The sequence below is a fragment of the Cajanus cajan genome, chromosome 5, assembly GCF_000230855.2.
Source record: "Cajanus cajan strain Asha chromosome 5, NIPB_CcT2T_4, whole genome shotgun sequence".
NCBI lineage: Eukaryota > Viridiplantae > Streptophyta > Magnoliopsida > Fabales > Fabaceae > Cajanus > Cajanus cajan.
Genome location: NC_138521.1, coordinates 60,196,947 through 60,339,164, shown reverse-complemented (window position 1 = coordinate 60,339,164; position 142,218 = coordinate 60,196,947). Strand labels below are relative to the sequence as shown.

The window sequence follows — 142,218 nt, the reverse complement described above, 5'->3', positions numbered from 1 at the left end:
ATGCATTCAAATTGTCACTTCTTATTTGATAAAGAATGTTACTTATCATCTTTAAGATATCGAATGGAAGGAACTATTGCATGTGTCAATCAGAAACGACTTTTTTCTAAGACTTCACATGCTTCAAGAGATTTATTTATCCTTTCTCCGATGTAAATCATATCTATGTTCCTTTTTGTAGTGTGAGTACTAAAGAAGTTTTTTTTATTCTTTTCGATCTATTAAGAAATAACATAGACAAATATGATTAGTTATCAAACATCATAAATGATACATATTAAATGCTTTTGTCTTACATATAAAGTAATTCATTTGAAGGACTTAATGTCAAAATAACCAAACGTCTATCATACTTCATCTTATAGTATGATTTGAAAATTTGTTCTCTTTAAAAAACGTTTAAGTTTGTTATCATTTAAACTTATACCTTGAGAGATCCAAAATCTTCTTTTGATCTAACAATCTCTCCCTTTTTGATGGTGACAAACATGATTTTGAAAATAGAAAATTTTAAGTGCAACAAATCTAATCTATTTCATTTTTCAAACAAATGATCAATGTTCAATATGTTTCTTATTAGAGAATATATATATATATATATATATATATTTATTTAGATCAAAATTTATTGACATGTTTAGATAGGTTATAAAAACATGCATTTTATCATAGTATATCATGCACAAAACTCAGCATATTATGATCAAACTATATATCATAACACTTATGTTAAAGCATATATAAAGACTTTCAGAGAAAATATATACTTCTTTATAAATAAATCCCCTTGAAATGGAATCATAGAGTTTGTAGTTTTAAAACAAATTCAAAAATTATAATAACATTGTACTCTCCCTTTTGGCACCAACAAAAGTCGACACCAAGTCAAAAACTATACAAAATAACATTAGTCCAAAGATGATTCTTCAACAAAGTTAACTTCAACATGGAGTTTGGTAAGCAACTTTTAACATTTGCAATCAAAGCATCGTTATTGACGAATGAACTGTTAGAGAGTAGAGACTAAGGTGTTTACCATGGAATTCATTTTTATGACGATCAATAAAGCGATAGGGACCTCGATAGATGAAAATGGCAACACTTGTGCTTCTTGTTCAGGCAAAGGGGTAACAACGGTAGGAGCAGAGGCAATATATGTATATATTAAGAAAATATTTACAAGTAAATTTACAATAAAATGAAAACAAAATGGAGATGGATAAACAAAATGGCACCATAATTAGTAGAAAGCATTACAAGCAGATGGACGAGTGCTTGAAGTGATGGGAGATTGCAAAATTCCATGACCCAAAGTGATGATGGGGTAATCCTTATTAACACCGTAAGCTCCAAATTGATGAGCTTTGACATAGTGTAAATACCTCATGTCCTTGACATAGTCGATTGTGCGTTCTTTCTTTTATAGATTGAGCGTTGCATAGCCTTAAGTTGGGACTTAGCTTGGAAGAATTTGGTCCAAAGTTTGATCTGGCATGGTTGTCGTGGTGTGCCAATCAAAAATTGAAGATTGGAAGGTTGTGAGTAGTTCTTTTTAATCCCAATTCGACTCAGGTATGGCAAGCATCATCGAACTCATACACAATTGTATGACAAGCTCCATGGTAGAAAGCAATCATGCATTCAAATCCAGGGGCTTTACCTCAAGCACTTCTTTAATGTGAGGTTAAAAAGCAATCTTGCATTCTTTATGGTGTAGAGACATAGATACTCCTCCATATTCAATTAAGACAATCTTCGCGAAGTATCGCTTATAAGAACATAATTAGAGTCATCTTCCTCGTCTATGAGCTCTTCTATCAATTGCTCTAGATCCTCAAAAACAAAACTCAATGCTTCGATGGCTTCACTTAGCAAAATGATCCAAGCATAGTCCTCTAGTCATTTAGAGTTGGGCTCCACCATTGAGGTAGCCATATTCAAAGGGTCAACCTCAATTGCACTTGATTCAACATATGGTTGTGCAATATTATTGGTTGTTCCAGTAGAAGTTCCAACAGTTTCTTCAACAATCAACGAGACTTCGTTAGTTCCTACACATGGTTCCTCAAATGGAACCATAGGTTCAAAAATTGGTATAGGATATGTTGGTTGGACTTGTGGGAGTGTTGGATATATTTTAGTAGTCTTGTCTTCAACTATAGATGCTTTTGTTTGAGTTGGACACACTCTCTTCAACAACAGACCCTCTTGTATGTGTTGGACAAAGACTCTTCGAGAGTGGTGAAAGAGGATCTTTGGCAATAAAAGCTTATTTGGTGAGTCGATGTTGGGCATCCCTCATTATCCTAAGGTGGTTCATGTCGTACATCATCATGGAGAATCCCTTTAACAAGGGGACAATGTGGTATCCTTCTATTAGCATTTTCACATGCATCTGCTCCAGCTCCAACCCCAATTCACCAATTTTTCTCCTTAACAACTAGCTCAACTATTTTATTCTCATGCTTTTGTGCTTCTTGTTGAAAGAGATGTTTGGTGCACTTCAGACTTTGTGCCTCCTCAAGCTTCATCTTGGGCTCAGGTAGCCCATGTATAGGACGATTTTTTTTGGACTTCTTTTGTTAGGGTGCTTTAGATGTGGTTGCTGGTGGGTTTGATGGATTGGTTTGAGGGCAAGAGAGACAGAAGGAAATGGCTTTATCATCAAAGTGAGATGATGAGTCATGAATGGTGATTGATGGTGGTGTTTGGTGAAAGGGAGTGGTTTTTGTTTTCGGTAATGGAAAAGGTAGTGTTTAGACTGTTTGTGTTGGCTGTGAGTCATGTGAACGGTGGCAAGTAGTAGGTTTCTTGAGTGAAGGCTCAAGACCAGCTTCAATTTTACTTCACATGTGTTCTTTTTCAAGCCTAAAAGAAAGTGAACAATCCCTATTCGCTTAAGGGTGATGATGTTGATCTCTGTCACCCCTTGTCTTGCTCGTAATCGGTGGTGCTGGCGTCAACAACTTCATTCACTTTAGTGAAGAGCATTCCATGGGGAATGAGTGTCTTTTTACTATTTTCCTAGTCTCTCTAATTAAGAAAGGACTTCTAGTGGTTGAACACTAAATTGGATATGTTTAGTGTGACCCCTAAGCAAAAATGATAAATGCAAAATCTATCAATATCATAAACGTTATCCCAAGAGCCATTTGATTGTGTAGTTCGACTCATTTGATTCATGAATATGCTCAACATATAAATATATAATTTATATAATTTTAATTTAATTTTAGTTTATTAGAATTTGAAAGAGCCTTCAAAATCTAGTTACAAGTCAATGATGATAAAAGTAATAGACACCTTAAAGTTTCATGGTTATCAATTGAATTTTCTATTATTTAATACAAGATGAAATAGTTTTTATTTATGGGAACTTTGATTTTAATTATGTTTCTTTGGAGTAATACCTTGTAATGTTGCAAAACTAATAAAATAAATTATATTTATTCTTTTCAAAAAAATTAAACAATTATTTTATTTAAAATCTATTAATAAATTAAAATTTTAAAATATATAAGATTACAAACTAAATATAACTATTAAAAAAACTCAAACTAACTTAATTTTGAGGGAAAAAAATCATATTAAATTTGAGCGAAATTATGAATTAAATCAAATATTATACATTCCCATATTGATATATTTCACTATATATATCTTGTGCTGCTACATGATTTTTCATTTTTATTTTATTTCATCCGTAGCCGGTGGAGTCCAAACTACATTATCAGCATGCTGTCACCGTTGACCATTTAGCAGATAACTTTTTTACTAATTTTATCTAGCCCTTCCTTGTAGGGGTGGACAAAATGAACTGAACTGAACTGAACTTATAAAAACTATACTGAACTTAAAAATAGTTCTTATGAATTGAACTAAACTAAATATTAGTTCAGACTAACTGAACTGAACTATTTTTTTGTGTCATTGAACTGAACTGAACTATACTATAAAAACTTGAACTGAACTGCAGTTTAAGTTGCACTGAACTGTTATGATATTTTGAATTGAACAATTTTGACTCATTGATCTATCAAAATAAGACACATTTGCCAAAATTACTTTATTTTCCATTTTATTTAAATTTTTCAAAAAATATATATATATAATTAAGTCAAACAAACTCATTGAATTTTAAGCCTAAAAATAAGTAGTCCAACATAGCTCAATTGATCCGTTAGATTTGACAAAATTGATACAATTTTTTTTGGATCACTTTTTGTTTTTAAGTTTTGGTTATTAGACTATCGAGTTAATCCATTAAAACATAACATGTTAGACACATTTAATTTTTATCCTTTTATAAAAATAGTTCAATTTTTATAATTCAGTTCAGTTTTATAGTTCAATACAGTTAACTATCCAACAGTTCAGTTCAGTTCAGTTTTTTTTTTAAACAGTTCAGTTCAGTTTTTTTACAAACAGTTCAGTTTTTTATAGTACAGTACAGTTCAGTTCACCACCAGTTCAGTTCAGTTCAGTTTTTTTTGCCCACCCCTACTTCCTTGCTTACAATGTCGTTAGACGCTTGGTTTAATTAATGTATTTATTTATTTAGCATATGAAGATTCCTCAACTCCAACGGTAATAGTTAATTTCTTATAACTTTTAGCATTCTGATCATAGGCCGGTTCTGGGAAATATTAATGCGTTTTTATTTTTGTATTTTATTTTTAATTTATTTTAAAAAAAATTGGTCTTAGCTTTTGTATTTTTAAATTGAAAATTTTGGGCCTCAAGCTTAAAAAAAATCATGTGGACTTTCTTCCCCTTTAACTTACGAAGGATTGTGAAAAAAGTAACATTTTTTATTAAATAAGATAAAAGAGTTATTTTTACCTTTTATTTGAAATGTGTGAAAATTTGTTGAATATTTTTCAAATTATAAACTAAACACATACTTAGTGCATGTCTGTTTTATTTGATTCCTGGATTTTAAAATATGTTTAACAAAATTTCTCTCTCACAATATTTTGACGTTGAACGGAACCTGACAATAATACAAATATACCCTTAATTAGTAGAATTTGGATTCTCTCCGGCATCATGTACGTGGATATATCAAACTATTAGGAAAAGAAAAACACAAGTAAAATTCCAAAATTCATAAAGCTCAAAGTTAAATAAAATATTTCAACCATGAGGGTTTGTGGGTCTTCTCTTAAGCTTAGGCAAGCCTGTTGCTGCAATGTGTGATGCCTGAATCATTAGTCCACAACTTTCACCAGTGTCTTACACGTTCCATAAACTAAATTCCAGAATGCCTTACAGTGTATTTCGTTTATTGTTAAACCTTCCCAATATCCCTTGAATGCAAAAGTAACAATTGTTACTATTTCTTATTTCCATGTATTGGAAAAAGAGAATGTCCGATTGCATTGAATTTGTGAATGGTTGGTTTTTCAATAATTTGGATCCTCTCATTCAACATTCTCTCTCCAACCTCTTTCCTGCAACATTAATAATCATCAGATATATCTAATGACTCAAATTTAATCATTTAAAAAATTACATTAATAATAAAATTAAATTTGAGCCATTATATCTAGGGATGACAATGGGGCCCATGGGGGCGGGTAATAGTAAATCCACCCCCACCCCACTGGATGAAAATTGGCCCCATACCCACCCCATATCCGTGCGGGTATCTAAGCGGGTATCGATGAATTTCTTAAATATCCACAGATATCCATGGATATCCGTGGCCGTGGATATTTTATAAATTTTTTAAAAAATTAAAAAAATTATATTATAAATAATTTTAAGTTTATATTTAATGTCATTGAAATATTAAAAATAAAAATTTAGTGTTAATTTTGAACTCGTATTTAATGTTGATTTTGTTGAAATAATAATAAAAATGCAAGATAATCAATAACTTAAAATACATCAATCTCATAAATAAGTTAAAGTCTCATCACAAAGCTATAATAATTCAATCTCATAATTCCAAACAGGAGTAAATAACTTAAAATATATAAATCTTATTGGTCCAATCAAAGCTAGAAAATTAATCAAATTACATCCAACATAATTCTATAACATGCTTAACAAATGTTAATTTCATTAACCTCACTTTTGTAAGAAAATAAGATGAGAGAGTATAGTTTTAGGGTTATGTGATACAAAGATAATTAGGATATTTAAAAAATATTACTAAACGGGTACCCGCGGATATGGATATCATCATACCCGCCCCCACCCCGTTTATAAACGGGTAAAAAATTATCCGTCTCCATTATTCGCGGGTACCCAATTAGCTTATCCATTTATTATCCGTAGTGGATTTTACCCGCAGATACCCGCGAGTGCGGGTATTTTTGCCATCCCTTTATATCTAATGATTATTAATGTTGCTGAGAGAGGCTGGAGAGAGAATATTGCAGAGGAGGATCCAAATTCGTTTTTCAAACATGATGAAGCCCTCCAATGTCTTCATTATAACTTATAAGATATTTTTAATTAAATTATATTCTATAAAAAAATTTGATATAAAACATTAAATTTAATAATAATTTAAATTTTTAAAAAAATAACCTTTCTTTTTTATTTTGATTATTTTTCACTTAATTAATTAATATTTAAAAGATAATAATGTCAATCTAAATGAGAGATACTCTTCCCATTTTACAATAGTTCTAGTTTTAAATTTTTTACACATATATTAAATAGAATAATAAATATCTCATTTTTTTATACGATTTTACTAAAATAACCTACTCTCCTAATAAATGTATTACTCAAATTAAATTGTGGTAATTGAATAATTTAGAAAAAAAATAATTAATATTATATTAAAAAAATAAGAATATCATTCATTTTTAAATATCTTTTAAATGCTAAAACTTTAGTCATTGTAGGACGGTGAAAGTATTTATATCTATTTATTTATTCAACACTAATAAGAGAGAGAATTTTTATTCAATTAATTTCAAACATTTATTATCTTTTATCTAAAAAGAAATTGTTAATTAAATAAAAGTATTCTAAATATATATAATTAATACAACTAACAATTATTAAAAGAGAAAACTATAATAAAAGACAAGTAAAAAATATATTATATATATAAAAAATAGAGGTAGATAGTATACATTTAGCCATTATAACATGTGTTGTATGATTCGTCGTCATTTTTTTCTTGAATAGCCTGAATTATGAAATCAAATTTAGATACCTAGGTTGGGTGTGTTTGAGAAACGATTCACATCATGGCAAACAGGAATTTTTACTTCCAAGGCACAAAAGGAAGTGTACTATCCGTACCGTTAAGCCGAGCTCGAACTCGGCATCATAGCGCAAGACGATTTCGGACACGCGCTAGGAGATCTTGGCCAAGACGAGATTTGCTATCTAATTAGGTCATAATTGATCTCAGGCCCAAGGCCCAACAAAACCCTAATTCACACAAAGGTACGTGCATTACTTATACGAGACTGATACTCCCACAAACACTAATTTTAGCATCGGAGTCTCTTTTGTAGGTACCACCCCCATCTTGGAGCAACCAACGTACCAGCGAAGGGGGCTCACCGATCTTACCCAGCGGACCATCTCTACATCGGATCCTCGGTAAGAACACTTTCCATACATATTTTCTTAATTTTACATTATTTTACCATAAGATGGTTTATGAATCCGAGGTCGAATCCGAACCTTAGCATGATCTACTTCACTTTACGCCGACGTATCTCGCTCTTAGACAAGGTCGAGTTCGAACCTTAATACGTTTCGCTTAAAACCGAGGTCGAGTTCGAACCTTGGTACAATTTATTCTACTTTACGCTGAGGTCAAGTTCGAACCGTGGCACGACTTATTTCACTATAAAACCGAGGTCGAGTTCGAACCTTGGTACAATTTATTCTACTTTACGCCGAGGTCGAGTTCGAACCGTGGCACGACTTATTTCACTATAAAACCGAGGTCGAGTTCGAACCTTGGTACAATTTATTCTACTTTACGCCGAGGTCGAGTTCGAACCGTGGCACGACTTATTTCACTATAAAACCGAGGTCGAGTTCGAACCTTGGTACAATTTATTCTACTTTACGTCGAGGTCGAGTTCGAACCGTGGCACGACTTATTTCACTATAAAACCGAGGTCGAGTTTGAACCTTGGTACAATTTATTCTATTTTACGCCGAGGTCGAGTTCGAACCTTGGTACAATTTATTCTACTTTACACCGAGGTCGAGTTCGAACCGTGGCACGACTTATTTCACTATAAAACCGAGGTCGAGTTCGAACCTTGGTACAATTTATTTTACTTTACACCGAGGTCGAGTTCGAACCGTGGCACGACTTATTTCACTATAAAACCGAGGTCGAGTTCGAACCTTGGTACAATTTATTCTACTTTATGTTGAGGTCGAGTTTAAACCTTGGCACGACTTATTTCACTATAAAACCGAGGTCGAGTTCGAACCTTGGTACAATTTATTCTACTTTACGCCGAGGTCGAGTTCGAACCTTGGCGCGACTTATCTCACTACAAAGTTGAGGTCGAATTCGAACCTTGGCACGATCTATTTTACTCTAAAGCCAAGGTCGAGTTCGAACCTTGGTACAATTTATTCTGTTTTACGCCGAGGTCGAGTCCGAACCTTGGCACGATTTATTTCATTCTAAGCTAAAGGTCGAGTTTGATCCTCGGGACAAATTATTCACATCAGGCCAAGTTTGAGCCCCGGAAAAGCGCAAAACGCACAAGCGCAAAACACACAAGTTCAAAAATAGAATAACTATGGAAAGCTCAAAGAAAACAATATATACAAGACCAAGTTCGCAGGTTCAAAACATGAATCCAGACAAAAATAAACAAAACTATTACAAAGATGGCCTAGGTGGAGGCGTTGTCGCTCGAGCTATCTTGAAGGTCATCTTCTCTTACCAGCTTCCCGAAGCACACCTCTTTCTCCACATGCATTGCCGAGAAGTCGATCCCGGGAGCAAGCAACCTCGCCTAGCGAGCTGCCTTCAGAAATCCCCTCTTATGCTCAAACAGGACAGCTCGCTCAGTGTCAACGAGCTTCTTCTCCAACTCGGACCTCTCCACCGCCATCTTCGCAAGGTCCACCCTCAAGGCGGCAACCTCCTCTTCTTTCCCGCCAAGAAGCACCTCGTCACAAAGATGTTTCTCGGCCGTCGCCACCAAATTAGCCTTCAGAGACGTCACCTCATCTTCTAAGGAACGCACTCGACCTCGGGAAGAGGTGGCGAGCTCCTGCAGTTCACCCACTTGGGAAGCATAAGTCTCATTAGACCGCAAGGCGATCTCCAGGGACTTTTGAACCCTTGCGAGATCTCCCCTTGTAGCTTGAAGCTCAGCCTCATTCTGCCTTTTAGCCTCGCCAAGGGCAGCCCCCAGAGCCCTGTTCTCCTCCTCCAGCAGCTGGACTCGGCCCCTCATCTTATCAAGGTCCTTCTGCTGCTTGGCCCACTTGTGTTTCCAATGGTCCACAATGGCCATTGCCCTCTATAGAAAAACCTCAGCAGAATCAAGGTCTTCCACCGGCCCGACCGTCTCGATCATGGCTTGATCGGCCGAACTCAGCGACTCCTTGGAGAAGAACATCTCCGAGGTCACCCCCGCACTCCACAGAGAATCTATGTCCTCCGAAGCGCTGACATGATCCAGTCGCACCCGAGAACGATCCTTCTCGAAGCAATGGGCGAGGTACTGGCTTTTGGGACGCTCCTTTGACGAGCCTGATGGCGGCGCCGAGGTTGCGGGAGTAGATGTTGGGACCTCGGATCTCGGCCCTTTGCCACGAGCTTCAGCAGCAGCCGGCATCCCTTGCTTGGCAACGGGGACACCCACCCCGGGTACCTCCGAGCTCGGGGCCACCGGGACCTCGGCAGCGTCCCTAGCCTGCAAAAGACGTTCTTAAGTCAGAAAACCAAGAAGTGAAAATATAAAAGAAAAGCCACAAAGCATAGCACCAACGTCGGTGGCCTGGACGACCTGTTCGGCAGCCGGAGCAACCTCCTCGGTGGCCACTTGGGGAGCCCCCTCCGGCGGCGGACTCCCCGTGAGGTCGACCGCGTCAGCGTCAGCGGCCTTGGAAGTAACCTCCTCAGTCTCCCGAGGGGCAGAGGTCCCCCCGACCTCCTTCTCTCCCCTCTTTCTTTTCCTGTGCGTCTTCAGGGGGGCCACATCCTCCTCTTGAGGCTCTGGGACCTCAATCTCGGCGACGTTGTAGTGGTGCTTCAACTCACGCCACTTGTTCCTGCCCATTATGCCTGCGAACACAAGAAATCAAATACATCAGTAACAGAAACTCCTACAAACCCTAAAAAGAAAGACGAGATACTCACTCTCTAAGCCCCTCTCCTTGTACGCCGAGTTCGCAAGCGATAGGACGAGCTTGCAATCCAGCGGACGAGGGAGCGCTTCAAGGTTTGCAATGGCGGTGGCATCCAAGGCCAACAATTGCAACTCCCTCACTCCGTGAAACCTAGTCGGGACCGGCCACCAGTAGAAGGGGAACTTCGGCAACCCATCGAAATAGAATGCCCCATCCTCTAACAGGTTGACATCCACAAGCGCCACCCGGAAGAACTCTTGTTTGAAATTTTTATACGACTGGGAGTAAAGGGAAAAAAGACCCCCAGCCTTACTCCCATTCAGGGACATCAAGCCATAAGGAGGAACACCCATTTTTAACTGGTAAAAATGGAGAAAAACGGGCAGAGACACCCCTATCCCCAAGGCCGAACACAGGACTTGGAAAGCCCTCAAAAAACCCTAGCTATTGGGGTGCAATTGACAAGGAGCCGAGTTGATGAAATTCAAAAAGTCACACTCAAATTGAGTGAAAGGAAGACAGACACCTAAATCCCTAAAAAAACACTGGTATACATAAAAGAAAGGAGGGTCAGAAGGACCCCCCATATAGACACGCTCATCGGGCCGACAAGGCTCGAGCCGAATGAACTTGGAAACGGAAGATTCACAGATCCTATGCGATTTTCGAATCGCATTGATCTCCATGAACGACCTGAACACACTCTGGAACTCTCCCACGTCACTCCTGACCCAATCGTAGCTAGGAATGCCGGGGATGGGCTCTTTAGGCTGGTTCTCCGCCTTTTTCTTTTCGATGGTGACTGTCCCTGCAGCCCCCGCCTTGCCGCGCGCCTTACCCTTGCCCTTGGCAAGCGCAGAAGAAGCGGCACCGCTATTACCAGCCATCAAGAAATGGAAAATATTTTAGAAGAAGAAGAAGATAAGGAAATAGAAGTACCTAGTACTCCTTGGACAAAGAAAGAACAGAAAACAGAGAATGAAAACTCGGTTGCCGGAGAAGGCGACGGAGGAGAACGGAGACAGAGAAAGAGAGAACGGGAATGGCGGAAGCGACAGTGCAGAGAGCAGCGTGCACAAGAAGCCAGGAAGGAAAGGAAACGGAAAAGGGGAAAAGTGAGAAGGGGAAGAGGCGCGAGAGAGAGAAAAGGGCTCCCCGAAATTCAAACGGTCACGACACGTGTCGGAGAGAGAGAGATCACCTGACACATTTAATGAAGCCCATTATGGCGAGGCAAAACCATCATTACATAACCGTCACACGCCGCCTGCACGTCTTCAAGAACAAGGCAACGGTTGTGACACATGGCATCTTGACAAGTAAGCGTACGCGAAAAGTCACAGCCCCTCGACGAGCTCGGCCTTAACTCCTCGACCTACGGTCTTCAGAGCTCAGAGGGCTAGTGTAGAGCTCAGAGGGCTAGTGTATTATCCGTACCGCTAAGCCGAGCTTGAACTCGGCATCATAGCGCAGGACGACCTCGGACATGCGCTGGGAGACCTCGACCAAGACGAGGTCCGCTATCTAATTAGGTCATAACTGATCTCAGGCCCAAGGCCTAACAAAACCCTAATCCACACAAAGGTACGTGCATTACTTATACGATACTAATGCTCCCACAAACACTAACTTTAGCATGGAATCTCTTTTACAGATACCACCCCCATCTTGGAGCAACCAACGTACTAGCATAGGAGGCTCACCGATTTTACCCAGTAGACCATCTCTACATCGGATCCCCGGTAAGAACAGGAAGTAAAGATGTATAACTTTTGGTTGAATCAAATTTGGAAAGGATCTAATGTGAACATAAACATGTACATTGTTGCTTCTGTCAAGATCCAAACTACGTAAAATTTGATTGGTTCTTCAAACATGTGCAAGTGATATCCTTCTAGTTCCATCTTCCCTACCTTTGTTTGAGGTGCATATCCAATGAAAATTATAGATAGTTGGTTGATTCATAGTTTGTAATAAGTACAAAGATTAAAGTCTCAATCTGCCATCAAACAATTGTAATATTTTAACATTAATCCTAAAATATCTGAAAAGAAGAAAAAAAATCCGACAAGATGTGACTCTCATTTTCATTGGTTTTAAATTGTGTTTTACGTAAAGATAAAAGCTACCATCTTGAATTGCCTAGTCATTTAACAGTGGTCATTGCTTGACATCATCTGATATGTTTTGTAGATAAGTGATCAAGTACCTGTATCCTGTAATACCATTTTGTGCTTTATAATGTAGTTTCTAGTCGTTACTTCTATGATTAGCTATAAAAATAATGCAGTTTCCAGTTTCTACTTCTAATATATCATTTTTGTCATTTATTTAAAATCCAAAGAAATATTCATGTCATGATTCCTCTCTTCTGATTCACTCTATTCAACATTTCTTGAAATTATGTTGGTGGATAATTATCTATAAGTATATAATTTGGAGATATATTAGGTAATTATTGAACACATGGGTCTTAATAATTAATAAATTAAAAGTTAGTACATGTAAAAGGTTAGTAAATTAATTCTTAATGATAGCTTTAATATTTAATCATAACACTTATTATTTTGTTTTCCTAAAATTAAAAATACTTAAAAAGGAATTTAATTTATAGTTTTTACAATGAAACCCTGAACCAATCTTTTTCTAATTAAATTGAATAAATATTGCGCACTGTAAATATAATATTTGAACTTAGATTGGGTTTATTACTTACAAAAATTGTTACGCATGCCAAAAGATTACATTGGTAGAATGGAACATGTATGATCAGGTCTTGCAGTGTTCTCTTCATTTTGTTAATAAGTTGGTACATCATTTAGAAAAGAATCCATCTAATTGTGAGATTTCTTCCGTTATCGACACAGATTTTAGAGATTCCCATCAAGTCGTGCAGATCTACGATGATAAAAATCAAGATTTGTTTTCTTGACATAAATACATCCCTTCATAGTTCTTTTCTTTAGACTATGTAAAGGCTTTTAGGTTAATATGTATCATCATTTCGCTTAGAAAGACTCTTGATCACAACTGAAGATCGATTAAATGTACAATACAATCATTTTCAACGTTGAACATTTAAGCCTTTTAAAAATGAATTGCTCAACATTTTACGATACATGGAAACATGTGGTCATTCTTTTGGATTTGACCATTCTTTTCTTGTGTTGCAACAGAAATCATAAGACACTTAACAACGCAAAATCAATCAACCATAGTTATGTTTCATAGATCATATCCATTAATTAATCACTCCTCTCAGTTGAGTGATAATGACACAAACTCTGGTTTGTTTCTTATTTTCCATTCAATAAAATTTATTTATACTTTCAACATCTTTATTAAATAATAGATTTTGTTATTTTAGCCAGAAAAAGCAGATATGAGAACGTTTAAATCTATCGGTGCACACAAGAGTTTAACAAATTTGCATTCTTTAAAAGGGCTAGATTTTTTAATCAAATTTGCTTCTTTTCTAAACAAAATTTGAAGGAGTTCATTCAAATGTTGTCCACCTCACTTTAGTAATCAATTTATCTACAAAGAGAAATTTTATTGATCAAACAAAATGCAGGCGCTACGGACTTTCATTTTTCACTCACACCCTTTCAGAATATATATAATAAAACAAAAACAAAAAAAGGAAATTTAAGAGGAACAAAAAGCTGAAACTTTAGCCATCAAACCATTTTTACAGTTATCATAAAATTCACTCTTCCATTTCATCATCGTCAATTTCCTGAATCTTCATCTTCTTGACTGTTTGAGCTGCATCAGTTTTAGGTCCGTTAGGTATATGGATCAAGATATCTGACTTCTGCCCAGTTGTAGCATTAACAATCCCTCCATTATTTTCTACACGGTAGGCCAGCTCACTCCCTTTTGGTCCAGCATCTATGTAAACTGTTGAATTCTCATCAATCTCTTCCCTTATAAGCATTCTAGAAAGCTCTGTCACCACCTTCTTCTCAAGCCACCTCCTAATTGGTCTAGCACCATACACCTGCAAGTAACAAAAAGAAGAAAAGGAATTAAGAACCTCTAGCAACATTTTTTTTTTTAATCATATGCTAAGCAAATATGTCATAATGAACCTACCGGATCATAGCTCTCGCCAAGAATATAGTCTAGTGCTGCATCTGTCACTGCCAAAGCAATTCCTCTCTCAGCAAGACGACTAGCAACATCCTTCATCTGTAACCTTGCAACCTTCATCAATTGCTCGTGTGAAAGAGGGTCAAATACCACAATTTCATCAAGTCGATTCAACAACTCTGGCCTAAAATGTCTTCTCACCTGTTAAGGATATAAAATTATACTTTAGTATAAACAATAACAGCAAGTAACACATGAAAAATTTATAACAAAAATAGCCTCTTCAACACACCTCCTGCATTACACGATCCCGAGCAACTTGCATGGAACATTTTCCTGAAAGTCCGCTAAGGAGGTGCTCTGCTCCAAGGTTTGAGGTCATGATAATGACAGTGTTTCTAAAGTCCACAGTACGCCCTTGTCCATCAGTTAACCTTCCATCATCCAAAACTTGAAGAAGAGTATTAAACACAGATGTATGTGCCTTCTCCACTTCATCAAAAAGCACCACACTGTAAGGTCTTCGTCTTACAGCTTCAGTTAGTTGTCCACCTTCCTCATGTCCAACATACCTGAAAATTCAATGTAAGGAGTAAGATATAATACTTGCAGGAAAAATAAATAACAATCACGTGAAGTTCATCTCAACCCACTTACCCTGGTGGTGCACCGATCAATCTTGAAACTGAGTGCTGCTCCATGTACTCGGACATGTCAATCCTCACCAGTTGGTTTTCATCATCAAAGAGTTGCTCAGCAAGAGCCTTTGCCAGCTCAGTTTTGCCAACACCAGTTGGACCAAGAAATAAGAATGAACCAGTTGGTTGTTGAGGCCTACCTAGCCCAGCTCTCGATCTCAAAACAGCCTCAGCAACAGCATTAACAGCTTGGTCTTGCCCTACAACTCTGTTGTGCAATCTGTCACCAAGTCCAATCAACCTTTGTTTTTCATTTTGGCCAAGCCTCGTCACTGGTATACCAGTCCAGCGGCTCACAACCTCAGCTATTTGCTCAGGTCCAACAGTCTCGGTCAACATCAAGTTTTCATCAGTGTTCCCTTCAAGCTGTTGGATTGCAGTTTCCACCTCTTGAATTGCCCCATATCGCAGGTCTGCAGCTCTAGCCAAATCATATCGCCTCTCAGCCTCTTGCAAAGCAAAGAGAAGCTCTTCTCGTTTCTGCTTGAGCCTCCGAATCTCATCAACCCTCTCCTTCTCTTTTCGGTACTTCATCATCAAAGGTTGAAGTTTGTCTCTCAAGTCATCAAGTTCTTTCCGCACCTGCACATAATCAACAAAACTTAGAACCATCGCAATATTATCGACGGAAACAAATCCAATAAAAAAACCAAATCAATACATACTTCTACAAGACGGGCTTTGCTGGCTTTATCCTTCTCTTTCTCCAGAGCGTGAAGTTCCACTTCCAGCTGCATTCTCTTCCTCTCAAGATTATCAATTTCCTCAGGCTGGCTATCAAGCTGAACCCTCACATTCGCACAAGCCTCGTCCACTAAATCAATAGCCTTGTCAGGAAGATGACGCCCTGAACAAGAACACAGAACATAAGCACATGACGCAAACAAAACTACAAAACATCATTTTCCAGAACAAAAACAACTCAAAACATAAACACCAAAAGGGTACAGATTCCATACCGGTAATGTAGCGGCTAGAGAGTTGAGCTGCGATAACCAAAGCACGATCCTGAATTGTAACACCATGATGTCCCTCATATCTCTCTTTCAAGCCACGAAGAATACTAATGGTGTCACTCACACTAGGCTCCGCCACAAAAACCTGCTGAAACCTCCTCTCAAACGCAGCATCCTTCTCCACATACTTGCGATACTCCTCGAGCGTGGTGGCGCCAATGCACCTAAGCTGGCCACGAGCAAGCATAGGCTTGAAGAGATTCGCAGCATCCATGGACCCCTCCGTGCGACCAGCACCAAGAACCAAATGAATCTCATCAATGAACAAAATGACCTTCCCCTCAGCCTCCTCCACTTCCTTCAAAACCGCCTTCAACCGCTCCTCAAACTCACCCCTGTATTTCGCACCCGCCACCAACGCCCCCATGTCCAACGCAATGAGCCTCACGTCAGAAAGATTGCTGGGAACATCACCTCTTACTATCCTCTGCGCCAACCCTTCCACCACCGCGGTTTTTCCAACACCCGGTTCACCGATCAAAACGGGGTTATTCTTAGTCCTGCGTGACAAAATCCTCACCACCCTTCTTATCTCCTCGTCACGCCCAATAACGGGGTCAAGCTTCCCCGCTTGTTCAACAAGGTCACGCCCATAAGTCTTCAAAGCCTGAAAATTCGTGTCCCCGGAAGCGCTTTCGACCTTCCTCCCTTCCTTCCCGCGAAGCTTCTCCACCTCCGACTTCACCCTCGCCGCCGCCACGCCGGCCTCCTTCAGCAGCTCTCCGACTTGGGAGTCTTCGAGGATTCCGAGGATTAATTGATCGACGGCCAAGTGCGTGTCGCCGCGCGACTTCTGCGCCGCTTGTGCCCTTCTGATGGCCTTCACGAGGCTGGTGCTCGCGGGAATCTCGTCCGGCGGCGGCGACTGGCAGGGGAGCTTCTTCAGGGCTTGGCTCAGCACGCGCGCCACGGCGCGTGCGGAGTCCTCGCCGCCCGCGGCGGTTATCGCTTGGGAGAAAATGCCGTTGGAATCGGAGAGCAGCGCGTGGGCTAAGTGGAGAGGAGTGAACTGCGCGTGGCCCGAACTCATTGCGAGCTCGTGCGCCGCTGCGAGAGCCTCGTTTGATTTGTGTGTGAACTTGTCGGGATTCATTTCTAACCTACGCAACGATAATAATAATAATAATAACAGTGATAAGAATACGCAATACGAAACGGATTGTGGTAACGGTTGAAAAAGAGAAGGAAGGAAGAAAGGAAGAGTTTGACGTACCTTGAGATGTGAAAGACGAAGGGTTTGGTTTGGGAGAAATTGAGTTAGGATGGTTTGGTAATATATATATATATACAATTGCGAAGAGTTTGGTTTGGTAATGAGAACAATTTAGCGTGATGTTGTTGTGTGATAGTGAATTGAAGCGGTGAAGAAGAGGGAAAGGTGGAGTATTTGTTGAAGGAGAAGATGCGTCTAAATGGTTCTGGACGTTTCCTGGTGAACAGAGAGAAGAAACTCCTAGACTTCTCCATCTTTTTCTAGATTTTTCGCCTGTTTTTTTTTTTCACCCGATGTGGTTTTTCTATTTATAATCTCTCACCACCCATTTTCGTTATCCTTGTTGGCACTAGTTACCTAGGGGATGGGGATGTTCATTTTTGTTTTCCTTTAAATGTTGAAAATGTTTGGAAAAAAATGTTCGAAATTTGTGATGTGTAATTTTTATTTAGGAGTTTCATGTGTAATTAATATTTAGGAGTTTGGTAGAAAGGAAATAAATAATTGAGAAATAGAGGTGAGTGAATCAAAGAAAAGAGAAATAAGTGAATAAAAATAAAAATAAATTGAATAAAAATTTAATTATTTAGTGAAAGAGAAATTCTTATATATAAGAACAAAAAAAAGAGAGGAAAAGGAGTGAAGTCAATTATTTTTTTATTTTTTATCTTCTTATTTCCTATCAATTAAATCTCTTGATTTATTTCATCTCATCTAAACTAATTTATGTTAAAATTTTAAATTAATTTAAGTTTGGAAACATAGTTTTAATAATAAAAATTAAAAATTATATAGTGTAAAACATATTAGTCTTTAGTTATAAATAATATTTTATAATAATATTTGGATTTAAATATAATTTTATTCTTTCATATTTAAGATAAATTTAATTTTAATCTCTCAAATTTAAAATTAATTTTTTAATCATATAATTTTAAATTTTTTATTTTAATTTTTTTATTTTAATTTTATTAAAAAATTTATTAAATATTATTATATAAAATTTATTATTAATATATTTATTAGTGAAAACATCACATTAAATATTAAACTTAATATTATATGATTATTTCAATTTGAGAACTTTGTACTCTTAGGAGAATTATTTCAATTTGGCCTAAAAAATTAAAATAAAATTTTTGAAAAATATAAAAACTAAAAATAATAATTTTTAATTTAAAAAATAAAAAATAAAATCACCATAAATTTAAGACACTAAAAATGTCACAAAAATTCCAGCGTATTACTCATATAACATCTAAATATTATGTTCTATGATTAAAAAAAAATACAATATTTATATTTGAATATCTGCAGTCAGAAAGTGTTTTTTAAAGTAATAAATGCTATATCAGTGACATACTAACATTAATTAAAGTTAAATTTGAATATTTTTTATCTTTTGAATATTTATTATTTGAGAACTTCACAATATATATTTTTTTTTATCAGGAGAACTTCACACTTTAAAAGCATATTACATTTAATTAATACAAATTGTGCTTCTGGAATAATTCTTTTAAGACGTAAAAATTCTCGAAGCAGATTTTAATTGTTCTATATATATAAAAAAAAATAAAAAATAAAGCTTTTCATACAGAAATTAAATCCTTAATGACATGCTTAAAAAATTCGTTATCTATCGTTTGAGTTGGATTAATTTATTTTGAGGTTGATTTTATTCGTTTGTAATATTTGAGTTCAGGAATTTTTTTTAAAAATCAAGCTTTTTAAATTTGATAATTAATAAATATATAATTTATTTTTAGTTATAAATAAAATAATGTTATTAAAATAAAAATATTAAAAGATGAAAATAAAAAATAATAAGTTAATATTGTGAAAATAAATTACTGAAAGAATATTTCAAGATAGAACTGAAAATATTCAAACAAAAAAAGTATTAGAGTGGCTATTTAAAAATAAAAATTCAAAAATATAAATAATTGTGAAAGTTAAAAAAAAAAAATACTTGAACTATAAGTTTGACATATAGGCAAATGCTTGAGTGAAGAAGTGTGTGATAAGAATAAAAATGTGCTATAGTTACTTAAATTTTACTTTTTATGTTTTTATATTATATTAAAATTATTAGTATTGTTAAAAAATGTTAAGCTAAACTTAACTGTTATAACAAGTCACTCGAACTAAATTAAATTGGTAAATAGCTCATGCAAACTAAATTCTAAAAATTTGATCAGAATTATATTTTATACTAAATTGAACTACCTTTTACTTTGAATTAATTTTTTTTTAATTTGATACGAACAAAATTATTTTTCATAATAATTTAATTCTTTAAAATTGAACTTAAATTTTAATTTAATTCAATTTTTATAATAAAAATAGTTTTAAAAAATCAGTCTAGTTCAATTTAATTTTTTAATAATTTAGTTTAAAATAATTTTTAAATAGTTCTATTAAAAATTTATTTTAATTTAATGAACTTTTTTGAATTTGAATATGTATTTGTGTTAAATATTTTAAAGAAAAATACGTGATCTTAAAAATATCATTTTCTCTTTACATTAACTGAAAACAATAAAAAAAATAAAGTGATTTATAGACAATATAAATTAAAACAAAAAAATATAATTAAAAATAACTATATGAATTTTTAAAATTATTAAATAATGATTTGAAATTACCATGACTTGACTTGTAATTCAAGTTTGACGGTGTTATCTCTGCATCCTCGTGTTGTTGTTTCAGAACCTGGGCTTGTATTTTACAATTACAAATCCTAAAGGCTAAAGTCAAAAGAGTCATTTAATATTATTACATAATTTTTATTCGAAAGTTAAAATGAGAAAATAGGATTAATCTAATCCGTTCATATATTTTTCTCTTTCTAATATATCTGATGATTTTAAATACATAGACCACGTGTGAATCACATCTTTTTAACATTTTAATGTTCATCGTGAACCATTTTATACCAAGTGCACGGAAGAAATCCTAACATTGCTTTTATTTCTTGGATTCAAGCGGCACATGCCCTTCCTAAACACAAATCATAGGCTCACAATAGGTTGATCGAAGAAAATAAATAGGTAAGAAATATCATAAAAGAAAAATAAATAAAGACACATAAGAAATAAAATGAAGTTTAAGGTTATTTGGTTTAAGAGAAGTTAAAAAAATATATAAAATAATATTATATATTTAATAGAAATAAATAAATATATATATATAAGATTAATTAATTAAAATAAAAAAATTTAATTAATTATCTTGTATTTTATTCGGTTAAATCTTTTAATTTAGTCAGTTATATTTTTTGATATAATCAATTAAATGAAAATATTTAATCGATTATTGAAATTTATAATGCGATAATTATTTAAGTTTTGTAAATAAAAAATAACTTTTGATCGATTAAATATAAAATTTTCCAAATAACTTTTGATCAATTAAATATAAATTTAATTGATTCCAGTTTATATAATATTTATTGTTTTGCTATTTTCTCTTTAATTAATGAAAAAATAAGTGATGAAACTCATTACTTTTTTATTTTTCTCTTCTTTCATTTATTTCTAACCAAATATATTTATCTTTAATTTTTTATCTATTTCTCACATTTCTTACCTGATTTTCACTCATTTCTCCTTAATCAAAAGTATATTCATTATTGATTAGAACAACCATGATAACCCGATAGAACTAGGCTCGAAAGTATTCTCAAAACTTCAACAGGAGTTTTGGTAAGTCTTAGGTGTGTTTGATACATGCTAGAATATAAGATAAAGAGAATAACATATGACAAATACTTAAATTTATTACATTATTTGATAAATAATAGACAACACACATAAAATAATGTTAAATTTATTATAATAACGTTTTAGTCATCATGATGAATTCTTATTATCTTAAAGGAGATGATAATTGTAGTAATGGTAGTAATGACAACATTAACAATGTTATCAGTGACAACAACAAAAACATGATAGGTGCAAGGTAATGGTGGACAGTGGTAATGATGGTGATCAATGACAATGACAATGACAATAAGTAACAATATGATGGTAGTAAAGGTAAGGTTTTGATACAATAACAATAATGATAATAAATATTATTGTTCTTGTAATAAAAAGTTATCTCATGAATTTTTTAATAATAAAAAATAAGCTTTTTATTTTATTTTTTCATCTTATTTGTCTAGTAGCATGGTCTTTTTGTAAATTGATACAAAATAATAAAATTTATCCTCACGAATATCATTATTTTTAGAAATCAAACAAATTCTTAGACTATCCAAGATATGTAAGCATCAATGAGACCAATTACATATACTTTGCTTAGAGGACAAAAAGACTTAAGAAAAAAAAGTAAAGTAAAAAGAATTAAGAAAAGGTAGATTTTTAAATTATTTAAATTGAAAAAACGAAAAAAAAAAAGTAAAAGAGAAAAAAAAAACTAGTATAAATTATAATGACATATTTACCTTTAATGTCATATTTATATAATTCATAATTAAAAGATAAATATGTCATTTGTTTTGTTTGACAACTTTTTTCTAATTCTCCCACCGAAGGGATCTTTCATCTTTTAAAAGTGAGTTTCACACTTATCTTTTTTTATTTTTCTTCTCTCGCATATTTCTTTCCAAAATCATTGAAGTCAAACGTATCATATGGGGCTTTCTATCCTATCTATTGCTCAAAGCAAGCTCAAGATCTTGGTTATAGACACTTTTCTTGTTATTACTATCTAATGTTTGGTTTGGACAAGGAATAAAGTAAACAAAAATAAATTAATAAAAGATGATAGAAATAGATAAGAAATAAAATAGAAAAATTATATTGTTTGAATTGATAGAACTAAGAAATAGGAATGTGAGAGAATTCCTCTTCTTTGTTTGAATGAATAAAAAAAGAGAAAAATAAAATAAATATACAAATTATATATAAAAATATAGTTATAATAATTAAAAAATATATATAATAAATGATAATATGCAATAACAATAACAATAATAATAATAAATATTCCTTCCCATTTCATTATAATTTTAGAGGGAATGTTTTCTCACAACTGTCACCAAAATAACTTATTTATTTTCTATTTTTTTGTCTCAAACAAGCTATAAATTTAATGTTTTTTATCATATCTCCTCACATTCAATTTTTTTTTCTCAAACAAATAATGGTAAGATGTACATTAATTTTATCATTATATACTAATTCCTTTCTCCATTAATATTCTTTACTATCATGTTCTTGATAAATAAAATTCCATAATATGACTGCGTATTTACTAAGACCTAATCCTTTTTCCTTTGATGAGTAAGATCCAATCCTTATCTCCCAACATCTGAAAAAAAAAACTGCATAATTATCAAGATATCAACTTTTATTAGCAAGCACAAAAGTAACGATCAATGCATCCCCTTGGTAGCAGCATCCAACTAATTAGTGGATAATTTAATTGTCCTAGTGCTTTATTGCAGTTCAAGACAACACTTGCAACCTTTCCACTATATCTTATATACCAACAACATTGTTTCTAAAACCATATAACAATGGACCACACGCTACACAATCAATCCTCCTGATTTATTAACACAAACTTGATTATAAAAAAAACGTATAACTTATAGCAAACTTGTCTTAAGGTCATTGGGTATAACTGCATTAAAATGGCAACAACCCAACCTATAATTTCCAAACTTTTTCACACTCAAATAGTACATGTTTTGAGTCCTTTATCCCCTCATCATATCTATTGCATCCAACTTTTCCCTCTACCACAACTCTCTTCCTTGCTAAATTTTGAAGATTTGGCAATCTTTCTTGTGCTGTCAACCAAACAAAAAATTGCACCATTGGAGAAACTCATTTATTCCATGTCTTGGCAAAAAATTATTCTTTACCTTCATTTGTTAATTATGTGAGATTTTTATACGTTGATCTTACAAAATACTCACCCGAAGCATCTAATTTACACACCCAAGACATCCTTATCCCCTTTTGCCAAACTAACACCAAACAACTCCTCCTCCAAATGCCTTGCTTGCACTTCCTCCCATTGAAACAAATATTTTCTTCACTTCCAAATCCATACCCAAGCCCCATTTACCCACTAAATCTCCAAATATATTTTTTTTCCTTTTTTTTTTTGTCTAAAGTGACACTATACAATCTATAAAATTTGTTATTCAAAAAACTTCCATCCAACCATTTTTCCTTCCAAAATAAAGCAGATTTTTCTTCACACACCTTTTTTTTTAATTTAATTATTTGATTTGATTATCTTCTCATCCTCTAGTGAGGATAAGTCATTCCACCAAGAATAACATATCACATCATTTTATGGAGGGAAAGACAGATACTAGAAAGGGGTTAACAGTGCCTATCAAAAATCACTTTTTCAAACAATGAAATAGAAACCCAAACCACAAATAGTGTTTTACGAGAAGTCAAAATACTGGACACACAAAATTTTATATTGGTTCATTTCAACTACTAAGATTACATTCAGTTCTCGATTCAACTAGCTTGAATCTCACTATCTTTAACGAAAATACAAGTCATTTTTTTTTCCAAACCATTTTTGGTTTAATCTTGAGTATTCTCTGACTTACCTTTTTAAGCAACTACTTAAGTATTATTTGTACCCCCAAGCAGCTCTAGACTTAAATAACTAAATATTATTTTACATACAAACTTCCTTAGGCTTAACCCAATAACATACAATTGAATCTAGGTAAGGTTTTACGTCTTATAAACAAGATGTGATATAACCAATGAAGTACAAAAAATTGTTTTTACAAAAAAAATGAATGATAATTGTACAAAATTATTTTCTTCTTTTTGAACATCAAACTTCTTATATAGTAACCTTAATGAAGATGACCATTACAACACTTTGAGCATTTCTGACAAGCATGTTTCATCTATCTTCATCTTTAATTTATTGATGAGAAAAGTATTTGTTAAAACATTAAATGCATTTCACCAAAAAGTCATTTTTTATTTGATCAAAAAGACTACTTATCATCTTTTAGATACCAAACGGATGAAATAAAACGTATGTTAAAATTATGTAAATTTGAAACAACTTTAACGAGCTCTTTTCGTGATTACAGGAATCCACTTGACCTATTTTTGACGTAAAACATGTCTTTGTTTCCTTTTAATAAATTACGATTTTCAAAAAAGCTTTTAAGGTTTGATCTGTTAAAAAAACATTCAGACAAATAACTTCATTGTTAAACATCATAAATGATAAAGTAAATGTTAGTCTATCAAATAATATGTTTCTTTTGGTTGGACAATGTCTTATTACAGCTAGTATCTTACATCTCGTATGATAAAAAACATTTTTTTTATTAGAAAAACTTTTCATTTGTTATAAATAAAACATGAAAATTTGAGAAATCTAAATTTATCTTTTGACTTAACACATTATTTCACTTTTTGTCGCCATTTTCATATTTTCCTTTAACAACCTTATTCCATAACTCCACCAACATATGACATCTCCATTTAATTAACAAGGCCATATTAAAAACCTGAAAATTTCTCACCCATAAAGCTCCTCCTCCTATGTCTTACACACCATTTTCCATGAAACCCAATGAATCTTCTTAACCCCTTGTCCCACACCCCAAAGAAATCTTTTGAAAATGCACTCAAGGATATAAAAAAAACACCTTGAGGTGTCTGAAAAAAGGAAAGATAGAAAATCAAGTTAGAAAATGTAAATAACTTGAGCAGCATTATGTATCTTCCAAAAAGACACATATTTACTTGCCCAAGAAACAAGTAAACTGTGCACCAAATTCACAGGTGATTGTTAGGTACTTTTTTTTTCTTTCCTCCCAGGATTTGATTCGATAGTTAATCCAAGATACTTAAAAGGTACAAAACCAATTTTTAGAGGTGTCAAAATGAGCTAAATCCACTGGGTCAACTTGACTCACTATGAGTTTGGGTCGAGCCGAGTTAAGGAAAAAAATTATACTAATTTTGGCTAAATTCCAACCAAACTCACTTAATCCGTGAGTCAAACAGGTTTGAGTTTAAGTGAGTTGAATTGACCCGTTTAATCCACTATTAAAAAAACATAATATTATATATATATATATATATATATATATATATATATACACGTTTTATGTGTTTTTTATTTGAAATTTTTATTAATATGTTCTTATGTATTTACATTTGAATCAATGATAAACTTGATTTATGGATATAAAAAATTATGACTCTTTATTTTATTTATAAAAAATATAAATGTAATTATTATTTTTATTTTATTTATTTAAAAAAAATGCTGAGCCAACCCATATAATCTAACAACCCGTGATAGATTGAATCGGGTTGAAATTTTTTTGACTCACTAAAAAATAAACTGAATTGAGTTGACTTATTTAAAGTACTAACCCGTAATGAGCGAATACATGTAAGTCGAGTTGATTTACTTTTCCACTTCTACCAATTTTGCCAATTTTGCAATTCTTCCCCTATGTAACCATTGATCGTCCACATTTATTCCATTTACAGAAATTCACCTTTTAACCTAAAACATCTTATACTAAATGTAAGTTAGCTTTGGATGTTCTCACATTTTTCGTAGAGTTTTTTTCATAATCAAAGTATCATCCATGAATTGCAAACGAGATACACGATGACCCTTATTTAGGAACCCAATCAATATTAAGATCTGCAAACTTAGATGGCTACAAGGGTTTTGGACGAGTTGACGGCGGAAGAGTTGGATATTTTGGCTTGGAATAAGCTACGAGGAAAACAACAATCGGCTTACGGGGGGCTGTTAAATGTTGTGGAGAAGGATGCCATTCTAGGATAGGTGAGTGACAACATCTTGACTACTAAAGGAATAACCTTTCCCGTGTCTGCGGATGAAGCATTATGAAGGGTTAGGGTCTCTTATAAGGATGTTATATCCGGTGTTAATGGAGGGACTGCACACAGGCAATGTCTTGGGATGAAGATGTTATGCTCGAGGACGACTTAGAAAAAGATTTTCAAGCGTACGAGGAGTTGGATAATTTGGTTGGGAACCCATTATGTCCCAGCATTAAAGTGACAAAAGATGAGATAAGAAGGGCTTGCCAGCCATGGAAGAGGTCGGTGATAGTTAAATTGTTGGGGAAGAAGATAGGGTGGACATATTTGAAGTCGAGACTCTTAAAACTCTCGAACCCAATGGGAGGTGTGGAGGTTATGGAGTTAGATGGTGATTTCTTTCTAGTGCGATTCGATGTATGGGAGGATGTCCAGTATGCGATTAACGAAGGGTCGTGGCTGATTTTGGGTCATTGTTTGATTGTTCATAGATGGCACCCAGGTTTCAAACCCCTGAAGAATGAGTTTCGCAAAGTGGTTGTTTAGGTTAGAATACCAGCGCTTCCGTTGGAATTTTATGATGTAGGAATTTTAGCCAAGATTGGGAACAGTCTAGGGCGATATGTTAGGACCAACCCCAACACGCTAAAGAAGTCGAGTGAGAGTATGGAGGAGACATACACCACAGAGAGAGCACGGTTTGCAAGATTATGCATAGAGGTGGACTTAGCTAAAGTTCTTGTTCCTTCCTTTGAGATCCAACATGAGGTGTATCCTGTGGAGTATGAAGGATTGAACCTGGTGTGCTTTTCTTGTGGGCAATATGGCCATCAAAAAGATCAATGTCAAAGAGGCGAGATGGAGAAACAACAAAAAGTGGCTCAGAACAAGGTTGCTAGTATTATTATAGAGGGGGGAACGGAAAATAGACGAGAAGAAGATCAAAGAATCTTCGGGCCTTAGATGCTAGTTTCTCGTGATAATAGGAGAAAAGGTCAACCTATAAGAGATCCTTGTGAAGGGTCGAAGAAGGGTCCAGGTAAGCCTCTCGATAGTCATGTTAAAGGGACAAATGGAAAACAAGGGTCAAGGTTTGGAGTGCTGTATGGAATGGATAACGCATCAACTAGTGGCCTATTGGAGTCTGAAAAGGCGCTAATCCCAAGTAAGGGGCATAAGGTGGAGCGTTCGATTAGTAAAAGGTGTATAGATTCGATTACTTCCATTAAAAACCTTTATACAAATGGAATTGAAAAGACCGGAATGTCTAATATCACCAAACAACAACAATCTCGGGATATGTGTGCTAAGCAGTCATTAATGGAGGATCAGGTCATTGGGACCCAGGGTGGGACAAGAAGTGATATCGGAGGTGGGGCCCATTGCTTGGGCTAGAGACAAATTGTGAGGAAGGGCCTACTATTACTAGGGAGGCCCATAAAGGTGAGGTTGAAACCCAAAACATTCGAGTTTCATATAAAGCTATGGGAGAAGTTAAGAAGGGTGACAGTAGAAAATGGATGAGCGTTAGGGCTATGAAATTAAAAGCCAGGGGAGTGGGGCTCAGAGTTGTTGCAGTCAAAGCCCAACCAAATCGCACTGCTCAAACCCGAAAGAAGGAACGAATTAGCCTTAGTATTAATAATGCTATTTCACAATTAGGGAAATCAAAACTAGGATCCATGGCAAATTTCGATGCGTTATCAGGAGGTGAGTTCTCCTTTCCTACTCTAGGGCTGTTGCAGGATATTGGTCGAGCTAAATATAAGGAAAAGATGGGGACGCAAGAAGTTGAGGGGGTGTGTCTTAGAGATGGTAAAGAGGGTGGTGATGACCACATGTTGGAGTTGGATAATGACTATTTTGAGAAACAAAATGTGGATGTTGACAATCCATCAGGAGCTATCTAAGAGGTCTCAGGTTTCTAGTTCATTTTTTGTTAGTTGTTATGTGTGTAAATATTCTGAGTTGGAATTATCGAGAGGCGGGAGCTAAAGCGTTTCCTACGCTTATTCGTGATTTACAGAGTAAGTATCAAGTTCAAGTGTTGTTAGTGGTAGAGCCATGAATAAGTGGAGAAGGAGCAAATAAAGTTTGTCGACGTCTATAATTTGACCAATCTTTTTGTGTGGAGGCTACTGGTTTTTCTGGGGGGCTTTGGTTGCTATGGGATTCTCAGGTTGTGAAGTGTCAAGTGGTCAACTATTCCAGCCAACATATTCATGTTAATATGGCCTTAAAGGATGGGAGTAGTAGCTAGTGTCTTACAGGCGTGTATGGGTCCCCTAGGCAACAACAAAGGAAGGCCATTTGGAAGAGAATTGAAGATTTAAGTGATGCTCTAGATAAGCCTTGGGTGGTGATAAGCGACTTTAATGCTTACCTTCACCCAGGTGAGAAGAAGGGGGGTAATAGGTCGATTGCCTCTAGTATGACTCAGTTCCAGGATTGCTTGGATAGAAGTCATCTTCTAGATTTGGATTTTTTCGGGCTTAAGTTTACTTGGGAGGCAAGGGATGTGGCCGAGAGGATTAATCGTGCCATTGCTAATCACAAGTGGTTATTGACATTTCCTGATTCTATGGTCAAGCATTTGCCTTTCTTTCAATTTGATCACAGACCGCTTCTTTTGGCTCTGAACCATGGTGGTAGAGGTGAACGAGGGAATAAAAGTTTTAGGTTTTTGGCTAATTGGTTGGCTGATCCCTCTTTTGGAGAGGTGGTCCTTGAGTCTTGGGTATATTCTGAAAATTGGGAGATGGCTATTGCGAATTTCCAATCTCAGGTGGTTATTTGGAACAAAAGTCATTTTGGCAATATTTTTCACAAGAAAAGAAGGCTTATTGCTAAGATGGAAGGGGTGGAGAGATGTATTGATTATCAATCTAACTCAGGGTTTCTAAGGCTTCGAGAAGCTTTATTGAAGGAATACTAGGAGATTGTAGATCAAAAGGATTTATTATGGTTCCAAAGAGCAAGGCAAGATTGGTTGAAGTTTGGGGATAGGAACACAAGATTTTTCCATACAACGACTATTAGTAGAAAAGAGAAGGAATGCCATTAAGTGTTTCCAGAAGGATGATGGGTCGCTTGTTGAATCTCAACAAAACCTTATGCTTCACATCAAAAGTTTCTATGAAAACCTTTTTCAAGATGAGATGGGCGTTGTGGATTGGCCTATTAGGGGGAATTTTCCCCATCTCACAGTAGGTCAGTTGGCCACGATTCAAGAGGTTCCGACTGTTCAAGAGATTAAGACTGTTATTTTCAATATGGGGGGGCTGAAAGCGCCTGGCCCAGATGGTTTGCATCCTATTTTCTTCCAATCACAATGGGATACTATAGGAGCCTCAACGTGTAATAGGGTGATATAAGCGTTCCTCCATCCTAACTCTATAAGAGAGATCAATCAAACTAATATTGTTCTAATCCCTAAGACTGACCATCCTTCCTTTATTAAGGATTATCGACCGATTAGCCTCTGCAACGTGATCTATAAAGCGCTTACTAAGTTGGTGGCAGTTCGACTGAAGAACCATATGAATACTCTCATTTCTCCAAGACAAACCAGTTTCATCCCAGGGAGACAAGGTAGGGACAACATTATTATTGCCCAAGAAGCTTGCCATACTATGCGGAGAACAAAGAGGAAATGTGGTTTTATGGCGATCAAAGTTGATTTGGAGAAGGCTTATGACAACATTAGATGGGCTTTTGTGGTGGATACTTTCAGTGATTTGGGCTTTAGAGATCACTTTATCTCTGTTATTTACCATTGTTTGTCTTTTGTATCATTCCGTGTTTGTGTTAATGGGGAAAAAGCTGATAGCTTCACTCCTCAACGTGGCCTTAGGCAGGGTGATCCCATTTCTCCCTATATTTTCGTTCTGTGTGTGGAGAGGCTATCACAGTTGATTGATAAAAGGATGGTAGAGGGGAATTGGAAATCGCTTGTCATGGCTAAAGGCGAGATAAAACTATCACACTTATTCTTTCCTAAAGATCTTCTTTTGTTTGGGGAGGCATCCAAAGCTCAGATGGAGGTGGTGAAAATTTGTCTGGATTTATTTAGCAGTGCAGCCGATACTAAGGTTAGTGGGGCCAAAACAAGAGTATTCTTTTCGAAAGGTGTTCATCATACTAGAAGAGCATAATTGACTAATTTGGTGGGTTTTAAAGTGACAGCGGACCTGGGAAAGTATCTGGGCGTTCCTTTAATCCATACTAGGAAGACCAAAGTGTCGTTTCAGCATATTATTCAAAAACCCAATAATAGACTGGCTAGTTGGAAGGCTAATCAGTTGTCTTTTGCAGGGAGAGTCACCTTGGCTCAAAGTGTAATTCAAGCTATGCCAACATATACTATGCAATCCACCTTAATTCCTAAAGGCATTTGTGATAAACTGAAGAGCATACAACGTCGATTTATTTGGAATGACAGGCAAGATAGTAGAGGGTGGCATTCTATTTCTTGGGGCACCCTTTTGTGATCAGAAGCTAAATGGTGGTTTGGGTTTTCGGAACCTAAAATTATTTAACAAAGCTTTCATGATGAAGTTGGTGTGGGAGCTCATCTCCAATCCCTTTGAGCTATGGGTCCAAGTGCTTAGAGAGAAATATAAATGTGGCCAAGGGTTAGTTCCTATTATGAAATCCAAGTCTATAGACTCCCAATCTTGGAAGGCGATTGTTGGAGTGTCAAATTTGGTTGTTGATAATCTGCGTTGGGTAATCGAAAATGGTTGCAATGTTAGATTTTGGAAGGATGTTTGGCTTCCTATGGGAAATAATCTCTTGTCTGTGGCTTATCACTCACCGACTATATTAGATGAGTCCAGGAAGGTGTGTGATTATGTGAATGCGGAAGGTGAATGGGAGGTGCAGTGCCTACAACAATTCCTCTCTCCTCTCTATATAAGTCTCATTATTAATCATCCTCCTCTTTGCGTCAACAATGGGGAAGATAAACTGGTCTGGAGCCTTACTGTTGATTGCTCTTTCACTGTGAAGTCAACTTATACCTTGTTGCAGGTCAATGCTCGTCTTGGCTCTCCTAATACGTGTTGGAAGAAATTCTGGAGGTGGAAAGGTCTGCATCGTGTGAAGTTGTTTGTGTGGTTTGTTTTGCAGGGGGTCTTAAAACTAATGTTCGTCGCCAAAATTGTGGGATGTCTGAGGATAACCTGTGTGTTATTTGTCATACTGCGGCTGAGGAAGACATTTATATATTGAGAGATTGCCCTCTTGTTTACCCGATCTGGTGTTCTTTGTTAAAGGAGTATAACAGGTCTCTTGGTGGTTGCTTCTTTACATCAAACTTTACCGAGTGGATCAATAGTCACACTACCTCTTCATCAATACTTTGGAATTCAATATTTGGTATTACTATTTGGTCTATTCGGAAGGTTAGGAATGAAGTCATTTTTGCTAATTGGGTTTGGAAGGAAGAGGAGGTTATTAAGAAAGTTAAGTTTTTGGTGTTGGAGGTTGATCAACATTGGAAGGTGGGGGATTATAGGCTCTTGCAGGGGGAGGACCGGTTGACAGTCTGGGTTTCACCACCTGTAGGTTGGCTAAAATTCAATGTTGATGCTGCTGTTCGCTTAGGGGGTACTCAAGTGGGTTGTGGGGGTGTTTTGCGTGACGAGAAAGGGACCTGGGTGAGAGGTTTTTGCCGGAAGTTAGAGCCTTGCTCTATTATGGAAGCTGAAATGCATGCTGTTTTAACATCCTTAGAGACTGCTTGGGAGTATGGGACTAAGTACCTATGTATTGAAACTGACTATAGAGAGGTGTCTGCTGCTTTCAACAATGGGCTGCCTTAGCACCATCCCTTGTACATGTTTTATCAACAAGGGCGTAGCTTTATCAATCATAACTGGCAAGTTCACTTATGTTATGTGGTACGTGAAGTTAACAGTTTAGCTGATTGTTTGACAGATTTCTCTATTAGATCTATAACTAATTTCTCTGTTATGTCGGAACCTCCAATGTTTTGTTGTCCTTTTTTAAAGCAGTGTTGTACCGGTGGATACCCCTTCGGTCACGCAATAGGCCGAGAGGGGTACCCGAACCGGAGGGCCACACCATATAGCACCCCCTCGGTCAGACAATAGGCCGAGAGGGGGGCCCGAACCGAAGAGTAATACCACGTGGCACCCCCTCGGTCAGACGACAGGCCGAGAGGGGGGCCCAAACCGATGAACCACAGCACCCCCCCCTCGGCACCATACCTAGTCGAACACCCCCTCGGCCTCAGGCTAGGCCGAACACTCTTCTGGTCCCTTGGGAAAGACCCAAAGAGTAGTAGTTACTCAACAACGTCCTTTCGACCCCAAGCTTGGCCGAACACCCTTCGGCCCCAAGCTTGGCCGAACACCCCCTTCGGCCCCAAGCTTGACCGAACACTTCTTCGGTCCCAAGCTTGGCCGAACACCCCTTCGGCCTTATGCCTAGCCGAAAGCATAGTGAAAAACCCATGGTGAACACGTGGCAAATCAAACACTGGTGAACACGTGGCAAACCAGATACCTACTAAGATACTAATCACCAGGCCAAATTAAGACAGGGTTAAGGTTAATTCACGTGTTACCCGCATCCCAAGAATGAAGGCCCACCAGGCCCAAACATGTCACTATAAATATACAGGTGATATGACATAAATGAGGTACGTTACTATTCCCACTAGCACATTTATTGCTCTAAACCGAACACTGACTTGATCGTCGGAGTGCCTTTGCAGGTACCCTCCCCACCATTCGGAGTTAGTGATTCAGTCGGCACGGAAGACTCGGAAAGACTGGAAGACAGCTAAGAAAGGAGTAAGGAGACAAGTGTTCTTCACCCGGAACATTTTGGCGCCCACCGTGGGGCCGAAGCTATAACGGTTTTCGACCCCGAAGTTAGAACGGTCTTCGACCCCGGAGCAAGATGGTACTTACGAGAAGTCAGCAAGAGAACGTAGCCACCGAGCACCCTTACGGGATGCCCCGAGGTACTCCCGTACGGCGAACCGATCAGAACGACGGAATGGAAGAATCATACGTGGACCGATCCCAGCAACCTAATCCCTCCTCGGCCCTCGAACAGTTAAGGGCCGAAATGATGGAACTCAGGAGGCTCCGAGAAAAGGACGCTCACGAGTTATCAGCTTTAAGAAGAGAGAACGCCGAGCTTAGGAGCGATAACCGGACGTGGCAGCCCACGCACGACGCAAAATCAGTCAACCCGGGAACATGGCGAATCCTCGGGATGGTACAAGGAAGTTAATATTCCTCGGCCGTCTGGAGTGCCGACCACCGCAACGCAAGATCAACAAAGAAGGCAGGGAAGAACACCATTCACACCGGACATTGCCGGGTCTCGATTACCCGACAATTGGAAAAACTTAACCCTGGAGAAGTATGATGGAACCGCCGACCCTGAAGAGCACCTCGATGCATTCGTCACACAGGTCGGATTGTACACCGATGACGACGCAATCATGTGCAAAGTCTTTCCTACTTCTTTGAAAGGACCCGCACTCAATTGGTTCACTCGGCTTCCACCCGGGACGGTAGATTCTTTCACATCCCTATCTTCCCGCTTTGTGATACAGTTCGCTACAAGCCGACCTCATCAACTCACGTCCATTGCGTTGATCAATATCCGCCAAGAAAAGAAGGAGCCCCTCAGAGCCTTCATGGAAAGGTTCGGAAAGATGACTTTGTCCATTCGAAATCTAGATCCCGCGGTGGCCTTGCACCACCTCACCACAGCGCTGCGACCAGGCCCATTCGTGAACAGCTTATGCAAAAAACCACCTAGAGACTTGGATGAGCTTCGACAGAGAGCCACGAAGTACATGCAGATGGAAGAGTTGGCCGAGTTCCGAAACCAGAACCGGTCCGACTCCTTTCTAGGAAGGAAGGAAGTTGAGAAGGAACTCAACCCAAAACCACGCCCGAAGGACGTCCTCGACAGGGAAAGAGCCCACAGGGGGCCCCGGTATACGCAGTACACACCGCTCAACGCCACCAGAGCTAAGGTGTTAGAGCAGGCGCTAGCCACAGAAATCCTAGCAGTCCCACGTCGAGCCATGACTCCGCCCCACGCGGATAAAACCAAGACATGCCATTTCCACAGGAACAGGGGACACACCACCGAAGAATGCACGGCTCTCCGAGACCGCATTGAGGACCTTGTCAAGTCTGGCCATCTCCAGAACTTCACCCAGCCGTCGGGAAGGAGGAGATATCACAACTCTCGGGAAAGGAGAGGAAACAGTGATAGAGCACCCCCAAGGCATCGATCTAGGGAAAGAAGCAGGACCCCCGAAAGAAGTGACCGGCAGCCTGAACGAAGTCAACCCAGGAGGGTGATAAATACAATCGCCGGAGGCTTCGCGGGAGGAGGAAGCACGTCCTCCGCCCGAAGAAGGCACTTGAGAGCTATCAAGTCGGTAAATGCCGTGGGAAGAGCAACCATTCACATGCCTCCTATCACATTTACCGACCGAGACTTCAAAGGGGTAGACCCGATACAGGATGACCCAATGGTCATCAGTGTCGAAATCAACAATTGCGTGGTTAAGAAGACGTTGGTTGATCAAGGAAGCTCGGCAGACATCCTATATTGGAAAACATTCGAACAGCTCGGCATCCCCGAACAAGAACTAATACCTTATGGTGAGCCCTTAGTCGGATTTTCTGGTGAACGAGTGGATACCAGGGGAACAATCGACCTGTACACCTACTTTGGGGACGACCACCATAGGCGGAGAATCAAAGTCCGATATGTGGTTGTGCACGCCAACACTTCATACAACATTTTGTTAGGCCGGCCATCCTTAAACAAACTCCGGGCCATCGTTTCCACACCTCACTTAGCCATGAAATTTCCCTCGGAGGAGGGAGCGATCATCACCCTCCACGCGGACCAGAAGACGGCTCGAGAGTGTTACTTTGCAAGTTTAAAGGTTCCACCGACGCCGAGTTCTTCCCGAGATGTTAATGTCATCGGAGACACCAGCCAGCGAGACCTAGTCGATGGTTTGGAGTTGGACCCGAGAGTGGCAGACGAGGGCAGGGTCGAGCCGATTGAAACAACAATTCCTTTTCAACTCGGGACGAAAGAGGGACAGGTCACATTCCTGAGCTCCCAACTATCCGAAACGGATGCGTGTAAGATCAAACAAGTCCTGGTACAGTACGCTGATTTGTTCGCTTGGACTGCCGCCGATATGCCGGGAATTGATCCCAGTTTCCATTGCCATCGGCTATCTGTGTGTAAGGACGCCAAGCCCGTTGCCCAGAAGAAGAGGAAAGTGGGTGGAGAAAGAGCCCGAGCAGTCAAAGAGGAGACAACCAAGTTGTTACAAGCAGGTTTCATCCGGGAGGTCAGGTACTCCACCTGGCTGGCCAACGTAGTAATGGTCAAGAAGTCAAACGGCAAGTGGCGGATGTGCACTGACTATACCGACCTCAATAAGGCATGTCCTAAAGACGCATACCCTCTCCCTCACATCGACGCACTAGTCGATGGCGCGGCCGGCCACTTTAGACTAAGCTTCCTGGACGCTTATTCCGGGTATAATCAGATACCCATGTACCCCCCGGACGAAGCCAAAACCGCGTTCATCACTGATTCAGCGAACTATTGTTACAAGGTAATGCCATTCGGCTTAAAAAACGCGGGGGCAACCTATCAAAGGCTCATGGACAAGATTTTCCGTAACCAGATTGGGACAAGTCTGGAAGTGTACGTAGACGATATGGTGGTCAAATCTGCCTCAGGACCCGACCACCTCAGAGACCTACGTTCCATCTTTGACGAAGTACGACGCCATCACATGCGACTGAATCCGGCTAAGTGCACGTTCGGAGTGGCGGGGGGAAAGTTTTTAGGTTTTATGTTGTCGCAAAGGGGGATAGAGGCGAACCCTGACAAGTGTCAGGCTATCATCAGCATGAGGAGTCCGATTAATGTCAAAGAAGCACAACGCTTGGCAGGACGAATAGCTTCATTGACTCGGTTCCTGCCTTGCATGGCAGACAAATCACGACCCATTATGTCCCTTCTAAAGAAAGCCACCAAGTTCAAGTGGACCGACGAGTGCGAATCAGCCTTTAACAGCTTCAAGGCGATACTCGCTACCCCGCCGTTGTTGGTTAAGCCCGACCCCCAGCTGGACATGATCATGTACATATCAGTGTCCGACAGGGCCATCAGCACCGTCTTGGTGCAAGAAAAATCGGAGCAGATGCCGATTTATTTCATCAGCCGAGTACTGCAAGATGCCGAAGCCAGATACCAACACCTTGAGAAAACGGTCCTCGCCCTCGTCCACACCTCTCGACGCCTCAGACACTACTTTCAAAGTCATCGTATGCTCGTCCGAACTGACACTCCCATAACCAAGGTTCTGCGAAAGCCCGAATTGGCAGGACGAATGGTCTCCTGGTCCGTCGAATTGTCACAGTTCGACATCCGATTCGAACCACGAGGGCCCATAAAAGCGCAGAGCTTGGCTGATTTCTTGAACGAATTCACGTTGACGGCGACCCCCGACGCACAACTTTGGACCTTACATGTAGATGGATCGTCGAACCAACAAGGCAGTGGAGCGGGTATCATCTTAGAGGGACCGGGTCACGTAGTTGTCGAGCAGTCACTTCGTTTCGGTTTCAAAGCGTCCAATAACCAGGCTGAGTATGAAGCCCTTTTGGCAGGTCTACGACTGGCAAAAGACTTGGGCATCTCAAAATTACAATGTTGGAGTGACTCACAAGTAGTAATAGGGCAGGTCAGCGGCGCCTTCCAGATCAAAGAGCCGACCCTACTGTTATACTTTCATGCGTTCAATAAGCTGAAGGCCGATTTCGAAGATGTCCAAGTCAAGCATACGCCTCGGGAACTCAACGTAAGAGCTGATCAATTGGCCAGGCTAGCCAGCAGCAAGAAAGTCAGCCACTTACGAAGTGTGATACAACAGGATTTGCCAAAGCCCAGCATCGCCAAACCAGAGTGCTTACAGGTCCAGCCTGAAAGCCCTGACTGGATGACAGGAATAAAGGGGTACTTGACAGCCGGAATATTACCTGATGACCCATTGGAGGCAAAAAAGATGAGGATTACGGCGGCACGATATACCCTGATCGCGGGGGACTTATACAAAAGAGGGTTCTCGACCCCCCTGTTGAAATGTTTAACACCGGACCAGGCGCACTATGTGCTGCGAGAAATTCATGAAGGCGTATGTGGAACTCATTCGGGAGGCCGAACCCTAGCAGCCAAGGTTCTCCGAGCAGGGTACTATTGGCCAACCTTGGTTGCGGACTGTTCGAATTTCATTCAACAATGCAAGCCCTGCCAACAGCACGGACCTTTAAATCACCAACCCCCCGAGGGGTTACACTCCATCTCCACCCCTTGGCCGTTCTCCATCTGGGGTATGGACATTCTGGGACCATTTCCACCTGCAAAAGGCCAAGTCAAGTTCCTCGTTGTATCCGTCGACCACTTCACAAAATGGATCGAAGCGGAGGCATTGGCCACCATCACAGCCAGCAACATACAAAAATTCTTTTGGAAAAGCGTTATTACCCGGTTTGGGATCCCGTACGCCTTGATCACGGACAACGGACTGCAATTCACCGATCGACGTTTCAATGAATTTTTGAACGGATTAGGAATCAAGCACCGAATGACCTCGGTGGAGCACCCCCAGTCCAATGGTCAGGCCGAGGCAGCAAATAAGGTTATCCTTAAAGAGTTGAAACGACGTCTCGGACAGGCTAAAGGAACATGGCCAGACCAGCTACCAGAAATCTTGTGGGCATACCGATGCACGCCTCAGAGTTCAACCAAGGAGACCCCCTTTCGGCTAACCTACGGCACAGATGCAATGATACCCGTTGAGGTAGGAGAGCCTTCTCTCAGGCGAACACAATTTGACGAGGATAGCAACCGGGAAAATCTCAATATTGAGATGGACTTGGTAGACGAAGCTCGAGAGCAAGCATTGGTGAACATGGAGGCCTGTAGAACCAGGTTGGCAAAGAGAATTCGAACCAAGGTGAAACCGAGGGAGTTTCAAGCCGGGGACCTCGTGTGGCGAGTTACCGGTGAAGCAAGGAAGGACAAAGCTCAGGGCAAACTCGCACCTAACTGGGACGGCCCTTTTCGCATAATGCATAACTTAAAGAACGGTGCCTACAAGTTAGAAGAGCTCTCGGGAAAGGCTATTCCCCGAACATGGAACGCAACGCACTTAAAGCATTATTTTAGTTAACAGATTGTAATTGTTTCGGTGTACTCTTTTCCTTCCTCAGGTTTTACCCTCTTATAAAAATGTGAAGGAGGTTTTTCTGGGAAAGGTTTTTAACGAGGCACCATATCAAATGAAACAAGCCCCTTCTGAATCATTTATCCGTCCAATTTAATTACAAGTCAAAAATCAATTCCCTCCCGAGCAACTTGCTCGGTCAAGGTTGAAAAAAACATTTCCCTCCCGAGCCACTTGCTCGGCCAAGGTAGAAAAAACAATTCCCTCCCGAGCAACTTGCTCGGTCAAGGTTGAAAAAACAATTCCCTCTCGAGCAACTTGCTCGGTCAAGGTTGAAAAAACATTTCCCTCCCGAGCCACTTGCTCGGCCAAGGTAGAAAAAACAATTCCCTCCCGAGCAACTTGCTCGGTCAAGGTTGAAAAAACAATTCCCTCTCGAGCAACTTGCTCGGTCAAGGTTGAAAAAACATTTCCCTCCCGAGCCACTTGCTCGGCCAAGGTAGAAAAAAACAATTCCCTCCCGAGCAACTTGCTCGGTCAAGGTTGAAAAAACAATTCCCTCCCGAGCAACTTGCTCGGCCAAGGTTGAAAAAACAATTCCCTCCCGAGCAACTTGCTCGGCCAAGGTTGAAAAAACAGTTCCCTCCCGAGCCACTTGCTCGGCCAAGGTTGAAAAAAAAAAAAAAAAAAAAAAAAAAACATTTCCCTCCCGCGCCACTTGCTCGGCCAAGGGTTGAAAATCTTAACTGGCTTTCATGCAATCTCACTCCAAGGTACACCTCACTCGGCTAAAAGAAAATTTTACGTTGTTGTTAAAATGGAAACAGGTCCGTATGAAAGTACAATATCTATGTAAATAAGCAAGAGTAAAAGGAAAGCCCGAACAGGAACTAAAACTTCATTTCAGTTAAAAACGGCACTAACGGCCGGGGGGGTACAATCAAATTTGGCTCATTCGGCCTAAGGAATCAAAAAAGAACAAAAAGTATACCCTATCCCTATACATCATCAACAAAACAGATGCATCAAAAAGACGAGAGCAAAGGCCGCCTAATCGGCATTGGTTGTCTGCTCGGTCTCGTCGTCGTCATCGTTCAAAGTCGTCCCAGGGTCTTCGGCGGGGGCTGATCGAGGCGGGGCCGCATTATCCGGCTCAAGGTCATCCGGCGCCTCGGCAAAATCCAGGAACTCTCCCTGGAAAAAGTCCTTGCTCAACTCAAATGAAAAGTCGGAGGGAAAAGCACCGAAGTGGGTTGCCTGCCGAACGGCGTGCCAAAACCCCTCCTCGTGCTCCTTCACAATTTTATCCTCGCATTCGGCCCGAAAAGAGGCCATAACAGCATCGGCCTCGGCTTTCATTTCCTCCTCCCGAGCAGCGGCCTCTTTCGCCTCTTGGACTCTTGCCTCCTCAGCCGCCAAGGCCCGAGCCTCCATCTCCGCGAACGCCCCCTTTAAGCGGGCAATCTCAGCATCGGACGCGGCCTGGTCGTTGGAAAGCGCCTCTTGTGCCGACAGGGACTGTTGAAGGGCCGCCTTAGTATCCTCCAAACTCTTCTGGAGGTTATGAAGATCACCCATCGGCTCCAAGGCCATCTTCCTAAAAATGGCCGTTGCCCGAACATGTAACTCACAGGCCATAGCCCATCGTGCCGAGGGAGAGGCCGAGTCAAGCATCGTGTGACCCTGAGCCGACAGCAAATCCGAAGACATCATCCTCGACGGCCGGATCTCTTCAGACAGAAAGTCTTTGGCCACAATGGCCGAAGGGACCGCCAAGTCCGACGAAGACCCTTCAACCCTGCGCTGCTTCGGCCGTGGCACCTCCGGACCGGCTGCGTCAGTTCTTCTCTTCCCTTTGTCTTTCCTCCTCTTGCTTTTTGGGTCGGGAAGAGCAATAACAGGGGGCGCCGGTTGGGGAGCTTCCATCACTTGCGGTTGGGAATCAATCGCGACACTGCGATGATCTTCAGCAGAGGACCCAGCCGGAGCCCTGCTCCTCATTAACTGCCGATATGACAAGCCCAAACCTTGCTGCGCCATCCAACCTGCAAAAACACACCAAGTCACAAATCAACCTAACAAGCACGAGCAAAGGGAAATAAAACAACACATACCCTCTAACTCAAAACGAGGCCGAGGCGATTTGGGAAGCAGCACCAGAAACCGAGACGGGATGCACCTCGGCAATCCCTTAAGAACGCTTAAGGCCGACAATTCGGCATCGGTCATCATATCCTCGGGGAAGTCATCGTACTTCCGAGGCTGACGAGTCCAATAAAAAGGAAAAAGGGGCTTCCCATCGGCATCGTAAAAATAATTTCTGCCGGCTACAGGGTCTATGATTACCTTCACAAACCCTGACTTGAAGCCCTTAAAGGACGACGTAAAGGGTGTCAACAGTGGTCGGTCGGGGTTTCGAATTAGCGACAACCACTTAATCGTCTTATTAGACGGACGTGTACAGAAGAAATGCAAAAACAAACCTACAGTCGGCTCTACGTAATGGTATTTACATAACACCCGAAACGCTTGCATATAAGCCCACGCGTTCGGGTGCAACTGGGTCGGAGCTACGTTTAATACACGGAGGACCCCCATCTGAAAATCATCAAAAGGAAGCGACATCCCTAACTCCCGAAAGAAACACTCGTACATGTAAAAGAAATCCCCCTGCTCTTCCCGCTTCGCAAGGAAAACCAGATCGAGCTCCCCAGGTCCTTCGGCTCGGCATCGTCGAAGCATGATCGGATAAGGGTCCCAACCTTCCCATCGGCCCAACGTGCAAAGGCTAAGAAGGCGTATCACGGCGGCCCTCTCATGAAAACGGGAGAAGTAGGCCGCCACTTCACCATCAACCCAGTCGTACCCGGGGACCTCACAGGGGGGAAATTTTTGCCTATAATCCCCGGGACTCATTTCGGCATCGGGCAATTCCGACCCAGAGGAAGTCCCCGATTCCCCACTACGCTCGGGGCCCGACTCACTAAGACCCCCAATCGTCTCTACTTCGGCGTTAAACGCCAATATCTCGGCATCCGGATTTTGGGCCGATCCCCCCTCGCTGGCCGAGAACCCTGACGACAATGTAACACCTTCGGTGGCCATTATCACTAAGATCAAAAAAATAAAACCAACCTTTTAGGAGTATTCGGCTCAGAGAAGAAAGACTAGAGGCGATGCAGAGAAAGTATAAGGAAAAGAGCCCCACCTCAACACCTTATATATAAGTCACTCACGGCAACCCAAGAGGCTCATAATAAATGCACCTGCACGCCAAACGACACAACCCCAACGCACGAAACCCTAAGGCGGCGGTAGCATGCAACTGTCACTATCCACTCGACACGACTCCCGAAAATGCACGTCCCCCCATATTTCAAACCCTGAATATCCCCGAACCTCTTTCTCATAAAACCCCTTCGTCTTTCATCCTCGGGCTTGGGGGGGTAGTGTACCGGTGGATACCCCTTCGGTCACGCAATAGGCCGAGAGGGGTACCCGAACCGGAGGGCCACACCATATAGCACCCCCTCGGTCAGACAATAGGCCGAGAGGGGGGCCCGAACCGAAGAGTAATACCACGTGGCACCCCCTCGGTCAGACGACAGGCCGAGAGGGGGGCCCAAACCGATGAACCACAGCACCCCCCCCTCGGCACCATACCTAGTCGAACACCCCCTCGGCCTCAGGCTAGGCCGAACACTCTTCTGGTCCCTTGGGAAAGACCCAAAGAGTAGTAGTTACTCAACAACGTCCTTTCGACCCCAAGCTTGGCCGAACACCCCTTCGGCCCCAAGCTTGGCCGAACACCCCCTTCGGCCCCAAGCTTGACCGAACACTTCTTCGGTCCCAAGCTTGGCCGAACACCCCTTCGGCCTTATGCCTAGCCGAAAGCATAGTGAAAAACCCATGGTGAACACGTGGCAAATCAAACACTGGTGAACACGTGGCAAACCAGATACCTACTAAGATACTAATCACCAGGCCAAATTAAGACAGGGTTAAGGTTAATTCACGTGTTACCCGCATCCCAAGAATGAAGGCCCACCAGGCCCAAACATGTCACTATAAATATACAGGTGATATGACATAAATGAGGTACGTTACTATTCCCACTAGCACATTTATTGCTCTAAACCGAACACTGACTTGATCGTCGGAGTGCCTTTGCAGGTACCCTCCCCACCATTCGGAGTTAGTGATTCAGTCGGCACGGAAGACTCGGAAAGACTGGAAGACAGCTAAGAAAGGAGTAAGGAGACAAGTGTTCTTCACCCGGAACAAGTGTGAATATCTGATTTAGTTAGTTTTTTATCGCGCGGGTCCTATTTAGCAAAAAAAAAAAAAAAAAACAACAACCAAACTCCCTTGTCAACTATTAAAAGCAAAAATGGTGACACTGGATCTCCTTGCCTCGGTCATCTTCCCATGCTAAATTTCTTTGTTCGACTTCCATTCAGGCATTCACAAGAACAAAAATTATAACCGTACATGAATACTTATTTATCCACCCATCTATCCTGCATCAAAACTTTTTCGTTCGATCATATAAAGTAATTTTAACATACAAGTCATATGTTTTCTCAAAATCCAACTTAAAACACATCAGTTTCTTCTGCCTTTGTCGTGCGTGATCAATAATTGGTAGTTGTTAACATTTATCACCTGGTAAATTACAAAATTTCTCCATACATCCCGATAAGAATTAAGATAGGGACTAAGGGATAAAATAAGGCTCGTGAAAAACCTTTATCACGTGCCTTTTTGGCATTCCTTTCAATGGACAAAAAAAATCAATTTAAGACCTGTAACACAGCCCACCACATCTACTTGTTTCTGCCTACTTTACAGTAAAAGTCTTAACCTTGACTCTTATAGTCGTCCCACTTGAAACTACCTCATTTGTTTCCTTCATAGATTCAAGCATTTTAATTCACACTTTTGATTAACATATTTTATATTTTTTAAAAATAAATTAAAACACTGTAGAAAACATTTGTTTAAGATACACTTTACATAAAATAAAACAAAACACGCACCAAAAGTTAGATGAACTTGTTACAATACAAAAGGAAAGATGCAAGACTGTGGGATAAAGAAAAAAAAAAGGTACCCGCTCTCCAAGTTTTCAAAAGCAGGCTTTAATTTACTTTGTAATAAAGGTTAGTTGTGCCGTCAGTTTAGCTTACGAATAGGAGGTATTCGTTTGTAATTTATTTTACAAGAATTTATTTGTTTCTGATATATTTTTTTTATCGACTCTTAAAGAAAAATTCTTTACGGAATTATCATATTAAAAACTAATATTTTAACACGTATATTACATAAAATAAATAATTATATTTTCACAATTAAACATTATAATAAACAAATATATTTGATTATATATTATTTTAGATTTATAATAAGTAATATAAATTATGGTATAATTTTTTAATTATTGATAAACTAAACTTTATTCAAATTCGATTTATAAATAAAAATTAAAGAAAGACAATTTGAAATATTACCTAACTGCGAGAGTAATATTTGAAGTGCATTTTCAAAAAAAGGAAAGAGAAAAAATTGTGAATTACAATTTATAAAATCGGAATAAATTAAAACTTTGAGTAATTTTCTTTTAATAATTAATTAATTGTTTTCAAACAAACAATTATTCGATATCACGTTTTTTATTTAAAAGCCATTGGGCTTTTCCGCCCAGCAGATTATTCCCTCTAAAAAAAAAAGTGATTGTGCCGTCACGTCGCCACGTGTCGCATTTGAATTGGAGAGATCATTTACCCTCAACAACTCTTCACATGCTATCTTCCCCCTCTTGGGCTCACTATAGCTAACAGCCTATTTCCTAAAAAAAGCTCGAAAGGACCCAGCCTCGGATCCGAAGCAAGGAGCTTGGGGCCAGCGAAGCTTAGCTTGGGGCCGAGCCTGAGTATTGTTCCTGTGTTCGTTGAAAATTTCGCACTATTTCGATCACTTTATCTGTGTGAGCTAAGAGAGTCCTATTTTCTTCTGCTTCCACCGCTTCAAACCCTAACGCTTGCTTCCTCAACACTCTCGCAGGATCAATTTTGAGCTTCAATGGAGCCTTCTCAATGTCACTGTGAGTTCATGGGCTATCTTTCTATCTCTCAAAACCCTAGCCTTCTCTCTCTAGGAACCCTTTCTTTGCGGAAAATAAAACAAAAACAAAAAAAACCAAATCTATGCTTGCGTCTCTGGCTTTTCGCGTTGGGCGCGATTTCGCAAGCTCGTGCAGTCGTTTTATGTCCTTTGCTCAATTTGAACGCCGATTGTGAGCTCGAATTGTGCCACGTTTCCGATCTTTTGCGTTTTCGTCGTAATTTTGAGATTTTCGAGTGTTTTTCGGTTTTGGTATGAGCTCAGCTGGTGCGAAAGTAGGGGAAATGGAATAGTAATTGAGTGTTGTGTGTTTAGCTCCCTGTCATTTCTTTAAGAAGGGAATATATTTCAGCTTAGGTAAATTGTGCAAATTTGATTTTCGCTTCAATTGTCTTTGTTCTAGTTTTAGGTTTCTACAGTGCTACGAAAGGGAGTGTGAATTCCTTGCGTACTAATATAACCTTATTGTAGTCTGTGGAAACGAAAGGGAACGGTTTCTTCTACTGACAATTTATGCATGTAGATTACGCTCGGTTAATTTTAGGATAAGTTTTAAAAACTGGTTTCTTCAAATTCTATCCCTGCCCTGTGGATATTATATTAGTCTGGAGCTGGAAGGTATGGTCAAAGGTGATGAAATTTTGCGGTGACTGGTGAGCCTCTTTTTTTTTTTATAGTTGTAGTTGAAGTGCATCTGTACATGCAGAACTAAATGAGGGGAAATTTTGAGGCTCTGGATGCTTGAAGTGTTTGGATAAGTTCACTCTTTGGGATGTTTGCTGGTTATCGGTCCGCAATTAATTGGAGTTTGCTTTTAATTTTGAGAAATAACTGCCAGTTGCCATAAACACACCTTTCTCACATGTCTTAAGGATGATGAGCTATAGGATTAGTTAAAAACTAAGGGGTTTGGTATGTCAAAACGCAGATTAAACATTGAATGCCATTACTAGAATGACATGCATTTGTAAATAGAAAAGATGAAACTGCATACGGGGAATGTGAAATAGAAGTTTTACAGTGTGGTTTTTATTCCCATTTCTTCATGCCTCTGGTTTTTCCAACCTGTAAATCTGCAGGAAACATGTTTGAGGTCATGCATTTCTCTTCAATAAGTGTTTTTCCCCACAAGATTCATCACTATGGTTGATTTGGAAGTTGTTGCTGTCTGTTTAAATATTCTCCATTTTGATTCCTCGCATGCACCAATCTTTCATTTGGCTGAAAATTTTGGAGGGGATGGCTATGCATATTTTTACATATTTATTTATTTGTGAGGTGTGGTGGCACTTGTGTCCAGAAAGAAAAAGTCCTTTTTACAAGTAGATACTTTTGTATAAGGATAATGTCTGTTAGAACCTTTAGTAGTTTTTCAATACTAACCTACTATAATAGTACTCCTGTAAGTAATGAAGAAACTCTTGTTATATTAAAAATATTTGTAAAAAAAACATGGTTTAGGCTTGTAGAGCATGTAACACTATAACTTGGAAGTTGGAATACATTCCTTTCTTCTTTTTCTTCAAATTTTCTCTTCCTTTTCCCTCATATTTTTCTAGATTTAAGGAAGAAAACTGAGAACCTTAATGTTGGATATATGATCTCATCTGATGAACTTCTGTGCTTTGTCTTTCACTTTACCAAGGCGTTTGATGCAGTTTACTTGTGTTTTGATCAATTAACCATAATGCTCCAAAAAATTTGGTCTACAAAAATAAATAAATTAGGACTGCTTTTACCCAGGCAATTTCATTTGGCAATACAATGCTTGTCACATAAAGTTTTCATTCCTGGAAGCCTGTTCTTGCTTAATGAAAAATGTACTTTGTGCGTGTAAATTGTTTGCATTTCACTATTGTGCACTAATCCTCAGAATTGTGTTATATGTGGTCCATTTTATTAATAGTGATCAACTATGGCATCTTCAATGGGATGTCAGTTATTGTTATTTATCATTGTCTTTGCACAATAATGTATAAGTAAATATACACCAAATGGATTTTTGCTTGAAGGCTAATTCTTCTTCTTTAATAATTTCCAGGATTAAATGATAGTAGCTCACAGGTGTGTTTCTGGACAGCATAATATTTGGAGAAACTTTTTCTTGATCTTCCTTGATTTACTACGCCCACTTATAAAGAATTATCTACTGAAAAATCGTGGGCTGGGTTATCTATGCCTGGAAACGAAGTAGGAGACAGGGTCCATAATTTTTTTGGTCAAGAGAACTTGTCCCAGGGCCAATATCATTCACAGGCAGGTGACGGGAACTGGCCAGGTATAAGCAACAATTTGTGGGCTGGTAGCCAGAGACCAACTGGTGCACCCTTTATTTCCAATTTGAAGAATTTTAATCAACAGCAGTCAGGTAGAAATAGATGTTATTTACCTTATTTTTTAAATAGCTTCTTACTTATCTATCAATGATAATATATTTACTTGCATTTATTCTTTTTTAATTTTATTTTATAATCTCTATTGGTTTAACATAAGTTATAACTTTGATTTTTAAGGTTCATTTTGTTAGTAGTCTTTTTCCCCATTACTAATTGTATTTCCTTTTACTTGCGTTAAGATTTTGAGCAGGGACACACAAGCTCTCCACATTTGCGTCATGGTTTGAACCTGGCACAATCAAATTTGAGGCCTGACTCTGGCAGAAATCAACTCCCAAACCAACAGACAGCTGTAAATGGCTATATGTCAGGACATCAGGTTTTTCAGTCCAGGCAAAATGAAGCCAACATTTTGGGAATGGATACCGAAACTGATTTGCATGGCATATCAAGTCTGTCAAGAGGAATATCAGTACTAGAGTCACAACAAGGGGCTGGTCTTGAACACTATAAGAAAAATTTGACTAGGACTGATGCATCTGAGTCTCCTGTCAATTATGATTTTTTTGGAAGTCAACAGCAAATGAGTGGTCGCCATTCAGGCATGCTTCAGTCTTTTTCTAGACAGCAGTCAGGGATGAATGACATGCAGCTTTTACAACAGCAAGCAATGCTAAATCAGATGCAAGAACTTCAAAGGCAGCAACAATTTCATCAACTAGAAGCTAGGCAACAGAGTTCTATGAATCCAGCCTCCTCCATTTCAAAACAGACAGTTGCAAGCCAATCTGCATCTCTTATTAACGGCATTCCCATCAATGAGGCATCTAACCTTGTGTGGCAGCAGCCTGAACTTATGGCAAATAATGCAAATTGGCTCCAGCATGGTGCATCTCCAGTTATGCAAGGGTCCTCTAATGGACTGGTGTTACCTCCTGAACAACTGCGCCTTATGGGTTTGGTTTCTAATCAGGGAGACCAGTCTCTGTATGGGCTTCCAATTTCTGGCTCAAGAGGTACACCTAACCTGTATTCTCACATTCAAGCAGATAAGCCTGCAATGTCTCAGGTTTCTGTCCAACATCAACATCAGTATTCTCGCATTCAAGGCGACAAGTCAACATTGCCACACATATCAGCAAGTGGTCATTCATTTCCAGTTCATCAGTATGCTTCAATTTCGGATCAAACTAACATGAATGATGGAACTTCAGTTTCAAGACAGGAAATTCAAGGAAAAAATATGTTTGGTTCTCTCGCTCAAGGTATAAACAGTGGTCTAAATATGGAGAACATGCAGCCAGTGAATTCTGAGCAACGAGATGTACCAATTGAAGATTTTAATGGAAGGCAAGAACTAGCTGGATCTTCTGACACTTCACAGGACAAGGTGGTAGGTCAGGTTGCTCCTTCACAGAATGCAGTGACCCTAGATCCAACAGAAGAGAAGATTTTATTTGGTTCAGATGACAGCCTTTGGGGTGGATTTGGTTGGAATAGTGGTTTAAATATGCTGGATGGTGCGGATAGTTTTGGTGGAGTTCAATCAGTTCAGAGTGGGAGTTGGAGTGCACTTATGCAGTCTGCTGTAGCTGAAACTTCTAGTAGTGAAATGGGTATACAGGAAGAATGGAGTGGTCTTAGTGTCCGGAATACTGAACGTTCATCTGGAAGTGAGCGGCCTTCAACCATTGATAGCAGCAAACAACAATCAGTTTGGACTGACAATAACTTGCAGTCAGCACCTAATATAAATTCAAGGCCTTTTCTTCGGCCAGATGATCTCAGCAGGCCCAGTACCACTGTAAACTATTCTGGTATTCCTGGATTTCATCAATCAGGTGCTGATACCGCACAGGAACATCAAGACAGGTTACAGACTGATTCTTCCCAAAGATCAATTCCACAGTTTTTAGAAAGAGGCAAATGGTTGGATTGCAGCCCTCAGCAAAAACCAATTGCAGAAGGGAATCATGTTTATGGAAATGCTGCTAATACCTCAAGTTTGGAACTAAATGAGAAGGTTATTTCAGGTTCTTGGACCCATCAACAGATGCTTTCATCCCCTAATAGTAGGGGGGAGCAATTCAATAGATCTAATGGATGGAATGCTATTAAATCACCAACACCCAATAACAATTCTAATATTAAAATCCGTGAAAAAGAAAATGTGTTGCAGCCTCATCATGATAAAGCTATGCAAGAGGATATGGGCCAGGTTCCTAAAATGTGGGAGCCCGATTCTGATACTAATTCCTCTGTTGGGTTGGAACATGCAAAGTCTCCAGGTAATATGCAGGTTTGTGGGGAGGATTCTGGTATGAATGGAATTGCTGCCATACCAAATTCAGGTGCTACATGGGTCAGCAGGCAAAGCAACCAGCAGCTCCCTAATGTTGATGCATGGAGACATACAGATTCTGTGGGGAGCTATAGAAGAAATGAAGGTGCAGGAAAATATAGGCATCATATGGAGAAAAATCCTTTAGTTTTGGAATCATTGAAGAATGAAAAGTCAGAAGGAGAGGCACATGATATGGAAAACTCTAACAAAAAGGATAAATCAGTAGATGGTCTTGCCTTTAATTCTTCCCATCACAGAACTGGTAGTTTGAGAGAAAATCCCAGTTTTGACGGTGATTTGCATAGTCCAAAGTTATCTGGGCAGGGAAATCGAAGACCTCCTATAACTCGTAAATTTCAGTATCACCCAATGGGGGATGTTGGTGGTGCTGACATAGAACCTTATGGAAACAAACATGTCATAAATTCACAGCCCATGCCTCATCAACCCATTGGAGGACTTAAAGGGCAGGACCAAAGCTATCCTGGGCAATCAAAATACAGTCATTCTGATGGGAATTATAATGAAATGGAGAAGGTAATTTTAGGAGTTTACCTTATAATGCAAGTGTTACTATATTGATTGCACAAAGTTTTCTCTATTTATTACAGAATCAGAAGTTGTTAAATCCTTCAGAATTTAACATAGGAATGAATTTGCTTTTCAGGGTGACTCAAAAACCATAGATGATAATGCTTCAAAAAGCATGCTGCCTGGCCATATACCCAAAACATTGACTCCATTTGATAGAACTGTTGGAAATTATGCCTTGAACAATACTGCTTCGCCCAGGTAGTTGATTGTTGAAAGTTTTCTTCTTGCTTTTGTTTAGAGCTTAGAAAATTAGTGTGCCATGATGTGGTAGTTGCTTCTAAATTATTGTTCAGTGTTCTCTTATGGGAAGTTACCATGACTTGTGTTTGTTTTACTTTTTCATTTGCATAGTTCTGGTCTAATTGGAACCAAAATCTGCTGGTCTACTTATTTCTCTTTTGTTTTCCTACAACTCTACTCTTCCACGATGTACATGGTAACCTTAGCTCAACTGTTTGCTTTGATTTGTTAAATTATTGTAGTCAAAATATTCTTGAGCTTCTTCATAAAGTGGATCAGTCAAGGGAGCATGGCATTGCAACAAACACAAGCACTTCTAACCGCCCTTTATCTTCCAGGGTGATGGATACTGAATCTTCTGATGGATCTGTTGTACATCCTCAACGAAATCAAAGTTCCTTGTCTCAGGGCTTTGGTTTACAATTGGCTCCTCCTACCCAAAGGCTTCCTCTGGCATCCTCTCATGCTACACCCCATGTTGCATCTGAGACAGGGGATAAGGGTCATACTTGGTTGGCTGCTACTCAGACTTTTCCTTCTCGAGAATCATCTCATGAGCTTAGAAGTAACATTTCCAGTTCCTCTGGACAACTATTTGACAAAGCCTCACAGTACAGTGCACTGGGAAATATTCCTCAGACTTTCACATCAGGCTTTCCTTTTTCAAGAATCCATACTCAGAATCAGAATGTGGCTAGTCTTGGTGGACAACTAGCAAATACCCAATGTGATAGTGCAACTTTTGTTGACCGGACTGCTTCCACTAGTCAGGTAGATGAATATTGTGAAAGAGCTCAAACTAGTCAATCTGAATTGCAATCTGCTCCGGACATGTCCCAGATGGTGGATGGTATGAACCAAATCCATGCTGGTGATCCTACCATGAAATTTTCGGCATTGGAGGCTGGCACAGCTTCTCATCCTTCTGTTACAGCATCTCTACAGGGTGCCCCTTCAAAAATTCTACACAATGTATGGACAAGTGTTTCTAACAAGCAATATCCTAATGCTTTGAAGATTTCACCCCATCCTCAACAAATTAATATTTGTGAAACTACAACAGGACCACAGAAGCCAAGTATTGAAGATTCAGAGAAAGATGGTAACCTTTCTGGGCAGCAGGTATTGCAAGTGAGTGTTGATACTGTTGAAGAGATTGCAAGTGCTTCACATGTGAAATATACCCCTGATGCATCTCAATCAAGCCCAGCTGCTACCTCTAAAGATATTGAAGATTTTGGCCGGTTTTTAAGACCAAACAATATTTTGCATCAGAATTTCTCTATGCTAAATCAAGTCCAGTCCATGAAAAATATGGAGATTGATCCTAGTAATCGAGATGTCAAGAGATTCAAGGTTTCAGATAATGTGATGGACAAACAACAGGTAGATTCCAACCATGGGCAACAGTCATATGGATACAATAACATAGTCAAAGATTTGTCAGGTAATAGTTCTCCAGTGCCACCATCAGATCCGAACTTGCTAAGCTTTTCAACAAAGCCAGGTGATGCCCAAGACACTAATGCATCTTCTCAGGAGATGGTTGGATATGGTCAGAGGAATGCTCTTAATGTTGCTAATAATAACAAATTAACTTCTGTTAAAAGTGAGCATTCTATGATAAATCCTCAGATGGCTCCATCATGGTTTGATAAGTATGGAGCTTTTAAAAATGGTAAGACGTTGCAAATGCACGATGTACGAACAATGACTCCTCACAAAGTTATGGAGCAGCCTTTAATAAGGAATCAATCTGGTAGTTTGCATATTGCTAATTCAGTGGAGCAAGTTAATAGTCTCAGTGTTGCTGGTCAGCTTGGTAATGGTGGGCAAAACCCAATGCTCACTTCAGCTGGAAGTGAGCATCTTCCTTCTCAGTTATTGCTTCCTCCAGCTGTTGAACCTGATCTGTCTAGTATGCGACCAAAGAAGCGTAAAGATTCCACATCTGAACTCATACCATGGCATAAAGAGATGAGTCTGGGCTCTGAAAGGCTTCAAGATATCAGGTGGTTGACAAAATTATGCGGTTTTATGGCTCATTTTAGATTAATTTACATATAAACAGCTTTTCAGTTCCAAGTTCTATGATGATTTTGATTTGAGGTTCTTAAAGTAAGCTATTCAAATTAAGCATTTAATGTGCCTGTAATTTTTTATTGCTATTGTTTATGATTAGAAGTTGGAGAAGATCCTGTCTCTTTCACCAGTTGCTAGATCTGTTTTCAATTTCTTAGAAAGTATTTTATGCCTTTTTACGATATAATTATATTTTAATCATTTTTTATATTCACCAATTTGTGATGTATTGTTTCCTCTAAGATTGAGTTTCTTTATTATTTGGCAGTGCGGCAGAATTTGAGTGGGCCCAAGCTGCAAATAGATTGATTGAGAAGGTTTGTTCATAATTAAATCAGTCTAAACCAAATCTCTTAATTCATTTGCTACTAGGAGTTCACTTTGCTCGATATATGACATTAGGTTGAGGATGATGTTGAGCTAGTCGAAGATTTGCCAATGATGAAGTCAAAAAGAAGACTTGTGTTAACATCTCAGCTTATGCAGCAGCTACTTAATGCCCCTCCAGCTGCAGTTCTCTCTTCAGATGCCAAGTCGCATCATGAAAGTGTGGTCTACTCTGTTGCTAGATTAGTGTTGGGAGATGCATGCAGTTTGGTCTCATGGTCTGGAAATGACACACTGATGTCCTCTGGCAGCAAAAAACTGTAAGATTTTTTTCTTCTCTTTTCTGAATGAGCATATGATGGTTTTGAATGTATAGCAAGGTCATATCAAGTGAACTCTATCTTATAGTGTGATGTAAAAAGTGGTTGAAGAGCTAATTTTGATCATTCAATTTTTCAGGGATGACAATTGTTAGAAGTTATTTAGAAGAGTTACACAATCATTTCAAAAAATTGCATGACTTTATGTTTCCCAATGTGTTTGGATTAACAATTTAATTAAGAATTTATTTAATTACCTTATTTCTATAAGCTTCACTACGAAGCATATTAAAATAAGCTAAAAAGAGCTTATATAAAAGCCATTAGTTACTTTCATAAGCTTAACCAAACACATACATAAGTGCTTATATGATGAGCCCAAATAAGCTCTGTAGGAACCCTTAATCTTGATCGTATACACGCATAATTCTATTGTTTGGATCTTTTGATATCTCCACTTGTAATAAATTTTTTATTGATATATTCTGTAGCCTGCCTGATAAGCTCAAATCATCTGAGAAAATTGATCAGTGCATTTTGAACGTGGAAAACTTTGTTGGTAGAGCGAGGAAACTGGAAAATGACATATTGAGGTACTATCACTGTTTATTTTTCTCATGGCCTTGGCAAATGTATGTTGCCTTTTCCTGTTCTTTGTGGTAATAAAATTTCATGGAACAATTGATTTGACTAGTTTGAAATATGGAATATTTTCTGACCTCTTTACTTTATCATTGCTCTGAAGAATGGGTTCAATAGCTTGAGAAATAAAGATAGAATTTGCTGGCATAAGTTATTTATCAGGAAAATTTAGGTTGGATGTCCTATTTTACTAGTGTTAGTGAAAGAATCAAGAAGTGTGTTTATGATGGTAGAAGTTTTCAGCTTTTGTTCTCTCTGATTTGTATCTCTTCTCTTGCAAAATTGATGATTAAAAGTCCAGGAGAAGCAAAATTATTTCAATTAGTTCCTGAAGATAACTAACTGATTTGTTGTGAAGGAAGAGGGTATTATGATATGCTTGTTCTGATAGACTGCAAATTTACTCAACTAGCAATATGACGGAGCCTGTTTTTGGCTTGTCTTTACAGTTTGATTTTACTGGGTAATGATGATATTTGCAATATTTCATATACTAGGATGTGGAAGCATTGGTCTGTGTTCTCTCTTTTCCGTTGCCTACTGCTGCTATAATCTCTTTAGATTTAGTTTAGGTTATTCTGTTTTTGTGTCTGTTGCTTTTCTTTATCTTAACATGATGGCTGCAATTTCGTTGTTCTCTCCGTTTACTTACTTTTTACCAATTTTGTTGTTGATGATGCAGATTGGATAGTAGAGCCTCAATTTTGGACTTGAGAGTGGAATGTCAAGATTTAGAAAGATTTTCCGTCATCAATCGATTTGCCAAGTTTCATGGTCGGGGGCAAAATGATGGGGCAGAAACCTCATCCTCTGATGCAACTGCAAATGCTCAGAAATCATGCCCCCAGAAATATGTTACTGCAGTTCCAATGCCTAGAAACCTACCAGACAGGGTACAATGTCTTTCACTTTGATAATTAATTAATTCATTTTTCCATCTTTCTTGGTCAGTTGTCTCCACAACATCCTGTTTCTGGTCCTTCTCTTTCAACTTATATTATTGCACTTCATCGCCATAGAACCATACAACTGGCAATGTAGGAGAAGAATGATACTAGATTGCCTCCTCAACCAATGGAGGCTATTAGATCTTTTCAATCTATATATGTATGTATGTCTAGATCTGCGCAATCTAGTTATCTTTTACTATTGGTTTTCAGGTTCCAAGCCATTTGTATATATTAAGATAAGATATGCAGTTTACTTAGTTTTAACCATACCATTTGACTCGGATTTAGCTGATTAGTTAAGCATAAGCTGTTCAATGTTTTTTAATAGAACATAAGATGTTATTTAGTCATTTCCTTTTTCTCAATTTTAAGTCATTTTCCTGTATTTGTATGTACCAAGATAATGTGTAGTCTACCTAGTTTTAACCATACCATACCATTTGGCTCAGTTGTCTGGTAAATTAGCATAAGCTGTTTAGTATTTTACTGAATGATTTCTGCTATCAAACTTCTAAGCATTTTGTATGTTGTGGAATAATTAGAGCATTGGCTCATCTTCACTCAATAATTTTTAAAACATCAAGTCGTTTTCCTCTATGTAGTCCTTCCTGCTGTCGAGCTATTCTAAGCCCCTCAGCTTGTCTATCCCGCACTCTGACGGGGATGTTAAGTAACAACCATCGTCATGTCTATGCCTCTGCCCTCTAGGGGATATTCTCGGTTTGCTTTTGGGAAACAATTTGACAGTCTATTTTTCATCAATTATTATTATGAGTAGTATCATGAAATCTCCTGTCATATTTTTGTTGCTTTCAGTCTCCGGGATAAAAGTGATGGTTGACGTGTTGCTTTTTGATTAATTTAGTTGTGGAATATCAAAATACTTTTTTTTATAAAAACATTCCGGTCTGGCATTCGAAACAAATACTTAGTTTAATTGTTTTCTAGCTTGTCCCAAAATGACTTGGTGTGTTTGGTTTGTGGTGATTGGATAACAACACTTAGTTTGCCTCATGAATGTTTATTTTTCATTATCTTCCGATCCGACAAGTGCGTTTATTATTGTTGGAAAAAGCGTGTATATATATATATATATATATAAATTACAATGGTCGACGTCTTCAGATGTACTAACATGAATTGACACAAGCCATGATCCTCGTCGATGCAACTGGTCCCATACGTTATTAAAGGTTGCATGGCAGCCATCGTAAATAAGCTCGTTTGACAATGACAACATTCGTCCTTTACCACGTAAAAAATCTTGCACCATGTTTTGTACTTGCGCGCACCCAAAGGAAGATGCCAAAAGAGAGCTGGAACGACCAACCTTGACATGATAGTAAAGGCATTGAAAAGGAAATTTAATAGCTTCAACTCCAACATATTTATACCCTTTTTCTACAGGTACCCATCGAATAGTACAGTAGTGTAAAAGACAATCTTTAGAAAGCAACACCATAAAGCTTGGCTACTTGTCATCAACTTATATAGCAAATAGTGGAGATCCAAAGGGAAGTTTTAAAATAAATAATTAAAACGAACTCTTCTAAACATTTTATAACATTAATTTGACATTTACATCACATTGCCCAAGTTAATTTTCAGTCAACACTTCATTTATAAAACAATTTCTATTTTAATAAATTTTTGAACCATTGATTTCAATTAATCCAAGTCAAGAATCAAATTACGACCCTGAACATTGCTGTCTATTAGTTCATTCCAATTTAAAAAATAATAGTCTGTTAGTCAATCCAGCAAGATCAGTCATTCTTTTCTTAAAAGAATTATGAAAGTTCCCTAAAGTTAACAAGGAAGGAATAGAAAAGTAGTTAGTACCATGCAGATGCCTGTTTTGCTAAGTTTGCCTATGAAAATTTTCCAGAATTTGTTATTGTTGTGAGACTTGTACTACTCATCTACACGACAGTTATCATTTTTAACCGCAACAGTATGCAACGAACGTCTCTTACCACTATTTCGTATGGATAAGATTAACAATGCTTTGACAGATGTTTGAAGGGCTATTCATTCATTTTGACTCCTGATGACGGCAGTTTTAACATATGCTAACATGCATTTCCTCCTCGACAATTGCAAATATCTCGTTCACTCTATCATTAAGAGAAAGGAGTGGGGAAATAAGGGTTTTTTTTTTTAAGATATGAAAGATTATAAATATAGTCCCAATGGAAATCAAACTTAAAGTCTCCATACTTCTAATTACCCAAAACCCTTCCCCAAATTAGGCATATCTTGTACACCGATAAACATATATATAAAGTATGAATTTCATTGCAATCTTACCTTAGAGTGTCTATGTTCACCTCTGCAAGCCATGTTGTTAAATAAACCTGCAATAGTAGACCAAACATGTATTATTCCGACTGGCCCAAGTAGCGAGAAAATGACAATTCCATTTCCAACAGTATTCCTTCCTAATCCACTTATAAACTTGCTTTCCAAAATTAATGTTTATTTTTTGGGAAAATATAAGTAATTGCTCAAGTTGACCACCTCATATGTGCTATAACCACACCATAGTCCTCAAATCGGACCAAATCTGAGTGTCTGACCCTACGGATATGCTTATGCCTTTGGTAATGGTCATCGAGTGTGATGCCTCTAACATCTTATAACCTATTTTAGCAAGGCATTAGCACCAAGTTCTTGTTTCAAGTCTGTGCACTAAAAGGATATTATGCCTTTGATAATGGTCATTTAGCATTGGCAACACTATCTCATAGAAGCCTTAAACATCTTCAACAGCGGGCTACCTCACAGGATCAACATTGTTGGGCTTCCAAACTTATAGGGTAATAGTTTGACATTATTTACAACCCAGGACCTGAAAATAGGGCAGTGGAAGATATTGTCCTGAATGCCATTTCTTTCAACCCTTACTTATTGGGTTGATTTTGCTAAACTCATAAAAGGATATACAACAGGACCTGGAACTCCAGCAATTAAACAAGGAGGGTGGTTGTTCTAAAAATTGTACTATGGTGATTCTCAAGAACTCATCCCTCATTCTGATTTCACTACGATAGTTCCATTCCTCACCTGTTGGAAGTCGGAAGTCATTGAGTTCACACATTGCGAGTTACTTATTTTGAAAGAGGGTGTAGAAACAGATTTTATGCAGTTTTTGAAGGAATGTGATGTGTGCCAAAAGAATAACCATTTACCATTGTCCCTAGCTGGATTACCCCTAGCCTTCACCAATCCCTTGGATAATTTGGGAGGTCTATGGATTTCATTCTTGGTCTTCCAAAATTACAGAGGTACCGGTTGATTATGGTGGTGGTTGATCAACTATCTACGCATACCCATTTTACAGGGTGATTATGGTGTTTATCTGGGATGTGGTTAAGTTTGCATGGTTTCCGAAAGGTCTCAATCAGTGAATGAGATTTTATTCTCCTTAAGGAATTTCCAGAAGATGTTTCCAGAATTTCCAAATTCTCCTAAATCCAAATTTATGGATACCCCTACTGTAAAGGGGGATAAAAGTTCCACTAAATCCAAATTTCCAAAACTAAACTATTTTTATTAGTGTAAAAAGAATCAGTTTGGTTCAGTTCAAACAATTTAGTTAGGGGTACATTACAATTTAGTTCAAATTTGGGAAAACAATTTGTCGAACCAAAAGACAATTCAGTTCACCAAAATTGTTTTTCAGCTTAGTTCAAGCGAATTGTTTTTCCAGTTCAGTTCACTTTTTACACAATTCAATTTACCTTTTTTGAACACATCATTTAGTTGGTAAAACGATGCTGGAGTGAGTTGCACATGCGCAAGTTTAGTTGGCTGCGCCAACTCAAAGTAGGTGTGGTTTTTACAAGCTCCAATTGCCTAATACAGCTAAATCCATCCAGCATTTTTCATATCGTAGCTTGAACAAGCACATGACATCAAATCTTAAGAAGCTAAATTACCAGTAGGGCTGGAAGTTGAAGATTCTGTTTCAGTGGAACCAGAAGGAGTCCTAGCAAGTAGAGATACCTCCAAGTATGGGCAGCAGATAGAGGAAAGGCTTATTTTGTGGAAGAGGCAACATGGGAGGCAACAAGTACTATGAGGCCAGTTTCAATCCTTCAGCCATGAGGATAAGGCAGTTGCTAAAGAGCCAAACAGTACCCAAAAAGGGTCCTTAAGAAAGAAGCCACTAATAATCTTCATTAGGAGAAAACCCAAAGTTGTAAATGAGTCCCAGAGCAATTAGTAGCTCTAGCCTTGGGAGAGAATGATAACAAACAGCAGAGAGAAAGTGGGGTGGTTATAGAGGGGAATACGGAGTAGGGCATTAGATTTGCATTTTGGGAATCTATTGGAGCTGAGTGCGTCTCTGGCTTAGGAGCTTCTGCTCTTTCTATATTTCTCTCTCAATTTACTAAATACAATACTACTGATAGGATTTCCTACCAATGATGTTATATTGAAAGTGATAAAAACCACACCAAACTCTTATCACTTTGTAGTGTAGTTTCAGAGTGTAAAATTGATAGCTAATATATCAACATTATATTTTAAACGTCAAATATGGGCGTTTCACAATGAATTCAAGAGAAAATGTGGTATTAAATACATCACCTGTAAAACCTCAGGGTCGGGTTGGTTGTCAAATCTTAAAGCACCAATGTCAGATCTCCCATCCCTCAATCTTGGTGGAATTGGCCCATTAGTCACCTCACAGTACAGATTGCAGTCTCTCAAATCTTTGAATTCATCGTCATAAAGCTGAGTTGACCAATGCAACTGTTTTACTTCTGAAGTTTCATAACCAATGGACATAAATTCAAGAACAAGTAATCGCTGCTCATTTTGAAATAAATTCCTCGGTAAGACAAAAGTTAGGAATCAAATATAAAATAGAATTTTTTTTTGCAAAAATTGCAATTCACCTTCAAACATAGTTCCAAGCTAAACATCTCAACCAGCTCCTCAGCAAATTTCTCTGATTTCAAAACACGATACTTTAGCATAACTTACATTAATAATATGTCACTTAATGTATAGCACTGTTGTTTCCCACTTTTCTGTAGGGGTGTAAATAGATCAGGTCAGGTTTAGACTATTTTAACACCCAACCTAATTAAATTTAGTCAGATTGGATTTGTGAACTTTTTTAGAGTGACCCAATCCAACTATAATTGGGTTAGAGTTAGGTCAAGTCGGGTTATCAAGTTGAGCAATTAAAAATAAATATATTTTAAAAAATTGAAACAAATGAAAAACAGGAGAAAAAAAACTTAATTCAAATTCTAGTACATGATTCAAAATACAAACAATATTACAATAATTATACATGAGAAATAACAAATATCCCAAACAAGCAAACATTATGTCACTAATTACCAAATTTTGAATTACATAACAAGTAAAATTAAATTATTCTTCTTGCTCTTTGTCTTCTTCAATTTAGCTGATCAACTCATTACTACAATATTTGGTAAAAAAAAAGAGTAGAATTAAATATATGCAGAGTGTATTATGCGTTGTGTTGTGTTATGTGTGTAACATTTTCAATTTTATTCACTAATTTATTATACGTCAGGTTGATTCAGGTGGCAAACTTCTTAATCCATTACCCAACCCACAAATATAATTGTGGTTGGTTCTGGTAGGTCAGCTTTGCCAGTGAGTTGTTACCCCCTTACACCCATACTTTTCCACATGTTTTAGTTATATGAAAGGAAATTAATGATACACACTGATTTCTAAGTGGAAGGAGCGCTGTTATCATCAAATATTATTTTCTGATTTAGCATGACACTTCTGGTGAAACTTCTCATGATTTCAAGTGTACTCTTAATTTCATGTATGCTTCTCTTGAAACAATTTCAAAAAAATCTATAATATTTGGGCTAACCAAAACTTAAAGCCTCAATGATTGTCTAACTATGTATAGTAGATTTAAGACCTGACAACTCTACCAGAAATAAACATGAATGTATTCAGTAAATTACTATGTCTCTTTATTGGATTATTTACAATCTTTATCGAACTTAAAGGGGAAAATTGTGAAAAACAGTTTCTGTTGAAAATATACCATAAACTCAATCTTCTGTAAGTAACCATATAAAATTCTAAAGGAAAACATTAATACCTCCAAATGATTAAAAGTTTCTATAATGAATACCTATTCCTAGCTGATAGGAACTTTGGAAGTGTTACTTTATTAAGTGAAAATATGCGCATAAATAACTGAAGGAAATGGGGAAAACAACTAGCAAATCATCTGAAGAACTGGGTAACTGCATAAATGATCAATGCAATATGTTAATTAGATAATATTGTCATACCATGTGAAGTGATTGAATAAAATGCAAATACTGGAATTCCACCACCATCACCACCATCTCCAAAATCACTCTGGTCCACAGAGTTATAAGAAAATTGTAACAGTGGACTATTGTTTGGTACTTTGAGAAAACACTTCATTGATCTGCTAAGATTGATCATGTCACTTATAATGCCCACCTAAAGTTGCATAAATATTAAAACAAATACATAAATGTTATCAGTACTGAGTAACAATTGCATCCACCAAGTATTAGTACGTGACAGTTATATTTTCCAGCAATAATTCTCTTTCAGATTGAAAATTTCCATTTTCCATCAAAAAGTAGTTAGAAGGAGCACTAGAATTTTGAATGTCTGTATGTGCGAGCATGCATGTGTGTTTTGCCTCTCAATTGAACAAAAATTTGGAAGTCATTGAATATAATATTATATGGCATCAACAACAAAATTTCAAATGAGCAGGCAGCTGATGCAATTAAATACAAATGTATGCTCATTACATTTCTTTGCTAGAACAAATGTATCAATGGTTCAAGTTTGAATGAAACAACATGGATATGACATACCATGTCCTTATAAGACAGCAATAATTTACTCCTTTGCAGTTCCTGAAACAGGTACAGTAACCATAGCAAGAGATATTAAAATGATGCAATATACTTTAAGGTTTAATTTTTCAATAAAAGATGAATTTTTTTTATAGAAGAGAATAATAAGACTAACAAGATAATAAAGTATCCACCTGAATAGAAATTACAGTGAAAGCAGAAAGAATTCTAAGTCATCGCTCTCTTTTTGTTAGGCTGAGAAAAATCATACCCTTCATTGATAGAAATTATGGATAGAGAAACATTCTAGAGAAGTAGGAAAGCCTATAAGAGAGCAATTTTCCCACCCAAATATCCTCAAAAACATACTATAAGAATCTTCACCTAGACTCAGATAAACTGTTGTCTAAATAGACTGCATACCTAAGAAATAAAATCAGGGACTTAAATTGCATGAGTAGTGATAATCACAAAGTTAACATCCCACCCATTCTAGCAAAACCATACCTGAATATTATTTCTTAAAGCTAGCTATTCTGGATACCCCTTGAAGACATCAAACTGCATTTCATAATTCACTTTTATCAGGGAAAACAAAGCACTGCATGCCCTTTGGTTCAGCTAGAGAGGTCATAGGTTTAATTCTTGATGATTAAGCATATCAGCCAAAACAGTGTTTTTGGCCACCAATTTCCAAGACCCCCAAATTGCCTTAGAATCTTAGTCAACTTAAACCACACAAGCTGGGATATAAAAAGAGAGGTAGAAAATGAAAATGATGGACAAACATGCTTGAATGCAGTAATGTAATCACATAATGAGGAAAAAAGCATACTTCCAACTATTCAAACACTAGGAGACATTTAGTACCAGGATCCTGAAAAGTAGTATTGTTTCTTATCTATCCAAATAAGTAAGCCCACCACACATTTCTACATAATTTTAATTTTGAAAACATCAATGAATTGAATACCTGATGGCATCTGATTAAGCACATCAACAAATATAGCAAACAAGAGCAGTAATATGGATGTCGTTGCCTAGATTTCTCTAACGTTAAACCACAGTCAGGTTCACCATTCAGAATCACACAAGAAGCAGCAATATAAAAGCAAATAGAGGTTCACCTTCTCGATCTAGAGAAACTTATTTAAGAAGCACTCCAACTAACTAATCATTTGCTTTCTCAGAATATAACTACATATTGAAAGATTTATAATGGTAGAACAAAAAGACTTAGTTGCTCTGCAACAGACTAGAGCCTATGTTAATGTTTATAAGCAAAAGTATTTGATCATGAAGAGAAGCCACAGCCAAGTTACCTACATATGATGCCAAAGTTCATATCAAAATTAGACTAGATATGACTTACATTAAATTATATAAAGCTACCATGCAAACTAATTCTTGCCAGTTATGGTGTGTATCGAATACCAAATGGAAGTTACAGAAAAGTATAGGAAATAAACTTTTTGCAATAAACAATGATATGCCCTTGACAAATTTGCCAAAAACAAAATGGGAATTGCTTCAAATAAAACATGGACAAAATAATTTCTAAAATCATAAAAAAAATGTTTTGAAAACTAATGATAATTTATTGAAAAGTGTTCATCCACTACCAGCAATGACTCATCAACCCTACACTTGCCAGCTTCATCAGCAACAAACAGTATACAGCCAAAATCTGGCATTCATTATAGTACAGTTACTTCTTTCCTTTCCAAGTAAAACACGCATGACAGGGTGGTAGAGAAATATCCCAGTGTATAGCATATACAATTCACCTTGCTTAGTATTTCGATGCAAAATGTTTCTTTTATCTTTTAATACATCAGGAATTAAACCAATAACCTCTCTAGCCAAACCCAAGGGCATGCATTGCTTTTTTTTTATCCCTCATAAAGTGAATTACGAAATGCAGGTTGATGTCATCGTATGATATTCAGAATAGCTAGCTAAAAAGCTAAACGTATAAAATCCTAAAACAAAAATTCACTTAAATCAATCCTAAATTAAAATAATAGTGTTGAGCAAGATCAGTAAAAGTTGAAGGACAAATAGAAGCAAAACAAAAATCAACAATACCTGCCGCTTAAATAGTTTCAAACAAGCTTGCTTTCTTATGCCAGGCATGTCGCTCAGAACACCTAATTTCATATCAGGCATGTACCTACATCAATTACGAAACAACAAAAGCATAACCACAGGCACTTACAAGCCACACACAATATAAACAACTTCTGAATAACTACAAAAAAAAAAAAAAAAAAAAAAAAAAACAGATACAAACACGCTATAAATTCCACCCCAGAAAAAAAAAATCCAAATTCAATTAGAATCACGTGGTTTCTATGATTCTAGCTTTGAATGCGAAATCGACAATGTAAAAACAGATATTAATGGAACGTAGCGGATTAATACCTTTGGGAAAGATGAGAATTGACAAGAGCAGTTGCGTGAGATCTTCCAGCGGAAGAAGCAGAGGACCAGCGATTCTTGCACGACGCCAATTGCGACCACTGGTTCCTCAGATTCCGTTGCGCCTTTGGCCTCCATTGCCTGAGCACCGATGGCGGCAATGGAGATGAGGTTTGAGGCTTAGAATCGGTGGTTCTCGAAGGAGTTGATAGTGCTGAGTCTAGGGTTTCCATTGTTCACTGACTCTGTTTGTGGTATGGTATGAGTGCATGCACAGAACAAGTGCCTTTATAGTTCTTCAAAGGATGCATAAAAGGTAAATGACTTCTAAAACCCTCTTCTCATTCTTAAAATTGTCATAATTATTATCTTATTACTACACGTTTGTATTTTCTTTTTTTAATTTAAGGCAGAGATTGGATTTACTAATTTCAACATATAATTGAGTATTTTTTTTTTACACAAGTAACTTTGCATGTTATAGTATTATTATTATTACTGTTATTTTATACATTATACAAAGAGTGTAGTACTTACAAAAATTATTGTAATTTTTCTCAAGATATAGTGGTATATATGATTCTCTTTCTAAATTTGGTTTTTTGGTCTTTTTAGGATAATAGATTACACAGAATCATTCCACAAGTTAAGAAGTGATCTTAAGTATTCAAGAGTATGAATTTTAACTTTTGATTGTTAGTGTATTATAAGATGGAATATAATATAAAAGACTAAGGGTTTGTTTGGATTTAAAGATGGAAAAGGGGGAGTGAAAAATGAGGGATTTAAAGGGAAAGTGAGTGGAAAGTGAGGTTGTTTGGATTAAGGGAAAGTGAATGGAAAGTGTAGAGAAAGTTTGTGAAAGTTTGTGAATGAATTGATTGATGTGATAGATAAAAATAAATTTTTTAATTGATAATTGTGAAAGATGACTATTTTGCCCTTAGGTTAAAAAAAAGTTTATAATTATTATAATTAAAAGATAAATATATAAATTTTAACTAAAAAATTATAAAAAATTAATTTAAAAATAAATTAATTTAAATATTTGCTTTAAATTTAATGATAGATAAAAATTAAAAATTTAAGAGATGAATATATAATTTACATTTTTACCCTTGGATTCAAAATGAGTATAATATTATTTATTGTAATTAATAACAATAACAATAAAATTATATTAATAGGTATAATTTATTTAAAATATAATAAATAATGATAAGAATAATAATAAATATTAGAAAAATAATAAGAATCATAATAAATAATAATGATACTAATTATAATAAATAATAATATTAATATTTATAAAAATGAAAATAATAATATTTATAATAATAAATAATAATAACAAAATATATTATGATAATTATATTTTGTAACATTATTTTATTAATGTTTATGAAAGTGTTATTATTTTAATTTTATAAACATGTATTACTTTATTTTTTTATATTTCCACTTTTTTGATGTTAATATTTAAATAATAGAAATTTGTTAATATAAAAAAAATGTATAATAAAATTTTTGAAAGTTAATTAATAAATTAAAAAAATTGATAAATCATTAACATAAATTACAATCAAATGAAGATACATTTGTTAATTGTACAAGTCAATTTTTATGAATTAAAAAATTAAAAAATTTATAACATTACAAAGTAGATGGGTAATAACATATTTGTAAAATAGAACAGAAAATACACTTCAGTCATCAATTAAGTAAACAATAATTAAATATGACATAAAAGAATAGAAAAGAAAAATGTTGCAACTAAATAAAACATATTTAAATTACAATAATAAAAAAAATAAGATAATGTAGTTTATTCAAATGAACTCTGAAAGTCATCAAATTTATGTTCAAGGGTATCAAGCCTGTTATGTATTTGATTAACATTGATAGTCAAATTATTTAATCCTTCTTGTAACCCTTGAATGCCAGTCAATATTTGGGAAAACATTTGACTATCATACTGGACTGGAGGTTGTTGTGTGATGTCAGCAGGCTGCTCCTCACCATGGTCCTCAGGCATTGCATGGTCTTCATCTTCAATATTTTGGCCATGTTGATGATTATCTCTGTCATGTATCCATACCCCGTTGACATTCACGACATTTAATTTTTTCAAGGTATTTTTATTAAAAAAATGTGCCCACCCTAATTCGACTGCAACATCAATTGATAAGTCTACGCCATAAGCAGCCAAAATGTGTGAAATTAAAATGGGATATGGAAGAGGCATCCCATTGTCCTTGCATTTGACCATGTGTTGCATGATATAATGGGGCCAGTTGATCAAAATGTTATTCTTTAAGGCCTATAATAGAAAAATGTCTTCATGCAAGAGTTGGGAAAAGTTACTTGATCTGGGAGCCAATATATGGACGTAGACATAATGTAGGAGTCTGTCGTTAATGTTAAGACTTCCTACATTTCTGACATTTCGGCCCTGCAGCTCTGGTCTAATCATAGATGTCGGTGCTATGTGACGGTCGAACTGCATCTCCTCTGGGATGTTTGGAAATGCTAATTTGTGCCCCTGATACTTCAAACCAACCAGAGATAACCAATCAGATGGTTTTATTTTTATCTTTGTTTTGTTGACGTCACTATAGAGGAAACCAGCTTCAGATACTCTCAAGTTGGAATAGAAGACCTTAATAAGATCTTCAAAGAATTCACATTTGAGAGCCACAAAATGCTGCAAACCTTGATATTCTAAATGGTGGTGAAAATACAGCCGTGATATGGCAAAGTAGCTAAAGTCCATAACCTTTGGATGAAGGACTATCCTGTGGTAAAACTCCTTGCCATATTTAATCATCTGATCACGCTGGCTGAAAAAACGTGTCTGATTTAGAACTTCTTCAATTTGTGGTAATCTAGGACCAGCTGCTCTGTTCGAGGTGGCAGGAGTTTTTCCTTTGCTTTCTTTTGAACTTTTTTTTCTTGAACCGGATGTCATACCTGAAAATTATATATAAAATAACCAATAACAAATATGATGTTAAACATAAGACATATTTCATAAAACATAATTGCAAGTAATAACATTAAAATGTATCTTTGACCATTAATAAATACTTTTATAACATTATGGTCAACTTTACAATGTTTAAATCATTAGTAAAACATTACTTATAATGCATAAAAAAATACAATAACTAAGAACCACAAATCAACCACTTTGACCCATGAACTTTAACAATTGGTTGAGGCGGAGATGTGGGGGTAAGCCAAAAAGTCGCCTAACATGTGATGGATTATTACACAAAAAATCATAACACTGAACCATAACTTGCTCGTTTTGCAAGTTCATAGCGGCTAACATGTCCCAAATATTTGATTCTGAATATTGAACTGTTGATGTTTGCCTCAAGATATTAACTTGCTCATTAATTATTTCGTTTCTTCGTTCAATGGCAACCACTTGTCGTTCAACAATATCAGATAATCTTTGCGTCAATGCATTAAGTAATCTGTAAATGCATCGAGCCTCGTAGTTAGCCTGTCAAATTGTGCATCCATCACATCAATCATTGGGGCTTTTCTTTTTGTGTCTCGAGATGATGATGTTCCAGTAGTACCACCAGATGCAGCAGATGACACTGACTAAGTACCATCAACAGGACTATAGGAACCATAGTGTGGTGGCGACCGATATGCTATATCAAACCCTGCCTGAAAAGGGTCGTCCTGTGGTATGTTATCGACATCATCGTTCAAGTCGACCGTTACACTTGGCATACCGATATTTCTACGGGCTTGTCGTGCAGTCCTAGCCATATGGTCTGTCGCCCGATCAACTCCCCATAATTCTTCCATCAAGTCATAGTACCTAATGGAAGACACTCTCCATTTAGCTGCAGCTGGCTTCGCCTGCAAATAAAAACATGATTATCACCCATAATTACTATGTTTCACTAATTCAATAAATCCCGAATGTTAAAACATTACCTGCAGCAGCTCATGCCATACTTCAGGCTCAGTTGTAAACCGTTTCATGGACTCATCCCACGCAAATCCACTAAGTCCACTAAACAAGTCGTGAACCTCCCGCCATCTATCCTTCAGACTTTTTTGTCTATTTTTAACATTATTTTTCGTGATACCCGTTAATCCAGTTTGTCGGAGGGCTTCAACAATATTATTGTATGCTTGGGTTGTCCAACTACCATCAACCCGATTGCCCAACCTAGCCTCGTCAAGCATGGCAGTCAATAAACGAAAGTCCATGTCATCAATCCATTTGGTGAACTCGCGGACCGTAGTCGAGAAATCAGGTACAACAGTTTTTCCTCTGTTCATTTTCCACCTATTGCAAAAACAAGGCACGCAATGATATCATATGTAAAATTTATGAATGAAAACTTGTAACAAAATAATTTATTATAATTAAAATAGTACATGTTATTAAATACATTATTAAATACATGATCTAATTATTAGTATAATTTGTCTACATTTCATAGGCTATAGCATCCCGTATAGTTGACCCTTCCCTATGATCATCCTCACGAGCTTGAGTCGGCATGGTATCCATAGGTTGTTCCATCAACTCTCGATCGACCTCTGCTAACAGCGATTCATCATTGTCTACGCCTCGAAGAAAATTGTGTAAAATGCAACATGCTAGTACAATATTCGTCATTGTATCAAATGAATAATGAGGTTCGGTTCCACTAGCTATTATAGGAAATATTTTCTTCAAAACGCCAAATGTTCTTTCAATCACATTTCTAAGTGACGAATGTCGATGGTTAAACAATTCTCTTGGGTTTTGTGGAGTTCTTCGAGAATACTCTTTAAGGTGATATCGAACCCCTCGATACGGCGTAATTATTTGTCCTTTTAACATAAATCCAGCATCCCCCAAATAGTATTTACCTAATTAAAGTCATCGAAGTTATACTCATTATAATATCGTAATTACGTTACTATACACTAATTACGAAGTACATAATAACTAACCTTGTGGTATGATAAGTGGATCCTCTCTACCTAGGACATCCTTTAATATTCTTGAATCAGATGCTGTTCCTTCCCACCCTCCTAGAACATATGTGAATTTCATGTCGAAATCACAAGCTGCGAATACGTTTTGGGTTGGCCAATCTTTTCTTCCACGAAAACGGGGGGCATCTGATCTTCCTACTTTAACTCGGACATGAGTTCCATCTATTGCCCCTAAACAATCTTACGTACAAACAATATGATAGTAATACGTTATTTTTAATATTCAAATACGTCTATGTGATGTAATACTTTAGTTTGGCACTGAATTACCTTAAAGTACGGGTAAAACCGGCTATTGTTTAAGATACAAGGATGAACATTGCTGCCTGATGGCTGAACTAACATTTCTCCCTCCAACATAATGACCGCATTCAACACATTATGAAAGTGTCGACTAACGGTTTCCCCAGATCGATGGAAAAAAAATGAAACACTTCAATTTTTAACGTTGTGTCCGATAATATGGAGGAATTTAGCCACTTGTTCTTCCACTGTTGATCGTAAGGCATCCTTGACCAATCCAGTTGCCCTTACTCGTTCACATAAGTTAATGAATGCCGCAGGTCCCATGCGAATAATGTCACGACATTGTTCGGTGTGAATAAGGTATGACATCAACTCATTCCTACGACGTTCTTTTTGAGAAATGAAGTCCCTAATGTTACTTGTGGGACAACGTATGGTACACAACATATTTAACCCAAAACCTACGAGACAAAGGATTGTCATTGCTCCTACTTGGGTTCGCATTTGTATTTGACTTTGTATTTGTGTAATTAAATTTAAGTCCAAATCATTATCCGTTTCTTCATTGTCTAAACTAACAACATCGATATTTTCGCGTGCCATCTGAATATTTTTCAAAATAACAAATTTATTATTCTAATCAAATTTGATTGAAAATGAAAATATAAACCCTAAAAATACATAACCGAACTTTAATATATATCAAAGTGAGAACATAAAAATATTAATATTTATTATTATTATTTAATTTATATATATATTAAATAAATATTTAATTTATATATATATATATTAAATATTAAATATTTATCTGAAATCACCTAGTATTAGGAGTTAAGATAATATACTCAAAATCTTAGGTTTAAATTAATTTGAATTAAATTAAATTGTAATAATAATTGCTATTTTATCTTATATAGTTTTGTTAAAATGTTACTCCTTTCATTTTTTTATTGTTAATTTTTTTAATTATATATCATTTTTAAAGTTCAAGAGAATAATAATTGTTATAATTATCCTCATATCTCATCTATTTTTAATTAATTCACACATTAACAATTAAAATGCATTTATTATAAAATAAAAATGAGAGGAAAATAATAAGAAACATTAAAGTCGTTTATGAAAAATGGAAAAATTTAATATGCATTTATTGCATAATAAAAATAAAACGAAACATAATAAGAAACATTAAAAGTCATTTTATGGAAAACGACAAAATTTAATATGTATCTTAGTTTGTTTATAAATGAATACTATTAAAAAGAATCAAACGACTTGTAATTAGTATATTTTTTATTGGGCAATTATATTTATTTTAATGTAAGAAATTATCCACTCTCAAATATAAAATTGGTATAACCATTTTCCATCCACATTTACCAAAACTTGTGGTGATGAATTAGCCATTGCATAAAAGGATAACCAACGGCAATCAATCATCTCAACCTAACCTCTCAGCCAAAACTCCAACTTTTCTATCAAGTATCATATTATTATAAAAAAATAAAAAAAAACTACACTCAGTTAAAAATAATTTTATACCATAATTTTAAAATATAACTATATATTTAATTATGTATGTTTTTATAATATAATTTATACATTAAAATATTTATTTATTATAAATTTAATTATTTAGAATAAACATTTTATCACATGTAATATGCACATTTACTTTTGGAATATAAATAAAAAGAAAAAAAGGTCTGCGTTTAAGATGTATGATACATTATTTATAAAAAAAAAAAAAAAAAAAAAACGGTGTAATACGTTCGATGATTAAATAGAATGCAAAACTAAATATGCTAGCCTATTCAGTACTGGCATATGCTGACAATGGTAAATAGCAAAAGCTATTTTCAACACTGGTATCTTATGTCTTATTCGGAAAAATTCTTTGCTCAAATTAAAGACCCCACCAAGTCGGGGCTGACATCATGTATTGGAAGCAGCTAAGAAGAACAACTATGATGGAGGAAGAATATAATAAAGACAGAGTAGCAAAATAACCGAAAATGGAGAAGGATAATCGATTATGCTTGGTGACATAATCGATTATGGCCTTGCATAATCGATTATGCTTCACCCATAATCGATTATACAAGGCCATAATCGATTATGTGGCCAACCATAATCGATTATCCTTCTTCGTATATACCAAATGGAATGAAACTTACTTCAATGGAGGAGCTCCTTCCACACAATCATTCACCAACACGAACCAGCCACTCACCAACACGAACCAGCCACACACCAGCCACGCACAAGCCCGTTGAGAACGTCAAGCAGCAACACGCACAGCCCGTGGAGAAATCTGTGAAGACAAACCTCACGTCAAGCAGCAACACGCACAGCCCGTGGAGAAATCTGTGAAGACAAACCTCCTTTTAATATTATTTCAAACGCGGTGTGCCCACTCAACGACAAACCTCCTTCAATAATGCAGTCAACAATGGCAGAGATTCCTGAGTCACAGTATGCATGCATGACACAACGATACAGGAAGGTCCGTAACAAAGATTCCTCTGCTACATGGCACAGTATGCATGCATGTACAAGGGCATTTTTGGTTTTTCACAAATCTTACGTGTCTTTCACCTCCTTTCTTCCCTCTCGTGCGAGGACAAGAACAGTGCTTCTCCTCCCTTTTCTTCGTCTTTCCTTCGTCGCAAATTACCGGAAACAAACGCCAACTTTCCTCGCCTTTCGTTGCTCGTAAACAGTACATCACCTGAAACAAACACTACCTAAAAGTGAGATTAAAACATGATAAATTAGGAAAATGAAATTTTTTAACCCTATTCAATGTTAAGAATACTCTATATTATATTGTTGTTTTTCTACCTCATATTTGATACAAAATAAATAATGATAAGTGATAGTAATTACAATGATTATATAATAATAATGATATTGTTGATAATAATAATTATTATAATTGAAATAATAATAATAATAATAATAATAATAATAACAAAAATAAGAAGATAGACATCAATGATAATGATAGTTATAAAAATAATAATAATAAATAATTATTTTATTATATTACTTTTTAACTTATTTTTTATATTATACCAATAAAATAAAATAAACAAATATGATATTTATATCGTTTCTTATTAATACACCAAATAATTTAATTAGGCTGGTAGTGTAAGGTATATACTTGACTTGATCAAGCATACCCTTAACTAATATAGGTTTACATATGCATGCATGTTCACCATGTTTATTAACTTTAGTTGTATCAACCTTGTTTTCTCAAGCAATACAAGTCCAACAACACAACATAAAGCAAAATTAATCTTCACCTCCAAGGTTGTCTTTGAAAAAAAAAAAAAAAAAAAGGAAATGAGAGAGTGAAGAAATGATTAATAATATAGTGAAAAAAAAATTGTGGATAGAATGAAGACAAAAGAGAAACTAGTGGCAGAAGATTTGAGTACTAAAATGAAGAGAAATAAACTTTTCTTTAATATAGTTATCTTCTTAATTGATTTATAAAAGATTTACAAAAATTGATTTATTTTTGTAGCTTTATAATTTTGAATATAATTTTTTTAAAGCATGCTATTAAAATGTTTAAAAAAATCATTTTTTTCTCTAAAATTGAACTAAACAAAAAAAAATATAAAAACTCATTTATTTTTCTTTAATTAAACACTATGCTAATGATGCATGACATTGTTATACTCCTAAATATCAAATTTATTCATTGATAACAATGCACGTGGTCTCACTAAAGTTTTACTCCATGGAGTGATCAATATTTTCCAATAGAGTAGCGATTGGGGAATAATATTGGGTATATAGTTACCGAAACATATAATATAAAAAAGGTTAAAATATTTTTTTTAAGTCTACATAATTTTATTTTTTAGATTTTATAGTTACAAATATATTTTTTTTAGTTTTTATACTTATTTTTTCAATTTATTTTATAATTTATGCTAACAATTATGATATTGAAAGTCAGAGTGACAAAATAACCATTTACGTTCTTTTCTGTTTAGTTAGGTGAGTTTGGAAATTTAACTCCCTTTATTTAGTAATTAAAAAAAGTTATATATATAATATTTATTAAAAATTAAATAAGTAAACTTAATTTTTCAGTAATAATTAATTTGTACTCAATGGAATACAAAAATTAAAATATTATAAAAATGAAAATTTTAAATTATTACCTGAATAAATAAGATTTTTTAAATTATCCAGCTTAAAAGAAAAAAAGAAAAAAGTTTTTCAAATTTAATATCTCTAATACATGCAAAGCTTTAATAACATGTTAAAAATTTAGATCACGTGAAATTCGTCACCATTATTTTTATCTATTGTATATAAAACTCATTTGATTTTTATAATAACTACGATTGGAATTATTATATAATAGTAAGATTATTTAAAATAATAATTTTATACAAGAAAATTACTATTACGATAGTAAAAATTAAGATCCTAAACATAATAATACATGATAATAAATTAATTAATATTAGAATAATGTTTTTACACCAACATTAGAATAATGTTAAATATTAAATTATTCAGAATAAAAAAAATATCTTAACATCGGATATAAATATATCTTTTTCTTCTAAATATTTTAAATAAATTATCTTAAAAATTATTTTATTAGAATTTAGAATATTACTATATTAGTTTTGTAGTAATGCTTCTTATTTATTTTATATTTATTAAATATATATAATTAATTAATATTTATGATATTGGAAGTCAAACTAAAAAAAATGTCTTTGTCTTGTCACATCCCATTTTACTTAATAAAGAGAGTTCAAAAATTCAACCAATTATATTTAATAATTTTAAAAATTATATATATAGTACTTATTGAAAATTAAATAAATAAACTTAATTTTTCAGTAATAATTAATTTAAACACAATAAATGAAATACAAAAATTCAAACATAATAAAAATTAAAATTTTATAACTATTACTTGAGAAAATATGATTTTTTAAATTATCTAGCTCAAAATAAAAAAATGTTAAAAAATAATTATAAATTTCAATTTTTAGCTTAAAAACAACCACTTTATTTTTTAAAAAAGAAAAAAGTATCTTAAAAAATTAGTATTTATTAAATACATAAAACTTTAATATCATGTGTATAATTTAAATCACTTCATCACCATTATTTTTATCTATAGTATATATAAAGTTTATCTACCTTTTACAATAATTGCAATATTTTTATGTTCTTACTACTATAGTACAATATTGGCTAATTTCAACATATTATTTTTTGACAATGCTTATGAATTTTCATTTTTTTTTATAAAAATACTTAATGTTAATAATGAATATAAAATTACTCTCATATTATAAAAAGAATAATTTCTTATTGTAATTATAATATTAAAATATTATAAAATAATATTATAAAAAAATTAAAATTATTACTTCAACAAATAATTTTTAAAAATATTGCAAAATATTATTATAAGTAACTTTTTATTTTTTTTAAGAAATATAAGTTTGTGTTTTAAAAATGAGGAAGGGTAAGTTGGAAAAAGAAAAAAAAGTGAGAAAAAGTGGATGAATTTGGGCGGAGATTTTTTTCCCCAACTGCTAACATGTATACATCTGAATCCTTTCTTTTATTAATAGTAAGATTATTTATATATTATAAAGGAGATATATTTTGATAATTACTTTTTTTATTTTTATTTTTTAGTGAACCATTATACTCCTTGAATGCGAATATTAGAGAAATTTGATTCTGCAATTTCTATTTCAAAATTGTGAGTTGGATGTGATGGACTAACTTAGGTACCTAGTTTGTAACAGTATTTTCGATGGTTCATAGCACACATATCACATATGGTATTTTTGTAATGGGTTGGAGTACTCCTTGTACTTCCTTTAATTTCAATTAGTTGGATTATCAAAAAAAATATACATCTTGAATGTAAAAAAAAATCTTCTTATAACTTTTCTAAATAACTATCCACAACTTCTAATTTTAATATTTGTCTGTATGTAATTATTAGAGGCATAAAATGTCTCAACCCCTCTAGTTTGATTATTCAGAAGAAAAAAAATATTTTCATATGCACCCACATATGAAGATTATTTGATATAAAAAGTTTTTGTTTTTTTAGACAAAAATATTATTTCAGTAATTATATCAATTATATTTATATGAAATAAAAATTAAAAATATTAAATTATATTTTAATTTTATTATAAAATAATTCATGTAGTAAAAAGTTATAAATTCACCACCTCACCGTATACCATAAAAAAGCTCTAATAACAAGTATAATATAAAGTAAGCGAAAATTTTAACATGAAGCAATATAAAAAGTGGTACATCAATGAAGCACCATTTTTAACTATTAAATTTAATAATAAAATAATTAATGGTTCAGATTTGTTACTTGTAACTTGTAAATATAATTTTTTGAATTTTGCAAATTAGTCCTTTCTAGTATGGTAATTATTTTTTATTTTAAAGATTAGTCCCTTTCTTAAAAAATATAATTTGATTAGTAAGGGTTATTATTGTCATATGAAGAAATTGATTTTTTTGTACTTGGTGTGGGACGGGGTGGCGGCAGCAGCGGAGGGGGAGGGTGGAGGTCGGTGGTGGTGGAGGGCTGGAAGCATAAAGGGTAAGGGAATGACGTGAGGTTGGAGGTGGTGGAGTGCGATGGGGGTGGCGGCGTCCGAGGGTGCATAGACTAAGGTAGTGAAGTCATCCTAGCTCAATGCTTTCTTATTTGGTCCTGGAGCCTTAAAAAAAGACCTTACGGAATGGAAAAATGGAGTCCTCTAAGATAGGTTGAGAAAGCGCGTTAATATCCTATTGAGAAGTCATCTTGCCTCTAAGATAAGGATCTAAAACCAAAATATGAGGAATGATGGTCAGTAGTAAAGAGGTTCTGGTAATCTCGCACGATGTGGCCGCCAAGGAGATTGGTGTGATTAAATCTCCAATTTCCTACAGAGTCCTAAAGGGCTAAAATCCTATTACGCCTTATGGAGTAGATAACTGAAATGAATAGTCTTTGACTCCCCTTTTTAAATCCATCTGATACGGGATTTAAGAAACAAAAAGTCCTCTTACCCTAGAGTTCAATGTGTTAGGCGAAATCACATATAAGGCAAGGTTTTTATCCTTTTCTATTTTTCCCAACAAAGGGGAGGGTGGAGGGTGGAGGTCGGTGGCGGTGGAGGGGCGGAAGCATGAAGGGAAAGGAAATGACATGAGGTTAGAGGTGGTGGAGTGCGACGGGGGTGGCGGCAGCAGTGGAGGGGGAGGGTGGAGGTTGGTGGTGGTGGAGGGGCAGAAGCATGAAGGGAAATGGGATGACATTGTTTGTGATTGCATAATAGAAAAGGGAGGAACATCAACCCCAAATAAAAAAAGAATTCATATGGGTAAATTTGGTATTACAAAATTAATGATAATTTTTAATTTTTAAAAATTATTTTATCACAATAACTATATTGCAATTAATAATAAGTTGTAAAACCTGTTATTGTAAGTCATTTTAATGACCCATGAATGAGTCGCTGCTTCATGTTAGAAACCTTCTAAAGTAAGAAAAATTATTAAATGAGATAAAATAAATTGAGAAAGATGAAATTAAAGTCCCTCTCATTAAACCACCAAACACTAAACCCTAAACTACCAAACACTAATGGTTATACTTTTATTTTAAAGGTCACGATAAATGCATCATCTATAAGCCTTTATTATCTAGCATCTGTTTAGAGCAGTGAGTGAGAAAAAGTTTTTCAATGAAAGGAAATAACACGAGGGTTTTAGGGACCACATAGTGCCTATTATAGGAATATCAAAGTGCAAGTTATGACTACAATGTAGCTTATGTGACTATGGTTAAAAAAAATTGTTTTTACTTTGTTTCATGTAAATTCTAGCTTGTTACATCGTATGGCTGTATTTATAGGCAATCATTTTTCAGGTTAAAATTCAACTAAATGGTTAAGTTTATTTAACTTGATTTTGCTAGCTTCTTTGTTATTATATTACACTCCATCTCATTTTATCTGGCATTTAAGATTTTAACATAATATTTAATAATGATTAATATATTTGATTTCATTAATATACAACTTTCTGATATATATATCTTTATTTTTATATTTTTTCCTCAGATTACCAAAAGCGAAAAATACAACAAATTACAAGTGAGTTGTATTGTCAAGCCAAAGAGGCCAAAGATAAAATTCAGGCAGAGAATGGAAGAAAGAAAGAAAAAACATTGACAGAATTGTCACAACACCTATATATATTAAATATATTAAATCAACTCCTATATATTAAAAATATATATATATTTTTTTACGAAATAATTATTATTATTTTTAATTACTTATATAATTATTTTTATTTATAAATTAAAATTTAATATTTAAAAAATTATCAATAAATAAAAATATTATTATACTATAATATAAATTATTTATCATAATTTTAAAATATAATTTATTATAAATTTTAATTATATATAATAAATATTTAACTTGTGCATGATATATATTAAAATATTAATAAATAAAAAAATAACACACTAATTAAAAAATACATTAATAACAATTAAATATATAATAAAAAGTATTTAATATTACATTCAATCAACAATCAAATTAAAATTGCTAAAACGTAAATAAAATATAACGATGAACATTAATGATTCAGCCACTTGCCTTGCCGAACCTTCTTTTATTATTATTGTTATTATTATTATTTATTTTTCCGTTGAAGTATATTAACGATTTACACTAAAATAACAATTGGAAAGAAAAAAAAACCCACTACCCCTCTTATTTGTCTGAACTAAAATTAGGAATATTTTGATAACTTACTAGTATTAAATTTTTTTATGACAATTAAATGCTTTTTTGTCTCACTCTTTTTGTGTGTTTGTTTTATTCAATGCGTGTCAAGTGTCAACCATAACTCCATTGCAGCATTATTGTCAAACTACCTCTCTCTTGTTGGATTTTTTTTTTTAATGAAAATAAAAATATCATGTCTCTCTCATGTACATGACTCACCGTTTTTATTAATTTCTGGTGGCTTTCAGACATGATTTGTTAAAGAACAATATTCCATTTACTTTTATTACCTCTGTTAGCATAAATTCAAAACAAATAAACTTTTAAAAAACCACGGGAAAGCTATTGACAGATTCCATAAACTCATATAAATTGCTTGCGAAAAAATCAGAGAAAAAATATTTAGAGAGAAGTAACAATAACAAATGTCAAAGTTAACCTTCACCCCTTCAGATTTTGCCGAGTTCGATTCATGGTAGAAGTGGATTATGTCATTTTAATTGGCTTAGATTGGAGGACCATATTTGGATTCAACAATGGTGTTGCAAATTATGTTGAACAATGGTGTTGCAGTATAATTTCTATGAAGATAGACGCACGAGAAAAGGGAGATGAGTGGATGAGGAAAGAAAAAATACCATTTAATTGTCTTGAAAATTTATAGTGTCCGAATATGATAAAAACATAAATTCAATCATATATATTACCGAGATATAATTAGAGATGACAAATAAACTTGTATTCATGAGTAATATCTGAATCTCAACTTTGACGGAGAATACTCAGTTTGATTGAGTACAAGTATGAGTAAAATCTGATATATTAAACCGATACGAGTATAGATATATACGAGTAGAGATATATACTTACCCGCCTCATACTCATCTATGTCCCCATCCCCAATTTAATATCCAATCTAATTGTGTTAAATAATTTTAATATTTAATTATGTGTAATTATTTATTATGATATGAAATATTTGTAATTGTTTAATTATTAAGAAGTCTATTATTAAAATATAAGATAGACAAATAATTTAATTATAATTGTAATATAATAAAAAAATAAGTTAAAAATATTGTGTATTTTAAAAAGAATTAATTTTTGATGGGTACAGGCTAACAGGATGGGAATGAGACAAAAATTATATACCTAACAGATACAGATATGAGAATGGGAATTGGTTTGAATTACAGAGACGGAAATGAGTATCATGAAAATCATACCGATCCACTCCATTGCCATCACTAAATATAATATAGACAATAAAACTTAGTTAAAGAAAACAGTTTGATTATACAAAAATTTAGTAAAAAAAATAGATTAGTCAAACGATAATCACAATCATGATAATTATTTTTATGAAAAATGAACTGATAATGAGAGATGTATATATAATATAATATAAAAAAATATTATCAAGAGACTAGACTAATTTAATCATTGATATCTTATCAACCTAAAGTTAAGAGAGAAATTACATCTTTTAATGTTGAATTAAAAAAAAGAATTTTATTGGACTACTTGAATAATCTTGCGATTTCCGATAAGAACATATAGTAAGATACTAAAATATTTCATGAATTTGATTTATTTTAGAAATAATCCTTAATTTTTTTTCTTCAATTTAAAAGAGTTAATTTTTTTTAAAAAAACAAAAAAGAAGGACAAGCAGGGTACCGGAAAGATCGGAAGGAACATTCTATATTTTTCTAGCGTAGAGAACTTGGCATGGCGACGTGTTCAACGCGCGTCTTCCCTACTTTCCAAACAAATCACACAACAATACATTGCCGACGAAACCCCATTAATTCAACACTTTACTCATTATCACACGTGGCTTAATTCCCATCCCTATAACTAACCAATACACTGTGCCCCATATCATAAACAAAATAAATACATGAATTTTTATTGAAATTTAAACTATAATATTCTTAATATCTTGTCAAGGACTTTTTTTTAATATTATAAAGTTAGTTTTTACTATGGAACACATATCAACTGATTCGGGACGATATTGCAATTTCGTTAAAAAAATAAAACGTAGGAATCCAATTCGTATGGAGATTCTTTCAGGTCACATCTACTCATACAGAATCTTTCTTTTTCTCTTGAAAAAATACAGAATCTTCTTCCAAGCAAACAAGTTACAATTTTTTTTTGAGAGAGAAAACAAGTTACAAAATAATTAAAAAATATTAATTTCAGATTTTCACTCTTATAAATTATAACTGAGAGCACCCAAAAAGCAAAAGAGAAAATTAGATTTTATTTTTCTTTCAGTTTTTCTATAAATATTTTCTTTTCTTCCCTATTAAGAAAAAAGTCTCGCTCTGTTTCGGACTTGCTTGCATAGATTGTATCATTCTCCATTTTTTTTCTCGCTTCATCGACTATAACTTTCTCTCTCGATCGACTAGGGTTTGATCTGACCCGTTAGGTTGATCTCGATCTCGCAGGCGCAACCGCAACTGTAAGCTAGTTTCATTCACGCCATTATAATAAATGATCAATTCTTAATTATTGCTTTTTGAATTTATGCTATAGCTGATTGGGGATGAGTTTCGTATCTGTTTGGTTTCTGAGAATTTGAGGTTGGCGCTTTCGCTGCTCTGTAAACTATTTTTTTTTAAATGTAGCATTTCAGTTTTAGATATATGTCATATACTTTTATTTTTATTTATTTATTTTTGTTAGTATAGTATATAATAGTTATTATGAAGATCAACAACACGCAGAGTTGCCACAATATGTTGGAAAATTGTTTTTCTCACTCGTTTTTTAATTTTTCAATTTTTTTTGGATGCAGGTATTCTGTATGCCTGTCGTTCATACCCTTGTTGGGGATTGGAAGTTTGAAGTTAGCAAAAAGAGATTAACAGAAGATGCTATTGAGAAAAATCAGGGATGAGGAATGGCTTTCTTATTCAATATGCTTTTTGAGAGAAGGAGGATGAGTGTTCATGTGTTACACAGCGTGGAATGACATATGTATGAATGTCTTTGTAGAATGAGACATATGAGGTGTGATTTCTTTATGTTGTTTATATACACGGAGGTTTATGATCTTAGGCATTTATCGTAGTCAACTTGGATTGTCACAGCCAAGCAAATTATACTACCAATACAGTTGCATCTTTTTGAGTTATAAGGTTTAGGAATGGACGATGACAGAGATTTCGAGTTGTTATTTCACAGTTGGAATACCAAGAATCCGACTGATCGACTTTTTATTATCTCTTGTTTTGTTGCTGCTCTTGTTGGAATTTTGACCATAGCCTACACGGCCTTTCAATGGAGGAGAAATATCAATCTAAGTTGGATGAAAGCCATAGCCAGGTCTAAGAAAAACCCAAAAGCAAGGCATAAAATTCCTGTGGCCCCTCATACATGGGTTCTAGAAACTGTATCTCGTGCCAAGAATTTAAACTGTTGTGTTTGCTTTAAATCCATGTCGCCCTCTCAAGCTCTAGGGCCTATAGTAGCTTCTGAAAGTTTCATCCACCGTTGCTGTTTTTGTGGTGCAGTAGCTCATCTTAGCTGTTCATCTAGTGCCCACAAGGACTGCAAGTGTGTTTCTATGATTGGATATGAGCATGTCATGCACCAATGGGCTGTTCGTTGGACAGATGTAGCTGACCAACCTGATGAAAGTGCTCTCTGTAGTTACTGTGAAGAGCCATGTGGTGGGTCGTTCCTCAGTGGTTCCCCTATATGGTCTTGCTTGTGGTGCCAGCGTTTAGTACACGTTGATTGTCATGGTACAATGTCTAGTGAAACGGGTGATATTTGCGATCTGGGCCAATTTAAAAGATTGATACTATCACCATTGTATGTAAAAGAATTGAACTGGAACATGCCAGGTGGATTTTTGAGCTCAATTACTCATGGGGCAAATGAGATAGCATCTTCAGTTCGGGCAAGTATTAGGAACCAGAGCAAAAAATATAAGCATGGAAATGAACCATCTGTTGAATCTGGGAATAGTGAGAGCATTGGTGAAATGTCCACAGAAAGCACCGGTAATTCTCATCAAATAGATAATGGTCATCATGAAGTGGATGAAAAAAATAGCACGAATAAGGAGATTCGACACCAAGATAGTGAAGTAGATAAGAAGATGGATAGAAAACCCAGTCTTGGACGCAATTCATCAATCAATCAGAAGGATGAGTCCCATGCATTAGGAGTAAAGCAGAAATATGATTTGATTGATTTGCCTCCAGATGCAAGACCATTATTAGTTTTTATAAACAAGAAGAGTGGTGCCCAGCGTGGAGACTCACTTAGAATGCGTCTGAATATCCTTTTAAATCCTGTTCAGGTTTGTTACTCTGCTGCATTTTACAATATCTGGTTAACATTTGAGTATTTGACTACGCATCCAATTTCGTTTCCTGCATTGTTTGCACCCATTTTAAAGTGTTTTTGCTTTGGGGCCACTACTATTCATCATGTACTCATCTCTTTATAAAAAAAAATACCTAAACCCTACAAGATTATAGAATAATTACTATCTTCTAGTGGTATACTTAAAAGACTCCTAAAAATCGCGTAAATGGTCCTATTGCTTGTTGGAGATACTCTTTGACAACATGATTACCAAATTTTTGTTTGTTTTTGTTTAGGTGTTTGAATTGAGCTCAACGCAGGGGCCAGAGATGGGACTTTATTTGTTTAGAAAGGTGCCTCACTTCAGAATTCTTGTATGTGGGGGAGATGGTACCGTTGGTTGGGTTCTGAATGCAATAGACAAGCAAAATTTTGTTTCCCCTCCCCCTGTTGCTATTCTTCCTGCTGGTACAGGAAATGATCTCGCTAGAGTTCTCTCCTGGGGAGGTGGCTTGGGTCCAGTAGAGAGGCAAGGGGGTCTTAGTACATTTTTGCATCACATAGAACATGCTGCTGTTACTGTTCTTGATCGGTGGAAAGTAACAATTAGTAATCCACAAGGAAAGCAACAGCTGCAACCAACAAAGTTTATGAACAATTATCTTGGTATGTGAACACATGTTTTTCATGGTTACTGTGAATTAAAGCATCTGGAAAAGTCAGTTTGGTAAACTTTGATAGGGAGCTAGTTTCTTTGTGGTGGGGATTGGGTGGTTGGGTGGGTTATAGATGGAGAGAAAGATGCCTTAAGGAGTCTGGAATTCTGGATCTTGATGTCATGATCTGGTACATTGGTTTGAACATGAATCTGGTTGAAGCAAATTGAAAAGTTGATTTAGTTGTATTGATTTTGACATGTCAAGTCCGATACTACTAACATCGTTTGGATTGTTGAAATGAGGTTTGATATACATGAATCTGAGTATTCAACTCGGGTGCAAATTTGTCTGCACTCTCATGGATTTACTTAAATTATAATAAGTTGCTTTTCTAACAACAGCCTTTTATTGTAAACATTAATTGTATGCCACTTGCATTTTGTTAGATTACATCATTTGCTAATTGTCAAACTATGACTGTGTTTGGATTAACTCATTTAAGGAAAATAATCTCTGTTTTTATGCAGTTTCTTGAGAGAGCTTAAAAAAAATAATTATTTCTCATGATTTATGCTTTTTCCCTAACACACATCTCTTGCATCATTTTGACTAATTCTGAATCAAACAAATATTGGTTTTAGGAATTGGATGTGATGCAAAGGTTGCTTTGGACATTCATAATCTGCGGGAAGAGAATCCTGATAAGTTTTATAATCAGGTATTTGGTGTTTAATTGGAATTGAATTTTGAATTGTTTGGCATTTTAAAGGGGATATATGTATTAATAGCATGCTAGTTGAGTGGTATAAAATTATAATTATTGTTTTTGTTGGATGGTTTGTTGTGCAGTATATATTGCTTTCTCTTTCTGTGAATGGAATTTTGATTACTTTAGATTAGTTTTGGCATAATTTTAAAATTGACTCTTGGATTAAGACGTTCTGTTCTGTTCAACTGCTCCTGGGGAAATATTGAGAAAGATATATGCTTTTAGACATAGAATATATTGATTACATTGTTTGTGAGTTTTAATATATCTCAGTCATTATGGCTATTCACTAATATTTTAGCTTGTACATCCCTTATAATAAATGTTTATTTTTTTATACATAATAATTAAAATTTATAATAAATTAATAATTTTAATATATAATTTATATTATAATAAAAAATTATTATAAAATTATCTTTTATAAATTATGTTATATATTTATATGACTAATTTAAATTGTGATATAAGGTTATTTTTAACTATTGACAATTTCTTTTAAAAATTATTGAAATTTAACTTAGAGGTAGAGATAAAAGAGGGTAGATTGGGATTGATTGTTAAGAAGATATAGAGATAAAAAAAAAATGGAAGGTAGTTTCAGATTGAGAGAAATTTTAACTAGTTCTGGGAGTACTATGATATGCATATCCAAAGGAGAGAAGAGATACAATGTTTAGATTTAGGAATTTCTACGTTGAAGAGCTGGGAGAGTGAGAGCCTCACTTTGCGAGTTGTATATTCTAATTTATAATATGGAAGTAGATTATTTCCTTCACTAACTTTGATCCATTCGATGTTCTTCTATGAATGGCTTTTCATTTCAAGTTTGTTGTATTCACACTTAGAATAATATCTAACAGATTTACATGAACTGGTGATCGCTTGAATTTTCCCATTTAGATCCTTGCAGTAGAGGTTTCAATGTCACTTAATATTACTCGCTGCATTATTTCAGTTATTGTAATATGCTTACAATTATCTGATGTAGTGGAACTTCTAAGATTAAATGCTCAAATTACTCTAATATGTGCAGTTTATGAATAAAGTTCTATATGCAAGAGAAGGTGCTAAAAGTATTATGGACAGGACATTCGCCGATTTACCTTGGCAGATTCGAGTGGAGGTGGATGGAGTTGAAATTGAGGTCCCTGAGGTGAGTCTGTTAAATATAAATAACCTTTGTTTTGGTTCACATTACTATTTCTGCTACAATTGCTTAAATTATAAATTGTTATTGTTTTTTCATTTGAGTGACTGACTCTAATTATATTATAATGTTAAGATGTAATTTTTTAGAGTAAATTATCTCCACTTTTACCTCTATTTCTAGCATGAGTTGAAGCTTGTTTGGGTAAGCTTCTTAAGAAGCACTTCTCGGAGACAAACACAAGAAAAAAAAAAATCAAAATAAGCTTTTCCATAAGCTAAAGCAAACTTATGCATGAGTTAAAAATAAGAGTTTTTAAAAGTTAATAGAAAAGAGCTTTTACAAAATAGTTTATACATAAATTAATTTTAGTTTACAGAAAAACTTATTTTATTTTTCGTTCTTATTTTGCTCTCCTATAAGTGTTTCTAGAAAAATTTATCCAAATAGACTTTCAATAGTGTGTGTAATTTTGACATTATGTTTCTAATATCTCATGTCAGCATGGTGTTAACTCTTTTTACAAGTAGTTAATGGAAGTGACTATTTGTCATGTGAAAATTCAAATTGGGGCTTGTATTTATAGGTTTTGAACATTGAGGGGACATTTAAGTTTGGGGACTGAAGGTGCAAGTAATTTACTCAATTTTTTGTACTAAAACATCCTTTTTAGATTCTTTTACGCTGCAACCTACCCATGGCAAAAATAAGAGCAAGGCCCCTATGCTGAATTATTCAATTTGGTTTACAATTAATTCAGGATGCAGAAGGTGTACTTGTTGCAAACATTGGAAGCTACATGGGAGGTGTAGATTTGTGGCAAAACGAGGATGAAAATTACGATAATTTTGATCAACAATCCATGCATGATAAGATACTTGAAGTTGTGAGCATATCTGGAACATGGCACCTCGGGAAGCTTCAGGTAAAATGAATCCTGGATTCCCATTCTAGGGTTATGCTACTTTAATGTGTACATGATTGCTAAGGGGTCTACTACTTGAGATTTGAAACTGATTTGGAAGAATGTGCTGGTGAACCTTTTCTTTATTGAATTAAATTAAATTGAGAAAAAATGAAACTAAGAACTAAAGCATGATTTTTTTAAATCATGTTTTTTGCATGGAGGTGGAACTGCATCTCAGTTGTATTTAGTCTGTGGCCTCTGTTACTTTTACTTTATTTCAGTTTCCTATTTATTTAAGTTCTCCTTGATTTTAAAAGTACATAATTTATTTGAACTAGGATTAAGACATTATTTATTTGTTTATATTAAGCTCTACGGAGTTATTTAAACTATGAAATCATGTAAGCTTAAATCCTCTGACAATGGTGTTGTCAAAACAGGTTGGGCTTTCTCGAGCTCGAAGACTTGCGCAAGGACAGTCAATTAAGATACAATTGTTTGCAATGTTTCCTGTACAAATCGATGGAGAGCCTTGGTTTCAGAAACCTTGCACAATTTCCATAACCCATCATAACCAGGTTATCATTCTAAAACTCCTCCACTGTGCATTTATAGGCAGCATCCCTTTTGTGTTAACTATCACTTGCCTTGCTGTTTGATATCTTTACACTGTTTGTAAAACTGAATTTCAAATTTTCAACATGTTTTGTCAACCTGTGCAAACTGACAGGAATCTGCTTACCTAGTTTTGATTATTTTTGAAAAGAATGAGACCTCTGCCACTGAAATTCACAACTTTTCTATGTATTGGTAAAAGAGTGATGCTTCTGAGAGAAAAATGACACAAAATAGTTTTGTCTCATTTTAATTAGATGTTTGTTATTTTCTGCTGCCCTTACATTATTGATTTCTATCTGTTCTACCAATAAAACGCATCAATATCTGTTGGCTTAATTCTCTTTTATTGTGGTTGTTCAGGCTTTCATGTTGAAGAGGGTGACTGAGGAACCTCTTGGTCCTGCATCAGCAATCATTGCTGAAGTGCTGGAGAATGCTGAAACAAATAATGTAATTAATGCTTCACAAAAGCGAGCTCTTCTTCATGAAATGGCACTCAGGCTGTCCTAGAAATACTCTTCCCACCTTGTGAATGTGATTAGTGATTTTATATTTCTTTTGAAATATATTTTGCACACTTGTGTATTACTTTTCCTTTTTGAATCTTTTGTCTAAACTACCTGCCACTTCTGAAGCAGCCTTGTGTATTATGAATCTTATACATAAAAAGAAAGAATGAAATGAGAAAGCTTGTCCGTTGATTTCCTCAAATTTCGTTGGTGTTTAAATGCATACAGCAATATGCAGTAATATGTACCAAGTACCATGCCCCATGCAGCAAATTGCTTACGTTTGGCATGTCCATTATTTTATGGACTATATATACATTGTAAGGAGAGGTTGATTATTTTTCGGATCCTACGAAAGTTTAAAAGCTCTCATGGAATGTTTTAAGCATTGTTGTGCCGTATTTAATTGGTTCTTCAGACACCGTATATCGAAAACTTATTTGACCTGAGTTTTTAGTATTACCTTTGCATAATCATAATCAGTGATTCGACTCTGAGGATGGAAGACTTCATCAAAATGCTTTAGAGGTACGGTTTCTCCCATCTTCACTTTCATGCTTCTTCCCTAGTAAACCTTTAACCTTCAACCACAGGCGTGTTACAAAACCTTTTTCTCTTGTTCCTCTTTCGCAAGCTCGTTTGTCTGGTAATTTTGGACTGGAAATTCTTCTTGGTGCCCTTGTGCTTTGTCTGTAGATACGCTTCAGGTGGCGTCTATAAAAGGGGGAATTCAGATGGAAGACTAATGATGGCGATGATCCATTAGAGCCCTGAATGACCCTGTTAAGCTTGTGCCTGTGCTTCATCTCTTGGTAAGTTGGTGAAGATGCTTTTGAAGTTTGAATGGCCTCGTTGAGTTGTAAAGTCATCTGTTTGAACTCAAAAGAGTCATATAGGTCACTGCCATCGTACACGATGTTGAGTCTCCTTGTAGGAGTCACCGCATCCTCTTTCTCTAGATTTTTTTCCATGAAAGATGAAGAATGAGTTAATTAAGTTTACACGGCCACCAACCTCTCCCACAAAATTCAGACCTAACGGCACTTTCATTTTTCTCTGTATTTTTTGATTAAAAACTCAGAATGTGCACTGTTCAAGAGAGGTGGAAGTTAGTTGCCTTGCCTTGAAAGTAACGTAGTTAAAATACGTTATTAGCAAGGTTACTGCATTGCTTTCTACGTTTTTCTCACGCCCTTGATTTATATCGAAGCAACTAGGTTTATGAAAGTTCAGTGACTTATCCCATGTAACAGCAGTTCGGTTACCAAAATGTAAATAGATGTTCAACGAAAAAGATACAATTTCTTTCTCCTATTTTCATGCTTTGAAAACTGTGAATTCCTGTTTAAACGGGTATCTTAACACACCATTATTTGTCGGAGAAATGACGCTGTACAAATGAAAATGACAGTGTACTATATATTAAATAACAAAAGAAAATAAAAAATGATACATCTTCCGAAATTCATAAGCATTTCTCAAAGAAAATATCTAAAAATGTTTTGAATCTATTGATAATAACTGTAAGATCCTACTGCAGAAATCCTGGTCCCTCCATTAGTCACCGTTTGGTTGAGTTGAAGTTTTTACAAGTCAAGCACCACTAGTATCCACTTCTCTGTCCCTCACAGCCACATTTTTCGGTGCTGAATTGTTGCTAGTATCAGTAAGCCAATTTGGTTTTGATATCTTTTTTTTTCCCCAACCTAATACTGTTCAATTAACTGGCGTGGTTACCTTTTCTTTTTTGCCTTAACAAATTAATTCCACCAACCAAGTTGTTTCTGGACATGTATTCTTAATTTGACATGGGGCAGTAGTTGCATCCTCAAGTTTTAGTTCGTCCATAGAGTATTGTATTCACCGTCGATAGCAATGACTAATCTCTTCGCTACGTTGGAGGCACTTCAAAGGGTGGGATAGCTGGTCCCAAGATTTAACGCAGCTGCATACACAAGGTAAGATTCGAACCCCTGATATTGCTTAAGCGTGGATCAACCCCTACTGTTGAACCACACGCTTAGAATTGTTTCCTCAAGCGTTTAACTCAAATTGTAATAGTAAATTTCATTTTCACACTAATTGTTTTAAACAAAAGTTACGGCGTCGACAATGAACTTATAGCTCCGGAAAAAAGTAATAAGGTGGAGTCACGTGCATTACATTATTTTAATTAATCATGCATTAAATTTATGAATACTGTTTTTTACTCAAAATTTATGCATACTTAATCACTTTTTTTTACACCAATAGTTAATCACTTAGGAAAAATGAGTTGTAATAATGAATTAATTTGATAATTAATATAGAGTACTGTGTTTATTAGAAGGCACAACGGGTGACTAATTTTTTTATTATCATTATTTTATTATTTTTTTAATGAAGAAGTTAGAGTTAGCGACAGTCACGGATGCTTCTCTTTTTATTCCCCCCATGATGCATTCCCCTTTTCCTTATCTGTTCCACAATGTACAATGAATGGGAACAATCTTGGACTTGACTTGGAACAGTTGAGACTTGAGACGCATTTCACTTTGGAAAATAAAAAATGATAGGAAAAATATCTAAGAAACTCCTGATATAATTATTAGCCATTAAAAAAAATGTTTTTTTTCCACAGTAATGGGTTTTGTTATCAACTAGTGATTTTATTTTATCCACATCGACAAGTGATTTGGTTAAAGATAAGTAATTTTGGGACTTCATTTAATTTGACAAACCCATGGCCATGGGAGTAATAGATTGCATCACTTGCATAAATAATAATTGATTCAAAAGCAAAAGTTGAAACGCAAGTCAAGTTGGATAATCTTTTTTAGACTAGTTATTAGCTTTTACTACAAGTATTTAAAGAGATTGTCTTCTTGCTTTACTAACTTGCATTATTTTCTAACATCATTCCCATATTAGAATCCCTTTGCAGTGAAGTTTGAGCATTGAACACAGATATTTACAAATATAAGGTACCCAAATCCTTCTGTACCTTCTCAGCGATAAGATATTTGTGAATTTCCCTATATATGTATATGATCAATATTTCCCACGTCATTATTTTTGTTTAGGAAAGGAAAATTAGTGTGAAGTTTTGTTAAGTCTGATTTTTTTCTTACGCTAAAATAATGCCTAAACTTGAGTTTTTGAATATGGGATTCTAGGAAAGGGCCATTCATGGTTTTCCAGCAAAAGGCAGAGTGACTTCTCTGTCATTTACTATTCCTTCCTTCCTTTTTTTATTTTTTATTTTTTTCCTTCACTGCAAGTATGTAACTCTGTATGTCCCAACTATCTCTATGTTCAAAATGGGTGATTTTTTTTGGCAATTGAAGGAGTTTTACCGCAACGAAATTTGAATCTAGAACTTCTTGCAATCTATTCAAACTCTTAACACCAGTCTTATTTTAGGAAGAAATTATTTAGTCTTAAACCAATACATGTCTATTTATAATCCTGATCAATTATCATGCAAAACATAGTCAAAATTTTCAATTTGCGAAAAAATTTAATAACACTTAATTATGTATTACGTGGAGATTAGTGAGGACTATGATCATCTGAGTACCTAATAATTTCTTGTCTTTAGGGTGTTTGATTAGTGTAAGTGCATGCAAAATCTTCTTTGAACTCAAACAGTATCATCACACATGCTTCACAGGTTGTAATTTGTAAGCAAAGACCATGGTGAAAATTTGCGGAATTGGAGCCGGGTACGTAGGGGGTCCTACAATGTCTGTGATAGCCCTCAAGTGCCCCTCAATTGAGGTGGCAGTGGTTGACATCTCTCACTCTCGCATATCATCTTGGAACAGCAACAATCTCCCCATTTATGAGCCTGGCCTAGAAGAGGTGGTGAATCATTGCAGAGGAAAGAACCTCTTTTTCAGCACCGATGTGGAAAAGCATGTGAATGAGGCAGACATAGTTTTTGTCTCAGTGAACACCCCAACAAAAATCAGAGGCCTTGGAGCTGGCAAGGCCACAGACTTGGCTTATTGGGAGAGTGCAGCTAGGATGATTGCTGATGTGTCCAAGTCAAACAAAATTGTTGTTGAGAAATCCACTGTCCCAGTGAGAACTGCTGAGGCCATTGAGAAGATCCTAACTCACAATAGCAAGGGCACTATCAAGTTCCAAATCCTCTCAAATCCTGAGTTTCTCTCTGAGGGAACAGCTATTCAGGACCTTCTAAATCCTGATAGGGTTCTCATTGGAGGGAACCAAGACCCTGAAGGGTTAGAAGCAATCCAAAAACTGAAGGCTATTTATGCACATTGGGTGCCTCAAGATAGAATCATAACAACAAATCTGTGGTCAGCTGAACTCTCTAAGTTAGCTGACAATGCCTTTTTAGCACAAAGGATTTCATCTATCAATGCTATGTCAGCACTATGTGAGGCCACTGGGGCAGAAGTCTCACAAGTTTCTCATGCACTCAGCAAAAACACCAAAATTGGGCCCAAGTTTCTCAATGCTAGTGTTGGTTTTGGTGGCTCTTGCTTTCAAAAGGACATACTCAACTTGGTGTACATATGTGAGAGTAATGGCCTCATTGAAGTGGCAAATTACTGGAAAGAAGTGATCAAGGTGAATGACTACCAAAAGGGTCGGTTTGTGAAGAGGGTTGTGACATCCATGTTCAACACTGTTTCGGGTAAGAAGATTGCAATTCTGGGGTTTGCCTTCAAGAAGGACACTAGTGACACTAGGAAAACTCCTGCTATTGATGTTTGCAAAGGTCTTTTGGGTGATGACGCGTGCTTGAGCATTTATGATCCCCGAGTTACTGAGGAGCAGATTCAGAAGGATTTGTCAATGAGTTCTAGTGTTGTGAAACAGGTTAGTGTTGTTGGAGATGCTTATGAGGCAACTAAAGGTGCTCATGGAATATGCATTCTTACAGAGTGGGATGAGTTTAAGAGCATTGATTATGAAAGAGTGTATGAGAATATGCAGAAACCAGCATTTGTTTTTGATGGTAGAAACATATTGAATGTTGACAAGCTGAGGGGTATTGGATTCATAGTGTACTCAGTTGGGAGGCCACTAGAATAATGGCTGAAGAACATGCCCCATAAGGCTTGAAGAATTAAGAAAATAATTTAGCAGGATATAATGTTATTATCCTTTGTGACATTTCACCACCCCTTGCCATGATTTCACGCGTTTTTCTGATATGTATTAGGCTGATATGTATGAAATCTGCACTCTTCAATGTTGCAAAATTATTCGGGTAAGGGCTTTAGTTGTTGCTTGTTGCTGTGGCCCATATAAGCTATTAAAATAAAAATGTCACTGCTTTGAGGCTGTAGTATTCGAGATAGTTAAATAAGATTTTATTCTCTACACTTTATTTAAAATAAGATAGTTAAATATCAACCAAAAACTAAGAACAAAAATGAAAAAAAAAAATCAATATAAGAGAGAAGTATATTAAAAGTTAATTATTTTATAGAGACTATACAATAAGGTGAACGAATTGGATGTTACATCAAAGATTGATTTTTTTTTTAAAGTAATAACATAAATACACACGTAAAAAAAAAAAATCAAAACGATTTTTTTATAAAAAGTAAAAAATTTAAAAGAGTTTAATCTAATTCAGGCCTGATATTTTGTTTGATCAGCATCTAAACCTGATATAAGTTTGGCTGTAAATCCCTGTCTAGTTGGCATATTCCTGAATCCTGAGAAAGGAGCCCTCGTTTTGAAAGGTGACTTGATTTGATTTTCCAGTTTGATCCCATATATTCTTCCAACTCCTTCTTCGAACATTTTTACTCTACTCTGGACCCAATTAAACCTCTAAAACAGCCCATTGGACTGGCCCAGTAACCTAGTTAGTCCCAACACACCAATCACGTGTCCCACCTTTCACTTCTTCATTTTGATCTTTACTATTCACCAATGTCGATAATAGAACACCACTATTAGAGGACCAATAAAATACTCCTATATTTCCTTTTATTCAATTTAGCTGTAGTTTAATTGAAAAGTCCTCCTTTGTTCTTTTTTGGTAATAATTTCTGTATTAAAAGGAGAGCCTCTCTATTATCCAGAATTATTAAGGACAGAGAATATAATATAGCTGTTTTTTTTTAAGGTATATATAATATAGCTGTTTAAAATGGGACAGTAATAGTTGACTTGAATTAACCTTTCAAATACATGCTTACCCTAGCCTGTGTGCCACTAGTCACTAGACCTCTTTTTTCACTCTACTAAATGACTTTTAAGGTTAACCTTTTCTCCTTGTTTCACCAATTTTTTTCTTTTTGTTTTTTCGGGGTTTGTTTAATTAAGCTTTCGGATAATCACCAGCTTAATTAAGATTAAAATGCTGCTCCTGCTGGAGGATACCAAACTCAAGCTTCCCTTCTCACTCTTCTGGTAGTACTGACGAAAATATAAAACATGCTTTAAAATGCAGTAACTTGTTGACAACTTTCTGGACAACGAGAATGCATGTGATGTAACGTGTTTTTCAGTCAAAAGAATAAAATAAAATCAGACTTGCTACTTTTCACTATTGGTGATTTATTTGCAAAATGTTTGAAATATATGTAGACCATGTTCGTCAGTAATATATCTCATTATAAAAAAAATCGACTAAGGAGATTAAATTAATTAATCCTGATTCACTGCTAAACACATTTTTGCGTTGCACTTTTCTAGTACATACAATTACTACGCATACTTTTGTAACATCTCGATGAAAATTAGCACAGTTTAGAGTCTAGGTTAGCAGTAATGCAGACATTAGTGTTTAAAGATATCAACAACTTGCAAAATATGGTGATGCTTCCAAATAAATGTGTCAAATTCTCTAATTCTCCCAATTTCTGATTCAACTTTGTCTAACAGAAACAAACGTTTATGTTTTTACTCTTTAAATTAATAAATTTTGAAGGATACAAGTAGTATTCGACTATGAAGGCTATCACACCGATGAGCTTTTGAATTGGGTTAAGATTGGGCCAAACTAGATATAAAGCCCTGCATAACAGAGGTGTCAGAAAGTTTTAGAAATATAATTTTCAAATACGTAAAATATCATTATTGAATTATAAAATTTTAAGAAATGAAATTTAAAATATAAAAAAAAAACTATGATTAATATTACTAATATGTCATTATTGTGCTTGTAAAAAATAATATCATGCTTTTATATATGATCAAGAGTTGTATGACCTTTTTTTTTTTTTTTCCTAATGTTCGTTTATGCTCGAGTAATTTTTTGATATTTAAGCAAAGAGAAAAATTATGTTATTGGTATTGAATTTTAAAAGAATACATATAAATAATATGTTGCAAATGAAAACACATTTAATCATTATAAACTTGGTATATCAAACTATATATATATATATATATATATATATATATATATATATATATATATATATATATAGGATTTTTTTTCTAGAATTAAATGAAAAGGATATTAACTATTAATATTCTCTTTGTCAATTTATGTAGATTACTAGGAGCTGTAAATTTAACAAGCAACTTTTTAACAAATTGCATTATAAGGTTTCATGATTTTATTGCTTTTAGATCTAATCGTGTGGCCCGTTAAAAAAATTAAATATCACATGTATTGGTATATTATTTTAAAATACAAATAGAGAAGAGTAGTTACTAAGAAAAAGTATGGTAAATGGTGTTAAAACTACATTGTTAATAAAAATTAAAGTTAGACTAAGAGTTGATGGTAAAAGTGTTTAATGAATGTAAAGTATGGCAAAGAAGCTGAATGTTAAGAAGAATTAGAAAGAGACATTTTTGGTACTGATGTTTAAATGTTAAGAAGAATTAGAAAGTTAAGCTTTTAATGTTGATTGATGTTTGAGGAAAAAAAACATTGATAAATGTTGATAAGAAAAGAGGTAAAGTTTATAGAGAAATAAAACTGATTAAATTATTGATGAAAGAATAGTAAGATTAAAAGGGAAAATATTTGTAGTTGTATTGGTAACTTGATTGTAAAAGGCTTCTAAGGAGTATTGTATCAAACATGTGAAGAAAGAAGTTTAAGAATAATTAAATGGTGTGTAGTCAAAATGAATGCATAAGAGAACAACATAATGTACTGCCTTGAGAAAACAGGAAGTGAAGGATTTAATTAAAACTTGACCCTGTGACAAATTGATGATGTAGTAAAAAGTTGAGCTATTAAGTAAGATATGACCATTGAATCCTACGTGAACATTTCAAATTTGAAAGCCATACATACTTCTTCATGGATGAAAATGTGAGGAACTGAGGCTTGTAGCAATGTGAGAAGCATCACTTATCTTCCTCTGTGTCGAATTTTATACTTCCACATCCACTAATTTGAAGATAAGAATTCCCCTAGTGGAGTTTGCCCCTAATAGGATAATATCTTCCTATTGTCCAGTTCTTATTCTTATGCGTAACTAACTTAGATTAGGCTGAAATTAACTTGGCTAGCGACATTTTGCTTTGTTAGCACTTAGTAGTTACACCAATTGCACCAAAATACAAAGGTAGAAACGCGAAAATGGTGGTTTTCTACACCAAACCTCTCTTTTCATACAAAGCACAGGTATATACTGGTCCCACATTATCACAAAACTTATTTTATTTCTCAGACAAAATTCCCTTTTCTTACATGAAAAATTTAATAATTCTTTTTGAGTATCCCCAAAGCATTTCTGGTGAAAACTTCCTCCCTAACACATGCACCATTATTGCTTATATGAAGCAACACATGCACCTTTTAGCTACACGTTCAATATATAATCTAGGAAAAGGGAAAAAAACAAAAACAAAATAAGATAAATGAAGGTTCCTACAACTACAAGTCAATTCATCAGCCATTATCTATTTCTTTTTTAATTTATTTATCTTTGTGACTGTAATTACTCTCTTTTTTTAACCGAACTTTTCTGAAAAGAAAATTGAGCTATAAGGCTCCATCTGCCAGAAAATACTAGCTTGTGACTTGAATAAAGCCTATCCTGATTATAACAAATTAGTATCTGCTACTATCTAATCACCCACCAAAGGAAAAGAAAGTTCTACTTTCTAATCATTTTATAACATCAATTACTAATGTTTCAGCCACATCTGACCAATAGAAAATTGAAACATTAACAAAGTGGCTAAGACATCTATTACATCTTCAACTAACCTTAGTCTAATATTTTACACTTCCCCTTCTGATAATTACACGAAGAGGGTGTCTGCAAAAAGCACCTTAAAACCCCTCGTAAATCTTAATAATGGGAAAAACAAATTAATGGTGAAGAAAGCTTCGAAATCAAGTGCTTGATAGCCATTATGTCCATCGAACTGACCTATATATGTAGGCCATTGAGAATCAATTGAGATATTATTTTGTGCATTATCAAACTTCATCAAGAGCAGTATGTGACATGAATGAAGGTAATTTCTCCAAAGCAACTTTAGGGTGGTTAGAAATGAAGACCAAGTACAAAAGTAAAACTAGATCTACAATTAAAAAAAGGCAGAGTTTGTGGAAGAGCTTAGCAAAACTAAGCTCTGTCTAAACACTAAATCACATGTGAACCTCTTCTCAACCATCTGCCACCGACAGTGCTTCTAGGACTTTTGAATCTTTTTTGATCACGGATAGCTAGCATTTCAAATGGTTAAATTAAAACTAGCACAAACCTTAAGGAAGGTATCTCACACTACATTCTATAGAGTGGAACACAAGTAGTGACTAGTGAGTGTTCATTTATTTTGTTTGCCCAATTTTATATTTGTTAATTCCTTTTATTTAACTAATTTATTCTGGACCGTGAGCATATATAAGTAAATATTTTCGAACATATCCTGTACAACTTAATTAAGTCATTTGTGTCAATCGGCGTTGGTGAATATTGTTATATTTGTTAATTCTGTTATAAATTTTTCATAGCTGAAAATCTTCCCCCACAAGTGAAGTCTCTTGGGGGTGCCTGCCATTCAGAGATGGACAGATCTCAGATGCTTTAATGAGGGACAAAAGAGACAAGTCTGCTTTGTGAATTCTCTGAGTTGTACTCTATTATACCAGTGAGTACAGAGCAGTTCAACCACTTCTAAGCAAACCATATGCTCAGCTGTATTCTCTTTAAATATTTATTTAGGTCCATCTATTTTTCTTCTGTGGACCCAAAAAATTTCCATTAGCGTCGTGAGTTTGTTAGATTTTTATGCTTGAAACTGCATCTAGTACACCAGCTCATGGTACCTCAAATTTAGTACCATTCAATTCAGCGTTACTTTTAACGACTTGTGCTCTCTAAATTTAAGTTTTCACGTGCGTTACCATCATGATGTAACCTCCTAGACTTCCGCTAAAAAATGTGGTGACATTGACAGGATAATTGAAGCTCCAACTCATGAGCCTTTCATCAAATTACTCAATTTTCTCAGGCAAGTTCAAAATCCTTCAGCCCATCCATCCAAGAGATAATTGAAGTAATTTCATATTAATAGATATTAAAAAAAAAAGGCATAGCATATACGTATATATTACAGTATAGGCTAAAAAAATGTGGGGAGTGGCCATCGAGTGAAGGTGTGGTAGCTGCTATAGGCACAACGCATACATTATGTGCATGCACATGTTACCTAAATAGAAAATTAATACGGGGGATGAAAAAGTCCAATCATGTATAACTTATATTATTCGGAACATCATTTTCTAATGTTTAGCATCTCTAACCCTTTTGCATATGAAGCTTCTGTGCAGTGTATGATCCATTATAACAACAAAGAGATCATAAATATCGACAAATACAGCTAACCTCCGTACTAAGTTGCCGGCAAAAAGAGGCACAAATTAAGGGAAGTAATTGCAGTGAAGTTGTTTGAGTCTCATTAACCCGTGGCTGCTAATAAGACATTCATGTTATGGTTACCACAATGAACGTGCCGGCTTGATAAATGAAAAAATGCCGGCACTTACTTGGTTCTTGACCCTTTAAAGTTAGCCAATATTATAGTGAGTAATTGAGCACGAACTAAGATCCAATGCACCCTTGTCTTAAAATAACATGGCACTCACAAGTCACGATGCTAGACAGCTACCACTACTTGTTTATATATTCACTGTGTGTGGTACTACTACTTCAATTCTTGTCAATGAATTAGAGATGCCTAATCTAATCAGATACCTTAAAAGTAATTAATCTGCTAATCACATCTTGCACCTAATTTGATCATCTACCTTCTATCTGTTGGAATGATTAGCTTAAGTACGGTGTGCATGAAATATATATTATATATACATGCATGAACATGCATAATGTGTTACAGTAGGACAGACACTGACGCATATTTAAGATTTATCTGTATAGGTAGAGCTTCTTTTGGACATTTATTATTTATTAATCGTATCGAAGATTTTTAACAAGAGAGGTCTGTTGTCTTTTTTTCTCTGTAGAATGAGCATATCATATTTACTGTTTGTTTTTCAGTGAACAAAATGCATTGAAATTCAATTTTTAAATATGTAGTAGTTTATATACAATTTAGAAAAAAGTAAATTATACACATTTTTTCTTTAATTTACCTATATTTATATGAGAAAAAAGACTATGTGCGTATCCTAAAAATAAGATACTATCATTTAATTACAAATCATCACAAAGGAAAGAGATGGTTGATTTTTACTATAATTATAGCACACACAATTAAATCTTATTTATAAATCATTATTATTGAGTAATATATAAGATACTTGTTAATATTAATGAAAATTTAATTATATCAGTTGTGAAAGAAAAACATATACCTATATGATACTTTTTAACAAAAATTGAGAACATTCAAACTATTATGCCGATTACATTAAAAATATGACTAAATAAAACTGATATATATATATATATATATATATATATATATATATATATATATGTATGTAGTATGTTGTAAGATTGTTTAATTTTTTTTATAATCATTTTAAAAACTACACTTGTCATAATTTTTTTATTGATTAATTGTATATAAGTTTCTTATATTGACAAATAAATATTAACTCTAAAAATAGCCAACAGAATCGGTCAAATGATAGAGATTATTGATGTAGATACATTAAGTTTTGAGTTATACATTAAGATTTGAGTTTCATTTTTATTGTTGTGTTATAATATTTTTTACCGATAAAAAAAAACTAAAAATATAACAGAAAAAATTGGTTACACGTGTAACAAAATAAACTTATCTTAATTGATAAAATAATTATTCCTTTTTAGTAAATGAATGAAATACAGATGGTCCAAGCTAGCTACAATTTTTTTTTAAAAGAAAAGTTTGAATTAAAATAAAACAATTTCTTAAAAGACTTTCAATAAAATTATACAGATCGTTTGTCTTATCTTCAACTCAAACTCAAACTCGCATGGAATGATAGAAAATATGAAGAAAGTCGAATATAATTTCAGATCTTAACTAATAAAATAAAGAGATTTAACTAACTATGTCATTTATGCAAAATAAATTAGCTAGCTACAATTGAGTTTTAAGTTGATGAATAATATAGAAATTTCGAATTTTAAATTGAACCAACGATATATTTTAATCTTTGACTCTGGATATCCGTAGAAATTATTTAGGAAATGTTTGGTCTTCATTCGTATTGAGACTTCAGTCTTAACTCTTTAACTTTTAAATTTGTACGATAATTTAATGCCAGTAAATATATGTAACCTAGCTTTCACGGTTTTCAGTTTTCACCTGCATTATGGGTGCTCTGTTTTACTGTGACGTGTATGAATATAAACTTCACAATTAACGGAGAGTAGAATCTCCATATTGCATCTGATAAATTCCATTAGTAGCTGCAATTTATTACAGTAGGTGTGACTATTATTTGCCACATAATAGAAAACCACGCATCACATTTTTACAAATATATCACGAATTTCATCCATTGAAAATATTTCAATTGACAACGACCCAAAAATTATGATTTTAATCATTTATGTATGTGAAATATATTAAAAAACAGAGAAACAGCCAGATCCAACATATTTGCATTCAACTTACTCTGGCAAATAAGAATTACTTTACTAATTTAAAACTCCAAACATATAAATGATATACATTTTTTATCCATGCAGATCAAATACCCTTTACAAGTTGTATTAAGACAAGTGTATTACAATAACCTTGTTTCTAAAAGGTTAAAAAAGAGAGAGAAGGAAATTAAGTAAAAATTTAGAATTGCCTTTGGATTAGTTCTATGATGATATGATCTTTATTCTTTAGTAATTTTGTTTTGAATCTTGAAATTCAGCGTATTTAATAAAATTGATTTATAAATTAATTAAAAATCTATATATTAGTTAAAAATTTATAAGTTATAAGTTAAGAGTCGAAAATAAAAAAATTTATAAACTAATTAATTGAATTAAAAATGTTTGGTAATATTGCTAATAAACTAGTTGGTTAATGTAAAATGACATATTCATTTATTTAGTGATGAGAGTGGGAGAAAAATATATAAGTAAAATTATTTTTAAATTAAAAAGAGTAAAAAAGAAATTCAAGTAATTAAATTAAAGAGGATAAAAAAGGAAAAAGAAAAAAATAACTAAGAGTTTAAAAATTATCAAATAAATTCTTCTTTTTTTCAAACTAACTTATTAACTAGTCAAACAAATTTACAAGTTTTTCAAATATTTTATCAAACACTCATTCAATATAAGATAGATTACGTTTAAAAGAAAATATTCACTTAATACAATATTTGACAAATATGAACCACCCCAACAAAAATTGTACAAATTACATAAAATAATTTTTGTATATATATCTTTTCATCGTTTAATTTATTATGAAGAGAAATATTTATTAATAATAAAAATAAATAAACATAAAAATGGTGTTGTTTGAGCTTAAGTTTACTCATACATCTAATACTATAGTTAAAAAAAATAGGATACGATCCCTTTTAACAATTGGGGGGTAACAAACATTAAATAAAATGAAAATGGCCAACTGGCACATCGAGACGGCATAGTGGATAGCCAACACTCCCTCTAATGGGTAGCCTAAAACTCCAAGTTCTTATTCTGCAATTTCAGAGTCCACCTAATCAATCTAAACAACTCCTGTGATGCCAAGAGAATTTAGCTGTATCATTGTGGCCCTCGGAGGAAAGATGGCATTTACAATACTCAATACTCTATACTCTAGATCGACGATTCCAAAAGGATATTAAAACAAAATAAGAGAGATAGAGGCAGATCACACACTAATTCACTCTTGGGCTCACATTAATGTACCAATTTTTAGTTGCATTATTAGTGCTAATCCTATGCTCACCTAGTCCACCATTTGGTTTTGGTGGCATGACATACTTCAACTGTGGCTGCAACAACAACAAAAAAACTTGATATTTAAGACAAACAAGGAGCAACCGAACCAAACCGACTAACAAGAATAAGAACTTGAAAATAAAACAAGCTAACATAAGCAAACCCCACTTGACAGTGACCCACCCAATGTTTGAGGACTTTTTCTTTACCAAATTGCCCTCTAAACGTGCCCCCTCAATCACCCAAGGAGAATCAATAAACAGCAGGCTTTGATTGGGATGTGAAGCAACTGGATAGAGGGTAACCAGTGGGCCCCACTTCGAACTCTTTTCTAATCCTACGAATCAAAACCATTCACTAATAGAAAGTCCAAAGAATAACGGCCAGAGAGTCGAACCTTTCACTTCAAGTGTGTGTAAGAGAGAGTAGACCCATTTCCTTGCCAAGAAAACTTAATTGCACTATTATAACAACAGATGTTACTACCCTTACTTAATCGGAAATGAAAGTTTTATTTTATCTGGATATTATATTACATGTAAATGTAAATGCATATTATTAATAAAATAAAAGAAAATTTGAATAGTATGAGAAAACAGAATCAAATATTACCATTTAAGTTTTGTCCTTTCCTTGATAGGCAGACAAAGGAAGGAATAGTTGGGGGAGGGAGTTAGTTTTAGTAGGTTGCTGAGGTGGTGACGTGGAGCAATCTGAGAGCGTTGGATTAGGAGTGGCGTAGTATCCTGAGTTGAGTACACGTGCTGCTATGATCCTCCCTCTCTTTACCACTCTCCCTCTTTTTTATCTTTGCTTCCATGCATGGATTTCTCCTCCAAGTGGAGAGAAGAGAGAGAGAGAAATCAACGCTCATTAACTCTAATTCTTTTTTTTCTCCACTCTTGCCTTGTTCATCACCATCATTGGCAACCAAGGTAACACAGCACAACATATAACATAACACCACACACCCACAACTCTCAACTCTACAAGTTTTTATTTTTTCTTCCAAACTCAACTGCCCAAGAAGCTTGTAGCACAGTAGCAGTAGTAACTAGTCATAGTAACCATAGTCAGTTTAGTTTTCTTTGCTTCTCAGTTCTCATTCTCTCTTCTTTTTCCTCTTTTTGTGCCTTAGATTTGGAATTTCGTTGAAACTCATGGAACCACTCTTTCTTTCTCTCTGCAGTCAGTGCAAAAAGGTAGCGTGATGCAGCTTTTGCGCAGTTTCGCCTCAATGATCTGATCTGGGTCGCGCTAGTTTTACTTTTCTTCTCTTCTGATTCGCGTAAGCGAGATCGATGAATTCAGCATTCTTGGACACTCTCTGATTCAACTTTCAACCTCCGAACAACCCTTTTGCCTCTCTGATCCGTGTCGGAATTCAATGGAGGGAGATCAAATTCAAGAATTCAAACACGCGTGCAAGTTCTGCGGCAAGAGCTTCCCTTGTGGCAGATCCTTGGGGGGTCACATGAGGTCTCATATCACCAACTTGTCACACGAGGAAAACGAGAAAGAGAAACTTCCAACGAGGAAGCTTTCTTCTTCTCTCAACAAAGACAAAGACACAGATTCTGAAGCTGCAGCCAACGCTGCCTATGGTCTCAGAGAGAAGCCAAAGAAGACATGGAGAATCTCAGATTACTCAAGCGAAGAGGCTTTGGTGTATGACAAGTTCTGCAAAGAGTGTGGCAAAGGGTTCCGCTCTTGGAAGGCTTTGTTTGGTCACATGAAATGCCACTCAGAGAAAGAAAGAGTTTCTAACAGCTTGGAAGATCAAGATTCTTGGACTAATGCTAATTCTAGCCACAAGGTGGTTATGGATAGCCAATCTGACAACGAAGGAACTGCTCCAAATAAGAGAAGAAGGTCCAAGAGAAGAACAAGGTACACGGTTGCTGCTACAACTTCTTCGGTTGTGTCTTTTGCCAATCCTTCGTCTTCTCTCTCTGAGGTTGAGCAAGAGCAAGAAGAGGTTGCTATGAGCTTGATGATGCTTAGTAGGGATGTGAGTCCTTGGAGTGGTCCTCATTCTGTTGCTGAGTCTTCTGACAATAACTCTGCTTACTTCGAAGCTCGATCTTCAGTTCGAACTAATTTGGTTACCAAATTTGATGGCAAGAAGAGCTTCACTCCTAACATAGGAAAACTCATCAAGCAAAGTGATGATAATAACAAGTGGCAGGCTGGCAATTTTGCTTCTGAAAATCCCAACTCAACTGGAGGGAAGAGTTCACAACTTTTGACTACTGCTGATACTACCGCTGCTGCTACGCAAATTCTTGGAAATGGATTTAGAGTGAACAAAAGTGGAGTTTCCAATAAAGAGTATGAAAAGGGAAACAAGTCTGAGCTTGAGTATGTGTCTGCATTGGAGGATTCTGAAGTTGAACATGGGAGGAGCAGAGTCAATGGAACAGAATCAGTTTTTTCAAAGTCAGCTACTACTGGCAACAAGTACAGTTCAATCAAGACAAAGTTCCTCGGTTCTGAATTGAAGTCAAGTAAGAATTGGGTGGACAAGGCTTGTGAAGCTGAATCTAGCAAGAACTCTAATAAGAGAGGCAAGTTTGAGTGTACCACTTGCAACAAAATCTTCCACTCATACCAAGCTCTTGGAGGCCATAGAGCTAGCCACAAGAAGATCAAAGGCTGCTTTGCTTCAAGAAATGAGAGTAGTGAAAACAGCATTGAAACTGATCTCTCTCCTAGTCCAACCACTGAAAACAAGCTCATAAAAAACAGTGACAATGAGTATCTAATGGAAAATGAACATGGAGCTGGCTTTCACAATCAGATGGGAACAGTAACTGAGTCCAAGAAGAGCAAGGGGCATGAGTGTCCAATTTGCCTCAAGGTTTTTGCATCTGGCCAAGCCTTAGGTGGCCATAAGAGATCTCACATGACTGGTGTGTCTGAAAGTAGAAGCTTTCAAATTCAGGAACCAGTGCAAGAAATTAGGGACTTCCTTGATCTTAATCTTCCTGCTGCTACTGAAGAAGAGAGTAATAGCCATGCTGACTCTAACAGACCCTGGTGGATAGTAGAAGACAACCACAAGCAGGAGGCACTGGTAGGCATGATCTCATAGCCAAAACTCAGAGTGAAGATTTAGATTGTATAGAAATATTTCTGCATTCATTTCATTAATTCTTTACAGGATATGTGTCTTCTTCTGTTTTGCTCAGATTTTACAACTAGTTCATAGCATTAGATGAACTTTCTATATGTTCTCTTCCTATTTTCTTTTTTCCGGGTGCTATTACATGTTATTACTTTGTTCATAGAACAATTTTCATTTCTTTGAAAGTCCAGGAATTGTAGCAGATATCTGTGGTACTGTTTGTTTTCACACACTTGAATTTTACGGGTGTACTTAATTGTATAATCATAAACTCCAAAGGTGACATGTTTGTGGGGTAATTATTTTTCTTTGCATCAAAGAGAAATGAATGAGGTGTTGAAAAATTGGGATAGGTAGCCCAAGTGATTACACATGAAGAGATAGAAAGGTAGATTTTATAATACACATAAAGAAGACATGTGAGCACAAGGTGGTTGTTTAGTCACCTACCATAAAACCTGACCACCCATCTATCTGTTGCTTCCTTCTCTTTCTTGGAACACAAGTGGTGTGCTAATAAATCCTTCTCACTAATGACTATGTACTCTCATAATAATTCATCAAGAGAGTGAAGGGGATGGCTGGACCACTACTATGTAACAAACTGAAATTACAATGGCACAAACTTGACGCAAAGTGCACCATACTAAAAATTTCAACTCAGCGGTTATAAAACACTCTTTTTCTTTTCTATTAAAATGACTTAATTTTTTGACATTTTGATCTTGGGATATATTAATAAAATGAGAGTTTAACCATACCATACCATACCAATTGATATGGATTACTAGATATTTGTGCTTACCATTTTGTATCTTTTTAATGTGTCACGCACAACTACTTTGTATGGAGGAAAAGTCTTGTGTTTACTCGGTTTTAGTACCTGGCAGATGGTTCTGTTTGCTGCTTTGTCGACTAATGCAAACATACGGAAAGGAAAGCTATGCAATCTGAACAGTGCACATTTGGTTACTACTTACTATTTAGAGCAACTTCAATGGAGTTGCTTAAACTAAAAAACTGTTCTTTGTTTTTTTGCATTGGAGTTGATTTATAGGGTGGCATAGTTCTTTATATAGGAATGATTCTTTACGAAGAAAAAAAAAATATTGCTTAAAAATTAATATTTTAATGATGGAAGAAACTAAGTACAAAAAAGAAATTATGGGTTTCTTAAAATTTGTGTTATTGGAGTAAAATGTGAGTGGATTGTTTAAATTTGATGTGCCACTTTGGACTCACTTTTAACATTTTAACAAAAAATTTGGAGATGCTATTAGCTACGCAGTCATTTTTTTTTTTTTTAAATTGCCTTGATAAAGTAAGTAATATCAATTATTCATAAAAAAAATATTAACAGTTAAAATTTTCATACATTCATGATTATATATATATATATATATATATATATATATATATATATTGTTAATAATTGACTTTTTATTAATGGCTAAAATTATTTGTTTTATTCTATAAATAAATTATTCATCTTTTCATGGAGTCGGTCTCTTTATAAGTAAAGTCATACATCTAGTTGTGATTTCATGTTCAAAGTAGAGATAATTATTATCCTTATAATAATTTTATTTATAATTTTATTAATCTTTATCCTTGTAATAAATGTAATGATTAAAAATAATGTAAAGAAATTTCTCCATAAAGATTTATTTTAACATCAAATATTACATTTTAATATTTTTTCCAATTTTTTTATGAATGTATAAATAATAAGGAGAAATCTACTTATTTTACTTAATAATTCATCATTTACATTGAATTTCAATGATTCAATCGTTAAATTAAAAAATTTTAATGTATAAATTTTTTGAAAATTTAAAAATCATATGATACTTCATCTTATTATCTGCCAATTTAAATTACTAAAACAATGTATCAAGTAATTTTTAATTTTTTAAAAAAATTACAATTTTAATATTAAATTTTTTTTAATCTAATGATTGAATTGTTAAAACTCAATAAGATGATGAATTGTTGAGTACAATAAATCTACCAAAAAAAATTTAAATAAGTGAATATCTCCTCATAAATAATTATCACATTGATGAAGATGATGGTTAAATATTCTTAATTCTAATACCAAATGAGTTATTTAATTACATTTCTCTCTAAATTTATTAATATATCTCATTCCATTAAATGAAAATGTTATTCACGATTAATACTTTTTGTGGTTAAATAATTTGTAACAAACCCAAAATCTAAAAAAGTTAATTATTTTGAAAATGAGGGGATAATATCCGAAGAAAGTCAACTTTCACAAATTACCAAATACCAATATTTATAATTGCCAACTCAATTTTCCTGACTAAGTACAAATTTTTAGTATACAACGTACTCTTGCTAATTGGTATAGTTTATGGCCATGTGTATATTGACATAATTAAATTTGAAGAAATGAAAAAACAATTGTGTGAATGAAAGTTTGACAAGAAACATAATAGTGGTTTAGTATTAAATTAAAAGTTTTATTTTTTTTTATCAAATAGCAGCCTTACATCATACCCAAATTGGGCCACGGGGAAAATTTAAAAGATAAAGTCTGTTTTAAACGAGAATAGGTAAAATACATGGCATCTCGTCAACTTAGTTTATAGAGTCAATGGGATTCGTTTGATTCCCAAAATTATAATTTGTGGTTAATATTTAATAATATCATTACAATTTAAATAGTAATAAAATGGAGGTTAAGATCAGATGCACTCTTCATCACATTGTGCCCCATGAGCTATAAATTGAACACGTGGCTATTACTATTAGTTTGTGTTTGTGGTAGGTGTCGTGAAATAAACAACAAATGATTAGTTCAGCTTTTATTGGATCTCGAGTTTTCCGTTTCTATTTATTTATTAAGGGTCAGTTATTAAGATCAGAAAAATATATACAGAGAGAGAGAGAGGTCTGACCTAAAAATCTACTAATGTCTCCATTCATAATAAATAACAATAAGCAAATAGATCAAATATAAAAATACTAATAACATGTAATTTTATAAAATTAATCTTATTGTTAACTTTTTTTATTAAAAATGATATAGCACATATATTTTTATTATAATATTATAAAATATAAATAAATTTATCAAAAATATATTATTTTAAAATATATTTATCAAAGTGTTATGTTTATTATTTATGTTAAGAAATTGGTCTCCCATCAATCAATTTCTCACTTTATTTTTTTTTATTTTTGTGTTAAGAAATTGATTACCGGGTAATTAATTTCTCAATTATAATTTTTTTTACAATTTTATTTTTGTATTATTATTATTATTATTATTTATGTGATATATATTATTTAATTTATTAATTTAAAAATTAATTGAAATTAGTTAATATATAAATAAATTCATAATTTTTATTTTATAACTTAAAAGTTTTGTAAGAAAAGATTATAAATAATTTAAAAATGCATAATTTTATTATGCAACACAAATTAAAAAATACACATATGTTACTAAAAGAAAATTTAAAAGATCAATTACATTGTCAAAACATATAAAATAATATAGATAAATAACTTTCACACATACTTTAAAATCAAATTTTTAGTGCAAATTACTCATAAGTCAAAATAAAAATAAAAATAGATAAATGACTTTCACACATACTTTCAAAATCAAATTCATGTAACAACTAATGACGTTAGTGTTCACCAGTACCACATGTGCTTGAATTTGATAAAAATGATACACATTTTCTAATGTAAAAGACATTTAATTCAAGGAAGAGATGACCAACTAGATAATTCATAGTCAAATTAATGGGGTGAAATATGGTGTGATAATTACAAATTTCAAAAATTACACTTGTGTTACTCACATATCATTTGTAACAATATGACATATCATTACACGGTAAACAATGTTTTATTATATCAACATTAGTTAATCTAAGTGACAGCGATTTGCATTTCTTAACTAAATTATCTAGGATTTAAACCTTGATATTAACTTATTAAGTATGAAATAAATTATGTTGAAAGATTAATACTTACACTCATATCTCCAACAAATATTAAAAATAATAAATACTTCATATAGCGATCTCAATTAAAAAAAATGTTATTTTATTATGTTAACAATGTTATCGCTTGCCAATGTAATTATTATGCATATCCAAATTGTTGTTTTATCATGTTAACAATGTTATCGTTTGCCAATGAATTATTATGCATATCCCGTGGTCTATTATCCATAACTTATATGAACTATGTACAGCAGAAAATTCACCCCCAAAAAAATTGTGCTACATACTATATTATTGTACAGCACTTCTGTAGATAACTATTTTAATGTATAAGACATTGTCTTTCCCTAGTTGTACCTAGTTAAATCATTAAACAGCTTATGTAATTGGTTGCTGTAAACTTGTAATGCCATTCTCAAATCACGTTTGACAAAATCACAAAAATAAACATGCCTTATTGAAAATGTAGCCGATGAATATCATGGCTACATTATGGTCCATGTTTTCATGACATCATATCCACACCTAACAGAGACCACAACAAAACTACAAATTGTTATTTCCCACTTCGATCAGGTACTTATAAAATATGGTTTATTAAGTCCATGAACATGGTAACAGGAAGCATGCACGAAAGTCCTTCTATCTAAGCTTCGTTGCTTTCTTTTCCATTATAATGTAGGACACAACATTTCCTCCATCTTCATTAAGTGGAAAGCAAATTAAGGTGATTAATTTCAGTTATGGGGATTTCTCCCCTTCACAAATTTCTTATGTTTCATTTCCAATATATATCTTACCCATAATTTTGAAATTCAAAGTAGTGACAGTTGGCTATTATATCCAATAAATGGTTGGGAGATATAATTAATTACGCATTGAATTTTAAATTCAATCAATGAATACAATTGTCCAATTTTTTAAAGCAATAATTTTTATTAATTACCATGTGACTCTCTTTTTCAAGAATTTATTATCTTTTCTCCCAAATAATTCATTTTTATTGTCATGTCTCTATCTCGTTACACTCATTCAACTTTCAGTCAAAAGTAAAAGCAAAATGCAAAAAATTTAACTAAATTAAGTTAAGACTTACTACATCCAATCAATAGGATTAGTCCACTAAAAGGAACTAGTCTCTTGCAACCTGAGGAGCAATTTATCCCAAAAATAAATAAAATTTCTTCGTTCTTTTTTAATAGTTTACGGTTTTTATACACAAATTAAGGAATATAATAATTTTATATCTTTTATAAAATAATTTTGAAGTTTTCTGTTATACCTATTTTTATTTTTACTCCACAAGTATTAGTTGTAAATATATAAATTAACTAAAATTTAAGTAAAAAAATAAGGGGTATAATTGACAAAAAAAAATAGTTATATTTAACTTTAAATAGAAAAAAAAATTTCTTCTAAAGAAAACCTGAAAATCAAAAAGAAGAGAGAGTATATATACATTTAAAACAAGTTTGTTTTAAAGTGAAAAGAAAAAAAAACTTACAACATACTTAGCTTAATTAAGGTTGATGATATATACACCTCCATTTTTTTATACATACACCCCCTTTTAAAAAAAAAAATATTAAATTTCTAAATTATCCTTAATATTATTTGAAATAAAAAAATGAAAAAAAAATTTCGGAGGTATATTTGTACATAATTATGGAAAGTTCTTTCCGGAATACTAAAATTACTATTCCGGAAATAAATTTCCGTCGGAATAATTCTGGAAAGTACTTTCCGTAACACTAAAATTACTATTGCGGAAAGTTCTTTCCGGAATTATAGTAACAAATACACGCACGGTTAATATTCCGAAAAGAATTTTTCGCAATAGTAATTATAGTATTACGGAAAGTATTTTCCATAATTATTTTGATGGAAAGTTATTTCCGGAATAGTAATTTTAATATTCTGGAAAGTACTTTCCGTAATTATTCTGACGAAAAGTTCTTTTCGGAAGGCTCATGATATATACACCTCCTGTTTTTTTTATAAGTACACCTTCTTTATTTTTTAAAAAAAATTATAAAATATTATATTTTTTTTTAATTTTATACCTTTAACTTTCAATTTTCTACTTTTTTTTCACATACTTTTTTTTTCTCTTTCAATTTTTACATGCTACCAAAATAAGTGACGTGAAAGAAAGATAACGGGGTGCATGTAAAAATTGAAAAAAGAAAAAAAAAAGAAAAAAGAAAGATCTGTAAAAAAATACTAAATTATATGTTGTGAATGTAAAATTAAAAAAAGAAAAACAAAAAATTAAGAATATTTTAAAATTTTAATTTTTTTTTTAAAAAAAGGTGTACTTATAGGAAAAAGGAGGTGTATATATCATCAACCTTTGAAAAACACTTTCCAGAATAATTTTTTTTATTCCAAATAATGTTAAGGATATTTTAGGAATTTAATTTTTTTTTTAAAAGGGAGTGTATGTATAAAAAATGGAGGTATATATATCATCAACCCTTAATTAAACCAGATCGAATTCAGGCCCACTCTGTATCTGGATTTTTGAAATGTAAGCCCAGCAGGAATTTTTTTTTTTGAGACTATTTAGTTTGGAGTGGGTTAAGAAATTAAAGGTGTGTTTTATTTTAATTGGTTGGGTTAAGGGACAAGGGAAAATTGTGGAAGACCTAAACATGTCATTCATCATGAAAAAGGATTTTTAGACCGTTAGGTCATTTTATTTTTAATTTAATAGTTTAAAAAAAAAATCTTTAATTTTTTCGTTCTTTCTTTTTTTTAATCTTTTTTTTTCCCGGTTTGTCCCTTAACTGTACCCCTCACGAAAAGCCATTTCCGATGTTTCGTTTTTTCCTCACAGCATTTCAGCTACATTATATTATTGACATCCGTATCTAAATCCTAAACTCTAAGGGGGTGTATTGGATTAGGATTTTAAAGGACTTTTTTAGTTAAAAAAAATCCTGCGGATTTTAAAAGACTTTGCAGGATTTTCATTACTTTTAAGATTTTGCAAGATTCTACAAGACTTAAAATCAGGATTTTAATGGATTCTGCAAGACTTTTAAATTAGGATTTTAATGGATTCTGTGGGATTTTGTGGAGTTTTGACATTTGATAAGATTTAAAAAAAAATTATACATTCAAATTTAAAAAGAGTCAAAGATAAAAATAATAAATAAAAAAAATAATGTCTAGATAAATAATAATAATAATTCTCTATAATATTCTATCCTCTTTTTATAGCATCCACTATCAATTGTAACAATTCATCGGAATCATCCTTAATCCAAGCTTCATAGTTTTCTTTCTCTTTTCATTTTTCTTTATTATTTCCTTGTGAATCTCCCATTTGAATTACTAAAACAATATATGTTAAAAAATAGTTATATAAATAATTACGGATAATAGACAAAATCAATAAAATTATATTATTATTTTTAGAAGCACACCATCATACAAGATCGAATATATTTTTGCTATCCAAATGGATCAAATACCTCAGTTATTATAAAAAAAATGTAAAAACGAAAATATAGAAACATAAGATAATTTTTTATATAAAAAAATTAGTATATTCGATACTGAAAAAATATTTAGATATATAATTTTTTTATATAAACAGAAGTATTTAGATATAGAGAATATATATATATATATATATATATATATATATGATAATTTTTAACGATATTTATAAATATAAATTATTCTAACAAATATTTTAACAATATTTTCTTTTTTAAAAAATAAGTTAATGAAGGCATAAATCCTAAACCCTAAAAAATTAGATATTGCAATGTCTTATGTTAATTTTCTTTTTTTAAAATATAAAAAATCTTAATTTCATAATATAAAAATAAAAAAGAAAAATTCATATAAAAAAAATAAAATAATTGTTGAGTCATAAAAGGAGGAGGGATAAGAGTAACAAATTCAAGGGAAAGAGAGAATTCGCAATTTTTATGCTAAGAGGGTTCTTCCCCCTAAGATCCATTTTTATCTCATTCTACTCACAAAAACCCTAACAAATTCATCTTTTATTTATTTATATATATATATATATATATATATATATATATATATATATTGTTGAGATTATGATATCAATTTCATCTTTCACCTTTTTCTTTTCTTAACGTGTGTCATAAAAAAAATTACCACTTAAAAGTTAAAATTTCAAGTATTTTTTTGTGTTATATAAAGGAACAAATTCAACTACATAGAATAAAATAAAGTAAGTCAATTAAAGAGAACGAACAGAAAAATAAAACAACTCAATGACACTATCATTTACATATTAGAGTTTCACAAAATAGGGGAATGGTATGAGAATAGTATTATATATGAGCAATGAACAATAGTGTAGTATTATTAGTAGAGAAAAAATGGAGAAGACAGGAGCATAGAAAAAAAAGATGAAAAACTCACTTGAAAATTCTTAAAACACTTGAAAAATCATTTCAAACAATCCTTTAAAATCCGATGGGTTTGGATGGGATTGTTTTATGAATCTGGTATTTATAGATAACACTAGAAAGTCTTTCAAAATCCCTCTCACACAACAATCCTTTAAAATCCTTAAATTTTTGAATACCAATGGATTGTTTTTAAGTTGTAAAAAATCTCAAATGAATACCGGTGGATTTTAATGGACTCTTTAAAAAATCCTAAAAATCCAGATTGAATACCACTGGATTGTTTTTAAGTGACATAAAATCCTGATTGAATACCAATGGACTTTTTTACTCAAAAAAAGTCTTTTAAAATCTTACGAAATCCTAAACCAATACATCCCCCTAAGTCTAAACTCCTTCGTGAACCATGAAAAAGAACCGAAGGGAGTTAGGGTAGATTTGAAAAGAAAAAATGTAATATTATTTAATTAATTTTAAATGCAATACTTATATATTTGAAAAAAAAAATTTCGTTACAATTTTATAAGTAAATCTTGGTTGAATCAAAATTGTTTTTCTAAAAAAAATATTTAAAAAATTAAATTAAATTTAACTCGACTTAACTTTCTAAAATTAATTTATTTTTGTAAAATCCAAACCGGTGGAAAGGATATCTCCTTATTAAAAAATATATAAATATACTAAAATATCAAACAACAATATACAGTATGTTAATGTAAGAGTACGAAAATATGATAAATTTTTTTTAACGATTTTACCAAATGTTATAAACTTTTTTCTTTTGTTGAAGAATAAATACTATACACGTTAATTCACGGTTAATTAATATATTTAAGAGTGTCCAAAACTGATTTAAACTAATTCAGAAACTTACTAACATTATGTTAATATGTGTGAAATTTGACTTAGATTTTTCTTAAGTAAAATGTCAAATTGATAAAAAAAAAAAAAACAAATGGATGAATAAGATTGTTAAGCGATTTTGGTAAGTGCATAAATGGTACAAATGTACAAATGATTAGTGATAAGTATTGTCTCTTTGAAAGTTCGTGTGATACATGACAATAAGTACATTTAATAAGTAATTTAGATTAAAGAATATTTCATTAAATAATCTTGATTGATGAAAGAAATAAAAACTATATAAAAGAAAGGTAGAGTTTTATTTATTTATTTTTTGTATTCTTACACATACTTAAAAGGTGGTTTAGATAAAAAAAATATGAAATGATATGTTAATATTGAGATTATACTTCATCGAACTCCATTCTCGTGCATTAACACTCAAATCTTTTTTCATATTTAATGTTGATATTATCTCACTAATTTTTGCTCAAATCTTGATTCTTCAAACGGAAAAACATAAATTCTCTTATTTAACATAAATCCCTTAAATATTTAATAAACAAACTTGCATAAATCAAAAGAATTTGAGATAGTTAATGAGTCAAGTTTTATTCTTAGACCAAACTCCATTAGGTATTTTATTCTAGTTCAAGATTACAAAAAATATTTTTCAACACTCAATCAATCAAATATCAAGTTATGGTTGATCAATCCATAAAGAGCACAATCTACAAAGAGCCTTAAGATTAAAAACAAAATATTAACATTGAAATGGAAAGACACACACAATAAGGATGAAATTAACTCCTCATTATCATAAAGAACACAAAAAAGAAAATAATTGGAGTCATAGAAGATGGAGGGTAAAAGATAAGCTTCAAGGTGACAAGGGAAACCCTAGTAGCACTTGTTTAGCTCCAATCCCTCAAAAGTCACTCCAAACGAGAGTGAGATAAAATGTCTCAAAAGTACCACATAATTAAAATGGTGCCCAACACACGCTAAACCATGTCAAGCACATGCACACAAGAAGGAAAATAAATCCTCTTTGCTAAGGTTACATTAGACATAGGCAAAGGTCAATAAACATAATGAAGACAGAGACTCTATGCCTAGTTGGCGTTGGATGTGAATAGTATGACATTGATTAATCTTCAAAGAAACTTATTTTAATTATTCTTTTTGACTTCCATGTGTCTTATTTTTCTTGACTTGCTCCAAATTCACTTCCTAATCAAGTGTTAGCCAAAACACGAGAATAAGTGGTGTAATTAAGTAGTGATAATCATATTTCAATTAATTACAAAAAATCATTAAATAGAAGACTTAATTAAAAGTTAAAAAAATTGATATTGTTAATGTAAAATGAACAATAATTACAAATATAAATTAATATCACAAAATATTTACTAATAGTACATTTAGCAAACCGTAATTTGAATGAAAAGAGAAAAAGATCATGAAATTATACAAAATGATATTATTCATTCGGGTTTTAAAATAATGAAATAATTTGAAATTGCATAAAAATTTAAGTAAAATCCACGACCAAAAAATTTCACACTAAAATAATTGAATTTTGTGAAATTTAGTGTGAAAAATATCATAAATTGTTCTTGTTGGTTGGATTTGTTATATATACATATATATTTATATAATAAAATGTGTATACAAATCACATAAACATGCATATTTTAAAAAATTTATATTCATTTAAATCGTTCAACAGCTAGTTTTATAAAATATTTTTAACTTCATAAATTAAGTGAATATTTATCGATTGAAAATTAGCATTGCAAATTTATCAATTATTTTGTAGCAAACATAACCTCATTAAAAAGAAAGTAAATTGGATGGATTGTGTCCCCACCCACTGAGAGTGTCTTTCCCGTAAGTTGGACGTTTTTGATACTTTGGACGTGAATTTTAATTCAAAACGTGTGTCCTAACAAACACACGGAGGCGCGGCAAGGCATTACGCCTCTTTTCATCAATTCCTCTAACCTCACTTTAAAACTGTAACCTCTCTCTCTCTCTCTCTCTCTCTCTCTCTCTCTTTTAGTTTTTCGATTCATTGTTTAGGAAAATTTCACATGGTTTTGCGAATTGGTTATGGCTTCTCTCTCTCCACTGGTATAAATTTTTAACACGGTTTATCTGGTAATGAAAATTATTCAGGTGTCAATTTTTTATTACATAAATGTCAAATACTTGCAGAAGCGATAATTACACTCCCTTAAACGGGGAGGAACTCGGCACGAGACGTAGAAGAGAGGTACCCCTCTTTTTAAACCTAACTATTTCTTGATTGAATTCCTAATTTTATCAATGTAAATGTTGTTAGCTTTTCAAATATTTTTTGGGTTTTCCATGCTGTTTGCGACTGGACTTTATGTATCATCTTGTTTGTTACCTACCGATATATTTTTTGTCTATGATTTGCAGCATAGAAAAGAGATGGGCGTTTTGAGAAGATCTCAATCCCAAAGCATTCAACTAAACCAGGTACGTTACATGCTGGTTTGTTGTGGCTAATTTGACACTGGTGATATGGGGTTCTAATGCTTGTTGATTCAACATAGAGAGCTCCAGCGTGATTTTTTTATGCACAAACACTTCCTGCTGAATTTCAAATTCAAAATGTTGCATGATTTTAATATTTACATCACTTAGGTACACATTGGTTAAAGCCTTAAAGGGAGAGGATAGTAAAACACTTGATAAAGGAACAATACAGAGTGAAGTTGAACCTTGCATAGATTCCTTTGGACTTGGATCATAAAACCTTGCCACTACTTATAATGAAAGATAGATTCATTAAATGAGTAAATGACCAATAAGTTTTTAAAATTGAGTTTTATTTAGCAAACACCTGATGGCTGATACAAATACGATGTAGATGCAGATACTAGGACAACATGATATGTCATTATCAGAATCTCATGCAGAAGACAGGAAACGTATTCAGAGGTTGGAAAAAGAGCTTCTAAACTGTTTTCAAGAAATAGGTGGGTTTTTCCCCTTTTTCTTTTTTAATTTCTTCTTTACTATTTTCATGGCATGCATGTGTACTTTCATGGATGAACAACTTTGGTGACAGATAGTTGTCATTTAAAGAGTAGTGTTTCTTTCACCTCTTATTTTGTGTATTTTTGACCTCAAAACTACTTTGTAATAGTAGTTGAATTCCCATGGAATGCATTTATTGAATGCTAAATTAAAATTTTTGAAGTTTTTTTTTAGCACTTCTTCACTGGCTTACTTTGTTTGAACTTTATACAGATTATCTTCAGGATCAACTCGGTGCAAGGAATGAAGAGGTGAACTACTTGGAACAGCGTGTTTGCAGCCTTGAATTGAAATTAGAAGGGATGGAAGATTTACAAGAGGAGGTTTTCAGCTTAAGGGAGGAGCTGAAAAGATCCAATTTAAATCAATTTTCCTTGATCAAGGAACTAGATACTAAAGAAATAGAATTAGAGAAGTCAGCTTTGTCCATAGAGAAACTGGAGGAATCATTTTCATCCATAGCATTAGAGTCTCAGTTTGAAGTAGAGAGTATGAAGCTTGACATGATGGCCTTGGAACAGAGTCTTTTTGAGGCCAAGAAAATCCATGATGAAACTCTTGATGAAAATAATAGAATGAGTAGATCAATTGAGGAGCTCCAGGTTGCATTGCAGGATGCCCAAAAAATCATCGTCTCTCTAAATGAAGAAAATAGGGAACTTAAAAAAATGCTTGATACTGCCCACAGAAACTCTAGAATTTCTTCTCAAAAGGATGAGTACTGTCTGGAAAACAAGGACAGATCACAACTCAAGACTCAATCTTCCTTGAGCCAACAAGGCAATGACCCTTCCATGCTGAAGGGCTCAAGGTACACCCATTTTGAACTTTTATTTAGATGTTCGACTAATTATTTTTGACATGTGGCCAGTTAAGTATGTTATTTTAATTGTGTTTAATTGCTGAAAGATGAGGATGTTTTCATTGTGATCTTCTGTTGCCCTTTTATCTATCTGGGCTTGACCTTCAATTTGATAGTTTCAGAGTACTCTTCAAGTTAATAAAACAGAAGTCCGCGGGTTTATCAAGCTAACTTGTTTCCTTCTGTTTTTCTTAATGTTTCAATTTTTTCTTATATAATAAAACAAACAGAGCGGCTTGAATAAAGTCTTAACAATATTATTATGATCATCAGTAGTTAATTACACCTCTTTGTATTTAAAATTTGTAGAATTTCAACATGGATGGGATGCATTCTGAAAATTAAAGAAATGAGTAATTCCCCTTACTAGTTTATGTAAGTTGAAATATGTTCCTTTTGGCTCTTCAATGCAATGTTTCACAGCCAACATAGCATGCACATTAAAAGAAATTAAACGTGTCTATCCGGATAGTTATGTATGGAGAAGATAAGATTACGTGTCTTCACTAATCGCTTGTGATTACATAGGTGTCCAATTATTTCTTCTTTTTGTTTTTATAATTTTATGATTTGAAGTATACTTTCATTACACTTTCTGGTAATGTTTTCTTAATATTTCCTCAGAACTTCTGAAGAACGGGTGTCACATGTTGGAAGATTGGCAATGATCTCAGATCCAGCTGCAGATTTAAAAGGGAACATGGAGATGTCACAACAGATTCAAGAATATGAACGTCTTATCAAGAAACTGAAGGTATGGGCATTCATCCAAGCTTAATCGTTGAAGTGGTCTATGTGAATTTGTTAATTAGATATCGTATGCCATAAGATTTGAGATTTATATGGTATTTTGACCCCCTCTACCAGGAAGAATTGAGAGAAGAAAAGTTGAGGGCCAAAGAAGAAGCAGAGGACTTAGTTCAGGAAATGGCAGAGCTGAGATACCAATTTACTAGTTCTCTAGAGGAAGAATGTAAGCGCCGTGCTTGCATTGAACATGCATCCTTGCAAAGAATTGCCGAGTTAGAGGCTCAGGTATTAAGTCAGAAGTTAAAAATGTCTTGTCTTTTTTCTTTTTCTTTCTCATTTATCCATTAGAGTTCATTTATAGTGCACCGTGCTTATTTTTTTCTCTTTTGTTTTTATTCCAGCTTCAGAGAGAGCATAGAAACCCTTAGTTGCTGCCAGGCATCTCCCTGAAACAGAGGCTGACACTGTTCTAAGTCATTCAGGTAGAGAATGACCTCAAAGGTTTGTATCGATGCATCTCAAAAGTTGCCCTCTCAACATAAAAGTAGTTTGCCAAATACTTTTCATTACAGTTGAACTATTGAATTCATATTGTTGGATTGAGTTTAAAGTCCAGTATCTCTAAGATTCCCTTGTGTACTGAAGAGAGTTTTATAGTTCGCAGGCCTTTTATAGCTGCATACTGCACATTACTCTGACCAGAAATCAGTTGAGGAATAGTTTTAATGTCTAGTTTTAGAGAGAAAATGAAATAAAGGAAAATTGTAATGGTTAGAAGAACATAATAGAATGAAAATGTAATGATGTTACTTCCCTTTGTTTGAGTTGATAAAAATTGAAATTTGCTTCATTTTTTAATCCCGAAGTATCAATTTTGCTTCATACCAGTTTCTACAACATTTATTTACACTATCAATCTCCCTTTATTCTTTGTCTCTTTTAAGTGTTTCACAAAATAAGTTCCGCTAATTTGATTTCCATTGCTTCTCTCAGGGTTTATAGTTCTGGAAAGCATCCTGGCAAGAGAATTGTTATAGTTGGACAACATTGTCCCCTTGCCCCCACTATTTTTTTTCTCTTTCTTTTTCTTCTGTGATGGAAGATTTACATACGACATCTTCTTATGCCTTCTATCGAATCAAAGTGGGTATGTATAGAAGAACAGGGAACGAATTGAGAGAAGTGCTTAAGGATGCTTGGAGATATTTTCTTTCTTTCCTTTTTTGTGCGTTTTGCGGGAATGGAGGGGAGAGGATAAGAATTGTACATGATCTCTACCTATGAGTGCAATTGGCATAATTTTACCAGTTTAAATTCAATTTATTTATTTTTTTAAAACGAATGATTCTTGGCAAACAGGTTTTGGAATCACATATTTATTTTATTTTAAGAAATGCTCGTTTTTTAAACATTCTTTTAAGAGATTCATAAAAATCGGTGATTTTTCTTTTAAAAAATAGATGCATGTTAAAGTAAAATGGCTTTCGGCAAATTCTTAAGAAATTAAATCTAAATCAACCTAGTGTGGCACGGTTAACATGTAATCTTTGTTCTTTAAGCATCTAATCGGGAATTGGATCTCCTCCTCCTTTATATGTATGAAAAAAACATTTTGTTGGTACTAGAAGTCATATCTTAAAATGTATTAAATATAGAATTATTGAAGCATTTGAAATTTCAGTGCTTATATATCTTTAAATTTTAATTAACAGCCAGACAAATTGCATGTTTTTTCCTGAATTATAAAAATACATCATTTCCTTTCGACATATAATAATTATATTAATTACTTTAATCGTTTAGGCAATTACCTTAATTATATATAATTGATAACAGAAATAACTAGTTCGAATTATATAATTAAAATTATTTTAGATTACATTACATTAATGATGTAGCATTAAAAAATAATTAGAAAATGAGCGCAGAAACATATTCCAATTCCATCCATCGCCCACGCTTAATCTGACAAGGGAGGAAGAAGCAAAGTGAATAAAAGGAAAGGGTTAGAGAGGAGTGCAGGATAGAAGAGTGGAAGTGAGCGCACCTTAAACATCCTTGGCAACGAGGTCACCGTTGATGAGCTCTCTGTAGGCAGCAACGGGCCAGCTGAAGCCACGGAAGAGAAGACGCGAGGCCAGAGGGACGTCGATGATGATCTCCTTCATCGTCGGTTTCTTCTCGTCCCTGATCGCAATCAAGTAGCTCCGACCCACCCACCCGATCCAACCCGCGATGTACAGGAACAGGAACCCCGGCGTGATGAACTCGCCCCAGTGCCTCTGGTCCCCGTTCACGATCAGGTGCGGAAGCCCATCGCCGCCGCACAGCAACCCCTGCTTCGCGTAGTTGTCGAACCGCCGCTTCGTCTTCTCCACCGACGCCTTTATCGCCAGCGCCGGCGCGCTGTCCGGCGCGTACAGCTTCAGCGACGACTCCAGCTTCTTTATCGACTGCTTCTGGCGCTTGGCGAACTGCTTCGACTCCTTGCACGGCGTCAGGCCCGAGATGTCCGCGGCGGCGGGGAGCGGCGCCGAGAGGAGGATGGAGGAGAGGGCGAGCGCCGCGGAGAAGGCCTTGAGATCTGTGGTGTCCGGGCTGTTGGCATTGGTGGTGCAGACGATGGTGGGCCGCGGTCTTGGGCTTAGCTTGGGGCGGAGGGCGGCGGGCTTGGAGAGGTTGGTGGGAATGGTGAGCGACATGGCTGCGTGTGGTGTGTGTGTGTGAGAAGAGATGAAAGGAAATGGTTTTTAGATTCTGTGAAGGGGTGATTGGTGGTGGGTAACTAAAGAGAGGGTTGGGGATTGTGGATAAGGTGATGAGGCTGACTTGGATTTTTTCTATTGGTTCTGCCTTTCCCACACCAAATACTCTGTTATCCTTCTTTGGGTTGGATAAGACACCACATGCCTCCTCATATAATGGAGATAAAAGGAGAGCTTGAAGTTGAAACTAGTTAAAAATTACATAAAGAAATACTAATCGGTAACATTGATTATTTCCTATGAATTCACAATGGTTAATGTTTATTTTCGTTTTAAAATTACATGTCTTGAATATTGCTAGTGCTATCTTGGTTCACTTACAGAAGAAAAAGCTTCAAAATAGACGAATTTTGAGATGTCTATTCCAGAATCACAGAGATATAGGTTCAATTGTTGTAGTCTACTCATGCAAGTAACTTATGATCATAATCTTTCACCTTCTCCAAGGTTGCACAATGGAATTCTCTAACGTCATTTTTCCTACTTGATAGAAAACTTTCTCTAAGAATATTCTAGTGTTTAAGAATTAGTTAAATGGTTGCAACTAAATAAAACTGCTTGCAGTTTAAATTTGTGCAGTAATCCTTTAAGGAGACTTCTGTTGGGAGTTTTAATGTCATTAGCGTCCAACTTAGTAGTTTATTGAAAGTATCAATCTTCTCGTTCTATTATTTTTATTTATCAAAAAATAAAAGCTCATGATTTGGGCACATTCTTGTTTGGCGAAAAACACTCACAACAGCCATGTCCAATGTTCACATTGCAAAACATTGTGATGATGTACAAAGGTATCATGGAACCTCACAAGCTTGACAGAAGTGGAACAATAGACACACACACGAGTGACGAGCCAGTACTAGTAATTGTTAACTTACCTACAAAGATAGATCATCAAAAGAAAAACTAAGTTAGATTTATTACAAGCCAAACTTAATCTTAGAATCTAGAAATATTTGATACATCATCACCATAATAAATGACAACTATCACAAACTATACAGCGTCACCATTGATCACATTACAAGTCAATCTACAAGCATAAATATTTGGATAGATTTTTGTTGTATTGATACACGAGGTTTGTGAGCCACATAAAAAACTCAATTAAACTTTTCTTTATCGAATTGAAATGTATTTTTCTTAACAGGAAGATACAATACTCATTAAAACAGTAATACGTCTTGCGAAATCTAAAATAATAATATACCATAAAAGGATATTTGAGTCATCAATACTTGTCGTCGACTTATGTATTTGTTAAAATTGAACCAAAAAGTTTACCATTTTTATGAGCATCACCGAGGTTTAACAAGGGTTTGGAAGAGTCTTAACCTATACTTTGAACCTTGAGTCTTTTTCACGAGTCTTGAGTTATTGACTATTATTTTTTCTCTATTTGTTTGTAACCAATTCAGTAATTTGATTACTGGACCGTCTCGACCGTAGGCCGATTGGTATTGCCGACTCGGCCGTAGGCCGATTGGTATCTCGGACTATAAGGACTACACCTTAAGCCTTTTCGCCTTATAGGCTCAAGGCTGGAAGGCAAGTGGACCGTCTCGACCGTAGGCCGATTGGTATCGTCAACTCGCCCGTAGGCCGATTGGTGTCGCCGACTCGCCCGTAGGCCGATTGGTATCGCTGAATATAAGGGCTACTATGCGTGTGAGGCCGACTATAAACCTGTGCACTGCCTAGGCCGATTCACGACCTGATTTCACCCGACTGTAACCTTGGCCGACTCACCCGACTGTAACCTCGGCCGACTCACTCGATTGTAACCTTGGCCGACTCACCCGACTATAACCTTGGCCGACTCACTCGACTGTAACCTTGGCCGACTCACCCGACTGTAACCTTGGCCGACTCACTCGACTGTAACCTTGGCTGACTCACCCGACTGTAACCTTGGTCGACTCACTCGACTGTAACCTTGGCCGACTCACCCGACTGTAACCTTGGCCGACTCACCCGACTGTAACCTTGGCCAACTCTCCCTCTCAGAGCCAGATACCGATCGACTCCCACCCATAAAGGCTTACTCGGTCATTATCCGATTGGACACTCAGTAAATGGCGAGGTCCCACCTTCACTCACCAAGTATTTTCTAGATTGTAACCGCTAAAGAGATCCCCATATTCACGGGGCTCATAAGGCCCGTGAACAAGAAACTATAAAATCCAAAACCCTAGAGTTAAGAAGACAGATTACACTTTTGAATGCTCTGGCTCTAAGGTATGATCTAGGAAAAAATCCTAGTCCACCCCTTGGTCGGAACAATTACAATTCGCTTATTTTTAGCATTTAATTATGATCATTCTTAATCAGATTATACTTATCTCCAAATTAGTTTTAGATAAAATCTTGAAATATTAATGAGAAAGAAAAAAAAACTAAATCATTCTTATAAGAATGATAACTCTATTCATCACTTTATTACTTATTAATGGATATACTTGTCATAATAGAATTAGATAAGTTTAATGGAAATTCACTAATTAATCAATTGAAATCACAATTTATATGAATTTTAAAATAATAATTATAAAAGTTAATAAATTTTTTATTTATGACATTTTTTGATTAAATGATCGCATAAAATTGTTTTAACCTACACTATTAAACTCTTTTTAAATTTATAAATTAAGATAAATAAATAAAGACTAAATTATAATTTTGATCATTTTTCTTATTTGATAAGTTCATCTGAGTTCCTTATTTTTTATATTTGAATCAATTTAATTATTTTAAAATAATAATAATTTTTAATTTTAAATTCATTTTTGACTGATTTGAGATGTGAAATTTATAATAATAAATTCAACTATATAAAAATATAGTAAAAATTGTTTGAAAAATATTTCATAAGTAATTAAAAAATAGTATGAAATCATAGATTTTGAATTTTAAATTATCTTTTGTACTAATTTTTATATAATTTTTATAATACTTTTTTATTTAAACTTTAATTATATTTAATAATTTTTTATATAAGTAAATTTAATGAGATGAATTTAAAATCTTAAAAAAGTAAAAAAAAAATCTAAAATTATTTTTCAAAATTGAAAATAATCATTATTTTAAAAAGATAAAATTGGTCTAAATTTAATAAAAAAAATATCAAAATAAACATTTTAAAATATGAAGAGTCAAAATAAACCTAACAAATAAAATAAGGAAAAAATATAATTTAATCATAAATAAATGAACGATGTTGAGAATTTAGGTGCCTAACCTCGATTACTCGATATTAAAACAATAAAAAAAAATATTCGCATAGAAATCGGATGCAGGGAAAAGGATTTCTCATATATATAATAGTAAAATGCACTGGTTTAATTTAAATAATATTTTACGACATGTGTTAATATGGTATATATATTTTTTAATTAAAGTATAAAAAAGTCAAAAAGAAGAAGAAGGAGTAACTCCGGAATGGACAGTAATAATTACAATATCGCATTGATTTAATTATAACAAACTTTGCTGATTTTTAGTGACATCTTTGGGATGTTTTTGTTTTTGGCCCGACGCATATTTAAATCAACCAATACAGCAGTATTAATAAAAAAAGCAAAACAATAGTAATACACAAATCTAAATCAATGGCCGGCAACAATTTATTAATTGTTCACTAAATAAATGTAAAATAAAAACATAATTGTTTCTTGCATTTATATTTTGAGTTTATTTTTATAAGCTTCCATATAAATTCTTTTACGTTATTAATCACTCAACTCCTATATATTAAATATGATATTTTATTTTTATGTAAGAGTGTTTTTTAAAAAAAAAAAATCAAAGAAAAAGTTCTTAGAGATTTTTTAAACTTTTTATTTGATTTAATTTTTATTTATTATAATTATTTATAATAATTTAAAATATAATTTATATATTCAAACATAATATTTATTTATATAATATATTATAAATTTTAGTTATATATAATAAATATTTAATTTGTGTATTATACAAATTAAAATATTAGTTAAAAATCATCATTAATAGTTTTTAAAATGAATTTTATAGGAATAAAAATGTGCATAAAATTAAGTGAGAATCCCAAAAATTCTTTTCTACCATCCTAGCTCTTGGTTAATTCCTTTCGTTTTCATTGGAAAACTTGGTATCCAAAAATCCCAAAAGAAGATTATATTTTTGGAGGCATAAAGAAGTTGTCAAAGTGGATTGCTTTTGGGGTTTGAAATGGCTCCTACATAGCACATCTCGAAAGGTGCCCCCACTTGATCCATTCAACGTCTCAATTCAAACGACGCCTATAATAAATAAATAAACAAATTTATAATATTTAAATAATAAACAAACACACACAATAAGAGCGTTTTCTTCACCGAAGAACACGTTCACTCTCCATTTTGCCTTGCAAACTGCGTTTTCTCCGCACTTTCCACCCTCCCATTCTGACCTTTCTTGACGCTATTTTTGCTTTATCAACTTCTTATCGAAGCCCTTTCTCTTCTCCCATTATCTGGAGCTATCAAAATTCGTGCTTTTTTACGAGTCTCGCTGAACATTCCGTTTCTTACTCCAGGTACCATGTTGCTTTCTTTTGAACAAGTTTTGATTTTGATGATTCTGTTGCTGAGGCAAGCCCTTTAGTCCATCTGGGTGTTTCGAGATTTTTGCTTTCTTGTGTTTTCCGCTGTCCTTGGAAATCTTGTGCTTCTTGATCTTTCTATTTGGATGGGGAATTTTTGTACTTTTATTTTATTTTGTTTTCTTTCACGGTCCTTGTCAATGGCTGGTGATTCCGTTTTTCTTTATGTTGCTTTACCCTTAATCGCTTTTGTCCGTTTTGTCTACCTTGGTTCATTCTTTTGGTTCTTTTTATGAACGTGTAGTTTTTGTCAAGTTATGACTATGGTTTCTTGATAAAATCAATGCTTTTGTGATAAGTGGATTAAGAATTAGATATTTGGGTTTATTTTGCTTATTGTGGTGTTTTTGTAGTGACTGAATACCACTTGCTTGCCTTTGCAGGGAGAGATAACTAGTCTTTAGGTCACACAGGATTTTTGTTTGTTATTTTTGAGTACTTTACCTTAATCTGCATCTGAACCGATTGTTCAAGAAGAGAGAATATGTCGGGTTCAAAGAAATCTCCTTTGAAGGTTTCTAAACCTAGCTCTGTTGCATCTTGGACGAATCCATTTGATTCTGATGATGAGGCAGTGGATAACAGAAAGTATAGTTCATCTAAAAAGACTTCTTCAGGACGTGCACTTGTTACACTGGAAGTTAACACCAACCCCTTTGATGATGACATTGATGCCAACAAGAAATCTTCATCAACATCATATGCCTTTCAATCAGCGGATCGGAACAGGTATAAGAATGGTTTTCGTGATTCCGGTGGATTAGAGAATCAATCGGTGCAAGAATTGGAGAATTATGCTGTTTACAAGGCTGAAGAGACTACAAATTCGGTCAACAATTGTTTGAAGATAGCAGAGAACATAAGAGAGGATGCTACCAAGACACTAGTCACCCTTCATCAACAGGGTGAACAAATTACCAGGAGTCATCATGTTGCTGCTGACATTGATCACGATTTGAGTCGGGTATCAATCTTGTTAACTAATACACTTTTTTCAGTGCTCCTATATGGATGGCTTCTTCATGTTGTTTTACCTTTGTGTAAATTTTGTGTTGCTTCAGAACATCATTTTGTTATGAAACCCTTTCAAAATCAAATTCTTATTCTGCTGTAAAACTGATTAAATTTTGACTATTGCTGCTTCCAGGGAGAAAAGCTCTTGGGAAGCCTTGGTGGCCTCTTCTCCAAAACTTGGAAACCAAAGAAGACACGTGCAATAACAGGCCCGGTTATTGTTGGAGGTTAATATCTTCTCAACATGTGCTTTCTTTTCCAATTTTAATTCTTGAGTAAATTACACTGATACTCCTGAGGTTTTGTGAAATTGCACACAACTCTCGTGCCTTTTTAAAGTTTACCACAAATCTCCCTTATATGGGGTCTCAGTGTAATATTTTCAATTAAGGGAGGTTAGTGTAATATTTACGGGTTGCCAGTGTAATGTTTTGAAAAACAATTAAAGAGGTTAGTATAGGAAAAAAAAAGAGAGTAGAGTACATGTGCAATTTCACAAAACCTTGAAGAGTGTTAATGTAATTTTCTCTTAATTCTTTTGGGTTGTATTGTTGGCATAATCTCACGGTAAATACAATATCCGAAACTGTAATTTTTAACTAAACCATGTAGACGACTTCACCTAGTGGGATAAGACTTTGGATGTGTTTGGGAACCAGATAAGTTTAACTCAACTGAGGTTAAAAAAAAAAAAATTACACTCACAAGCTTTTACTTTTTCCACATTGGAATGTGTATTTCTCCGTTGAACGTGATTTCAAACCGGTATTCAAACACACTTCGTTGTTTTACTATTATTGTTGTAGTATTGGCATAATGTTGTTCATGATATGCAGATGACCCAATCAGGAGAAAGGGAAATCACTTGGAGCAGAGAGAGAAGTTGGGGCTGACTTCAGCACCCAAAGGGCAGTCCAAGCTGCGGACCCCACCTCAGGAGCCAACAAATGCACTTGAAAAAGTTGAGGTTCGTATCAACTAGTAGGTGAAGATTAAAGTGTTGTTTGAAGCTCTAGTGTGTTAGGTATTATTATGATAGCAGTTCTATAAGTGTCTCTCTGATTTTGATGTCATTAATATGTGCTGGTGACTTTTTACTATAGTTTCAGCTCTAATGACCATATCATTAGGTTACCACAAGCCAGTTTTATTTCCAATTACGTGAGAAATGCTAGTGATACTGTCTCTAACACTCTTTTGCTAATACTTTGACTAACCATTAGACTCTAGCCAATTGTTTGACGACATATTATTTATTGTTCATATGAATTCAGCTACTAAATAAAATGTGCTGAAACAGGTTGAAAAAAGGAAGCAAGATGATGCACTATCAGATTTAAGTGATTTGTTAGGAGAGCTTAAAGAGATGGCTGTTGACATGGGATCCGAGATTGAGTGGTTAGTCAATTGCATTATTAATAGTTTTTTTTTTCTTCTAACAATTTGTATGCCATTATTAATAGTTATTTGGGTAAATGTTGCGCTTGCAGGCATAACAAAGCCCTGAATCATCTGTATGATGATGTGGATGAGTTGAATTTCCGAATGAAAGGTGCCAATCAACGTGGCAGTCGTTTACTCGGAAAATAAGATTGATTTCATCTCTTGCTATTTATTTCCTTTCCTGCTCCTCATCATTGTTTTCTCTCTTTGGATCCATCATCTGGTTTAATGAGACAATCATTTCATTAAGTTTACACTTGTGTTGCATTACATTAAATATGCAACAGATTAAACTCCACTTGGTGCAATACTACATTCACTTTGTTCATTTCTCATCCTGCTTTTATAGGTAGAGCCCCAATACTGCGCTCAATTAGCCAATTGGTATCAATCATTGAATTCCATCACTGCTTTTGGTTAAGTGCTGAACGATTAATATTTCAATATCGTATCTGTCTCATTGCGTTAAAAGATTAATACACTGATTTAATTTATATATACTGACAGGATTAAAATTTATACTGTCAAAGATGTAAAAAAAAATTACATAAGAAATCACTTAGTTGCTTTCTATATTTGTTAAAAAAAAATGATTGATGATAATGTTAAAAACAAAAATACTCTCTTTGACAATAATTGTGACTTGTCATTTTATAAAAACAAAAGGCATTGATTATATTTTTAGAATTTTTATTTTGATCTTTTGATACCAAAATGACAGAATAATTAAAGGTCATTTTTTTATACAATAGAAAATTTTCAATGTTCTATAGTTTTTATATAAAGCTTTATGCAATATTATCTTGAAACAATCAACGAATCACCAATAATATAAAATTGTTAAAAATTATATAATCCTTGCGAATTAGATGTACAAATCATTTAATCAATTTCATTCTAAGAAAATAATTTGATATAATTAAATTATTTTGTATGTAGTTAACATTTACTCTCACTTATGAGTGTTAAAGATCAAGTTACATATTTGATATGTAATTAATTTTATAAAGAGGCATATAAAATAGTATTTTCTGAAAGGATGTAAAAAAAAAAAAAGGAGTGTTCCGGGTGAAGAACACTTGTCTCCTTACTCCTTTCTTAGCTGTCTTCCAGTCTTTCTGAGTCTTCCGTGCCGACTGAATCACTAACTCCGAATGGTGGGGAGGGTACCTGCAAAGGCACTCCGACGATCAAGTCAGTGTTCGGTTTAGAGCAATAAATGTGCTAGTGGGAATAGTAACGTACCTCATTTATGTCATATCACCTGTATATTTATAGTGACATGTTTGGGCCTGGTGGGCCTTCATTCTTGGGATGCGGGTAACACGTGAATTAACCTTAACCCTGTCTTAATTTGGCCTGGTGATTAGTATCTTAGTAGGTATCTGGTTTGCCACGTGTTCACCAGTGTTTGATTTGCCACGTGTTCACCATGGGTTTTTCACTATGCTTTCGGCTAGGCATAAGGCCGAAGGGGTGTTCGGTCAAGCTTGGGACCGAAGAAGTGTTCGGTCAAGCTTGGGGCCGAAGGGGGTGTTCGGCCAAGCTTGGGGCCGAAGGGGTGTTCGGCCAAGCTTGGGGTCGAAAGGACGTTGTTGAGTAACTACTACTCTTTGGGTCTTTCCCAAGGGACCAGAAGAGTGTTCGGCCTAGCCTGAGGCCGAGGGGGTGTTCGACTAGGTATGGTGCCGAGGGGGGGAGCTGTGGTTCATCGGTTTGGGCCCCCCTCTCGGCCTATCGTCTGACCGAGGGGGTGCCACGTGGTATTACTCTTCGGTTCGGGCCCCCCTCTCGGCCTATTGTCCGATCGAGGGGGTGCCACACAGTATGACTCTTCGGTTCGGGCCCCCCTCTCGGCCTATTGTCTGACCGAGGGGGTGCTATATGGTGTGGCCCTCCGGTTCGGGTACCCCTCTCGGCCTATTGCGTGACCGAAGGGGTATCCACCGGTACACTACCCCCCCAAGCCCGAGGGTGAAAGACGAAGGGGTTTTACGAGAAAGAGGTTCGGGGATATTCAGGGTTTGAAATATGGGGGGACGTGCATTTTCGGGAGTCGTGTCGAGTGGATAGTGACAGTTGCATGCTACCGCCGCCTTAGGGTTTCGTGCCTTGGGGTTGTGTCGTTTGGCGTGCAGGTGCATTTATTATGAGCCTCTTGGGTTGCCGTGAGTGACTTATATATAAGGTGTTGAGGTGGGGCTCTTTGCCTTATACTTTCTCTGCATCGCCTCTAGTCTTTCTTCTCTGAGCCGAATACTCCTAAAAGGTTGGTTTTATTTTTTGATCTTAGTGATAATGGCCACCGAAGGTGTTACATTGTCGTCAGGGTTCTCGGCCAGCGAGGGGGGATCGGCCCAAAATCCGGATGCCGAGATATTGGCGTTTAACGCCGAAGTAGAGACGATTGGGGGTCTTAGTGAGTCGGGCCCCGAGCGTAGTGGGGAATCGGGGACTTCCTCTGGGTCGGAATTGCCCGATGCCGAAATGAGTCCCGGGGATTATAGGCAAAAATTTCCCCCCTGTGAGGTCCCCGGGTACGACTGGGTTGATGGTGAAGTGGCGGCCTACTTCTCCCGTTTTCATGAGAGGGCCGCCGTGATACGCCTTCTTAGCCTTTGCACGTTGGGCCGATGGGAAGGTTGGGACCCTTATCCGATCATGCTTCGACGATGCCGAGCCGAAGGACCTGGGGAGCTCGATCTGGTTTTCCTTGCGAAGCGGGAAGAGCAGGGGGATTTCTTTTACATGTACGAGTGTTTCTTTCGGGAGTTAGGGATGTCGCTTCCTTTTGATGATTTTCAGATGGGGGTCCTCCGTGTATTAAACGTAGCTCCGACCCAGTTGCACCCGAACGCGTGGGCTTATATGCAAGCGTTTCGGGTGTTATGTAAATACCATTACGTAGAGCCGACTGTAGGTTTGTTTTTGCATTTCTTCTGTACACGTCCGTCTAATAAGACGATTAAGTGGTTGTCGCTAATTCGAAACCCCGACCGACCACTGTTGACACCCTTTACGTCGTCCTTTAAGGGCTTCAAGTCAGGGTTTGTGAAGGTAATCATAGACCCTGTAGCCGGCAGAAATTATTTTTACGATGCCGATGGGAAGCCCCTTTTTCCTTTTTATTGGACTCGTCAGCCTCGGAAGTACGATGACTTCCCCGAGGATATGATGACCGATGCCGAATTGTCGGCCTTAAGCGTTCTTAAGGGATTGCCGAGGTGCATCCCGTCTCGGTTTCTGGTGCTGCTTCCCAAATCGCCTCGGCCTCGTTTTGAGTTAGAGGGTATGTGTTGTTTTATTTCCCTTTGCTCGTGCTTGTTAGGTTGATTTGTGACTTGGTGTGTTTTTGCAGGTTGGATGGCGCAGCAAGGTTTGGGCTTGTCATACCGGCAGTTAATGAGGAGCAGGGCTCCGGCTGGGTCCTCTGCTGAAGATCATCGCAGTGTCGCGATTGATTCCCAACCGCAAGTGATGGAAGCTCCCCAACCGGCGCCCCCTGTTATTGCTCTTCCCGACCCAAAAAGCAAGAGGAGGAAAGACAAAGGGAAGAGAAGAACTGACGCAGCCGGTCCGGAGGTGCCACGGCCGAAGCAGCGCAGGGTTGAAGGGTCTTCGTCGGACTTGGCGGTCCCTTCGGCCATTGTGGCCAAAGACTTTCTGTCTGAAGAGATCCGGCCGTCGAGGATGATGTCTTCGGATTTGCTGTCGGCTCAGGGTCACACGATGCTTGACTCGGCCTCTCCCTCGGCTCGATGGGCTATGGCCTGTGAGTTACATGTTCGGGCAACGGCCATTTTTAGGAAGATGGCCTTGGAGCCGATGGGTGATCTTCATAACCTCCAGAAGAGTTTGGAGGATACTAAGGCGGCCCTTCAACAGTCCCTGTCGGCACAAGAGGCGCTTTCCAACGACCAGGCCGCGTCCGATGCTGAGATTGCCCGCTTAAAGGGGGCGTTCGCGGAGATGGAGGCTCGGGCCTTGGCGGCTGAGGAGGCAAGAGTCCAAGAGGCGAAAGAGGCCGCTGCTCGGGAGGAGGAAATGAAAGCCGAGGCCGATGCTGTTATGGCCTCTTTTCGGGCCGAATGCGAGGATAAAATTGTGAAGGAGCACGAGGAGGGGTTTTGGCACGCCGTTCGGCAGGCAACCCACTTCGGTGCTTTTCCCTCCGACTTTTCATTTGAGTTGAGCAAGGACTTTTTCCAGGGAGAGTTCCTGGATTTTGCCGAGGCGCCGGATGACCTTGAGCCGGATAATGCGGCCCCGCCTCGATCAGCCCCCGCCGAAGACCCTGGGACGACTTTGAACGATGACGACGACGAGACCGAGCAGACAACCAATGCCGATTAGGCGGCCTTTGCTCTCGTCTTTTTGATGCATCTGTTTTGTTGATGATGTATAGGGATAGGGTATACTTTTTGTTCTTTTTTGATTCCTTAGGCCGAATGAGCCAAATTTGATTGTACCCCCCCGGCCGTTAGTGCCGTTTTTAATTGAAATGAAGTTTTAGTTCCTGTTCGGGCTTTCCTTTTACTCTTGCTTATTTACATAGATATTGTACCTTCATACGGACCTGTTTCCATTTTAACAACAACGTAAAATTTTCTTTTAGCCGAGTGAGGTGTACCTTGGAGTGAGATTGCATGAAAGCCAGTTAAGATTTTCAACCTTGGCCGAGCAAGTGGCTCGGGAGGGAACTGTTTTTTCAACCTTGGCCGAGCAAGTTGCTCGGGAGGGAATTGTTTTTTCAACCTTGGCCGAGCAAGTTGCTCGGGAGGGAATTGTTTTTTCAACCTTGGCCGAGCAAGTTGCTCGGGAGGGAATTGTTTTTTCAACCTTGGCCGAGCAAGTTGCTCGGGAGGGAATTGTTTTTTCAACCTTGGCTGAGCAAGTTGCTCGGGAGGGAATTGTTTTTTCAACCTTGGCCGAGCAAGTGGCTCGGGAGGGAAATGTTTTTTCAACCTTGACCGAGCAAGTTGCTCGGGAGGGAATTGATTTTTGACTTGTAATTAAATTGGACGGATAAATGATTCAGAAGGGGCTTGTTTCATTTGATATGGTGCCTCGTTAAAAACCTTTCCCAGAAAAACCTCCTTCACATTTTTATAAGAGGGTAAAACCTGAGGAAGGAAAAGAGTACACCGAAACAATTACAATCTGTTAACTAAAATAATGCTTTAAGTGCGTTGCGTTCCATGTTCGGGGAATAGCCTTTCCCGAGAGCTCTTCTAACTTGTAGGCACCGTTCTTTAAGTTATGCACTATGCGAAAAGGGCCGTCCCAGTTAGGTGCGAGTTTGCCCTGAGCTTTGTCCTTCCTTGCTTCACCGGTAACTCGCCACACGAGGTCCCCGGCTTGAAACTCCCTCGGTTTCACCTTGGTTCGAATTCTCTTTGCCAACCTGGTTCTACAGGCCTCCATGTTCACCAATGCTTGCTCTCGAGCTTCGTCTACCAAGTCCATCTCAATATTGAGATTTTCCCGGTTGCTATCCTCGTCAAATTGTGTTCGCCTGAGAGAAGGCTCTCCTACCTCAACTGGTATCATTGCATCTGTGCCGTAGGTTAGCCGAAAGGGGGTCTCCTTGGTTGAACTCTGAGGCGTGCATCGGTATGCCCACAAGATTTCTGGTAGCTGGTCTGGCCATGTTCCTTTAGCCTGTCCGAGACGTCGTTTCAACTCTTTAAGGATAACCTTATTTGCTGCCTCGGCCTGACCATTGGACTGGGGGTGCTCCACCGAGGTCATTCGGTGCTTGATTCCTAATCCGTTCAAAAATTCATTGAAACGTCGATCGGTGAATTGCAGTCCGTTGTCCGTGATCAAGGCGTACGGGATCCCAAACCGGGTAATAACGCTTTTCCAAAAGAATTTTTGTATGTTGCTGGCTGCGATGGTGGCCAATGCCTCCGCTTCGATCCATTTTGTGAAGTGGTCGACGGCTACAACGAGGAACTTGACTTGGCCTTTTGCAGGTGGAAATGGTCCCAGAATGTCCATACCCCAGATGGAGAACGGCCAAGGGGTGGAGATGGAGTGTAACCCCTCGGGGGGTTGGTGATTTAAAGGTCCGTGCTGTTGGCAGGGCTTGCATTGTTGAATGAAATTCGAACAGTCCGCAACCAAGGTTGGCCAATAGTACCCTGCTCGGAGAACCTTGGCTGCTAGGGTTCGGCCTCCCGAATGAGTTCCACATACGCCTTCATGAATTTCTCGCAGCACATAGTGCGCCTGGTCCGGTGTTAAACATTTCAACAGGGGGGTCGAGAACCCTCTTTTGTATAAGTCCCCCGCGATCAGGGTATATCGTGCCGCCGTAATCCTCATCTTTTTTGCCTCCAATGGGTCATCAGGTAATATTCCGGCTGTCAAGTACCCCTTTATTCCTGTCATCCAGTCAGGGCTTTCAGGCTGGACCTGTAAGCACTCTGGTTTGGCGATGCTGGGCTTTGGCAAATCCTGTTGTATCACACTTCGTAAGTGGCTGACTTTCTTGCTGCTGGCTAGCCTGGCCAATTGATCAGCTCTTACGTTGAGTTCCCGAGGCGTATGCTTGACTTGGACATCTTCGAAATCGGCCTTCAGCTTATTGAACGCATGAAAGTATAACAGTAGGGTCGGCTCTTTGATCTGGAAGGCGCCGCTGACCTGCCCTATTACTACTTGTGAGTCACTCCAACATTGTAATTTTGAGATGCCCAAGTCTTTTGCCAGTCGTAGACCTGCCAAAAGGGCTTCATACTCAGCCTGGTTATTGGACGCTTTGAAACCGAAACGAAGTGACTGCTCGACAACTACGTGACCCGGTCCCTCTAAGATGATACCCGCTCCACTGCCTTGTTGGTTCGACGATCCATCTACATGTAAGGTCCAAAGTTGTGCGTCGGGGGTCGCCGTCAACGTGAATTCGTTCAAGAAATCAGCCAAGCTCTGCGCTTTTATGGGCCCTCGTGGTTCGAATCGGATGTCGAACTGTGACAATTCGACGGACCAGGAGACCATTCGTCCTGCCAATTCGGGCTTTCGCAGAACCTTGGTTATGGGAGTGTCAGTTCGGACGAGCATACGATGACTTTGAAAGTAGTGTCTGAGGCGTCGAGAGGTGTGGACGAGGGCGAGGACCGTTTTCTCAAGGTGTTGGTATCTGACTTCGGTATCTTGCAGTACTCGGCTGATGAAATAAATCGGCATCTGCTCCGATTTTTCTTGCACCAAGACGGTGCTGATGGCCCTGTCGGACACTGATATGTACATGATCATGTCCAGCTGGGGGTCGGGCTTAACCAACATCGGCGGGGGTAGCGAGTATCACCTTGAAGCTGTTAAAGGCTGATTCGCACTCGTCGGTCCACTTGAACTTGGTGGCTTTCTTTAGAAGGGACATAATGGGTCGTGATTTGTCTGCCATGCAAGGCAGGAACCGAGCCAATGAAGCTATTCGTCCTGCCAAGCGTTGTACTTCTTTGACATTAATCGGACTCCTCATGCTGATGATAGCCTGACACTTGTCAGGGTTCGCCTCTATCCCCCTTTGCGACAACATAAAACCTAAAAACTTTCCCCCCGCCACTCCGAACGTGCACTTAGCCGGATTCAGTCGCATGTGATGGCGTCGTACTTCGTCAAAGATGGAACGTAGGTCTCTGAGGTGGTCGGGTCCTGAGGCAGATTTGATCACCATATCGTCTACGTACACTTCCAGACTTGTCCCAATCTGGTTACGGAAAATCTTGTCCATGAGCCTTTGATAGGTTGCCCCCGCGTTTTTTAAGCCGAATGGCATTACCTTGTAACAATAGTTCGCTGAATCAGTGATGAACGCGGTTTTGGCTTCGTCCGGGGGGTACATGGGTATCTGATTATACCCGGAATAAGCGTCCAGGAAGCTTAGTCTAAAGTGGCCGGCCGCGCCATCGACTAGTGCGTCGATGTGAGGGAGAGGGTATGCGTCTTTAGGACATGCCTTATTGAGGTCGGTATAGTCAGTGCACATCCGCCACTTGCCGTTTGACTTCTTGACCATTACTACGTTGGCTAGCCAGGTGGAGTACCTGACCTCCCGGATGAAACCTGCTTGTAACAACTTGGTTGTCTCCTCTTTGACTGCTCGGGCTCTTTCTCCACCCACTTTCCTCTTCTTCTGGGCAACGGGCTTGGCGTCCTTACACACAGATAGCCGATGGCAATGGAAACTGGGATCAATTCCCGGCATATCGGCGGCAGTCCAAGCGAACAAATCAGCGTACTGTACCAGGACTTGTTTGATCTTACACGCATCCGTTTCGGATAGTTGGGAGCTCAGGAATGTGACCTGTCCCTCTTTCGTCCCGAGTTGAAAAGGAATTGTTGTTTCAATCGGCTCGACCCTGCCCTCGTCTGCCACTCTCGGGTCCAACTCCAAATCATCGACTAGGTCTCGCTGGCTGGTGTCTCCGATGACATTAACATCTCGGGAAGAACTCGGCGTCGGTGGAACTTTTAAACTTGCAAAGTAACACTCTCGAGCCGTCTTCTGGTCTGCGTGGAGGGTGATGATCGCTCCCTCTTCCGAGGGAAATTTCATGGCTAAGTGAGGTGTGGAAACGATGGCCCGGAGTTTGTTTAAGGATGGCCGGCCTAACAAAATGTTGTATGAAGTGTTGGCGTGCACAACCACATATCGGACTTTGATTCTCCGCCTATGGTGGTCGTCCCCAAAGTAGGTGTACAGGTCGATTGTTCCCCTGGTATCCACTCGTTCACCAGAAAATCCGACTAAGGGCTCACCATAAGGTATTAGTTCTTGTTCGGGGATGCCGAGCTGTTCGAATGTTTTCCAATATAGGATGTCTGCCGAGCTTCCTTGATCAACCAACGTCTTCTTAACCACGCAATTGTTGATTTCGACACTGATGACCATTGGGTCATCCTGTATCGGGTCTACCCCTTTGAAGTCTCGGTCGGTAAATGTGATAGGAGGCATGTGAATGGTTGCTCTTCCCACGGCATTTACCGACTTGATAGCTCTCAAGTGCCTTCTTCGGGCGGAGGACGTGCTTCCTCCTCCCGCGAAGCCTCCGGCAATTGTATTTATCACCCTCCTGGGTTGACTTCGTTCAGGCTGCCGGTCACTTCTTTCGGGGGTCCTGCTTCTTTCCCTAGATCGATGCCTTGGGGGTGCTCTATCACTTTTTCCTCTCCTTTCCTGAGAGTTGTGATATCTCCTCCTTCCCGACGGCTGGGTGAAGTTCTGTAGATGGCCAGACTTGACAAGGTCCTCAATGCGGTCTCGGAGAGCCGTGCATTCTTCGGTGGTGTGTCCCCTGTTCCTGTGGAAATGGCATGTCTTGGTTTTATCCGCGTGGGGCGGAGTCATGGCTCGACGTGGGACTGCTAGGATTTCTGTGGCTAGCGCCTGCTCTAACACCTTAGCTCTGGTGGCGTTGAGCGGTGTGTACTGCGTATACCGGGGCCCCCTGTGGGCTCTTTCCCTGTCGAGGACGTCCTTCGGGCGTGGTTTTGGGTTGAGTTCCTTCTCAACTTCCTTCCTTCCTAGAAAGGAGTCGGACCGGTTCTGGTTTCGGAACTCGGCCAACTCTTCCATCTGCATGTACTTCGTGGCTCGCTGTCGAAGCTCATCCAAGTCTCTAGGTGGTTTTTTGCATAAGCTGTTGACGAATGGGCCTGGTCGCAGCGCTGTGGTGAGGTGGTGCAAGGCCACCGCGGGATCTAGATTTCGAATGGACAAAGTCATCTTTCCGAACCTTTCCATGAAGGCTCTGAGGGGCTCCTTCTTTTCTTGGCGGATATTGATCAACGCAATGGACGTGAGTTGATGAGGTCGGCTTGTAGCGAACTGTATCACAAAGCGGGAAGATAGGGATGTGAAAGAATCTACCGTCCCGGGTGGAAGCCGAGTGAACCAATTGAGTGCGGGTCCTTTCAAAGAAGTAGGAAAGACTTTGCACATGATTGCGTCGTCATCGGTGTACAATCCGACCTGTGTGACGAATGCATCGAGGTGCTCTTCAGGGTCGGCGGTTCCATCATACTTCTCCAGGGTTAAGTTTTTCCAATTGTCGGGTAATCGAGACCCGGCAATGTCCGGTGTGAATGGTGTTCTTCCCTGCCTTCTTTGTTGATCTTGCGTTGCGGTGGTCGGCACTCCAGACGGCCGAGGAATATTAACTTCCTTGTACCATCCCGAGGATTCGCCATGTTCCCGGGTTGACTGATTTTGTGCGTCGTGCGTGGGCTGCCACGTCCGGTTATCGCTCCTGAGCTCGGCGTTCTCTCTTCTTAAAGCTGATAACTCGTGAGCGTCCTTTTCTCGGAGCCTCCTGAGTTCCATCATTTCGGCCCTTAACTGTTCGAGGGCCGAGGAGGGATTAGGTTGCTGGGATCGGTCCACGTATGATTCTTCCATTCCGTCGTTCTGATCGGTTCGCCGTATGGGAGTACCTCGGGGCATCCCGTAAGGGTGCTCGGTGGCTACGTTCTCTTGCTGACTTCTCGTAAGTACCATCTTGCTCCGGGGTCGAAGACCGTTCTAACTTCGGGGTCGAAAACCGTTATAGGTTCGGGCCCCACGGTGGGCGCCAAAATGTTCCGGGTGAAGAACACTTGTCTCCTTACTCCTTTCTTAGCTGTCTTCCAGTCTTTCTGAGTCTTCCGTGCCGACTGAATCACTAACTCCGAATGGTGGGGAGGGTACCTGCAAAGGCACTCCGACGATCAAGTCAGTGTTCGGTTTAGAGCAATAAATGTGCTAGTGGGAATAGTAACGTACCTCATTTATGTCATATCACCTGTATATTTATAGTGACATGTTTGGGCCTGGTGGGCCTTCATTCTTGGGATGCGGGTAACACGTGAATTAACCTTAACCCTGTCTTAATTTGGCCTGGTGATTAGTATCTTAGTAGGTATCTGGTTTGCCACGTGTTCACCAGTGTTTGATTTGCCACGTGTTCACCATGGGTTTTTCACTATGCTTTCGGCTAGGCATAAGGCCGAAGGGGTGTTCGGTCAAGCTTGGGACCGAAGAAGTGTTCGGTCAAGCTTGGGGCCGAAGGGGGTGTTCGGCCAAGCTTGGGGCCGAAGGGGTGTTCGGCCAAGCTTGGGGTCGAAAGGACGTTGTTGAGTAACTACTACTCTTTGGGTCTTTCCCAAGGGACCAGAAGAGTGTTCGGCCTAGCCTGAGGCCGAGGGGGTGTTCGACTAGGTATGGTGCCGAGGGGGGGAGCTGTGGTTCATCGGTTTGGGCCCCCCTCTCGGCCTATCGTCTGACCGAGGGGGTGCCACGTGGTATTACTCTTCGGTTCGGGCCCCCCTCTCGGCCTATTGTCCGATCGAGGGGGTGCCACACAGTATGACTCTTCGGTTCGGGCCCCCCTCTCGGCCTATTGTCTGACCGAGGGGGTGCTATATGGTGTGGCCCTCCGGTTCGGGTACCCCTCTCGGCCTATTGCGTGACCGAAGGGGTATCCACCGGTACAAGGAGAGTATTTTATGTTGCTCCTCCTGAGTGAATTTCTTTTATCAGTAATTTTTGCTCCTAAGTGATTGGGTAGGCGTTTACAAACTTAATTTTGTTTAATTCATGTAGATTAAAAGTATTTTTTTTACGAAGATTAAAAGATAATTGTTTTTAATAAAAGTTGTTATTTGGATGCGTTGATGGAAAACTCTTTTTTTAGGCCTTCAATTACTAAAAAAATGTGAAGACTATTTAAGTATTGTTGTAATTGTAAGTTACAAAGATTTATTTTTTGGCATTATATATGACTTTGCACAAATGCACCATACATGTTTGGACAAAAATCAAAACCATTTCAGTGCTAAACTTTGTAAAGATATGAATTTAGGTTGTTTGGGATTTTGAGATGCTCGCCAAGTGAATGTCTCATTACTTGGTAAACTCATTTGGCACCTTCTCCATTCTCCTGGGAAACCTTGGTTGCAGCCAAGTACTAAAACACAAGTACATGTCTGGTCAATATGGGGGAGGGGTGTTCATGGATGATTTTTTTAAAATTCAAACCGAACCGAACCGATCTATTTTATAAAAGTGGATTAATTAACCGATCCGTTTTTATAAAGTGGAACGGTTTGGTTTCTTTAAAATATAAATCGATTTTTTTAAAATTGGATCGGTGCGATTATCCATTTTTTATTCATATACAGATCGATTTTAAAAAAAAAAATCAAACCGAACCGAACCGATCCACTTTGTAAAACTGGATCGGATAATGGAACCGGTTTTATAAAGTAGATCAATTCAGATTTTTTTTAAAATGGATCAAGTTTTTCAATATGAATCGAATCAGTTATGAATCGGTTCAGATCAATTTAGAATTTTTGCACACCCCTAATATACGGCTAGGTCGGGTTTCAAATGGCTGAAACAAGTTCCTCATGATAGTGCAAATGCTTGTTGTAAAATGGAGATTGCGGGTCCCTGAAAAGATAAAATTTTTAATGTGGCAAGCACTAAAAATGAATGGTGAATTACATTTTCAAGGACTTTTTTTTTAGTTTGGTTAGAGTCAGAGACTAAATTGAGAACGATATACAATTTCATAGGCTAATTGTTAAGTGTCTTTTATTCATATATTCACTCAACTTTTGGCACTCTTTTTGGATGAATTGTAAATATATTTATGCTAATTTACTCTTTAAAAGTTATATTAGAAGATAGAAGAGTAGTAGAAGAGTTAATGTTGATTTTCTCTCTTAAGTGCAGCAAAAATTGAGGAAAAGACTTCTGCAGCCAAAGCTCTGGTTCTGCGGCTATAGCTGTAGAAATCTGGAAGGAAATTCTAGAAGTCATAAAGTTGCAGCCATGGCTGTGGTTCTGCAGCCATAGCTGTGGAAACCTGCAGTGCAAAATTGGGACTCTAGAGAGTTACAGCCATAGTTGTAGATCTTCAGCTAGAGCGGTGAGGCATTGGAGATCAAGAAAAGTTACAGAAACTCACAACCATAGCTGTGGTTCCATAGCTAAAGCGTCAGAAATTACTTAACCATGAAGGAGTTGCCACAGCTATAGCTGTGAAACCACAGCTGCAGCTTTGGAGGTTTCTTCACCCTGAAGGACTCTCCACAGCCATAGTCGTGGATCTACAGCTATAGCCGTGGGAGTAAAAGTCACTTTTTGGCCCTGTTTTGAAGCTCATATAAAAGGGGGAAAATGAAGAAACAGGGGGATCACGAAAAACAGAGAGAAAAACAGATTGAGAAGCACGTGAAGGGAGAAACGGAGCAAGAACGAAGACTTGGGCAACTGGGTTATTTGGGAACGAAGCCCAACCCCTTGTTCTCATCTTCTACTTTGTAATCTCTTCTTTTACTTCTTAGATCTTGTAATGGCCATGTGTGGCTAAACTCATTAAGGATTGGTTGGATGTAACTACTAACTCCTCTTCTTCTTAAATATATGCATTTTGATCTCATTATTTGTGCATTGATTCTTCTCTTAATGCTTATATCGGCTTGATCACCCGTTGTATGATTTTTGTTTTTTGAATCCAGTTGGAAAACGTTTTTGAAAATCCGAACTGAATCTTGCACCTAATCAATTATTGTTCTAGGAATAGACTTGATTTGGTTAGTCACATTGTTCAAGTTATTGTTCTTAATGCGAAGTATTAAACTCAAAACATAGAGGAATCATGTTTTGAGCTTAATGACTTTAGGATTCAACCTTGAGGAATCTTGTTAGATTACTTAATGAACGTGGAAATAATGGAATTAGAATCGCATGTATTTTAAGAAGATCTATGAGTTAGCAAGTGCTTCTGAACCAATCCTTATTTCTTAACTATTGTCTTTACTACTTTTAGTTTATTGTGTGGTTCTACCCTATCTTCACTCAGTTGCAATCATAACAACATTTTCATTTAAATCATTAGAGCAAGAACTACTAAACACTCAAATCCCTGAGGACGATATTTGAATACTACTTCGAAACTTGGTTCACTTGCCAAGTGGTGTGTTTGCAAAAAACCTCATCACTAATTTGATCATTTACTCTAAATACATATCTCGTTAACAAAGCTCACAAAACTAATTTCTAGTCTTATGAACTCTTAAGACATGCAATGTACTATTTGATAGTACATAATTGATACATCTTTTAGTAATAAATTACATTGGACTTATTTGACACTTATAAGTGTCTTAAATTGATGAATTATTTAATATTTATTTTAATGGACTATTTTGGTTTCAAATATAAACTCTAGTTAACTTTCGTAATTTTTGTCCACTTTGACATGTTGTCTTGTGCAGACCATATATTGAGCTCCTAAACTCGGAATTGGACATTTTTTATGTCCCTAGAAAGCTATGACAAAGCT

At 35.8% G+C, this 142,218-nt stretch overlaps 14 protein-coding genes across 31 annotated transcripts; 10 read left to right on the top strand and 4 right to left on the bottom strand.

The window, feature by feature from the left end:
- Positions 1–13,806: 13,806 nt before the first annotated feature.
- On the bottom strand, positions 13,807–17,566 carry HSP101 (heat shock protein 101). Its single transcript, XM_020370924.3, has 7 exons — positions 17,334–17,566; positions 16,064–17,220; positions 15,770–15,951; positions 15,064–15,686; positions 14,699–14,978; positions 14,410–14,607; positions 13,807–14,314 (listed from the first exon to the last, which is right to left on the bottom strand). Exons 2-7 carry the CDS (start codon positions 17,211–17,213, stop codon positions 14,021–14,023), a joined length of 2,727 nt encoding a protein of 908 aa, XP_020226513.1. The 5' UTR covers positions 17,214–17,220; positions 17,334–17,566; the 3' UTR covers positions 13,807–14,020.
- An 8,718-nt stretch (positions 17,567–26,284) lies between these two features.
- Positions 26,285–27,118, top strand: LOC109807202 (uncharacterized). The gene is made up of 2 exons (XM_020369722.1): positions 26,285–26,657; positions 26,742–27,118. The coding sequence occupies exons 1-2, from the start codon at positions 26,285–26,287 to the stop codon at positions 27,116–27,118; spliced, it is 750 nt and encodes a 249-aa protein (XP_020225311.1).
- Positions 27,119–28,103: 985 nt separating this feature from the next.
- On the top strand, positions 28,104–29,090 carry LOC145958128 (uncharacterized). Its single transcript, XM_083074606.1, has 2 exons — positions 28,104–28,182; positions 28,426–29,090. The coding sequence occupies exons 1-2, from the start codon at positions 28,104–28,106 to the stop codon at positions 29,088–29,090; spliced, it is 744 nt and encodes a 247-aa protein (XP_082930732.1).
- A 4,094-nt stretch (positions 29,091–33,184) lies between these two features.
- Positions 33,185–39,113, top strand: LOC109818937 (uncharacterized). Its single transcript, XM_083074604.1, has 3 exons — positions 33,185–33,409; positions 33,753–38,624; positions 38,752–39,113. The coding sequence occupies exons 1-2, from the start codon at positions 33,185–33,187 to the stop codon at positions 38,424–38,426; spliced, it is 4,899 nt and encodes a 1,632-aa protein (XP_082930730.1). The 3' UTR covers positions 38,427–38,624; positions 38,752–39,113.
- Positions 39,114–44,291: 5,178 nt separating this feature from the next.
- LOC109809249 (uncharacterized) lies at positions 44,292–54,763 on the top strand. Of its 2 annotated transcripts, none has more exons than XM_020372500.3 (9): positions 44,292–44,523; positions 46,585–46,911; positions 47,119–49,760; positions 49,891–50,015; positions 50,396–52,069; positions 52,408–52,456; positions 52,542–52,786; positions 53,278–53,379; positions 54,111–54,763. In XM_020372500.3, exons 2-9 carry the CDS (start codon positions 46,719–46,721, stop codon positions 54,340–54,342), a joined length of 5,262 nt encoding a protein of 1,753 aa, XP_020228089.1. In that variant the 5' UTR covers positions 44,292–44,523; positions 46,585–46,718; the 3' UTR covers positions 54,343–54,763. The 2 variants fall into 2 exon arrangements, with proteins under 2 accessions (XP_020228089.1, XP_020228088.1); XM_020372499.3 differs by having other exon boundaries at positions 50,300–52,069.
- Positions 54,764–55,383: 620 nt separating this feature from the next.
- LOC109806820 (uncharacterized) lies at positions 55,384–63,940 on the bottom strand. Of its 6 annotated transcripts, XR_002240433.3 has the most exons (9): positions 63,660–63,935; positions 63,324–63,408; positions 61,254–61,295; positions 60,687–60,864; positions 59,286–59,338; positions 58,975–59,196; positions 56,689–56,735; positions 56,355–56,495; positions 55,569–55,708 (listed from the first exon to the last, which is right to left on the bottom strand). XR_002240433.3 is itself a non-coding variant. In XM_083075542.1 (8 exons), exons 1-8 carry the CDS (start codon positions 63,887–63,889, stop codon positions 55,438–55,440), a joined length of 1,053 nt encoding a protein of 350 aa, XP_082931668.1. In that variant the 5' UTR covers positions 63,890–63,940; the 3' UTR covers positions 55,384–55,437. The 6 variants fall into 6 exon arrangements, 5 of the variants coding, with proteins under 5 accessions (XP_082931668.1, XP_082931667.1, XP_082931669.1 ...); XM_083075542.1 differs by lacking the exon at positions 56,355–56,495 and having other exon boundaries at positions 55,384–55,708; positions 58,975–59,121; positions 63,660–63,940; XM_083075541.1 differs by lacking the exon at positions 56,355–56,495 and having other exon boundaries at positions 55,384–55,708; positions 63,660–63,938.
- Positions 63,941–80,010: 16,070 nt separating this feature from the next.
- DGK1 (diacylglycerol kinase1) lies at positions 80,011–86,904 on the top strand. Its single transcript, XM_020370255.3, has 8 exons — positions 80,011–80,231; positions 80,568–82,082; positions 82,387–82,756; positions 83,391–83,467; positions 84,555–84,674; positions 85,429–85,593; positions 86,016–86,153; positions 86,554–86,904. The coding sequence occupies exons 2-8, from the start codon at positions 80,919–80,921 to the stop codon at positions 86,701–86,703; spliced, it is 2,184 nt and encodes a 727-aa protein (XP_020225844.1). The 5' UTR covers positions 80,011–80,231; positions 80,568–80,918; the 3' UTR covers positions 86,704–86,904.
- A 2,605-nt stretch (positions 86,905–89,509) lies between these two features.
- On the top strand, positions 89,510–92,010 carry LOC109809609 (UDP-glucose 6-dehydrogenase 5). Its single transcript, XM_083075540.1, has 2 exons — positions 89,510–89,665; positions 90,355–92,010. The coding sequence occupies exon 2, from the start codon at positions 90,378–90,380 to the stop codon at positions 91,749–91,751; it is 1,374 nt and encodes a 457-aa protein (XP_082931666.1). The 5' UTR covers positions 89,510–89,665; positions 90,355–90,377; the 3' UTR covers positions 91,752–92,010.
- Positions 92,011–101,702: 9,692 nt separating this feature from the next.
- LOC109807649 (uncharacterized) lies at positions 101,703–104,425 on the top strand. 4 transcript variants are annotated; one of them, XM_020370222.3, is made up of 2 exons: positions 101,703–101,934; positions 102,189–104,425. In XM_020370222.3, exon 2 carries the CDS (start codon positions 102,387–102,389, stop codon positions 104,091–104,093), a length of 1,707 nt encoding a protein of 568 aa, XP_020225811.1. In that variant the 5' UTR covers positions 101,703–101,934; positions 102,189–102,386; the 3' UTR covers positions 104,094–104,425. The 4 variants fall into 4 exon arrangements, with proteins under 4 accessions (XP_020225811.1, XP_020225809.1, XP_020225810.1 ...); XM_020370220.3 differs by having other exon boundaries at positions 102,138–104,425; XM_020370221.3 differs by lacking the exon at positions 101,703–101,934 and adding an exon at positions 101,943–102,075.
- Positions 104,426–115,225: 10,800 nt separating this feature from the next.
- LOC109807862 (myosin heavy chain-like protein) lies at positions 115,226–119,378 on the top strand. 8 transcript variants are annotated; one of them, XM_083075533.1, is made up of 9 exons: positions 115,226–115,373; positions 115,534–115,630; positions 115,801–115,860; positions 116,255–116,363; positions 116,638–117,235; positions 117,911–118,040; positions 118,154–118,321; positions 118,438–118,537; positions 119,030–119,378. In XM_083075533.1, exons 2-8 carry the CDS (start codon positions 115,556–115,558, stop codon positions 118,462–118,464), a joined length of 1,167 nt encoding a protein of 388 aa, XP_082931659.1. In that variant the 5' UTR covers positions 115,226–115,373; positions 115,534–115,555; the 3' UTR covers positions 118,465–118,537; positions 119,030–119,378. The 8 variants fall into 8 exon arrangements, with proteins under 8 accessions (XP_082931659.1, XP_082931664.1, XP_082931663.1 ...); XM_083075538.1 differs by having other exon boundaries at positions 115,285–115,373; positions 115,573–115,630; XM_083075537.1 differs by having other exon boundaries at positions 115,342–115,488; positions 115,573–115,630; positions 116,261–116,363.
- A 488-nt stretch (positions 119,379–119,866) lies between these two features.
- On the bottom strand, positions 119,867–120,738 carry PSAF (photosystem I subunit F). The gene is made up of 2 exons (XM_020370546.3): positions 120,084–120,738; positions 119,867–120,001 (listed from the first exon to the last, which is right to left on the bottom strand). Exon 1 carries the CDS (start codon positions 120,736–120,738, stop codon positions 120,085–120,087), a length of 654 nt encoding a protein of 217 aa, XP_020226135.1. The 3' UTR covers positions 119,867–120,001; position 120,084.
- A 4,376-nt stretch (positions 120,739–125,114) lies between these two features.
- LOC109806793 (SNAP25 homologous protein SNAP33) lies at positions 125,115–128,204 on the top strand. The gene is made up of 6 exons (XM_020369290.3): positions 125,115–125,353; positions 125,803–126,383; positions 126,567–126,660; positions 127,270–127,400; positions 127,734–127,831; positions 127,924–128,204. The coding sequence occupies exons 2-6, from the start codon at positions 125,904–125,906 to the stop codon at positions 128,021–128,023; spliced, it is 903 nt and encodes a 300-aa protein (XP_020224879.1). The 5' UTR covers positions 125,115–125,353; positions 125,803–125,903; the 3' UTR covers positions 128,024–128,204.
- Positions 128,205–128,865: 661 nt separating this feature from the next.
- Positions 128,866–134,283, top strand: LOC145958407 (uncharacterized). Its single transcript, XM_083075531.1, has 2 exons — positions 128,866–131,165; positions 131,235–134,283. The coding sequence occupies exons 1-2, from the start codon at positions 130,175–130,177 to the stop codon at positions 132,227–132,229; spliced, it is 1,986 nt and encodes a 661-aa protein (XP_082931657.1). The 5' UTR covers positions 128,866–130,174; the 3' UTR covers positions 132,230–134,283.
- A 728-nt stretch (positions 134,284–135,011) lies between these two features.
- LOC145958406 (uncharacterized) lies at positions 135,012–139,444 on the bottom strand. Of its 2 annotated transcripts, none has more exons than XM_083075529.1 (2): positions 138,648–139,444; positions 135,012–138,572 (listed from the first exon to the last, which is right to left on the bottom strand). In XM_083075529.1, the coding sequence occupies exon 2, from the start codon at positions 138,381–138,383 to the stop codon at positions 135,159–135,161; it is 3,225 nt and encodes a 1,074-aa protein (XP_082931655.1). In that variant the 5' UTR covers positions 138,384–138,572; positions 138,648–139,444; the 3' UTR covers positions 135,012–135,158. The 2 variants fall into 2 exon arrangements, with proteins under 2 accessions (XP_082931655.1, XP_082931656.1); XM_083075530.1 differs by having other exon boundaries at positions 138,667–139,444.
- Positions 139,445–142,218: the final 2,774 nt, after the last annotated feature.

What these genes read in the sequence shown, in the direction of transcription:
- HSP101 (XM_020370924.3), bottom strand. Translation starts at nt 17,213, where the DNA reads ATGAATCCCGACAAGTTCACACACAAATCAAACGAGGCTCTCGCAGCG. An exon ending in TTGATCGGTGCACCACCAGG is followed by an intron (nt 14,979 to 15,063) that starts GTAAGTGGGTTG and finishes TTGAATTTTCAG; the next exon opens with GTATGTTGGACATGAGGAAG. An exon ending in GGGATCGTGTAATGCAGGAG is followed by an intron (nt 14,608 to 14,698) that starts GTGTGTTGAAGA and finishes TATCCTTAACAG; the next exon opens with GTGAGAAGACATTTTAGGCC.
- LOC109807202 (XM_020369722.1), top strand. Translation starts at nt 26,285, where the DNA reads ATGTCTTGGGATGAAGATGTTATGCTCGAGGACGACTTAGAAAAAGAT. An exon ending in TGTTCATAGATGGCACCCAG is followed by an intron (nt 26,658 to 26,741) that starts GTTTCAAACCCC and finishes TTTATGATGTAG; the next exon opens with GAATTTTAGCCAAGATTGGG.
- LOC145958128 (XM_083074606.1), top strand. Translation starts at nt 28,104, where the DNA reads ATGTGTGTAAATATTCTGAGTTGGAATTATCGAGAGGCGGGAGCTAAA. An exon ending in GCTTATTCGTGATTTACAGA is followed by an intron (nt 28,183 to 28,425) that starts GTAAGTATCAAG and finishes AGTGTCTTACAG; the next exon opens with GCGTGTATGGGTCCCCTAGG.
- LOC109818937 (XM_083074604.1), top strand. Translation starts at nt 33,185, where the DNA reads ATGGAAGAATCATACGTGGACCGATCCCAGCAACCTAATCCCTCCTCG. An exon ending in CATGGCGAATCCTCGGGATG is followed by an intron (nt 33,410 to 33,752) that starts GTACAAGGAAGT and finishes TTTGTGATACAG; the next exon opens with TTCGCTACAAGCCGACCTCA.
- LOC109809249 (XM_020372499.3), top strand. Translation starts at nt 46,719, where the DNA reads ATGCCTGGAAACGAAGTAGGAGACAGGGTCCATAATTTTTTTGGTCAA. An exon ending in GAAAGGCTTCAAGATATCAG is followed by an intron (nt 52,070 to 52,407) that starts GTGGTTGACAAA and finishes ATTATTTGGCAG; the next exon opens with TGCGGCAGAATTTGAGTGGG. An exon ending in CAAATAGATTGATTGAGAAG is followed by an intron (nt 52,457 to 52,541) that starts GTTTGTTCATAA and finishes ATATGACATTAG; the next exon opens with GTTGAGGATGATGTTGAGCT.
- LOC109806820 (XM_083075541.1), bottom strand. Translation starts at nt 63,889, where the DNA reads ATGGAAACCCTAGACTCAGCACTATCAACTCCTTCGAGAACCACCGAT. An exon ending in TGAAACTATTTAAGCGGCAG is followed by an intron (nt 61,296 to 63,323) that starts GTATTGTTGATT and finishes TACCTGTTTCAG; the next exon opens with GAACTGCAAAGGAGTAAATT. An exon ending in TGCTGTCTTATAAGGACATG is followed by an intron (nt 60,865 to 61,253) that starts GTATGTCATATC and finishes ATGCAACTTTAG; the next exon opens with GTGGGCATTATAAGTGACAT.
- DGK1 (XM_020370255.3), top strand. Translation starts at nt 80,919, where the DNA reads ATGGACGATGACAGAGATTTCGAGTTGTTATTTCACAGTTGGAATACC. An exon ending in GTTTATGAACAATTATCTTG is followed by an intron (nt 82,757 to 83,390) that starts GTATGTGAACAC and finishes TATTGGTTTTAG; the next exon opens with GAATTGGATGTGATGCAAAG. An exon ending in CTGATAAGTTTTATAATCAG is followed by an intron (nt 83,468 to 84,554) that starts GTATTTGGTGTT and finishes TAATATGTGCAG; the next exon opens with TTTATGAATAAAGTTCTATA.
- LOC109809609 (XM_083075540.1), top strand. Translation starts at nt 90,378, where the DNA reads ATGGTGAAAATTTGCGGAATTGGAGCCGGGTACGTAGGGGGTCCTACA.
- LOC109807649 (XM_020370222.3), top strand. Translation starts at nt 102,387, where the DNA reads ATGGAGGGAGATCAAATTCAAGAATTCAAACACGCGTGCAAGTTCTGC.
- LOC109807862 (XM_083075533.1), top strand. Translation starts at nt 115,556, where the DNA reads ATGTCAAATACTTGCAGAAGCGATAATTACACTCCCTTAAACGGGGAG. An exon ending in GTCTTATCAAGAAACTGAAG is followed by an intron (nt 118,041 to 118,153) that starts GTATGGGCATTC and finishes CCCCTCTACCAG; the next exon opens with GAAGAATTGAGAGAAGAAAA. An exon ending in TTGCCGAGTTAGAGGCTCAG is followed by an intron (nt 118,322 to 118,437) that starts GTATTAAGTCAG and finishes TTTTTATTCCAG; the next exon opens with CTTCAGAGAGAGCATAGAAA.
- PSAF (XM_020370546.3), bottom strand. Translation starts at nt 120,738, where the DNA reads ATGTCGCTCACCATTCCCACCAACCTCTCCAAGCCCGCCGCCCTCCGC.
- LOC109806793 (XM_020369290.3), top strand. Translation starts at nt 125,904, where the DNA reads ATGTCGGGTTCAAAGAAATCTCCTTTGAAGGTTTCTAAACCTAGCTCT. An exon ending in AGGCCCGGTTATTGTTGGAG is followed by an intron (nt 126,661 to 127,269) that starts GTTAATATCTTC and finishes CATGATATGCAG; the next exon opens with ATGACCCAATCAGGAGAAAG. An exon ending in ATGGGATCCGAGATTGAGTG is followed by an intron (nt 127,832 to 127,923) that starts GTTAGTCAATTG and finishes TTGCGCTTGCAG; the next exon opens with GCATAACAAAGCCCTGAATC.
- LOC145958407 (XM_083075531.1), top strand. Translation starts at nt 130,175, where the DNA reads ATGGCCACCGAAGGTGTTACATTGTCGTCAGGGTTCTCGGCCAGCGAG. An exon ending in GCCTCGTTTTGAGTTAGAGG is followed by an intron (nt 131,166 to 131,234) that starts GTATGTGTTGTT and finishes GTGTTTTTGCAG; the next exon opens with GTTGGATGGCGCAGCAAGGT.
- LOC145958406 (XM_083075529.1), bottom strand. Translation starts at nt 138,383, where the DNA reads ATGGTACTTACGAGAAGTCAGCAAGAGAACGTAGCCACCGAGCACCCT.